Source organism: Panthera uncia, chromosome B1 (genome assembly GCF_023721935.1).
Source record: "Panthera uncia isolate 11264 chromosome B1, Puncia_PCG_1.0, whole genome shotgun sequence".
NCBI classification, from domain to species: domain Eukaryota; kingdom Metazoa; phylum Chordata; class Mammalia; order Carnivora; family Felidae; genus Panthera; species Panthera uncia.
In genome coordinates this window covers 97,262,501-97,406,679 of record NC_064811.1, presented here as the reverse complement: position 1 = coordinate 97,406,679, position 144,179 = coordinate 97,262,501, and the positions used below count along the sequence as shown (strand labels likewise).

The window sequence follows — 144,179 nt, the reverse complement described above, 5'->3', positions numbered from 1 at the left end:
CTGCCTCTATGAAGAACTTTTAACATTTCTTTCAAGACAAGTTTTACTGGCAACAAATTCCCTCAATTCTTGTTTGTCTCAGAAAGTCTTTATTTCTCTTTCACTGTTGAGGGATAATTTTGTAGGGTGCAGAATTCTAGATTAATGTTTATTGGTTTTCCTCTCTACGCTTTAAATGTTTCATTCTATTCTACATGGTTTCTGAAAAGAAGTCAGATGTAATTATCTTTGTTCTTCTATAGGTAGATATATTTTCCCTTGCCTTCTTTCAAGATTTTTTTTCTTATACATTATCTATTCTTGAATGCTTTATAATTTATCCATTAGGTCTTGGCACATTAATCATAGTTGCTTTAAATTCCCAGTTTGATGATTCCCAAATCCTTACTAGATATGACTCTGGGTCTGATGTTTGCTCTGCCTCTTAATACTGCATTTTTGCCTTTTAGTATGTGTTGTAATTTTGTATGGACAGCCAGAAATGTTAACCTCTTATGGAGGCTTCTGCTCTAGTAAGTTGTGATTATTGGTACAGGCATATCTTAGAGATATTGTGTGTTTGGTTCCAGAACACCACAATAAAGCAAATATTGCAATAAATACAGTAAAATGAATTTTTTAGTTTGGTATAAAAATTATGTTTTTGGGGCACCTGGGTGGCTCTGTCAGATAAGTGTCCAACTCTTAGTTTCATTTCAGGTCACAACCTCACAGTTCATGAGTTCAAGCCCTGCATTGGGCTCTGTGCTGACAGTGCAGAGTCTGCTTGGGATTCTCTCTCTCTCCTTCTCTCTCTGCTCCTCCCCAGCTCACTCTCTCTGTCTCTCAAAATAAATAAATAAACTTCAGAAAAAATTTAAAAACTAAATAAAATTTGTTTTCACTTTACAGTAACCAATATGTATGCTAAAAATCATCTGACCTTTCAGTAAGTTGCAATCTTTTTGCTATGGAGGGTCTTATGTTGATATTGATGGTTGCTGACTGATCAGGAAAGTGACTGCTGAACGTTGGGAAAGCTGTGTCAATTTCTTAAAATAAGACAACAGGAAATTTGCTGCAGCAACTGACCCTTTCACAAATCATTTCTCTGTAGCAAGTGATGCTGTTTGATAGCATTCTTTCAAAATTGGAGTCAGTCCTCTCAAATCATGTTACTGCTTTATCTAATAAATCTATGTAATAGTCTAAATCCTTTGTTTGTCATTTCAACAATTTTCATAGTGTCTTTATCAGGAGTAGATTCCATCTCAAGAAACCACTTTCTTTGCTCATCCTGAGAAGGAGCTCCTCACTACTCAAATTCTATCATGAGATTGTAGCAATTCAGTACTTATCTTCAGGCTCTACTTCTAATTCTACTTCTCTTGCAATATCCACCACATTTGCAGTTATTTTATTCACTGAAGGCTTAAACTCCTTAAAGTCATCCATGAAGAGTGGAAGCAACTTCTTCCAAAATTTCAGTCATGTTGATATTTTGACCTCTTCCCATGAATTGCAGATTCTCTCAATGGCATCTAGAATGGTGAGTAATTTCTAGAGGCTTTCAATATACTTGGCCCAGATCCATCGGGGGATCCCCATCTATGGCAGCTATAGCACTATGAAATGTATTTTTTTAATAATAAGACCTGAAAGTCAAAATAACTCCTTGATCCATGGGCTGCAGAGTGGATGTTGTATTAGCAGGTATGAAAACAATATTAATCTGATTGCCATCTCCATCAGAACCCTTGGGTGACAGGTGCAATTCGCAATGAGCACTAATCTCTTGAAAATAATCTTTTTTTTTTTTGTCTTGGGCAGTAAATCTCAACAGTAGGATTAAAATATTCAGTAAACTATGTTAACAAATGTGCTGTCATCCAGGCTTTGTTGTTCCATTAATAGAGAACAGACAGAGTAGATTTAACATAATACTTAAGGGCCCTAGGATTTTTGGAATGGTACATGAGCATTGGCTTCAGCTTAAAGTCACCAGCTGCATTAGTCCCTAACAAGAGATTCAGCCTGTTCTTTGAAGCTTTGAAGCTAGGTATTTACTTCTTTATTGCTATGAAAGTTCTATATGTCTTATTCTTCCAATAGAAAGCTGTTTCATCTATATCGAAAATCTGATGTGTAGCCACCTTCATCAATTATCTTTTTTCAAATATACTTTATTGTCAAATTGGCTAACATACAGCGTGTTCAGTGTGCCTTTAGTTTTGGAGGTAGATTCCCATGGTTCATCACTTACATACAACACCCAGTGCTCATCCCAAAAAGTGTCCTCATCAGTGACCATCACCCACTTTCTCCTCTCCCACAACTTCCCCATCAATCCTCAGTTTGCCCTCTGTATTTAAGAGTTTCTTATGGTTTGCCTCCCTCCCTCTCTGCTTGCACCATATTTTTCCCCCCTTCCTGCATGGTCTTCTGTTAAGTTTCTCAAGAACCACATATGAGTGAAAACATATGATATCTATCTATCTCTGACTGACTTATTTCATTTAGCATAATACCTTCCAGTTCTGTCCACATTGCTGCAAATGGCATGATTTCATTCTTTCTCATTGCCAAGTAGTATTCCATTGTGTATAAACCACATCTTCTTTATCCATTCATCAGTCAAGGGACATTTGGGCTCCTTCCATAATTTGGCTGTTGCTGATAGCATTAGGGTGCATGTGCCCTTCCGAGTCATCATTTTTGTATCTTCTGGATAAATACCTAGTAGTGCAATTGATGGGTCATAGAGTAGTTCTATTTTTAATTTTTTCAGGACCCTCCACACTGTTTTCCAGAGCAGCTGCACCAGTTTGCATTCCCACCAACAGTGCAAGAGGGTTCCCATTTTACCACATCCTCGCCAGCATCGATTGTTTCCTGATTTATTCATTTCAGCCACTCTGACCTGTGTGAGGTGGTATCTCAGTGTGGTTTTGATTTGTATTTCCCTGATGATGAGTGACATTGAACATCTTTTCATGTGTCTGTTGTCCATCTTGATGTCTTCTTTGGAAAAGTGTCTATTCATGTCTTCTGCCTATTTCTTCACTGGATTATTTGTTTTTAAGGTGTGGAGTTTGGTGAGTTCTTTATAGATTTTGGATACTCACCCTTTATCCAATATGTCATTTGCAAATATCTTTTCCAATTCTAACAGTTGCCTTTTAGTTTTGTTGATTGTTTCCTTTGCAGTGCAGAAGCTTTTTATCTTGATGAGGTCCCAAAAGTTCATTTTTTGCTTTTAATTCCCTTGCCTTTGGATATGTGTCGAATAAGAAATTGCTGTGGCCAAGGTCAAAGAGGTTGTTGCCTGCTTTCTCCTCTAGTGTTTTGATGGTTTCCTGTCTCACATTTAGGTCTTTCATCCATTTTGAGTTTATTTTTGTGTATGTTGTGAGAAAGTGGTCTAGTTTCATTCTTCTGCATGTCGTTGTCCAGTTTTACCAGCATTATTCCTAAAAAGACGGTCTTTTTTTCCAGCGGGTACTCTTTTCTGCTTTGTCAAAGATTAGTTGGCCATTTTTGGGTATAATTCTGGGTTCTATATTCTCTTCCATTGGTCTATGTGTCTGTTTTTGTGCTAATACCATGCTGTCTTGATGATTACAGCTTTGTAGTAGAGGCTAAAGTCTGGGATTATGATGCCTCCTACTTTTTTTTTTCTTCAGTATTACTTTGGCTATTTGGGGTCTTTTGTGGTTCCATACAAAATTTAGCATTGTTTGTTCTAGCTTTGAGAAGAATGCTGGTGGAGTTTTGATTTGGATTGCATTGAATGTGTAGATTGTTTTGGGTAGTATTGACATTTTAACAATATTCTTCTAATCCATGAGCACAGAATGTTTTTCCATTTCTTTGTGTCTTCTTCAGTTTCCTTCATAAATTTTCTATAGTTTTCAGCATACAGATATTTTACATCTTTGGTTAGGTTTATTCCTAGGTATTTTATAATTCTTGGTGAAATTGTAAATGGGATCAATTTCTTTATTTCTCTCTCTGTTGCTTAATTACTGGTGTATAGAAATGCAACTGATTTCTGTACAATGATTTTGTATCCTGCGACCATGCTGAATGCATGTATCAGTTCTAGCAGACTTTTGGTGGAGTCTTTTGGGTTTTCCATGTAGAGTATCATGTTGTCTGTGAAAAGTGAAAGTTTGCCTTCTTCTTTGCCAATTTAGATGCCTTTTATTTTGTTTTGTTGTCTGATTGCTGATGCTAGGACTTCCAACACTATGTTAAACAGCAGTGGTAAGAGTGGACATCCCTGTTGTGTTCCTGATCTCAGGGGAAAAGTTCTCAGATTTTCCCCATTGAGGATGATATTAGCTGTGGGCTTTTCATATACGGCTTTTATAATGTTTAGGTATGTTTCTTCTATCCCAACTTTCTTGAGGGCTTTTATTAAGGAAGGATGCTGTATTTTGTCAAATGCTTTTTCTGCATCTATTGACAGGATCATATCATTCTTATCCTTTCTTTTATTCATGTGATTTATCACATTGATTGATTTGCAAATATTGAACCAGCCCTGCAGTCCAGGAATGAATCCCACTTGATCACGGTGAATAATTCTTTTCATATGCTGTTGAATTCGATTTGCAGATATCTTGTTGAGAATTTTTGCATCCATGTTCATTAGGGATTTTGGCCTGTAATTCCCCTTTTTTTTGTGGGGTCTCTGTCTGGTTTGGGAATCAAAGTAACACTGGCTTCATAGAATGAGTCTGGGAGTTTTCCTTCCCTTTCTATTTTTTGGAACAGCTTGAGAAGGATAGGTATTAACTCTGCTTTAAATGTCTGGTAGAATTCCCCTGGGAAGCCATCTGGTCCTGGACTCTTATTTATTGGGTGAATTTTGATAATTGATTCAATTTTCTTCATGAGTTATGGGTTTGTTCAAATTTTCTGTTTCTTCCTGTTTGAGTTTTGGTAGTATGTAAGTGTCTAGGAATTTGTCCATTTCTTCCAGGTTGTCCAGTTTGTTGGCATATAATTTTCATAGTATTCACTGGTAATTGTTTGTATTTTTGAGGGATTGGTTGTGGTAAGTCCAATTTCATTTGTGATTTTTATCTATTTGGGTCCTCTCTCTTGAAAAGTCTGGCTAGGGGTTTATCTATTTTGTTTATTTTTGCAAAAAACCAGCTGTTAATTTCATTGATCTGTTCTACTTTTTTTTTTTTTTTTTTTTTGATGCTACATTGTTATTTCTGCTCCAGTCTTTATTATTTCTCTTCTTCTTCTGGCCTTGGGGTTTCTCTGCTGTTCTTCTTCTAGTTCCTTTAGGTGTGCTGTTAGATTTTGTATTTGGGATTTTCCTTGTTTCTTGAGATAGGCCTCGATTGCAATGTATTTTCCTCTTAGGACTGCCTTTGCTGCATCCCAAAGGGTTTGGATTGTTGTGTTTTCATTTTCATTTGTTTCCATATATTTTTTAATTTCTTCTTTAATTGCCTGGTTGACCCATTTATTCTTTAGTAGGATATTCTTTAACGTTCATGCATTTGGAGATTTTCCAAACTTTTTCCTGTGGTTGATTTCAAGTTTCATAGCATTGTGGGCTGAAAGTGTGCATGGTATGATCTCAAATTTTTTATATTTACTGAGGGCTGTTTTGTGATGCAGTATGTGATCTATCTTGGAGAATGTTCCATGTGCACTCAAGAAGAATGTGTATCCTGATGCTTTTGGATAAGAAGTTCTGAATATATCTGTCAAGCCCATCTGGTCCAGTGTATCATTTAGGGCCATTGTTTCTTTACTGATTTTCTGCCTAGATGATCTGCTCATTGTTGTAAGTGGAGTATTAAAGTCTCCTGCAATTACCAAATTCTTATCAATAAGATTGTTTATGTTTGTGGTTAATTGTTTTATATATTAGGGTTCTTTCAAATTGGGTGCAAAAACATTTATAATTGTTAGCTCTTCTTGAGGAATAGACCCTGTAATTATGATATAATGTCCTTCTTCATCTCTGTTACAGCCTTTAGTTTAAAATCTAATTTGTCTGATATAAGTATAGGCACTCCAGCTCTCTTTTGACTTCCAGTAGCATGATAGATGGTTCTCCATCCCTTCACTTTCAATGTGAAGGTGTCCTCAGGTTTAAAATGGGTCTCTTGTAGGCAGCAAATACATGAGTCCTTTTTTTTTTAAATTTTTAATCCTTTCTGATGCCCTATGTCTTTTGATTGGAGCATTGGTCCATTTACATTAAATTTTAGTATTGAAAGATACAGATTTAGTGTCATTGTTTTATCTGTAGGTTTCATGCTTGTAGTGATGTTTCTGGTCCTTTGTGGTTTTTGCAACATTCTACTCACAGAGTCCCCCTTAGGATCTCTTGTAGAGTTGGTTTAATGGTGATGATTTGTTCAAGCACACCTTTGGCCCCTTTCTCTCTCTCTTCTGGAACTCCTATGATACGGGTATTCCGTTTCATTGAATCACTTAGTTCTCTAATTCTCCCCTCATGATCCAGAATTTTTTTTTATCTCTCTTTTTCTCAGCTTCATCTTTTTCCATAATTTTATCTTCTATTTCACCTATTCTCCCCTCTGCCTCTGCAATTCTCACTGTCACCGCTTCTAGTTTATTTTGCACCTCATTTATAGTGTTTTTTAATTCATCATGATTATTTTTCAGTTCCCTGATCTCTGAAGCAATAGATTCTCTGCTGTCTTCTATGCTTTTTTCAAGCCCAGCAATTACTCTTATGACTATAAGTCTAAATTCTTGTTCAGTTATATTGTTTATATCTGTTTTGAGAAATTCTTTAGCTGTCATTTCTTCCTGGAATTTCTTTTGAGGAGAATTCTTTTGTTGTGTCATTTTGAATAGTTTTCTCTCCCTTATGTGTTTTAAAAGCTTGTTTTGTGCCCTGAACCTTCAAACACTACTATATCAAAGAGGGGTCATATACTGTCCAGGGCCTGGCCCTTCAGGAGCTGTTATTTGAAGAGTGTTACTTGCTCTTCGTTGTTGTGACTTTGGTTACTTTATCTTCCTACTCATAGTGATGTTTTGGACCCTCGACCAGGTGTGCTTTGATTTGTCCCTTGAAGTAGCCCTGGAAAGGAAAACATACAAACAAATACAAACAGAAAACAAAAACACGCAAATATGCAAACAAACACACACACAAAAAAAAACAAAAAAAAACAAAAACAAAACAAAAACAGAAACACCAGCTACAAGTTAACAATAGGGTGGAAGTTTTGCTGATGGAAGAAGCCTTATCCTATACAAAAAGAAATGACAGGGGCAGGGGAAAAGAAGAAAATTGATCAGGCAGAGAAACTATATGGCTTAATTCAGAGAGAGAAAGAGAGAGGGAAAAAAAGTGGGAGATATAGAACAGGTATAAAGAGAATAGATTAAATATGTCTCCTTATACAAACCAACAACCAGAATAACCAGACTAGAAGAGGGAAGAAATAACAAGGAGAAAAGGAAGAAAAAAATATATATAATAAGAATTGTCTAAGATTTAAGTCAGAAAATGCAAAACCACTGGGTGCCTTGGAACTGGTGGCAGTTCTGGTCTAGAGGGGGGGTGCATCTTGTTCTTCAGCATCAATCCCACTCCAGTACATACACAGTTACCAGGCACAGAGGGGCTTGGTTTGGTGTATGCGGTCCTGCCTCTACTGTGGGCGTGCTGTCCTATCCCTAAAGCTCCACCTTGATGGTGATGGTGAGAAAAATGGTGACACCCATCTCTCCCTGGATTGGGTGTCTCAAACCACTCTATTCGGGCCATCTTCACAATTCCCTGGGTGCAAACAAGGCGGTTTGTCCTGCTCTGCTGACTTCCACGCCTCCCTGGTGCTTGGCTGGGATTTAAACCCCGATGTCTTAAAGGGTCCTGCTCTGTGTGCCCCAGTTCCAGGGCAGTGCCACTCTGCCTGCTGACAAATGGCCTCTGGCTAGTGGGTGCAGGTGGGGTCCTTTGTCCTTTGAATGGTTATATACCTTCTTCCCACAGCACTCCAGGGAGGGGATTGCTTTCTCCCATTGTGGACTGTACCTCAGAACTAGTTACTGAGCTGGAGGCTGGATCCCCTCCTTTCCAGGTGCACCAACAAGGCAGCTGGGTCCCAGTCTGGAGAAACCCCATTAGAGATTGGATCCTTCTCTGTCCCTGTCTGTGGTTTTTCTCTTGTCCAAATACAGTCTTACACTTTTACAGCTTCTCTTTCTCTTCCCTTTGTCTCTCTGCAGAAGGGGATCCCTCCCATCTGTGCCTACGCCACCCATTTTATCTCTCCCGGTTCGCAATCATGCACCTGTGTCCTGCCAGGTTGTCCTCATGGGCCCCTGGAGACGTCTCTATCACTGTGCAGCCTGGACTCTTGGATTCAAAGTCCTTTGGCCTCAACACTGCTATGTTTAAGGGACGAGGGAATTTCAGGTCCTCTTACTTCTCCACCATGTTGAAGGATCCGGTCCATCCATTGTCTTAACCAGTTCTCGATAACTTGTTGCAGCTTTTACATTAGCCCTTGCTGCCTCACCTTGCACTTTTGTGTTATGAACTAACCTCTGCTAGCTTCCAACGTTTCTTCTGCAGCTTCCTCACTCCTCTCAGCCATCATAGAATTGAAGAGAGTTAGGGTTTGCTCTGGGTTATGCTTTGTCTTAAGAGAATGTTATGCTGGTTTGGTCTTCTATCCAGACTACTAAAAGTTTCTCCATATCAGCAGTATGTCTGTTTCATTTTCTTATCATTTGTGTGTTCACTGGAGTAGTACCTTTAATTTCTTCAATAACTTTTCCTTTGTATTCATTTACAACTTGGCTAACTCTTTGGTGCCAGAGGCTTGGCTTTCAGCTTATCTCTGGTTTCAACATGTCTTCCTCACTATGCTTAATCATTGCTAGCTTTTGACTTAAAGTGAGAGACCTGTGACTCTTCCAGTAGAACACGTAGAGGCCATTGTAGGGTTATTGATTGGCCCAATTTTAATATTGTTGTGCCTCAGGGACTAGAGAGGCCTGAGGAGAGGGAGAGAGAGAAATGATGGGTCAGTGGAGCAACCAGAACATACACAAGATTTATCAGTTAGGTTTGCTGTTCTTATATGGGTGTGGTTCATGGTACCTCAAGAATAATTACAGTAGTAACATCTAAGATTACTCATGCCCATAAGAAATATAATAATAATGAAAAGTTTTGAAATATTGTGAGAATTGCCAGAATGTTGCACAGAGACAAGTGAGCAAATACTGTTGGAAAAAGGGCACTTTAGTTTAAAATGAGTGGCTCTCAACGTTGGTGGTCTTGAATTTAAAAACACAACACTGGAAGCCAATGCCTCTCTCTCCTGGGCCTCTAGTTATGGAAGAAAAAATTAGAAAAATAAAATACTAAAAACATATCAACAATAAAACCCTGGATGCTTTAGAACAAAAAGCACTTTGGCTTGCTTGCTTTAGGAAAAAAATAAAAAACAAACTCTCAACAGAGTTAGGTGACAAGATTTATCTTTATCTTTCTAGATATATACCCAGACAAAATAGAATTTATAATTACAAAAATATAATTTTATGGATCCAAGTACCTAAGAAATTCTATTTTGCTAATGCCTCTTGGTTACTTATATTTCCTAAAGGCTTTTTATGGACAATTGTCTTTAAGAAGATCATTCTTTTCCACAGCAATCTAACTTTTTATATGGGTTGTTGTATACTTCATTTTTCTTTGTAGCCCAGCAGTAACAAAAAGTAGTATACACTAAAGAAATAAACCTTATGATTTTAAGAAAATTTTATTTTCTTAAATAGTATCTGTAGATCACTCATTGGACAAAAATAGAACATTTCATGAACTCTTTGTATTACCATAATATTTTGGATGTGTGATTTGCAGCTGTTTTTATTTTATGAATTCTGTTCTCTGATGAAACAGGATGTGAGCTGATGTTTTTAAATCATATTGGGCAGGCCACTTTTTCAGAATATAAGAAAAGCAAGATCAAGAATTATTGCATTTACTTACATTTTCTGTGGCTGAAGGACTTTTATTAATGATATTTTTCACTGATTGTTTCAAGATGCCTGTCACTAGAGCTCTAAGCAATTCAACAAGTATTTCCTGAATGAGGCAAGTTCTCAGCATGAAATTTTTTTAAAATGAGAAAAAGAAATCTCTAAATAGTGTTTAATGATATGCTTTTGCAAGCATCATTTCCCCTCCCAAAAAGAGCCGTGTGAAATAGAATTTTCCATTTATAAAAAAAAAAAAAACAGTGCTATGATGCCATAATTCAATACAACTTTCACTCTCCTATATTAAAGACCTTTCTAATAAATACTTTTCAACAAATATGCTTAGAGAAAAGCATAGCCTCTCTTGGAGAACTAGGCATATTTTATCATTTTTGAATATAGGATTTATCTTGCTGTGCCCTTTGTTTGTCTATTTGTTTCTCAGGGACTTGATTGCTAGAAGTTAAGAGTGAAATTTGAAGATTAAGTACTGTCATAGGCAGAATAATAGTACATACCTAATCACTAAAACCTCTGAATATGTTGGGTTGCATAGTTAAAGGAAAATAAGGCTACAGACAGATTTAAGTTTGCAAATCAGCTGACTTTAGGATAGTGAAATTATCCTGGATTATCCAGATAGGCCCATGTAATTACAAGGGTATTTAAAAGCAAAAAAGGGAATAGGAAGAGAGAACCAGAAAGATGGCAGCTTGAGGAGGATGTGGCCTGAATTGCTGCTTTGAATGTGGAGGAAAAGGACCATGAGTCAAGGAAACCAAATGGCCTCTAGGAGGTAGAAAATGCAAGCAAACAGTTTCTCCAGGAAACCCAGTAATAGCAAATTATCAAACCTGAGGAAGTGGTTGTAGAACCCCCAATTTGTAGCCAGGTCAGACCTAAGTGTGGGTAGCCTGGAGACTCACTATGTATGGTTGACATCTGAAGTGGAGGTGGCAGTCTTGTCATGTGCTATAATGGCTCACAGATATCAGGGGAATACTTATGTTTACTGGTTTATTACACAGGTTACAATAAAGATATAGCTGAGCAGCCATGATGAAAATGTACATAGGGCAAGGTCCAGGAGGGTCCTGAGCACAGGAGCTCATGTCCCTGTGGAGTCAGGGAGCATCACCCTTCTAACGGGGTGAACCTGGAAGTTCTCCAAACCCCACAGTTTTTTGTGGAGGCTTCATTACAGAGACATGACTGGTTACTGACTGAATCCCCAGCCTCTCTCCTCTTCTTAGAGGATGGGTAGGGGACTGACAGTTTTAAGCTTCTTTTTTTAATCTTTAATTTTTTATTTATTTTTTTTTATTGAGAGAGAGAGAGAGAGAGAGAGAGAGAGAGAGAGAAAGAAGCACAGAGAGAGGGGGACACAGAATCTGAAGCAGGCTCCGGGCCTGAGCTGTCAGCACAGAACCTGACACGGGGCACGAACTCACAAACCATGAGATCGTGACCTGAGCTGAAGTCGGACTCTTAACTGACTGAGCCACCCAGGTGCCCCTGAAAGTTTTAAACTTTCAATTATGGCTTGGTCTTCCCGGTGACTGGCTTCCATCCCGAAGCTACTTGGGGTCCCCAGTCACCGGTCATCTCTTTACCATACAGACAAGACACTCTGGAGATTCCAGCTGTCTTAGAAGCTCTTTTGTCAGGAACCAGGGTCAGCCACCAAATATCAGAACAAAAGCTTCTCCTAGTACCCCTAGTGCTCAGAAAATTACAAGGATTTTAGGAGCTCTGTGTTAAGAAGTAGCAAAAGACATAAATATATATTTTAAGAAATATATATTTTCTTATTTCATACACACCTTTTAATTTATATGATCAGTAGTCTATTGCTAGCATCCCACATAAAGACATTGAGAAATGGCTAGCATTTTACACAAGTTGGTTTAAGAGGAAATACTTAAATACCATTACTAAGATGCTTTTATTTTAATGGAGAAATTATTCCAGTAAACAATTTATATATTCTGCCCACAAATATTGGTAAACACATAATATTGATTTTTGTGATATTATTTATAATCTGTATAAAATAGCATATGATTAAGGACTGGAGAAAATTGCAAAAAACATATTTCAATGTTAATTTAATGTTAAGACTTCAGTCTCAGACCTGATTTAAGGTCACATCACCTTGGAGATTGGAGATATAGTAACCAATGAAGAGCTAATTCATATTGTAATGTTTTGAGCTTTGCCATCAAGGACAATATAGACCAGTAACATCTTTCTTTCATATTTTTAAATAGTAAAAATGATATGATCAAAATTAGTCATTATTTTTTACTAAAACAATGTTTTTTGGTTCTCATCTGATATTACTTCAGGATAATGTATTTTCTGAGGTTTTGGTTTATATAATGAAATTTTAAATAATCATAGAGAACATAAAGGGGAGTAACAGGACATGAAGTTAGACAAGGACTCAATCATCAGAGATTTACAGGGGATTGTAAGAACTTGGGATTTTATTCTGAAAGCAATGTGCAGTCATGGGAGAGTTTGAGCAGAAGCGTGACAGAATCTGAAGTTTTATAAAGATCATTCTGCCTGCTGTGTTGAGAACAGGCTGTAAGAGCACGAGGTGTGAACAGGGTGACTGGTTATGGCCTGGAATGGGAGGATAAGAAGTGCTTTTATTTTAGATGTATTTTTAAGGTAAAACTTGCTTTTTTTTTTTTTGAAAAGATTAGCTCTAATGAGAGAGGAGTCAGGGATGATTCCAAAGTGTTTGCGCTAAACAGCTAGATAGCTAAAGTGGTCATTTACTAACAGAAGCAGTTATTTTTTTTCTCCAGGAAAGCTGTCTATAAGATATCCAATGGGGATGGAGATAGATGTATGAATTTGGAGTTTAGGAGCTAGCTCAGCATTAAAAGTGTAAGTTTGTGAGCCATCACACTATAGATATATTTTAAGCCAGGATACTGAATGAAGTCACCAAGGAAGTTGTAAATGCGAGCATAGAAGGGAGGTAGTTACCGGAGAGGGATTTAGGATTGAGAGCAGAATTTTATTTTTGGTTTGCATTCTGATTAGTATAATCTGGTAGGAAATTAAAAAAACATCATGATGCAATGGTGGCAACTTCTGGAGAAATGGGAGAGAATGGAATCTAGATCTCAAAGTCTTAACATAGGAGCAAGATATTTTACTTGTCATGTGTCAAAACTAACAGTTGGTACTTTCTGTCCTTTTAAATTATAACCATTCTCATGGTGTACAGGATATAAAGAGGCATCTAATTTTGCTTTCAGTTTATATGTCTCTGATTTTAATGAGTTGAGCAGTTTTACATGTGTTAATTATTTGTTTGGGTTTTCTTTTTTCTAATGAACCCATTCATAAAACTTGAAGGCAAATGCATAAAGAGGATAAGCAGAACACCAGGGGCTAAAGGACAATACCAGAGGGGTTAACATATGTGTAACTGAAGTTCCAGAAAAAGTGAGAGAGAACCAGGCCATTTTGATCACATAGTAGCTAAAAGTTTTCCAAAAAATTTAAAAGATATCAACTCATTTATCCAAGAAACTTAACAAACCTAAAGAAAGATAAATACAAAGTTAACCACTGTTAGAGATATGATTGTCAAATGTGTGAAGATGAAATATGGAGAAAGCAGAGAAGGGAAAATTTGAGATGCAGCTGAGAAAAGACATCGCCTCCATCACTAAAGTAGTATGTACTTACTGTTCATCAGAAACAATGCAATAGCAGTATACAACACACACCAGAGGGGCTATTTCTTGAGGTTCCAGCAGAATCCTCTATTGACAATGAAACATGATAATAAGATGTAACCAGTAATTTCTGTAGGAGGCAGTCCAGGAAGCCAAACCACAATCTCTGAAACAATTGGCTCAGAAAATCAGGACTTGGTCAATGACTGCCAGCCTCATCATGAATCCACAAACCTTTTGACCCGGTTTCCAACTCAGGACCAACCAGGGCACCAAACACTTCCCAAACCAATCACAGATGATGCTTTAATTTGAGTCATCCTACCTCTACCTTTCCCATGCCAACAGCCTTCAGTCAAAGTATAAAGTCCTCCTGGGGCACCTGGGTGGCTCAGCTGGTTAAGTGTCTGGCTTTGGCTCAGGTCATGATCTCATGGTTTGTGAATTTGAGCTCCACATGAGCTCACTGTTGTAAGCACAGAATCTGCATCAGATTCTCTGCCCCCGTCTCTTTCAGCCCCTTCCCTACTCATGCTCTCTCTCTAAAAAATAAATAAACATTTAAAAAAAAGTTTAAAGGCCTACTTTTTGTTCACTTTAAAACTTCCCAACTTCCTTGCCTGCCTTTGGGTTTGTGCCAGATGCAAGTCATATTAGTTTCCTATTTCTACTGTAACAAATTTCCACAAATTTAGTGGCTTATTAACACAAATTTGTAATTTTACAGTTCCAGAAGTTAAAAGTCTGAAATGAGTCTTACGGGGCTAAAATCAAGGCGACGACGGGGCAGTGGTTCTTCTAGAGGTTCTAGGGGAAAATCTGATCCTTGTCTTTTTCAGCTTTTCCGGGCTGTCCACATTTCATGACTTGTGGCTACATCATTCTGACCTCTACTTCTGTTGTCACATCTCTTGATTCTCTTGCGTTTCTCTTATAAGGATCCTTGTGTTTACATGTGGCCCACCAATATTATCCAGAATAATTTCCTCACCTCAAGATTCATAAGTTAATCATAGCTGCATAGTCCCTTTTGTAAAGGACTTTTTTCATAAGGTAACATATTTTGTAAGGTAACATATTCACAAGTTCCAGGGATTAAAACATAGACGTTTGTGATGATTGATTTATATGTCTCTTGACTGGGCCATGAGGTATCCCGACATGTGGTCAAAACGTTATTCTGGGTGTGTCTATGAGAGATTTTTGATGAAATTAACATTTAATCAGCAGATTGAGTAAAGCATTTTGTCTTCCTTAATGTGTGTGACCTTCATCCAATCAACTGAAGATCTAAAAGCCTGTGTAAAAGGGAATATCTCAGGCCTGTCTGCTGAGATAGAATATCAGTCTTCTGTCCACAAACTGGAACTTATGCCATCAGCTCTCCTGAGTCTCTGGGTTACCAACTACAGATCTTGAGACTTCTCAGCCAATTCCTTATAACAATCTCTTGATTACTGAGAAAGCCAATTGTTTACTATAATCTCTTTATGTATACTATGATAAATATTTATATCTCTCTAGGTATATACATATATCTCCTATTCATTTTGTTTCTCTGGAGAATCTTAACTAGTATAACACCTCTGAGGGGCATTATTTAGCCTGCCACTCAAGTGATGGGGGCTACTCCCTTGCTATGGCAAGCTCTGAAAATAACCTCTGCTTGTTACCATTTGGTAACTGCAAGTAGAATTTCTACACCATGTTGAGAGGTTTGGCAGTATCAAAAGTATAACTTTATATAGATTAAGGCAGGGCACATAGAAAGTACACCGTCAACTTTATAATGTCTCTCTGAGCAGCTGTATCAACATACTGGAAGGGGCAAGCCCACCCATTAGCCATGAACATTCACCACAGAAGTCAAGGGGCACTGATTCTGTTATCTGGAAAGTTCCAAATGACTTCCAGCACCAAAGAATTATTGGTCAAAACAAGAATCACACACAGAGATAAGTTTCCTTTTTTTATTCTTTGATATATTAAATTGCTTGTTTATATATTTTAAATATCCAATTCTATTAGTAAAGGTCTAGGGAGTGTGTATATAATATATATACATGTTATATATACACACTGTATAATGTATATAGTCTCAGTTGTATGTACATGTATATATATAGATATATATCTATATATACACATAATTATTGTTATTCTTGGTTGTGTCCTATAAAATTGTAATGATCACTGTATTAGTTCATATGAAACCATTGCTCCTATGGGAAATAGAGGGTTACGTTCCTGTGATCACCTGGTCACGATTCATTAACCAAACAAGACACAACCTTGTTTTATGTGTTACACACACACACACGAATATGTACACAGATATATATATATATATATATATATATATATATATATATAAACATAAGCCTTACCTATCTATATAAACATATATAAAACATAAGCCTTATTTAATATATATTTCTTACAAGTAAGTAATTGCATGGGCTTTAAATGATTTGAAGCTAAAGTCCTTGCAAAACAAGCCAGTCTCATCAGTACTGAAAATCTACTCTTTCACATAACTTTTTCTTTATAACACTTAGCAAATATTAAAAAAAAAAAATTCTTCTTCAGACTTCTGATCCACAGAACCTGCCTAGCATGCAAGTTTAACATTTTTCACACCATATCGCCTCTTGAAATGTGTGAGGTAGCCCCTACTAGCTGAGAAGGATTTAACATGTGCTTGGATTACATGACTATAATTTTCTTTAGTTTTGAGCCTTACAACAATACTGTCTACTATGCTTTATTATGGTGATAATCAATGATTATTATCATTATTATTATTCTTCAGGTGTCATCTCATGAATCCACAAATTTACTTGCTTTTCCATAGCTTTATCACATACTATAGATGTTACTTTAGCACTTTGTGGAACATTTTACATATTGGTAGGCACATTTTTCCACCTTTCCCTGAATGTATTGTATTGTTGATTCATTAACATAGAACTCATGGTTAGCAGCACTATAATTCATCTCAGAATAAAGCTTATTCAACACATTTTTTTTTTCTGTAAGGCATCACAGTCTTACACTTGGGAACACTAGACAGCACTTCATCACTATGCTGGGGGGGCATTTTAAAGAAAAAAAAATCACCAAGGAAAAATACAAAACTACAAAAAAAAGTAGCAATAAAGAGACCACAATAAAGACACTTATTTACATATGAGACCTGAAACAACATGACAGTGTTGTTTGATCTCAGCTGGGAACATGTAGGTTGGGCGAATCAGATTTTTTGCAGCTCTGCACATATCTATGAAAATGCTCTGAGTTATGGTTTGCAGTTACAGATACATTTTATTGAATAGACAAATGCACAAACAGAATCCACAAATAATGAGGATCAGCGTGTGTGTGTGTGTATTTCTAAACTACTCTTGAAATTTGTATGTAAATGTCCTCATAATGTCATTGAGGTCAAACTCTGATTATTTCTGAATTCCTAAAAAAAGATCTCTACCTTTCCATTCTAGCAAGTAAAACAGATGAAAATCCCTGATCTCATGCAGCTTGCCTCTGGTGGCAAGGTAAGGTTAAGGACTGGCATATCATATAGAACTTATGCCTGAATATGGTTGTATTGATTTTAATCATAAAAATTTTTGCAGTATTTTGCATTTCATTTTTCATACCTTCCTAAATTTCAACATATATTTTCCTACCACGCCTCAGTAAAGACTTCATCTCACTCTGACTACATATGGCTGAAGATCTAATCAATATGGGACCTCCCTCTAGCAGAGAACAGGTCCCAACACTTGATATGCTGCTGAGAAGTAGTATGCTATTTCTTTCCCAGGGGACACTTCAGCTTTTCTTGAATCCTATGCAAAGCCAACTACTCATAATGATGAGTTTTAATAATTGCTATTAGGTACTTCTTGCTATCTTAGAAAAATTAAAAGATGACTTCAGAAATGTCCTGTTGTCAATTAGGCTGGCAGTTAGCTTACATGTGTCAGTCACTGTTCTCAGGGGTGGTTTCTTATTTATATTATTATTCATCCCATAACTGTTAATTTTTCCTCTGGGTAAATACAAAGATTAGAGTTGTACATGGCTGTTTGTAGTTTTAAATTTTTCTTTTATGGTCATAATCTGTACATGGTATGTAAGGATGGAAAAAGCAAAACAAAACAACTCCAGTGGTCATCCAAGTATTTCTAGTCACCTAATTCAGGACTGGTGAAAATGATAAGTTTTGTATTGTGTACAGCAAATTTAGAGGATAAGCAAATTATAAGAAGATACGTGTACACTATCAGATCTTCAATGAAATGTTTGTATGGTTAGTAAAGCCAACCCAACTAAAATATTTTCTACTCTCATCTCTTCCTAGAATGAAACCTAAATCTGCTATTTAACAAAAATCAAGGTTTTGTTGTACACTGGCAAGGTTTCTAGATTTCAGTTCTGTACCTTCACTTAGATACTGGAGAGAGCTCTTGGAAACTTCTGGCTATTTAAAGATATTTAGTAATTAGATAACACAAGTATTTTCTGTGAAAATGACTCGGAAAAATACTACACATTACCATTTCATTCTGCTTAATTTATCAATAATCATGCTATATTTAGAAATAAGAGTATTTTCTGGTAAACAAACTTGATTCTTTAAAAAATTCCATATAGGGGCACCCAGGTGGTTTAGTCGGTTGAGTGACTTCAGCTCAGGTCATGATCTTGTGGTTCATGAGTTCAAGCCCCACATTGGGCTCTTTGCTGACAGCTTGGAGCCTGGAGCTTGCTTCAGATTTTGTGTCTTCCTCTCTCTCTGCCCTCCCCTATTCATGCTCTGTATCTCTCTCTTTCTCTCTCAAAAATAAACATTAAAAATTTTTTTTAATTAAAAAATTCCTATAAAGGTTATTGTTTTCATTGATTCATCTTGACAAAATGCTTATGTCTATGTCAGTTATAACCTGTTATTTTATAAACAGATGTTAGATTGCTCTGATTTGGAGTCATAGTGACTCAGAATAATGATGTACTATTTTCCCAGAAGTATTTTGTAGTCTCATAAATTATTAATATTTTTATTGCCCCCAAATAAAAATTAAACTATCTTAACTCACTAGGCAGGAAATCGGCTTAGTGTTGTAATGTTCTGCTTTTAAATTTATTTAAGTATCAATAATAATATAGGAATTTTCATATCTACCATACGTTAGGGTTTCAAAATTGTTTCACATATGTTGTTCACCATATTGAGCTTTCAAAAGAAATAGACTACGATAAGTGTCTTCAAAGTAAAAGTATGATTAATCAATTGTGTAGATAGCACAGCATAATCTAATGATCACATTTGGTTGCACTTACAAAGGAACTGGGATTCTTGGGCAACATCTCCATTTCAGTTTATGTTGGTGCTATTTCCTGCAGAAAACAGGTTTTTTTCCCCCTTAACATTTAATTCATATGGACATTATGAATTCCAGTCAAAACATTCATGTGGGGTGTTTAGATTTCCTTTTATAAAATCTGTAACTGATGCATTTTTATTAGGGTTAAATATTTTGGTATGTCTCCATCTTTGCTACAAATATGGTAGCTAAAAATATGTCTAATTGCAGCAGTATCTCAAATCTTGTTAATCTCAGTTCTCCTTACCTATTTGATTGTCAGCAGAGGATGCTGAGCACAACTTAGGGTCACACTGCACATTGAATGTGTCATCCCTTTGAAATCAAGGTCCGCATACTCTGTCAGATCTTGTCCTCTCTCCCTCTTTATCCCCTGGAGGCTTTGTAGGGAGACTCGTGATCTTTTACTCCAGCCCTCCGGAAGCACCCTTTCCTCACAGTTATTCACCCAGAATTATGCGTATGTTAATTCGTGTTCCACTTAGTTTCTTAACTCTGTAAAAACTAAGAGGTATTTTGTTTTAGATGTCCCTGAATATTTCATAACTTGTAGGCATTTCTTAAAACACTGTCAGCTGGTTGGGTGGTTGATCTGCCTAGGACACAGGGAAGCCTTTTAGCAGGTTGTATTGCCTCCACTTGCCATCCTAAGTATTTTTGTTCTCCGAGCCTGCAAAAATGGTCTCATGTTTCATGTGAGTTTCCCGCCAACAGTGTAAAAATAATGTACTCTAAAATAAAATCATATATTAATGTACTCTAAAATAAAATCATATAGTGTAGTCAGTTCCTTGTCTTTTTTTTAATGTTTATTTTTGAGAGAGAGAAACAGAGCACGGGTGGGAGAGGGACAGAGAGAGATGGAGACACTGAATCCAAAGCAGGCTTCATCAGGTTCTCAGCTGTCAGCATAGAGCCGTATGCAGGGCTCGAACTCACAAACCATGAGATCATGACCTGAGCCAAAGTTGGATGTTTAACCAACTGAACCATCTAGGTGCCCCTGTAGTCAGTTCCTAAATCCAGTGTTACTCTTTTCTTCATCTAGTAAATTCTACTTAAGTAAATATTCAGTGCAATACTAACACTAATAAGACCAAACATTTGGAGAAAAGCTTTAGGTACAATTTAGCTTAGGTCAGTGGCCTTAATATTAGTGTATGGTGTTTGGTCTCAGACTCACTGCAAGTCAATGGGCAACATTTCTGGATGAAATTGACTAAATTTTGGTACCTTTATTTTTCTTCAGCCACCTATTGATATACGTTTCTGAAAACAGAAATGCATATAATATGAGGGAAAGGCAAAAATGATATGGACTAAGTTAAAAGGAAGTGATTTTAAAAATTTATCATGAAAATTTTTTTAAGTGACAATGCGTTAGAAAGCATGATGTGGGAATTAACCTATAGAAACACACCTTTATGAAGCCACTCAGAAAAAGTGATTACCATAAGCTTAACTGATAATTGCTACCATAAAAGTCAGAATAATCTGTTGGGCCTTAGAAACAGTAAGTCGCTATCATTATTTGTATCAGTAATTCAATTTCTTGACCCCTACCCACATTATAGAGGATGTTTCTAAGAATGGAGTGATGATTCAGAACAGTAAAATGAAAAGAATTAAATCTAGAGCCATTTCACACTTGGAGGACACAGGTTATGACAGCTGGCCCCTCTCTGTGTCTGTATTTTGTTTATAATAATTGGCAGGATGCTATGACTTTCCACTCAGTACTACTCAGAGCAAATAAGAAATGTCTGATGAAGACACAACACATACCAAGCAATTGCCTGTTTTTAAAATAAAGGATGCAACTTTGTGTGTCAGGTGAGGATGGGAATATTTGGCTGCTGATCGGACATTTTTTGTATTTCTCTTGGTAGGCAATTCTTCCAAATATGGCTCAAGTGATGGGAATGAACATTTTTTACCAGCTGGTCATTGTCTTTTCCCTTGGGATGTAAATAAGCTTGGACAATATGATTATATTATAGACACCTTTCTTGAAAATTTGAATGGTTCCTTGTAGAACTGCTTTAGGCTGAATCTTGGTTGAGAAGGTTTTACTTACGAAGCTTATTGTTCATTCTTAGGACACAATCTTTCCAGTTATTCATGATATAGAGGGTATACTCTAATTAAAAACAAAAACTTTTCATTTCAAACATATAGAAATATTATGCTACTTAAAATTATACTTTCCATAGTATGGAAATCTAGAATATAATTTTTATACTTAGTACTTCATGATAGCTTTATTGAGTAGTGGTTACCACACAATAAGCTGTACGTAAAGTATACAATTTTAAATATTTGGAAATATGTATGCACCTGTGTGTATATGCCACAATAAAGAAAATGAACATACTATCATCCCCGAAGGTTTTCTTCTTTTCCTGTATATCCTTCTGTCTCATCCTAGCCCTTCCCAGGCATTCACACTGATGTGCTTTGTGTCACTATGGAGTTAATTAACATTTTCTATAAGTTTATATAAATATAATTATAAACATATACTTTTAATTGGAGTTAATTAACATTTTCTATAAGTTTATATAAATATAATTAGAAACATATACTTTTAATTTTGCCTAACTGCTTTCATTCAGCCTGATTATTATGAGATTCATCCATGCTGTTGGAAGTATGTCTTCCTATTACTACTGTATGAATAGACAATGAATTTTTATCCATTCATTCTGTTTATAAATATTCAGGTTGTTTCCAGTTTTTGACTTTGCTAATAAAATTTTAAACATGAAACTTTAAACAGAAATGTATCAGCAATAACATTAAAACAAAATGGAATAGGTATTTCAATTAAAAGATGAAAATTATCAGACAACATTAAAGAAATATCTTTGGACTACTTACAAGAGACACATCTTAAATATAAAGGAACATAAAGTTTGACGTATTTTCATTTCTCTTGAGGAAATATCTAGGAGCGGAATGGCTAGGTCATGTGGCGTTGTACACTTGAATTCTTAAGACGCTGACAAATTATTTTATAATATGGCTACACCGTTTTATATTTTCATCACTGGTGTATGAGAGTCCCAGTTGACCCACATCCTTGCCAACACTTGGTATGATCAGTCTTTTTAATTTCAGCTATTTTAATAGATGTATAGTGGCATACCATTGTAGTTTTAATTTGCATTTTCCTAATGAAAGATGATGTTGGGTATCTTTTTAGGTGCGTATTTTGTATCTGTATTGCCCATTTAAGAAAACTGAGTTGTTTATTATTATCGAGTCACTGAGCATTCCTTAAATATTGTCAATACTGGTTTTTTGTCAGGTATGTGATTTGTAAATATTTTCTCCAGTCTGTAGCCTGTTCTTTCATTCTCTTAACAGTATCTTTTAAAGAACAGAAGTTCTGAATTTTGATGAAGTATGTCACTTTTTAAATGAATTATATTTTTGCTTTCCTTCAAGAAGTTTATAGTTGTAGGTTGTATGTCTAGGTCCCTGATCGACTTTGAGTTAATTTTTTTACATGGTGTAAGATATGGATTAAAGTTTATTTTATGTTTTCATGTAGGGATGTGGTTTTTTTTCAGCACTAATTGCTGAAGACACTATTTTTCCTTTTTTGGATGGCCTCTACCAAAAAATCAGTGGTTAATATATGTTTGAGTCTATTTCTAAAATCACTTTTCTGTTCAAATCTCTTTCTTATTTATTTAACACTGTTGTATTGATTACTGTAGCTTTATAATGAGTCTTGATGTAAAGTAGTGTGAATCCTCGAAATTTTTCATTCTTTTGGAAAGTTGTGTTCTCTGCTCTTCGTCCTTGGTGTTTACATATGAATTTTAGACTCAGTGTCATTTCTACCAAAAAAGCCTGCAGAGATTATGACTTGGACTGTTTTAAATTTATAGTTCAGTTCAGAGGAGAGTGACATCTTAACTAAATTTACTCTTTTTCCCTGTGAATTTATGTCTTTCAATTTATTTTGGTCTTATTTAATTTCTCTCAGCAAAGTTTTGTAGTTTTCAGTGCACATATACAACATTTGTCAGAATTATCTCTAAGTATTTTATCACTTTTGATGCTTTTAAATAATTTTAAAATTTCAATTTCTGATCATTTATTGCTATTATACAGATATATAATAGATTTTCATATTGATCTTGTATTTCATAGCTTTTTAAAATTAATTTATTAGTTCTAGTAACATTGCTGTAGATTCCATAGCATTTTCTATATAGACAATCGTGTTATCTGAGAGAAAAAAGTTTTCTTTGTCTTTCCAAACTGTTTTCCTTTTATTTCATTTTCTTGATTCATTGCACCGATTAGGACCTCTAGTACAATGCTGAATGGAAGTGGTCATAGTGTAGGTGCTGCCTTGTTCCAGATCTTAGGGAGAAAGCATTTAGTCTTTCACCATTAAGTCCTGTATTAACTGTAGGCTTTTATAAATACCATTTATCAAGTTGGGAAGTTCTCTTCTATTCCTGCAGTTTTTATAAGAAATAGATGTCAGATTTTGTCAAATGCTTTTTCTACATCAATTGACATGATCACATAAGTTTCTTTCTGTAGTGTGGTGATGAATTACATGGCTTGTTTTTAAAGTGTTAAACCAAACTTGTATTTCTGAAATAAAAGCTTTTATCCTGTCAGGTCTTGCTTTAAGCCTTGTAGGGTAGTCCAGAACAACATTTGGTCTAATTTTCCTCCTACTGAGACAAAACCACCCTAAATACTCCTGCCTAAGTTCACCAATTAAATTTTCTACGCTGGCTGGTAAGAACAGGAAATATTTCTAGTTTAGTGCAATCTTCAAGTAATGTTCTTTGTTCCCTCTTCTCCTTTCCAGTGGTTCTTTTCCATGCTAAGGTAATTTCTTTAAATGCATGTGCTGAGTAGTACTTAGCTAAAGATTTGGGGAGGGGCTTCTACAGATCTCTGGGGTTCCTACTCTCTGTCACTCTGTCCTATGAGCTCTAGCTGCTTTGATTTCCCCAGATGTCCATCTTTATCTTTTCCATTCTTGGATTCCTCCTCTTGTACTGTACAGTATAAATTCAGGCAATCTTAGTGTTCACTTCTATTGTTTCCCTTCTCTCAGGGATCATTGTCATTATGGCCTGATGCCTATGTCCTTGGAGGTTGTTTTTTTATGCAGTGTTTTGTTTTGTTTGTTTCAGGTCAGAGAGTAAATCCAGTTCCATCCTGAACAGAAGAAAAAATCTTATAATATTTTAGAGTATACCTTTTCTCCATCCTCAAAATCTATTACTCTGAATTAAATTATATTTACTTTTTGGTAAGGTTGGTTAATTTTTATTTTTAAATATTAAATTTCATCAAATTAAGCGGCACTTTTCTCATTTTTTAACTAAAAGTTCTGGACTTTTTCTTTTTTTTGAAGTTCACAGAGACTGAATTCTGCTGTCATAATAATGAGTATTTATATGATTTGAAACTGGCAGATATCGACTTTGAAAACTATGACTTCATGCATTTTCATATGCTTGTTGTCTTCATAGCATTAATTGCTCCATTTCACATGAAGAGTTTTATTATACCCATTTACTCATTTGCTAATTGTATGATGAGCTTGAGGAATAAAGTGATAAATCAGCCACAGGTCTTTGTCCTGTAGTACACAAAGGCCATGCTATTAACAAGTGAAGGTAGTAAACTGCTGATTTTCAAGTAAACACATCTTCTTTGCTAGTCATTGCAGTGTTTTGGTGATCAAATGTAAAATGCAGTGGCATCCAATGAAACCTAAGCCCTGGTAAGGTCATAGTCTGTGGGGATGCTGTTCACTCATTTTATCTTCACTGAGCTCCATTATGGTAACTGAAATAATTACCTGTGTGTAACATTATTTTGTATGTTTTGTCCCTTCAGTCTATATATAATTTTGTAATCAACATTAATTTTGGAGGGAACGAGTCAGGAGATGAATAGGCATATATTCTTTTTTACATCAAATAATAAATGTAGAGTTTTAAAATAGGGAACTTTAAGAAGATGGGATTTTTTAAACAAGCTGAGAAAATTGAATGCATACTCTGAGATATTAAATATACCTATTTTATAGCAATTTTGGTATAAATACATTTAATAAGTAAAAGTATATTTAGTAGTATTCTGATATCAACTTCCAGTTCACAATAAAAAGGAACTTGTTTTAACTTTTAATTAGAATGGCTAATGGATTAGTCTAATCTGGTATGATCTCTATCCAAGTTTTTGTGATTCTCTCTGTCATCGATGTCTTATGAATTAGGTTGCTTCAGAGTCCTTATTAAAAATCACAGAGAATCCTCAGTTTTTTTCTTAACCACTTATTTTCTTTTTTGCTTTATTTATTTATTTATTTATTTATCTATTTATTTATTTATTTATTTATATTTTAATGTTTATTTTTTTCAGAGAGAGAGAGAGACAGAGCGTGAGTGGGGGAAGGGCAGAAAGAGAGAGAGATACAGAATCTGAAGCAGGCTCCAGGCTCTGAGCTGTCAGCACAGAACCCCACGTGGGGCTTGAACTCACGATCCATGAGATCGTGACATGAGCAGAAGTCGAATGCTTAACTGACTGAACCACCCAGGTGCCCCTATTTATTTATTTTTGAGGGAGGGGGAGAGACAAAGAGGGGGAGAGAGAGAGAGAGGCAGGTGAGTGAGTGGGGGAGGGGAAGAGAGCAAGGGAGACAGAGAATCTGAAGTAGCAGAGCCTGACATGGGGCTTGAACTTAAGAACCGTGAGATCTTGACCTGAGCAGAAATAGGACACTGAACCAACTGAGGCACCCAGGCGCCCCTTAACCACTTATTTTCAAGTTAAATATTTAAGTACCCAATAGTTATCAGTTGTTCTTCGTGGAAGTCTTTCTTGTACCCTCTTAGGCTCTGCAAACTGATGAGCATCTGATCTTTTTACTTAGCACCTTTATGAATGTTTTCACTGCTTTTTGCTTGACCTTTCAATTCTTACTTTTACTTGAGCATCTACACAGTGGCTTATGTCTCCTTGCCACAAGTAGCTCTCTTTCCTGGCTGAAGTACCTGTTCTTTCCAGCACATGGAGGCAAAGATAACTTTGTCCCTTTTTACTTGTCCCTTTTGTGGGGGTAAAAATTATTTATTTGGTATAATAAATGCTAAAAACAGATCCCCCTTTTTGTTTGCCATGACTCACCCTGATTAATGCAAATTAGTAGTGCAGGGATGATTTATTAACAATTTGAGGGCCTCCACATTGTAATCTACTTGTTCATTCAAGGCAGACAAGAGAACAGGTAGGACTGAGTATTGTACAGTTAGAGGGAAGTTAGGGTCCTTGACATCAGTCTTGTTAAGTCATTTATGGGATTATTTTAGAAAGTCAAATTCACTGATGTTTCCTCATCTGTAAAATAGAGGATATAATTAATTCTCTTCAAGATACATTAGGATTTGGGGCGCCTGGTCAGTTGAGCGTCTGACTTTTGGTTTCCACTGGGGTCATAATCTCCCGGTTCATGGGATCAAGCCCAGCATGGTGCCTGCTTGGGTTTCTCTCTCTCTATCCCTCCTCTCTGCCCCTCCTCCCCATCCCCCCCCCCCGAATAAATGAATAAACTTAAAAATAATAAAAAAAAAGATACATTAGTCCTGAGAGCTGGAAAGAAAGATGGACTGCAATGAAATAACATGTGCATTTAATACAAGCAATTTCATGAAATTCGGTTATAATTGGGGTGATCATAGATTAAAATTTCAGACACAAATGTAAATCATATGGAAGCAAAACTTTATGGCTATTTCTCTCTATAATGCTCTGTATTTGTGACATATGCTTTATTGGTGGAACTGAATGTTACAAAGAATGTTTTTAAATTATAATTAACCAAAAGTAAATACTAATGAAAGGCCAGAATAGATTCTTATGGAGTTCCACTCAAGATTGAGCACAGTGATGGTTTTCCAGTATGTGCAAATGACTTAAATAAAAATATGCATAGACCTTTCTTTATTCCTGACTGATTAGAAGCAATCGTTTAAATTTCTTCTATAGGTTATATCTCTTTGAAGGATATTCTGTTTCAATTTATTAATATCTTCATTTAACACTGAGCCTTGTACCTAGAAGGTGCTCATAAATATCTGTTGGACAAATTAATTAAATTCAGAAATTAGCACATTTCTAATGGAGACTTAGTGGGTACAAATTTCTCTTCAAAGTGTTTCTATCTAGTTATTGTGTAACAAAACGAAAAGTGCTTCTTGAAGAAGATGCTTTCTCTCACAGATTTCCTCAAAGGTTGAGGCACATGAGGGCCATCTTTCATCAAGCATCCAATACTCAGTGAAGTGTTAACTTATTTATACTCTCTCTCACTTCATAAGCACCAAAGGTTTCTTATATCACTTTCTGAGGAATGTATTTAGTATTGTTTGGATATCTTATATTACATTTGGACTCACCCTGGAAAAGGAAAGATGTTTCTCTAATTATAGGCCCTAAGTGAATTCTATTATTTAATAGCCTCTTTGAATCAAATAAAAATTAAAGAATCAGGGAGGTTTATTTAGCACTCCATGTTTTTGAAAAAAAGCCTAAATTGTTTTGTTCTGCATATTGGGGGAGAAAATGTCAGAGGCAAGAGAACTGCAGAAAATGCTATTTGATTTTTGTCTGCATTGGTAAGGGGGGGCATAATAGCCCGGACAGTTGTCATTAAACATAAGCATAGTGGAGAGGAGATTTAGCATGGGAACTCTGGGGTCAGTCAGCTGCTGTTCACATTCTGATGGACTAATTCACTGACTGTGAGCAAGTTATTCATTTGTTTGTTCCTCAGTTTTCTCATATGTAAAATGGGGGTAATGGAAATAATATCTACCTCATAGGACTTTTCTTTACTTGGAAAATGCTTAACTCGGACAGGTAGATAGTAAGTACCTGTCAGATATTAGCTGCCATTATTTTCTGAGTGAAAATCCATTAGTTTTTAGTTGAATTTTTCTCCAAATGGGATTTGAATATAAAGTCTTCACTTTTTGGGCTATGGGCTTTATACCACTGGTTCTCAAACACTGGGCTTCTCATTGGGTGGAAACTCCTGGGCAGTTTAAAAGAATGTATTTATATCTGGGTCCCACCCCCCAGGGATTCTGATATAATTGGAATGGGGAGTGGCCTAATCACTGCAAGTATTCAAAAACTCCTCAGTGATTGTAATGTGCATCAAAGTGTGAGAACGGTTCTATAGAATGTTTTTCTTCAGCCACAGGGAACAAAAGCCAAGCCAGTGATTTAAAAAAAAAAAAAAAAAAAGTTTGTTCTTGGTATCTGGAATAACACCATAGAAAAAGTCAACTGCAGGAACTCAAGTTACATCTGCTTCTATATTCTGCCTTATTTATGTCGTCTGCTCCCAAATTGCCAAATTGAAATATCATGTTTGCAGAAGGTTTAAGTCTTAATAAGATACTCCTTTTACTCCTGAAGTACGATGCCAGCCTGAGTGGCCTTTTGTATTCTTTATAGTTGCTTCTTAATGTTTCACCATCACTTTCCTAACTATATTAGTGTCTGTTGCTTTGTAATAAATTATCAAAAATGTAGCAGCTTAGAACAACACCTATTTAATTTATTAGCTCCACAATTCTGTAAGTTAAAAGTCTGGACACAGAGTTGCTGGGTTATCTGCCTAGGTTCTCATGCTGCTGAAATCAAGTTCTCACACGGCTAAGTTTTTATCTCTAGGCTCTGGAGAGAAATTCATTGCCAAGTTCATTCTTGCTGTTGGCAGAGTTTAATTCCTTGCGGTTGTAGAATTGAGGTTCCCCTTCTCTTTCTGGCTGTCAGCTGGGGTCCTCTCTTAGCTCCTAGAGACTACCTGCATTGACACTGTGAATATTTTCTTTCTTCCAGGCCAGCAAGAATGTTTTTCTGACTTCCAATAATAATTCTCTGTGACTCAAGCAAAAGACCTTTGGATTTAAAGGACTCCATCCAGCCCCTATTCCAGATGTCTGTTCTCTAAGTCTTGCCTTGTGATACTCTCAGTTGCCCGAGGGTTGTGCTGTTGTCCTGGATCCCATCTCCCAACTTTTAACTCATACTCTATGGTTCCAATTACCTATTTCCCCAAGGCAACAATTAGCTAATTTGATAAAACAAACTGCTTGGCCCACTGATGGATTGAGAATAGAAGAAAGTCTTAATAGACTTTCTTTATACCTTCTCCATGGGATAAATTTCCTTATTTCGAATGTCCACTTACAGTCTACTTTGATTGTTGGATTGTAGTGGGCCCTCTGAGAAAATGTTTTATTACCAGAGGGAAGACTATGTCTTGTTATAGGAAATATGTTGAAAAAGCCTCATTTTTTTTAAACAGCATTTTGAAAGCATTCCAAGTGAAACAGATTATGAACATTCTGCTCCCCAAGGTAGAAGCTATAAATAAAGATGAAAATTTCTTATGCTGGAAAATGACACTGATTAAATATGGAATAAGGGAGTTTATGTGAGTATTTTGGCCCAGTTATAAGCATTTTTCCTTGCCCTAGCATAGGTCCAGCTATTAATTTTCTCTGCAGGCTGATAGTCTTACTGTTGCACAGTGTTAACAATACAGGTGAAAAGTAGAGTTTGTGAGAGTTTACTACTCTGGGCCCAGTGGTCATTTATTTCACACTTGATTTCTGATATTTGGTCCTTATATATTTGCAGCTAAAGAAGATCATGTTAAATGCTTTTGACTTCTCTAAATCCTATAGCTATTTTGTAGAAATTTGCTGTAATTAATACCACATCTTACTGCACAAATATATACTCCTATGGCATACATAGATAAAATAGAATAAGTGACTTTCTTCTTCATATAGTCAGTACCTGTCAAGTGCCAACTGCTGGTGTCTGGTAACCTGTATATCTCTAGATATATCTTTCATCTTTGTGATCATTCAATTCTTAGAATCAATTTTAGGTCAGTGAGCCACAAAATGTCTTACCTTTTCTTCTTAGACATTGAAGCAGAATCTTAAGCAATATATACATCACTAATATCCCCATAAAAAATTAACTAATCATTCTTCCTTGTTTGTTTTGCCTCAGGGTATGCAATCTTCAAGACATCTGAGCTCAGGGTTTAGGTACGAAAGGAAGAGCTTTCTAGGCATGTTGGCATTTCTACCTCTTAGATTCCTTTTGTAGATCCCAATATTTCTTCCTCTACACATCTCCAAAAGAAATTGCTTTCTGTCTTTAAAGCTTAATAAATATTTTAACTTACAACCCATTCAGTTTTGCTATTTGAATTACATGGATTAATGATTTCTGCTGAAAACTTATTCATAGCAAATAAAGGTAAAGAAATATATTGTATGTCTTCTACATCCATTTAATTTTATCTATTTGTATGTCTAATGATTTATAGCTCTTCCTACAAGAGAAACTCTCTTATAACCAGAATTACTTGAGATTAAGAAAAATTTCAGTTTACCTTATAGATTTATTATAACAAATAATTAAAAAAGAAAGGAAGAAAGAAGGAAAGGAAGGAGGGAAAAAGAAAGAAAGAAAGAAAGAAAGAAAGAAAGAAAGAAAGAAAATGCTTCAAGGCCAGTAGCATAGTATTAAGATTGTCAGCTTCTTCATTGGAATATTTTCAGGAAGATAATATAAAAGGCTGGGAGAGAGCTGGGTACAAAGATTTAAGTATAGAAACAATGGATATGGTATGTGGAGGATCATAGTCAAAAGATGAGGAAGAATGGAACTCTGTGAGACTTGTTAAAAGAATATCATGTTTGCCAGCAATTATAAAACTCTCTTACCCAAATACCAATTATTTTCATTTAAGACACACACTTGGAATTTGAAGACCTAAATTAAATTAAATTTCTCTTAGATTTAGTTTTCCTTATTTAAGAGAAATGAGAATCATTTGGTTCTCAATACAATAGTTCTGAAGTACTATCATAATACCTTATCATTTGAAGGGCATTGACCTATGGAAATACTGGCCACATGACCACAATTGGGTTGTAAGAAATATAGGGCATTGGTCTGGTGAGGAACTAGTGGTATTGGTGGTGGGGAGATGTTTGGGAGTTTGCTGGAAATGCAAAAGCTAAACACTGGACCTTTTGGGCAAAGCTGATGTTCAAATACCAGAAGGACTAAGTCTAAACAAGAAAGTCAGAGGTTAAAGGTAGGAAAAGCCATCTGGGAGAATCTGGGCAGGGATGGGGCCAGAACTGGAGCTGATAGCAGTGAAGAAAGGGAGAGAGTTTAAACAAACAGCACAAATATCAAAGGATGTTTCAAGTTTGCCTTTACTAGCTGGATGGAGACCTGGAACCAGACTGCCTAGGTTGAAATCGGGCTCTCCTATACACTATAGCTGTGACACTGGTCAGATTAATTAACCTTTTTAAGGATTTGATCCCTTATATATAAAATGGGAAAATTATTGTAATAATCAACTAGTGGTATTGTGAGAATTCAATGAGTCAATACATGTAAAGCACATAAAAGTATGTACCTAATAGATGTTACTCTTTTATTATTGTTGTTATTTTTGTTTTTATTAAAGTGAATGAAATTAAATCAAACAATTAATGTTCTAGGCACTATACCTTTTTTAATCTTTCCAACGTCCCTGTGATATATTTTTGACAGATGAAGAAACTAAATTTTAGATGATAAATGACCTCGCCAATATTTCATAGTTAAAAAGAAAAAAAAAAGATATGGGGCTGAATTAAGATACCTCTGATTTTCCAGATGACATACTGTTTTATTTTCATTATTTCACAACTATATATAACATAAAAAGTCTCACTAAAGGCTGTGTAATTTTAGATGAAAAGTAAAGTGATTGTGCTGAGTAAAGAAAGAAGAGATGAGCAGGTTTTGCTCTGAAAGAGTTTGGTGCATTTTCATTGTGTCTTAACTCTGCATGCATGTTAGCTAGGACTAGAAGAAAGGTATAAAAAAGTAACAATTTAAAAGCAAAGAATAATTTTTAAAATCACATTGTTTCTTGCAAATAGTCCTGGATGTATGGTGATGACTGATAAAGTAACTTAATTACTTTGTGTGACAGAACATAGAATGAATGAAGGAAGCAATTGGAAGAGCATCTGCGCAGGTATTTGGGGCTATGTTACAAATGGTCTTGAATTGGGGTGCCTGGCTGGTTTAGTTGTAGAGCATGTGACTCTTGATATTGGGGTCATGAGGTAGAGCCCCACATTGTGTGTGGAAGCCTATTTAAAATAAAATAAAGTAGGGGCGCCTGGGTGGCGCAGTCGGCTAAGCGTCCAACTTCAGCCCGGTCACGATCTCGCGGTCCGTGAGTTCGAGCCCCGCGTCAGGCTCTGGGCTGATGGCTCGGAGTCTGGAGCCTGTTTCCGATTCTGTGTCTCCCTCTCTCTCTGCCCCTCCCCCGTTCATGCTCTGTCTCTCTCTGTCCCAAAAATAAATAAAAAACGTTGAAAAAAAAATTAAAAAAAAAAAATAAAGTAAAAATCAAATGGCCTTGAATTCTATAGTGATGATTTTCACCTATATACTGTAGATAGTGGAGAAATGTGTAAGATTTTTTTCAATAGAAGATGAAAATAATAAAAAATTTACTGAAAGAACCCGATAGCAAGGTGAAGGGTATTTTTACTTTGAGAGAAAATGGGCAAAGGATATCATCAGACTCGAAAAATCGTTGTGATAATGAGTTTTTTTTTTAATTTGGATAATGAAAATAGGATGGAATACTTAAGGAAGTAATTAAGGAAAATAAGACTCAAAAGATTTATTTAATATTAGAAGCTTAGAAAGAATTGTGAATTGTAGATTTTTGGCTATGGTAACTGAGTAAATGAGGATTCATTGTTGTATGGGAAGACAGGTGGAAAAGTAGGCTTTGGAGGGAAAATGAGGAACTCAGTTTTGAATGGACTAAGTTGGAGGGGTAGTGAGATAAGTTTGAAAAAGCAGTCATTTGGAAACATGTCTCTGATATTCAGAAGACTGGTCAGGACCAAAGATGTAGACTTCAGACTGTATAATTAATAGTTGAATTCATGTGAATCATTAGATTACTCTGCATGAGAAGACAGATGGAAGAGAATATGGATAGCAATAGAACCTTGAGAAATATAAGTATTTAAGTAGCAATAAAGGGCAACTTGCTGTTAAAGAAGATGAAGCATAATCAGAGGTTTAGTGAAGCTATACAAAGGTGAAATAGAAGATAAAAGATCAGGAAATTTTACAGATAGGATCGTCAGTTTTAGAACATTGGGACTGTGGGATCAAGAAAGATGAGGACTTTTAAGAAGTCATTGGACTTGACAACTGTGAGACAATAGGAGATTTTTTTCAAGAACATTTTTAGTGGAGTAATCAGAGAAAAAGTAGGTTAGAATAAATAGAAGAATGAGTGCAAGTGAGAAAGAGGAGGCTGCAAATACAGATGACTCTTCCAAGAAGAGTTGAGTAGGCAGACAATAATTGGTAGATAATTAATTATTGGGGAAAGGCATGATTTTCTTGGAGAAAAGAGCAAATAGAATTGATAATAAGTGATTTTTTAAAGTAAATTTTGAGGTGGAGAGGATGTTTGAAAATATTTGCTCCTGATGGTTTCTATTTCCTTACAGAATGAAACAAGGACATCTGCTGGGCTTACAAACTGGGATTTGAAATCTACTAGTGGTTGATTAAAGAATTGGGACAACAAGTGGATTGGGGCAACAAGTGTAAAATGTATTTCTAAAAACAGAGCGAGAAAGTTGCATAACGATATTGATTTCAATGTAATATATTCTTAGCAGCCTGGGAAACGGAACAAAGGAAATGAGCAGATGGGCTGACCCAGGGTTGGAAATTGGCAAGACAAATGTACAATGTCAAAGAGTAAAAGGAAATTGATCTAGGAAGATTCAGATAGATAAGGAAAACTGGGATCAGAGAACTTGCTATATTCAGTATCATTGCCAATGATCTGATGTTTTAAGAGAGAAAGTAGGACTAAGAAGAGGGATAAAGGTTTGTTAGTTACCTCTTACCTTTCATGTTTTGCATGTATATTGTAATGAGGGATGAGTTTTTAAAATATAATTCCCAAGCTGCTGATATATGACTAATTTTTTTTGTAAAGATGTGACAAAATTGGCACAATCTAAATGAATAAAATAGCAGCTTAGACTTCTATATGGACTTCATAAAACATTGAAAGTGAAATGTGTGTATTTTGTTCCACTTGTCTACCCAGTGACTTTAGACAAGTCTTACTTTTTTGAGCTTTAGTTTCCTCATTTGTATAATACATGGCATACCAACCTCAAAGGTTCTTTGAATTGTCAAGTTTACTTAAAGTTTACTTAAAGTAAAATTACTCGAAGAGTACTGCTTCATGCCAGAAAAAGGGAGATGGTGATTTCAAGATCAAACAAATTTGGGAAACTCTAGTGTGTTTTCCTCTTAAAATGTACCCGAATTCTGAGGAACATATTTGAGAAATCTTTTATTACATATATTTGATTTATTAAGGTCACAAGAAAACCTTGTGAGGAAACCTACATCAGGAAATATATTGCATATTATGGCCAGAATATTAACCATATTTGCTCACATTTTATTTTGAGAGTTTCTATTACTTAATTTATAAATGTAAATCATCATATTATACTTGAAATATATTTTGGATTGTGATCAACCATAATTAAAAAAATATCATTCTTCCTATATCTTTAGTGGCTATCAATTGCTCAGTCATAGAAAACTCTCTGTAAGTATAAAATTTTAATTCATTTTATATGGCTGGCTTTGATTTGCTAATGTTTTTGTTCAGGGTTTCTTCCTCATCCTTATTCATGAAGATATTTGTCTGTATATTATCTTTCTTACAATATCTTTATCAGGTTTTTGTAGCAAGGTTATGCTGACTCCATAAAATGATTTGGGAATTACTCCTTTTTCTATTTTCTGGAAGACTTTGTGTAGGATTTTACTTAAACATTTGGAAAAAAAATTCTGGGTAAGTTAATTTGGGGCAGGAGATTTCCTTATAAAAAGATGACAAATAAAGATATAACAGTAATAGGAATACTTAAATTTTAAAACTTCTTTTGTAAAATTTTGATAAAATATTTTCCTAGAAATTTTTCCAGATCGTGTAAATTTTAAAATTTATTGGTATATACTTGTATGTATATTTTTTTCTTATATTTTTAAAGTTTGTAGCCTCTGTAATTATGTCCTTATTTTCATTTCCAATGTTGATAAGTTCTGCCTTCTCTTCCTTTTTTTTTCCTTTCTCAGTCTTGGCATATATTTGTCAACATTTTTTGTCTTTTTAAAGAATAAATTTGTGGTTTTACTGACTTTTACCTACTGTAAATTTACCTACCTACCTTTGTTTTCTTCTGCTTTTACTTTATTTACTTTGTTATTTTCTTTTAGTTTAATTTGCTATTTATTTTCTAATTTCTAAAGACAAATACATAGATAATTGATTTTCATTTTTTGTGTGTACAATATATATGTTTAAGATTATAAATTTTCCTCTAAGCACAAATTTAACTGTATTCCTAGGCTTTTGCATATCGTTTTGTCATTATCAATTAGTGAAAAACATTTCATACTTTTCATTCTGATTTCTTCTTTGACTGTTTTTTTTAGAAGTTGGGAATTTTCTTATATTGTATTTCTGCTATGGTCAGAGATCGCACTGTAAATAATTTAAATCTTTTGCAATTTGTTAAGCCTTCCTTTATGACTCAACATATGGTTCCTTTTGATAAGTGTTTATTTGAAAAGAAAATGCATTCGTTCATTATGGTGTGTGGTAATCTATACCAATCACTTGGGTCAGATTTGTTCATTGTCATTCTTTTATGCGGTTACTGATTTTTTATCTGTTTATTTGATCACTTAGAGAAATGTTATTTCTCACTATAATTAGGGATTAATCAATTTTTCCTTTTAGTTTGTTAACCTTTGATGAGTATGTTTTGAAACAAAACCATTAGATCAATAAAGATTTTGAATTTTCTCTTTCAAGTGGACTTACCAGCTTATCAACATTTTGAAGTACCAGTTATTCTCTAATAATATGTATTGCCTTAAAGTCTATAACTATAAAAAATTTCTTTTTGTTTGGATTTTTACTTTTACTTTCAAACTTTATGTAGCTTTATATTTAATATATACCTTTCATAAGTAGCTTATTTTTTTAATAATGTCTCACATTCTTTTGGAATACTTAGTCCATTTTTTATTAATAAAATTGCTGATTTATATATTTCTAGTTAAATTTCTAAATAACTGTTTTCCTACTTGTCCCATATGTCATCTATTATTCTTTTTTTTTTCTTGTTTTCTTTGAATTAACCAAATGCAAGCCTTATTTAGCCCTCCTCCTCCCCCTTACCTCTACACCCAAATTAGCTTGTTAGTCATACATTTCTTACTATTCTTTTAGTGATTATTTTAGAGGTTACAAGTATTCTTGGCTTAATACTATCTACTTTAAATTATTATTATCTCTTTCCTGATACTAGGATCTTAAAACCCTCTATTTTTACTTATCGCTTTACTGCCTGCAATGACAGTATAGAATTGTCTACTTTCTTACTGATTTTCCACCTTTCCTTCAGAGTAGATCTATAATTTGAGTCATATATGGATTGGATGAACAGAAACATAGCAAAGACAAGTATAAATTCATATTATATACAAGTGTAAACTCTTTTAAGTACACGTTAATGCTGTACTGCACATCTATTACTGTATTTTTCTATACTTCAGTGAGATTTGAGTTATCAGAGATGTTTGAGAAAAGAGGAATCTCTGAGGAAAAACACAATGGGAAAATTGAAAACAATAGTTTTGAATATTTTGCAATAGTATTTAGTTATGTAAACCAGGGCCAAAGAGAGAATAACTATATTCCTTTTAGAGAAAGTTTAAAAAGTTCTGATTTTTCATTCACATAAGGATAAGGTTTAAAACAAGCCACCCTGTGAGTTAATCCCAGAATGAAAGCTTTGAGAACACGTAACAATTTATAGTAAGTCAAGCGAACTTTAGGAAACCCTAAATTTCACATACCATTATTTACTAAAAGTTGTGAATGCTTTTGAAAATAAATGTTAGGTTTATCATTGGAAGAATATTTTATAATGAAAATTCCCAGTTTTTTAAATTGTGAATGGGAAGGGAAGTACTGTAAACTTTTCCAAAAAGACTGTGTGCGTGTGTCTCAGTGACAGCAAAAAATGGGTAGTTTGGACTGAATCAAGAAAGCAAAAACCGGGCAGTAGGAGTTTGACTTTTAGAATCTGTATTGCTGTTGTTAGTGTAGCCACTGTGTACCATCTGCTTTCCCTTCTATCTAGGCAGGCTTCTCACTGATTTGGCTAATTCCATGAAGCAGTCTTTTCTCTTCACTTCCTCTACCACGCCTGACATTTTCTCCCTTCTGCATAAGCCACTTGCCCAGCTCAGTCATATACACGTACACACTTGCTTGGGACACTGCTTGCTTTAATTTTGAGCCATTAAGCTTTACCATTTTCATTTATTTTCTAAATCTTTTGTATTCATTATATTTGTTTGCTTATAATACACAGTTCAATTTATTTAAAGCACATTCTTTATTATATCACAGTTAACATAACTAATGTGTTGTAGCTTGGACACAGTCCAGGCCTGGATCTCAAAGGGTGACTGTCAGATGGAAAGGATAAAGTCAGTGAGACAAAACGCTGCACTGAGTCCCAGGAGGCTCTTGTGTTTCAAACGTGTTAATGGAACTGTCCAGGTGGAAACCAGAGGCGTCATATCTGGGTCTCCTCCCTAGGGTTCCATAAATTCTCTTTTCTAGGATTCTGAATTGCTTTTTGAAGTTGTATTAAAAAATTGAGTGTATTTAAAGTGTCTTGCTGTAAGGTTCTCTTTATAGTAGTAAACTGTTTTTATTCTTCTGGACCACATCTAAAATTATTTTAAATAATCAATTACTTATGGTAATATTTTCTGTTACTCAGTTTCTGTTACTCGGACGTTACATAAAAGTAAGTTAATACAGAAGCAGTTATGTAGATCCTAAAACGTCCATTTTGTGTCAAATCTCTGATACAATATTTTTCTAATAATCAAGGTAGTTACATCAGGCAGAAAGACTATTCTTGTGGATTATAAAATGAACTATTTCTGAACCAAAGAGAACCCTTTGACTCCCCTTACATTTTAGTAAAAATTGAAGGCAGCATGTTTTGGGTAGGTTTTTGGTTATCTCTTCCCGGAGGGACTAAAAATGACACATTTAAGTCTGCAAATGAGTATAGGTTGTACAAAATCTCAAATGTTTTATTTGCATCTAGACAGCTGCAAGGCTGAAGAGAATTATTTTTATATCCACTAGTTAAGATCACAGTAATATATAGTCATCTCACATAGTGGCAGAAGTGTCCTTAAGTTGTAGATAATTGTCTTTAACTTACATTTATGCAAGTCAAATGGGTCAATAGTTTGTTTAAAAAAATAAGTATAAACAAAGTGAACAGAGTCAGCAAGAGGAACTCTTTGTATTGTTAGGTGACATACATATATATATATATATATATATATATATATATTGACTATTTTTCCATTGTTGAACCTATAATATAATTGAAGCCATGGCTATCTATCACAATATTTAAAATTTGGTGACAGGAGTATGATCAGATATTTCAAACCAGAAATGCCTTTAGTGAAAGTTTTGTTGTTGTTTTTTTAAAATATATTTTTAAGATGCCACAGGCTCTCTCAAATTTTCAATAAGATACCCATTTATACCTTATTATTAATACCACTTTACAGCTCATACTCTTAAGGCATTAATAAGTTGTCCAGTTAGTAAATAATTAAGCATAGACAAATCTATGCTGTATAATGAATGAACTAGCATTCCTAATGGCCACACAACATTTCTTTAAACTTCTCAACAATATAGACTATTTTAATTTATTTTCAGTGAGGAAACATGCTCAGAAAGATTGAGATTTGTAGATCAAAAAGCTATGAAACCAGAAATGGGGTTTGGATTAGTTCTACCTGAATCTAGAGTTTGCCCCCATAACTCCTATTAGTCCCTCTGTATCTTCATTCCATACCTCTCTATTTCTTATATAAGCAAGAAAATCGAGTATGGCAAAATAATAATTATAGTTGTCTCCAATCTGGCTAGATCAATTAAAAGAATATTTTCACCTTAAACATTTAAAGCCTTTGTTACAAATATTTTTATTGAAACAAAAATACTAACTCTGAATGAATAGTTCTATATTGACAGATTATTTGGATTGCTCTAGGAAAATAAATTATTGACCACTGTGCATATAATATCTATAACTCTTTTAGTGATAATTAATAATGATGACCAAATAGCACATTGTTATTTTATTTAATAGTGACAGGACATGGTTCCGGCCCAAATATATTTGATTCCAGCTGTGTAGCAATATAGCCAAATTATCAGAGTAAAACTGGTCATTCTTGCATTAGGATAAATGGGTTTTTACAAGCATGAAATAAGTAAATGGGAAAATAATTAGTTATTAACAAAACAAGTAGTGGAGTAGAAAGTTTGAAAAACTAACAGGTATGCTAGATATTACAAGAAATATATTGAAAGAAGAAATTGTATGTCTTGTTTGAATCCTGATTTGAACAAGCCAATTATTAAAACAATTATGAGACAATTGGGGAAATTTGAAACTTATTAGATATGTATTAGATGATAAGAAATTATTTTTATTTTTATTTTTATGTGTGATAATATTTTGGGGGTACTTAGAGTGGAATGTTATAGTGTCTGGGATTTACTTTAAAATAAATCAGTGGAGAGAGGGAAAGAGGTTGGTGATGGTTGCATATACATATCTCTCTGTTTTTATGTGCTTGGTTTGGTGATTCTAATAAAAAAGTTAAGAAAAAAAGGACAAAGACAAAGATAGTGACTTAACTGATAGTGAACTTGTATGATGGTGAAGACTTTACATTCATAGTAAGAACATAGATATACTAAAGATTTGTCCTGGATTGTTTGGGTGAATCTTTACTGCTAAGTAACTACTCCTTAGTACACAGTACATTTGAAAATATTAAATGAGATAATTGCATTGAAGAACATAGAGCAATCCCTGCATATAAAACAAATTCCAGACTTAATAGCTATTCATTTTATTTCCATAAAGTTTGGGCTAAAATCAATACTGCCTATAACCGTGTCTGTATATTAAAGAAATTTTAGTAGTTTGGTGAAAATTCTTATTTTACCTATAAGTTTAGTTAGGTTGAAAGAATTTGAATTGAACTCTTACTACATTTTACTAAGCTACAGGAAAACTAAGGACAATAAGACACACTACCAGTGTCCCTATAATGATGAACTTATGCAAAGGCAGGGAGCTATGAAGAAAAACACATGACAAGCAAATAAGGAAACAAAGACACAAAGTTTAAGTGACTCTCCTAAATTATAACTGCTGAATAGTTTCAGGGATGAGTCCTAATTTCCTAAATCCAAGTTTCCCAGATTTTAAGCCTATGCCCTTCTCATAGATTACATCTTTGTTTCAGAAGAACAGGTTAGAATAGACAAAGAAAATATAGACTAACTACTTGCAGACACTTATGTATATTCAACAAGCTGACTCAGATCTGTGGCTGTAGTTGTATTTTCTCATTTACTTTTGGGGTCTCCAGGCTAGCACTGGACCTGACTTTAGCTAGATGTGCAACAAATATTTGTTAAATAGACATGCATCTGTATTTGATTACCTTTTATGTAGGTGATTTATTATTCTTAAAACAAGTCCTCAGTGCTTTTATAATTTTAGTTTGCAAGGCAAAAATAACAAGCACTTAAAGGTAAATGGCAATAGAAAACGACAAAAAAAGAGTAGTAATTTCTTTTCTTCCTTCCTTCCTTCCTTCCATCTTTCCTTCCTTCCTTCCTTCCTTCCTTCCTTCCTTCCTTCCATCTTTCCTTCCTTCCTTCCTTCCTTCCTTCCTTCCTTCCTTTCTTTCAAGTAAGCTCTACACCCAGTGTGGGGCTTGAACTCACAACTCAGATCAAGAGTTGCCTGCTCTACTGACTGAGCCAGTCGGGCATCCCAGTAACTGATAAGTTTCTAATATTTTTTCTCTGAACAACTGAACTAGTCAAGTCCAAGGAGAGGATCCCAAAACCACCTAGTTTGAAATCAAAATTACATGTAAGTTTTAAATCATGTGCACAAATGAGACTATTTTGCTGTTTATATTATCAAATATTTGTATTCCTGTCTCAGAGAATGAGGGAAATAATTATAATAGTTGTTATTTAAGAATTCAATGCAATGATTTTTTTGTTTCTGTTAATTCCAAAGCTGGGGTGCCAATTCTTTATAATTATGGAAACCCTTACACAAATATTTTTTTTAATTTTTGATTTTGATTTAAAATTAAATGTGATTAGTGTGTTTTCTTGCATTAGATGGGAGATTATGGGTGTATAGAGTTCTGAAATGGTGGTGTATTGACTTAGATCAGAAATTACAGTGTTAACAAAATCTATGCATGACTTTTGAAAGATTTTTAGATTTTACTACTGTATTATTCCTTTTAACTCACACAAATATTGAACCTTTCTTATACTCATGTATTTTTTATGTTTTTCTCTGAGTCTGGCTTCTAATTGAGCTCCCTGTGAAGGACTATGTCAAACCAATATGATTCTTGCTCACATATATGCACAGAGATTTCTTAGAAAACAAGACTGTAGAACGATAAAGCTTGACATGTGCTTACTGTGAGAAGTGAGAAAGTGACAGATGTGGGCAACATTTCTGAGGAGTCCAACTAGTCCACAAGTGAGCACAACCGTATCTGATTAGGACGATGGCTCTGACTGTCCATTTGTACAAGAGCCTGCAGGTCTCATTGTTTTTCAGCTCACTTAGCAATTAATGGTGCCATTGTTTTGGGGGCAGCCCATTTGCAGATAGAATCTGGCAGAATCAAAGCTTAAGAGGATATAATGAGAGTAATCAAAGTGACTCATAATATATAAAACCCACAGCAATGATTGTGAGCATCAAAATTCAGGAGACCACGATTCTTCCACAAATAAGTACCACTTACATTTTTTCAAAGGGCTGTCAAGAAAACGTGAACTGTACTTAGAATGACCTTTTTGGAAAGTTATTTTTCTTCCATTATAATTATTAAATGTTTATCTTTTTGTATTCTACTTATTAAAAGTATATTCTGAGAATTATTAGTTTTGAAACCTTTTGCTTATTCCTTTACCCATCAAAATAATATTTTAAAACTTTTCATTTAAGCTTATTAAGCCACATTTTTGCCACTTCATTTAATGTTATAATACTGAGCCACTGAGAATGCGGATAACTCCCCACCCCTAACCCCCTCCATAACTTTGCTCGTTCATTGAAAATGTGCTTCAGGCTAGATTTTGATTTGAAACAACCAAGTCAGGTTCTAAATTAAGTAGAAAAATTCAATGTCCCTGGCCACTCTTAGGTTTTATCAATGCAAGACATGATTTTTTAAAAAAATCTATGGATGAGGGTAGAAGGCTTATAACCAGAAAAAATAATATTAAAACCAATGGTTTGTTAAAATATACAGGCCTTAGAAAACTTGAAATCCCAAAGAAAGGGAAAAAAGTACCTTAAATACTAATATTATTATGCCATAATAGTATTTAAGGTTATAATAATGATTAAGAAGAGGAATATTAAAAAATTATCTTGTTATGGAATAATAGTTAACTTGTTTCTGCCAGTTTTGGCAAATCCATCATGTGATTTTTAGATAGATCTGGACTGAGTACATGGAAGTGATTCAGCTATGATTCTACCATAAAACAACACCCATAGCATCTTCGTCATCTGTTGTAGACATCAGATTAATCCAGAGTTAAGCCAGTTAACTCTATTGTCTGTACATTTCATAATTGATTGCAAAGCTAGATTATTAGTAGAGCTGTTGACAATCATCAATGCAGTTATCTTCTATCTTTCTGTTCTTTTTATACAGCTTATCTTCACTTCTGATATTCATGTTCTCCAAATAACTTGGCCATTGATAGTTTGATACAGAAAAAGCAATAAGCTGTGGAGCCAGATGGACCAAGTCTTGAAAATTTTCCAATGTTATCATGCTATTTCTCTAAATACATAGTATATGTTGATGTGCATATTTTGCTGTAAATTTGGTTCAGAGATGTTTACTAAGCAGTAATGTGCTAGAATTTATTTTTAGCAGTTGAAATAAATAGCATTATTATGAAATAGATGTTTTTTAAACTGGTATTTAACCACTTTTAAACTTTGATGGTTAACTGAATTAGGGTAGTAGTATCTCAAAGTTACAATATATTCAGTAGAAGCACATTAGGTATCAGGGACTCTTATCTGAAAACACTATGTTGAAGTATGGCTCCTTTTCCTTTTTTAGTATTTACATGAGAATTATCCTCAGTTTGCCCTTTTATTTCTATTCTTTCCTTATAAATCACCAGTGGCTTCATCGTTTATTTATTCATGGATGATTTTTAAATATACATCCCTATTTTCAACCTCTGTTTTGAGCCTTACCATGAACCCCCCCCCCAATTTCCTATTGACATTTTCACTTAATATGTCCTCGTACTTCATAATTGACATGAAACAACTTCCAGTATATTAATTGCCAGATTTGATTTGGATGTTTTGCCTGACCAACCCAGTGTGCCATTTTCTGACCGATACATATCCATTCCTTCCTAGGTTACATGCAAAACCATATATAAGAATAAAATGTATTATAGCTGATTTAATTGGCAAAGGATAACAAGTTTGTTATGCTTCTCTGTTATTTCCTTCTAAAACACTAAACGTTTTTTCTTTTGTAATATCACTAAAATTTTTCAAACTTATTTCCCTGGTATACTTTTGTGTCCATGGTCACGGTCAGTGTCCATGTTCACGCTCAGTGTCTATATGACTTGCTGTTGGGCACAGAACTCAGCTGCTTGCAACTCACAGGTGCTTAATACAATGCTTGGTGATTAATAAAATAATCTGAAAATGCTGTTTAGTAACACTTAGAATGTTTCTTGGAAATCTTTACCTCCCTCTACCAGCATGAGTGACTAATGACCATTCTAAAAATGCAACATTAGCTATATAGCTAAAACTTAAGCTCCTTGTCTACTGTGCTAATTGATAATTCCAATGTTTTTGCTTTTGAACGAACTAACGATATTTATATAGCATCTTAAATTTTCTATTTTTTACCAAGGCAGTTGTACACTTAAAAAAATATTACCAATTAATTCCATACAGAATCATGTGATATCTTCCCTGTATTTGCTAGTATTTTGAGTTTGGGCCTTGTCATTGGCTGCTAGGTAATGACTGAGCTTTGGATCCCAGAAGTATGGTGCATGTGTCCAGAACTAGATCATCAAGGAGCAAATGTCCTTCTGCCATATTTTTATTTTGGCCCAAGTTCTTAAACTCCCGGTTCTCTTTGGAACTTACTTTCAACAAATACCAGTGGACGTTCAGAAAAAGCTGACCTTCTGAGAGAAATGTGACATGAAATATACAGCAGTGTGCCACATGTTCAATTTAAGGCAATGCAGGTTAGTAGCTAATGGGAAATCGTGTGACAGTAACAAGATGGTCCAATTTTTCACTTGGATGATTTCTCTACGAAAGTCTAAATAGCAAACACCACAGAATGTTTGCTTCACACGATAGATTTTTAAATTTTTCAACTTCAACATATCTAAATAGCATATAAAGTCTGGCATTTGTAAGAAAAGGTGACTGTAATTTATCAATTTTTATCCTTACTTGTCTGTTTGTTAACTTGGTGAATCTATTGAGACCGTCTGCATAAATTTCCTTGTTGATGTTGGCAAAGAGTAATCTGACAAAATGCAGTGAAACATGTGGTTCCAACTCGCTAGAAGCCTTACCCTGTATGCCTGAGTGAGTTATAGAATAATAGGGGGATGAATATTAGTAACAGGCCACCAGGAAAACTCAGAAACTTTCAGTTTTCTAAAGACCATTTATAGCAAAATACAAAAGTACTTTATACTGGTTTCTGTCCTTTAAAGTGTTATATGAAATACTTAAAATTATTAGAATTATGTGTGAATATTTTATTGAAATACTAAATACATAGGAACTTTGAAAAAAATATATATTTAGATTATATTACCATTTCTGCCTTTTAGCAAAACTCAATCACTTTTATCATCAACTTAAGCCCTTGATTTGATGTTTAATAGTTTTAGGTTGAATTATGTAGCTATGGCATAATGGTTATAGAAGTATATGTAAGATTCCATTGTGTATATAAACCACAATTTCTTTATCCATTCATCAGTTGATGGACATTTAGGCTCTTTCCATAATTTGGCTATTGTTGAAAGTGCTGCTATAAACATTGGGGTACAAGTGCCCCTATGCATCAGCACTCCTGTATCCCTTGGGTAAATTCCTAGCTGTGCTATTGCTGGGTCATAGGGTAGATCTATTTTTAATTTTTTGAGGACCCTCCACACTGTTTTCCAGAGCAGCTGCACCAGTTTGCATTCCCACCAACAGTGCAAGAGGGTTCCCATTTCTCCACATCCTCAAATACTATGTGGCAATGAGAAAGAATGAAATATGGCCCTTTGTAGCAATGTGGATGGAACTGGAGAGTGTTATGCTAAGTGAAATAAGCCATACAGAGAAAGACAGATACCATATGTTTTCTCTCTTATGTGGATCCTGAGAAACTTACCAGAAGACCATGGGGAAGGGGAAGGAAAAAAAAAAAGAAGTTAGAGAGGGAGAGAGCCAAAACATAAGAGATTCTTAAAAACTGAGAACAAACGGAGAGTCGATGGGGGGGGTGGGAGGGAGGGGGGGGTGGGTGATGGGTATTGAGGAGGGCATCTGTTGGGATGAGCACTGGGTGTTGTATGGAAACCAATTTGACGATAAATTTCATATTAAAAAAAAAGAAGTATATGTAAGAACCTAAGTACACGGATACTGATAATGTCAACATTTTATTTGCCTATAGCTGAAAAAAAACCCTGAAAAAACCTCAGGTTTTATAACTAATAAATTTATTAGAACCTCAAAAATTAGTCTTCACTGTGTGGAATTTGAATATTTTCTCAAGCATATTAGAAACACCCAGAAAAAGCAAGATTTTGGTAGACTCAGATTAATGCATTATTATTTCTATTACCCTAAAGCTTTAAACACCTACATGCCTGAGGGGCATAACTTTGAACATTTTCAAATCAAATACTATAGAAAAAATATTTATAAAATGGAGTTAGTTGCAAAAATTTCAAATAATGATCAAGAATGTATCAAGTATAAAGTGTGTGCCGTGGAGGCTACAAAGATCCATATGATCTTTGTTAAATGTCTCACTTTGGTTAAGTGACAAACCTGAAGTATTCAGAGACAAAAACTACGTGCCAGTGTGTATGAACTTTATTTTAAATGCAATAGAAATGAAAATTCTATGTATTTTGTGCAAAATGAATTTTATGTATTATTTTATTAATTTTAATCTTGATAATAATCTTGTAGGATAAGAAGATAGTGAATCTCAGAAGCCTTAAAAAGATTGCCTGTAGCCACAGAAGTAGTGATTGACAGTGTTAAAATTTTACATGTGTTTACTCTTCTCTGAAGCTAACGCTATTTCCACTGTGTGTGTGTGTGTGTGTGTGTGTGTGTGTGTGGCAGGGGATTGTGTGTAATTATTCATTTATTAGTAAGAGCTGAGAGAAGAAAAATAATGTGGGATCTGATAAGTAGCTTAAATTTAATGGAATAAGTGAGCTTTAAGCCTCTTTCTAGAATTGGAATAATTTTGATAGGAGAAGGGCTCTCCAGATTGAGGTAATGGCATAAACTGCAAGATAGGCATGTAAGGCCTTTCTTCTAAATAATGGCTCTTTAGGTAACTTTTGTTCTAGTCCTACACTCAGCACTCTATTGCACAGCCTCATCATTTTGTTTGGAATGATTGCCAGAGGCCTCAAACTAAATCAGAATTTCTCATAGTGTCTTCTTCATCTAATGTAGACATCACATTAATCCTTATAAAATGTGCATTCATTCATTCCTTCATTTTCCATTTATTTCATGTCTACCTACTATGTGCCAGGCACTATGCTAAGTGTTAGAGATACTATGACAAGTCGAAATGTCGTCTCTGCCTTTTTGGATGTCTTAGTAGCCATTGAGGAAGTAATTTGATAAATGATTTTAAAGCTTAGATAGGAAGTCTAGGTTACCAATAAAAATTTAAGGATCATCTTCAAAGTGATGATAATAGAAATTGTAGGTGATTCTTAGGAGACAGAGGAAAAAATAAAAGAAATCTGGAGGAAGGGTAAAATTTTTTAAGGGTGATGAATTTAAGAGAGAGAGCAGGGGATAGAGAGGAAAGTATCCAGGAAGTTAAAGAGAACAGACTAGTCAATGGAGGGAATGTTATTCTGTTGTCAGCTGGATTTTGCCTTCCCAACCACACCAAGCAGCATGATGTAATATCCATGATACATTCTGGGGTGGAGAGTTATCAGTCAGCCAACAAAACTGATACACCATGTCATGCTATACTTCTTTCTTTCCCTTAGGAAATTGACAAAGTGTTTTATTTGTGCTAACTTACAATGCATTTAAGACTGAACAAAGGGAAAACTGGAATTGAACATTGACATTTCATTCCTGTACCTTAAATAATTTGATTAGAATAATCAGTGACTCATAATTATAATTGATGCATTAGTAAACACAATTTGGTATTTAAGAAATGAAGTGATATACATATTACTAAATACGATAACGCTGGTAATTTTCTCACTCAATTTGTGTTTAAGGATATGTCACCAACAGTGATATTCAACTTCATCTGAAATTCAAAACATTGAAGTTAATTTTTAAATATTTTTATTGAGTTGAAGCTAGAGAGTTAAAGAACAGTTAAATTACTAGAAGATCGACTATATACACATGCAATGGATACATTTTAACTAATGCGATCTTAGTGTTTAGCTCACTATCAACCTAACAAGCCTGAAATTTTAAGTGTTGGTCTAGTTATTTTGAACTTATAACTTTAAAAATGCATGAACTCATTTAACATAAAATGTATAATTTCAAAATTAGATTAATTTCCCACTGCACTGGACTCTTTTCCATCACCTCTTCCCTGATTACAGTTACTTGTGTATTTCTTGACCTTTGACAAATTGAATAGATCATATATATATATCAGTCTATGTATATATGTACACATGTACAATACTGAACATTTAAATTTCTAAAACATTGTCAGATGTATTGCATAGTGAGATTCAAATTTCCATATCTTTATTTTTTTATTTCTATTTTACAGATGTAGAAATGGAGGCCCAAAGAAATTAACTAGGTTGTTGGTTATATAATTATTTAATGGGACTCTAGATCTTGATGTCAGGTCTTCTGATTGTTAAAGTCACTTTATTCCCAGGTAAGCCATGCTCACATGTTTACCTTCTTTTCCTTTTTTTCTCATATGCCGTAGAATAAGGATGTTGATTTACAATCTTTTACATTGTAATAAATATTTAAGATGTACATGTATTCATACTCTAGCTATGCAATACATCAAATATATAAAGTACCCATTTAAAACAAGACAACTTACATGCCATTAAACAAACTAAATATTTTGACTCCCAGGTAGAAGCTAGTCTAGTTAAACTATTAAGATTCTGTAAGAATATATCCACATGAAACTTTTGCAAATGTGTCTGTGTACAGTTATATACAATATATTTTAACATTCAACTCAAATAATTATATTGAAACATCTTATTTCCTAAAAGGATGAAACGATGTACAGAATGACCCAAAATGTCATAGCGAGGGATCATTTCCTGTACATTTTTAAGGATAGGAAAAGTAAATTAAAAGTAGAAGTGTAAAAAGTAGATTATGTGGTGGCCTTCGGAAAGAAATGATTATAATGTAAACTAAAATGAAACTCCTATCTGGGAAAAAACATAATCGAGCTTCATGAACAGCTGCACCTCAGAGGGTCAGGCATATGAGCAATTAAAATTAAACAAGTTGATTTTAATATGCCTTAGTAACTGTGATTGATCTTACCGAGCTGTTGTTGACTATACATCAAGAAACAATTTAGGATCCAGTTTAAAACAAAGTTTATAATCCTTGCTTAATGGATTTTGGTACCTCAGGCAATACCTTGCTGTAAAAATGATTACAATGTGCCCTGTCTCTGTGTAATCAATAAAACCTCTCTCTAAAATTAGTTAGGTTCCAGAGACTCCTCAGCGGGCTTGGCAGTGTCACGTCTGTAGAATTCCAAATAAGCCATCTATCATTATTTCCATACATGAGGTTCATTAGACACCTCATTCTTTATCTTATTAGCACTAAAGTCAGCTAAACAATCAAACCAAAAGGTCACCTTTAACAATACCTATTTAAACCAAAACATACATCAGAACATTATTAATACAATACATCAAAATGCAGTGGTAAGAATTCCTAGAAGGTCAACGAAGAGTTATTATTAAAGTAACTGAAAATATACACATTTGGAAGTTTAAGAAAAAACTTCTAAAGTGACATCTTAAAAAGAGAGATTTATTCTATTATTGAAATCCACAAACACAAAAACTCCTTTAGGTTGTACTATTTTGAAACATTTTTCTTTTGTATATCATGAAATTGAATTTGTAGTTTTTATGAAATGAAGGGACAAAATCAATAACTTTAGAGTTATTTTAAATTCTTTTTAAGATTATGCATTGCCCATAAGCACATGTTTCCTGATTGCATTTGGTTTTTTAAATTACATTTTTGTCACTAATATTTTATGACAGAGTTCTTTGTTTTAAAGAAGTTGGTGCATTTCAGTTCTACAACTTATATAGCTAAAGAAATTTGAAGTTTTACTTCCATATACATTAAATGTCTATTCACCTAGTAGTGAATGTTCTGCCTTTAAGTGAACCTAATATCAGAAATACATATAAGTTCTGGAAATGCGCTCGATATGTCACCTGGTGTATCATGTGAATAAAATGATAAATTAACTTAATACCTCTTTATATATTCATCAATTATAATTTACTTAACTCTCATTTTGTTTTACTTTTATATACTCAGATAAACTTAGTGATCAATAGAATTAATTTCTACATTCATAGTTAGGATGTATGTGGGTAGGTTGCGTGCTTACCTTAATCTAACGTCCTTTAGTTCCTTTATCCAATTGCAAAATGAATAAATACATATTTGTGTTTCTGTTGGATCACATGGGCCCCTAAGAATATATTTTGATAATTATTAGTGAGGAATGAAGACAAATATCTCTTGTTGAATATTTGTAGTAACTCCACTGAATGCTTTGTCATTGCTATGTGTATGATGAGTGTGAAATACCTTTTAATGGCACTATGTGCCAGACTCTATTCTGTGAACGTTTCGACTCTTGTAATCCCTCCCAAGTCAGCACTGTAGTTTAATTGCCATCATTATGTTTATTTCAGCTTGGTACTTTCAGATCCAAATGTTTCTCCCTGCCCTCTCCAAATGCCCTGTTCTCACTGCCACTGGGATATATCACTTAATTAAGAAACGTAAATCATAACAATGTTAAGAAAGCCTTTGTTTTTCATTCTCTTTTATCACCCTAAGACAACACAGTGGAAGATGAGGGAGGGGGAATGTGACTTGCTATGCTGGTATAAAGGAGGTTTTAAAAGAGCTTAGAGAATGGTCAGAAAAGATGCTGAAGGAGAGGAGAGGCAAAAGGAATTTAAAGAGAAGATATTGACTTGAAAAGTAATGAAGAGCTTAGGTGGAGGATGACAGGCTTAGCGTTTTTAAAATTGATTCAGAACATTTTAGAGAATCTTAGAAGAAAAGCATTATAGATGTCAATAAGCCTGATAGCCATATTAATTTAAATCAGCTAAAAATATGAAAAGACAGATGATATAGTTCTTTTGGCTTTTGTTGTTTTGTTTCTTTTTTAGGATTTAAGATTTGCTTTAAAGAACAGACTATACCATGTTAAGATTATAATTGTATGGTACCAGGACTAATAAACTACTGGAAGATACCAGATATTTCTAGTTAAGTATTTTAGTTGTTCAAGTGTGTTAAGTGAAAGAATTTTTTAACTTAGTGCTAACCTTAATGATCAATAAATAATTATAACTGATAACACAAAAGGTATTAATTAATAAATGGATGGTATTATTGGCAATAAACCTGAGAGGTAACTGAATATTGTAGAGAACAGCATTGGACTTCCTTCAGTTGTTTGCATGGATTTTTTTTTTTTAAGGGACATAATCACAGTGCTGGGTTCCAAGGCCTATAGCGCCACCCAGCCCCAACTTTAGAACAACTCCAGTGGTGTAGAAATATTTAACTATAAATCCATGTCCCTCCATCAGTTTGAATGTCTTAGGATCAAAGGATGCCACAGTGCTGTTATTTGGTCAAAGCAGTGCCTCTTTTCCGTGATTACTTTTTGTGCCTCCAGCTGCATGTTTAAGTGAATGTATTTTGATGTCAGATAGACCTATTTTGAATGCTATGTGACTGCTTCCTCATCTGTAAAAGGTAATAATGCTTATCTCAAAAAACTGCTAGCGGGTTAAGTGTAAACTGCCTAGCAAAATATCTGGCACATATTAAGTGCTCAATAAATGTTAATTATTACTATTATGGCTAGCTCTCAAATTGCTCTCTCATGGAGTTTATAGCACTTCAGGATGTTTATTACCTTTTGAATGATGCCTCAAGTTCTGTTTGCTTCACAAACAGTTTTATTGATAGGCGGTAATATTCAACTTCATTTCAAAGTAAACAACTTTCCTTTTCAAGTTAGGTGGAAAAGAGTAGGAGGTAAGGAATGTCAAGAAAGGAAACTGACAATGACAGAAGAACAGCCGCACTCAGCATAGGCTAAAAGGGAGATTTCAGAAGCAAATGTGCCCCCCTTTCTGTTTCCACCTTTTTTATATGAGTCCTGCTGATACAGACCTGCCCTGAATGGCAAAATAAGAGAGGAACAGGGGTCAAGGATGGGTCCCAGGCATGCTGTGTTCTGTAGCTATCCAAGGGCCGTAGCAAACACCTCACCCTGTAGATGTTTCTATGAGTCATTTAATTAAGGTATCTACTTCAGCCATTCATTTACTTATGTATTTAAAATATTAAGTACCTTGTGGATGGTGTAGATAATGAAAAAAAAAGAGATTACTTGTCTTCATGCAATTCACAATCTAACACTACAGACAGCCAACTAAAAGAAGGCCAGAGAGTGATGAAATCATGTGAGGCCATGATGGAGACAGGGTGGGGAAGATAGACTTATGCTGGAAGGACTTAAGTTAGTGACACTTTCCACTTGAGAAATGCATGCAAAGTTATAAAATATATGATGGTGTAAGCTACAAAGGAATTTTCTCTTCAATCCAGTAGAATCACAATTTGTGTCAGATGAAGCAAGACAGGTGAAAGCTTAAATATTAAAGAACATATTTAAGGATTGAGAGAAAATGAAGGAAATCTGAGGGTATTCATATAGCATGATGTCAGTACAGACAAAACATTTGAACATCCCTTTCTTGGGTCATGGATCTGAAAGGAAAATAAACTCCAATTCTGAAAATTTTAGAGGATTTGCTCTTTCAGATAGTAAATTTCAAGATATGTTTCCATTTTCTCAGTGTTTAAATTCTTTATATTTACAAAATTAAACCAAAGCTCCAGGTTTTGCTTAAATTGGGGGTGAAGGTCTATTTTTTTTTTCTTTTTGACAGATGACTTTGCCCAATGTTTGGTGTTGAGTTTCCATCAAGAGAATAAAACTCAGTAAGTCCATCTACCTGTGCTTTTAAAATCAGATGCCTTTTACAAAGAAGTAAGGTTAGTGAATTTTTTAAAAAGAGAACTGCACAACAGAATGTTTTTAATGCTTGGGCAACAGCAGGCTAATAGAAAGCACATTATCAGGGTCAGCAAATGCTGTCATTCTTAAGGGTGGATATGCTCAGTCTCATGTTCTTGAGGGAGTAATACCTGGTGGTCTCTAGAGATTCTCCTGAGTGAAAAAATGGTAAAACCTGCTTTCCAGTTGAGTGATTCTCTGTCACCCTACAATGAAAACAGTTAAAATCTGGTTAGGTATCAAAGTATGCATCTTCCAGTACTTTCTTTTCCATTTGAAATGTTAAGGAAGAAACAATGGATAACCCATCATGATTCTTCTGCTTGAAACTACAGATCTGATCTTACATAAATTCAAGGAAAATTCCAGAGTGAACAAAACTGTTGTATATGATTTTTTTAACTTCCACATTTTAAAAAATTTTGGCATGACTAATGTTAAAAATATTTAATGAAACAAGAATAGTAGGGACATAGAGATTTTAAAATAATCCAGATTTTACCACTCTTTATCTAGTTGTTATTGTTTCCTTATTTTTTTAAGGTATTTTATCTGACTCATTAATTTTTTAAAGTAAAGTTTATTTATTTTGAGAGAGAGAGAGAGCGAGAGAGCACATGAGCAGGGGAGGGGCAGAAAGAGAGGGGGAAAGAGAGAATCCCAAGCAGGCTCTGCACTAACAGTGTGGGGATCAAACTCACAAACCATGAAATCACAACCTGAGCTGGAAGTCAGACTTAAGCTGGAAGTCAGAGCTTAACCAACTGAGCCACCCAGGCACCCCTGTTAAGGTATTTTAAAGGTCATTGATTTTGTTCAATTAAACTATCTAGGTGACAACTACATATCAGTTTATAGAAATATTTTTCATCCTTTTTCTGCTGCTGAGTACTCTTTCATATAGATATACTATAATTTATTCATCTTCTGTGGTTGGGCAGTTTGCTTGTTTATAAATTTTGCTATCAGTAATTAAATTTATACACTTGAAGTATTGTATTTTAGAAGACACATACACACTTTAGGGGAATTTTTAGGTTCCTAGAAGGTTCCTAGAAGGATCCTGGAATTTGGATATGTGGTTCAAATGCAAATGTCATTTAGAGTATTGTCAAATTCCTCTGAGTGTTTGAGAAGACTGCCTTGCCAACATGAGTTGCCATTCTGATAGGCAATCAATGACACTGCCAGCGATTTTCATTCACATTTCTCTTGTTATGAGTGAAGCATTGTATATTTCATATGTTTAAGGATTGTGTACATATTTTTTTCCCCTGAGGGTTGGCTACTCATGTGTTTTTGCTATTTTTATCCGAATTTTAAGAACAATTTGTCTTAGCTATAAATTGCAAATATTGTCTCCTAGTTTGTCATTTGTATTTTGACTTTACTTTTGATGTTTCTTGCTGTAACTTTTAAAAATACCATCACATTTATCTTGTTTCTTATTGCTTTTGGATTTGACACCACAAATTATTTATCTATGCTTTGTTGTTAATGTTTGTATAGATATTTCTTTTTCATCTCATCTCTGATTCATTTGGAATTTATTTTGGTCATAATATGAGTTATAAGTCCATTTTTTAAACAAATGTGACATATAGGTTTTGCTGATGCCTTTTATCAGATTGAGAAATTTCCCTTGTATTTTTAGTTCGCTGAGAGTTATCATGAAATGGGTGTGAATTTTATAAAATGTTTTTCATCATTTAATATGATCATGGGATTGATCTTATTTATGTTGAGAATATAGTAGACTATATGAGTTGATTTTTTACTATATCATCAGTCTTGACTTCCCAGGAGAAAATCCACTTTATTAGTAGATTTTACCTGGTTTTATATTTTTGAATTAATGTCTATGTTCATGAGGAATATTGTTGTGTAGTGGTTTTTTTTCTATTTTTTTTTTTTTTTTGCTTTGCTTTTTTCTTCTTTATGTACTGTCTTTTGTCTATTTGGGTACCAGGGAAATATTACTCTCATAAAATAAATTGGAAAGTGTTCCTCTGTCTTTTCTTTTTAGGAAGAGATAGTTTAGAGTTGGTCATAGTTCCTCTTTCATGTTTGGTGAAATTTTCCATTGAAATATCATAGCCTGAAGGTATCTTTTTGCCAAGGTCTGTCAGGGGGGAGGTTTTTAATGATTCCTTACTAGTTTTAGTGCTGTTCAGTTTATGTATTTCATCTTGCTGAGACTGGACAGATGATGATTTTCAAGGAATTTCTTCAATACATTTAAGTTGTCAAATTTACGTGTGTAGAAATTCTTCAACCATTTTTGAAAACCAGGAAGCATTATATTTAATAGTTTCCTAACTTTGGTAACTAAGCAATAACTACCCTCACAATTTCGATTGCACTAGTGTAGCTAGGCATTATAATAAGGCAAGAAAAAAAACCTAGTTGAAATGATGACATTGTTTAGCTCATCTCAGTGCTAGCATAAATATATAAAACAATCTAATTCTAAATTCTAGAGTAAGTGGAAATTGAAAGAAAAAAACTTACAATAGCATCAAAAGCGTGAAATACTTTGGCAACAGATATGCCGGTCTTAGATATCTAAAACTGTAAAAAGATAAACTTAAGAGCTAAATAAGGAAGGTAAACTAAATAAGGAAGATAAACTTAAGAGCTAAATAAAGGAAGAAATATACCATGTTTACGGACCAGAAGAAACAATAATATTAACTTGTTTTTGCAAATTTATCTGTAGAATTACAGCAACCCTAGTCAAAATCCCAGCAGACTTTTTGTTGGGAATGATCATCTGATTTTATATTTTATTTTATTTTATTATTTACTTAGAAGACTCTCCCCCGCCTTTTAACCTGCTGTGTTTCATGCCACCAGATTCTCAACCCATATAACATCATTTAGGTAGCACTTCTTTAGGAAAGGGAAGGACACTGAGAGAATCCAGGATGCTTTCAAACAAATTTTCTGTCATCTGTCATCTGGCCTGATGAATAGCACTTCTAATGTGAGATGTCAGAGTGATGTTCTTCAACTTCAGCAGAAGATGATCTCTGGGCCATAGGTATGGAAATGATCATAGACCTAAAACTAAAATGTAGAACTCTAAATTTCCAGAAGAAAACAGAAGGAATTCCTTGAGTTAGACAAAGTTATCTTAGGACACAAAAAGAATGAATCATAAAACAATGAATTTTGCTGCATCAGGATTAAAAAGCTCTCTTCAAAAGACATTTAACAAATGAAACGACTACCTAGAGGCTGGAATAAAATAATTGTAAACATATTCCTGTTAAGGATTTTACTTTGGTATATAAAAAGAACTCCCCAAATTCAAAAATTAGAAAGCAATCCATTACAGAGTGCTAAAGGACTTGTACAGAAATTAAACCCATAGAAGAAAAATGACTGGCAAATAAGCACGGGAAAAGATGCTCAGTAAGGAAGTACACATTAAACTCCAATAAGATACCGCTCCCTACCCATTAGAATAGCTAAAACAAGTGAGCAATAACAGAAAACCCAAACAACAACAACTGAGAATACCAATTGCTGAAAAGTCACAGGACCATTGGATCTTTCATGCTGCCTGTGAAAATGCAGCATTATACAACCATATATATAAACCATACAATCCAGAGATCTCACTCCTAGACTAGAGAAATGAATAAAATGTCCACACAAAGACTATGTTTTATAGTGTTATTCATAATCTACAAAATTTAGTTAATTGTCTAGTGAATTATAGCATTATTCATAATCAGCAAAATTTAGTGAATTATCTATTATCAATTACCTTAAACATCTGATTTAGAACAAAAAATGTTAACCATCTCACTTTTTTGTTGATCAGGAATTCAGGAGTAGCTTGCCTAAGCCATTCTAGTTTAGGATCTTAAGTGTGGTTTCAACTAGGATATTGGTCAGGATGTAGTCACTTAATTGAGGATGGTGGGCATACCTCCACTGTGGTTTTCTCACATAACTGTTTCACTGATATTGACTGTTGGCAAAAGGCCTCAGTTGTTTACCATGAGACATTCTTTTATTTTTTTCAATATATGAAGTTTATTGTCAATTTGGTTTCCATACAACACCCAGTGCTCATCTCAAAAGGTGCCCTCCTCAATACCCATCACCCACCCTCCCCTCCCTCCCACCCCCCATCAACTCTCAGTTTGTTCTCAGTTTTTAAGAGTCTCTTATGCTTTGGCTGTTTTCCAATCTAACCTCTTTTTTTTTTCTTTCCCCTCCCCCATGGGTTTCTGTTAAGTTTCTCAGGATCCACATAAGAGTGAAAACATATGGTATCTGTCTTTCTCTGTATGGCTTATTTCACTTAGCATCACACTCACCATGAGACATTCTTTAGAGGGCTACTTGAACATCCTCATGGTGTGTCACCTGGGGAAGATGGACTACAGTGTGATTAGAAGAAAAAAAAAAGAGAGAGAGAGAGAAACTATCTTCCCTGCATCTTAACTCCTCTATTACCATGTTAATCTTTGATTTAGAAACATGCATCTGGCACCTACCATGTATCACAATCTGTACCAGGTAGTGGAAAGGGCAAAATAAGTGAGGCAAAGCTCCTGCCTTTAAGCACTTTCTAGTGTGTTCATACAAATGGACAAAGTAGAGTTCTTGAAATATAGCTTTGTAAATTATTAAATATGTCTGTTTCTGTAAAATTATTTTTCACTGAAATAAGCATATAATGTAGTTCTTTAAAATATACATAAAAATATCATTAAAATGCCATAAAAAGTTTTAGTTTTTCTATAGATATTTCAAACTCATTTCAAGTACATTTACATTTTTAGAGTAAAACTTTAGAATCCAATATGGAATAAAGATCCATGTTTTGGGGCTCCTGGGTGGCTCAGTTGGTTAAACATTTGACTTCAGCCCAGGTCATGGTCTCACAGTTTGTGAGTTCAAGCCCCGCATCGAGCTCTTTGCTGACAGCTCAGAGCCTTGAGTCTGCTTTGAATTCTGTGTCTCCCCTCTTTCTCTGCTCCTTCCCAGCTGTGCACTCTCTCTCTCTCTCAAAAATAAATAAACATTAAAAAAAAATCCATGTTTTTAGTATTGGAAATTCCCAATACAATAAAGTTGTTTATCCATTTCTATGAAATATGGGACTATCTTCAGTCACCATCTCTAAACATAAGGAAAGATAATCTGTGAAATTTTGATAGATCCTTTTTATATCTCTGTAATTAAAAAAAACTTTTATTAAACTATAATATGCACATTGGAAAGAGCATTTATTGTAAGTGTGCTGTCCAAGGAATTTTCTCAAACTGAATAACCTGTGTCACTAGCAACAGAATAAGAAATAGAATATTATAAATATCCAATAACCCCTTGATCCATTTTTGATTACTTCATCTCCCTAACAGTAACTGTTCTCCTGAAATCTGTTGACATAGTTTTGCTTGTTTTTGATCTTTATGGAAGTTGAGTTATACTGTGTGTACTCTTATTTCTAGTCACTGTCATTTAATGTTATGTCTGCGAAATTCATTCTGTGCTGCATATGATTTTGGATCATTGATTCTCACTGTTGTGTATTGCTGTGAATAACCATAATTTATCAGTTCTACTCTTTCAGGCATTTTAAGTAGTTTCAAGTTTAGAGATCTAGCAAAGAGTATTGCTATAAACATTTGATTGTGTAGTTTCATATATATATATATATATATATATATATATATATATATATATATTTCAGCTAGGCATATACCCAAGAGTGGAATAGCTGGGTTGAGGATAGGCATATGCTTAGATTTATAAAATCCTGCTAAAGAGTTTTGAAAATGGGTATATATAGTTTGTTTTAAAATTTTCTCTTGCTTGCTTCTCATACCTTTCCAGTAAAATGCCAGTCATGGCATGGTAGAACAAATATAGGCATTGCCCAAAGTAATCCAGAAGAATAGAATTCCTTTGAAATCCTGAAAATTTACATCAGCTTTATTTTTTATTTTCTCTCTTGTCTGAGTTTAACCAAGGTATAGTTATTGATCACTTAAATTATGTAATATCCACCTAAATTGTGAGTAAAATTGAAGCACCCAGAGCATCATTGTCAACTCTCTATCATCTAGTGTACCACTTCCTACCCGTAGAGATAACCCAGTTTGAGAAGTAGACTAATACTAGGCTATAACAAGGGCAAAATGGACCTAATGTCTATTGAGTGTCTATTATATGACAGTCATTGTCTGGGACTAGCATGTGCATAATAATCTCATTATCCCTCATCATACAAATCCTCATGAGGGGGATATTGTTATCCTTATTTGTATAAATTAAAAAAAAAAAAGAAGTAGAGGATATGTAGGATGTATCTGGTCTATTTCACTGAGTTTGTGTGGTTTGTGAAGTTTTAGAAAGGGAACTTTTTACTATATTTTGTCAGTTTGTATGGGAAAGATGGTGAGTGGGGTAGAGGACAGAAGATATGTTTGAAAATGCTGTGAACTAGATTTAAAAGACCAGGGTTTAGATCATGGTCTGCTCCTGGCTATGTTACATAAGGCGAGATTTTTAATTCTTCTGAGTTTCAGTTATCACTACATGTAAATATGAGATAATATTCTATTCCTACTTGCATGGGTTTCTGTAAGAACTACACATAGTAAAAAAAAAAGAAATAACAAAATGGTAATGTCAGAATGTTACAGAAATTAAAGTACTTAGTGTACTCATCATTTCTGTGCACAATTTTTTTCTGTAATATTTCCCCCCAGTTGTATGATTGCCCATAATACAGTGCTTATTTTTTTTTGGAAGTCAAGTTTATTGAGGAATAATTTACACACCATAAAATTCTGCCTTTTTAAGAAGGCTTGCATTCTAGGGCAAAGCTATAAGACTTGGGGAAGTTGTCTTCTTTTGGTCTCAGTTTCCGGATCTTTATTTTTTTTTAAGTTTATTTATTTATTTTGAAAGAGAGGGAGAGAGTGAGTGAGCATGCCAGGGCAGGGGAGGGGCAGAGAGAAGAGAAGGAGAGAGAGAGAGGAATCCCAAGCAAGTGGTCAGCACAGAGCCTGAGGCGAGGCTCAATCTCAAGAACCATGAGATCATTACCATGAGATCAAGAGCTGGATTCCTAACCAACTGAGCCACCCAGGCATCCCACCAGATCTTTAAAGAAAGGGAAGGTAGCTAGAAAATTACAAAGTTCTGTATTTTCCTTTTTTTAATGTTTATTTATTTTTGAGAGAGAGAGAGAGAGAGAGAGAGAGAGAGAGAGAGAGAGAGAAAGAGAGAGAATGAATCCCAAGCAGGCTCCACGTTCTGAGCTGTCAGCACAGAGCCCCACATGGGGCTTAAACTCATGAACTGCGAGATCATGACCTGAACAGAAGTTGGATGCTCAACTGACTGAGTCAACTAGGCACCCCCCTCTATTTTCCTTTGATGCAATTTAGATTTCTGGTCATTGTGTTTAGGAAGGGGCAGGTGAAGTGGGAATGACTTTGGGAGTGCTAACTATTCTAATTTTAAAGATAAGTGCATACATTTACATGTCAGTTTACATTGCAGATGTAATAATTGAGAAACACAGGAAGAGGCAGAATTAGCAGTTTTTTTTAAAGAGGAATAATTGATTCGCTTATAAAAAGAAATACCTTAAATTGATAACTTACTTGTGTACATAGGTAAGAGTTTCCTCAAGCCTAGAAATCTCCAGAATATAAAATTCTTTCTAAAAACATTCAATGCAATTCCAGTTTCTATCTATAATGTTCAAACAATTTTGCAGAGCATGTAAGGCTCTTGGTCAGTTTTCCATCCATGGTTTCCAGAGTTCTCTTCTAAAGCTCACCCAAGTCCTTCTTCATGACATCTCTGAAACAGCTGTGAGATTTTGCCTCAGGAGTCATGTTTTGGTGCATCCTTTGCCTTGAAGCACTTCTCAAAAGCTCACTTTAGACCATCTCTCCTCTGGGAAGGCATTCTTATTATTTCCAGCTATAGATTGTGAGCACTGAGGTTTGCTCCATTAACTTTGACTCACCGGTGCATCATATAGTGCTTGGGTACATAGTTGACATATGTAGTATATCCTTCATGAATAAATGAATATCTTCATTAAATAACATTTGCATATTTTAGGCAATTCTTTAAATAATTTCACATTACTTTGTGAATTTCCTAGAAGTGACATTGCTTCATCGCCAGTTATGTGCTATATCCATTTATATTTAAGTTTCACCTTGTTAAAGAATAATATGTAGTATAAATACTAAATTTCAGCAATTTTTACATTAGGTGAACATACTTTTACAAATATCAGTGTTAAAAGAAATACAATCCTTTATTATGTACCAAATGGTTGTGAATGAAGTCTTCTTTTTGGTATGACTGAATGAAAACACTAGATTTGCTAAGATTTGCCAGTTATTATCAATTTCTTCCTCAGCTATTTGATTGTTTTACTTTAACAATTAACAGAAGCTAATGTGGACTTCTAAATTGAAGACATTCAGTTTGATCATGACCATCTGGAAGCATAATATACAATTTTTGTTATGTGCTTTAGTAAAGAGAAAAAAGGGAGTGATTATGAAAAAAATATTTTAAAGGGTAAAGGAATATTTAGAAAAACAGAAGCTGTTTTCAATCCTTTGATCCTTGATTTAATGTAAAGTTATCTTACTTAATTTACTCTTGTGCTTACTTAAATAGTTCAACTTATTCATATATACTATTGAAAAAAATCAAATATTTAAGTATACTACTATTAATATCTGAGAGTATCTGAGAAAGATGTGTTCTCACTTATTAAGAAAGGTAATATTTAAATTATGCTACAGTTTGATGATGCCATCCCTTGACAGACAACAAAAACAATAAACGCATGCTCTATAGATTTTAGTATTTATGTCAACCTCACCCACTATCTTCAATTCCTATGACAAATTTCTCCAAAGTACTATTTGCAAAAGATTTGCATAGGAAATAATACATGTGCAACTCATGTATTATATAGGAAATAATACAAAGGAACTTATCATGCTAAATGCTTTTGGAACTTATTATTGTATTTCCTATTCTTATTTTCCATGGGTGATTACAAACTGATATCCCCTAGAACTCTTTAAGAGACCTCTGTAAAATGCTGACACAGAGGAAAGAAAACATGCATTTGGATACATTCACAATATGTTCAGAAACTTGTCTTAAACTCTTAACCAGGCAGTATGCTTGAGAATTGAAGTTACCTTAAGTGTTTGTTCTGATGAGGACTGAGAATTTTAGACAGAAATTTACAAATTATTTCAGATTTTAGAAAATGAGGTTAAGTGAATTTGAAGAACAGAAAGCAGATGTAGGTGCTGAGCATATTCATGATTGAGAAGTTGCTCGTAGAGAAGACAGAACAGAAAGGAAAACATTTATATCCAACTTTGCAAATTTAATAGCAGGGCTTTTCAATTCTTACTTCGTATTTTACACAAGTATAGCCCTATCCCTACTGGGTATAAAACTGATAATTATAATGCAGAAGTATGGGAGTACTGACCGAAGTCTTAGAGTTAGATATAATTATTTTAACCTTTAGCAAAGTAATAAAGTATACGCACATGGTAAAGCATCAAATATTTCGGGAAGTCTTATTGTGAAACAAGAAACCTCTTATTCCTCCCTTCCTTAGTAAAAACCTGACTCCCTGGAGGTATCTGCAAGCATTTTCCATAATTAATTATTTTAGTGCTAACTTTTATAGCTCTAATTATTATGTTTAATTAGTGATTTGTTTATTTAACTATAGATTATTACAGGTATTGTTGTTTTTATGATTTTTTCCAGCATGCTCCTATCTTGTTTTTTTTTAACTTGTTCATTTCTCTTGGAATTTTTCTCTAAAACATTCTGTGTTTGCTTCACTTCACTCAGATCTCTTCAAATGTCACCTCCATTGAGCAGCTGTTTGTCTAAACTAGCTATTCTCCCCTCCCCCAATTTACTTTTCCTGATTCTATTTACCATTGCATGATATTATATATTTGTTGTGTAATTGATTTCCTGCTTCTCTCCCTTGTTAGTAAGTGAGTTATGTAACAGAGGGCATTTTTCTTTCGCTTTATTAGTGTATGTATTGTTTAGAACAATATTAGGCAAATTGTAGGAATTTGTCAAATATTTGTTAAATACATCAGTGGATAAAGTGCTTAGAATAATGCGAGATATGCAGGGTTACTGGTTAATTATTATTATTATAAAATTTAAAAATCTCATAAACTCAAGAAATGTTTATCTTGTTTATAATATTAACATGGGCATACCAGTTTCAGTTAAATTTAAGATGGGTTTTAGATAATCAAAACTATTCCTGTGCACAAATGTTATTTATTTTTACTATCCAGTAGATGTGATATGTGTGTAAGATAAAGGGTACTTAGAAATGTGTCACAAAGGTAGCCACTTAATGTGTAATTGGGTTATATGTATTTAACAAATTTTTATTTTGGAATAATTTCAGATCTACAGAAAGTTGCAAGGAGAGTAGAGTGTTCTCATATACCCCTTACCTAGCTTTCCTGAATGGTAGTATTTTATATAATCATTTGTCAAAACTAGAAAATTAACATTGGTACAGTGCTGTTAATTAAAGTATAGGCTTTATTTGTGCTTTTTCAGTTATGATATTTTTCTGTTCCAAGACCTAATCCAGGATATTACATTGCATTTAATCACAATGTCTCCTCCTTATCTCTTCCAATCTTTACAGTTTCTCAGCCTTTTTGTTTCTCATGACCTTGACAGTTTTGAAGAGTACTGGTCAGGTATATTTTGAGAATTTGTATTTGATATTTTCTCATGGTTAATCTGGGGTTATGGATTTTTTTTAGAGATAAGAGAGAGAGAATAAGTGGGGTAGGGGCAGAGAGGGGGAGGAAGAGAGGGAATCCCAAGCAGGCTCAATGCTCAGTGTGGAACCCAATGCGGGGCTTGATCCCACAACCCAGAGATCATGACCTGAGCCTAAAATCTAGAGTCATATGTTCAACTGACTGAGCTATCCAGATGCTGCTAGGGTTATGAGTTTCTGGTACGTAAAATATTTGGTACAGAACATGTTAAAGAAGTTATTTAGATAAAAGTCCAAGTATAATTATAAGCTTACTAGAAGGCCAATTACATTTTTAAAAATTTTCATTTCTTAAGAGTCTATGGACTCTTTTCATGTCAATCAGTGGCACACCAGAATTGGGATTATATTTTTATTTAAAATATGGATCTGAATTTGAGAAACTTAACAGAAAACCATGGGGGAAAGGAAGGGGAAAAATAGTTTCAAGGAGAGAGGGAGGCAAACCCATTAGAGACTCTTGAATACAGAGAACAAATAGAGGGTTGTGGAGGTGGTGGGGGGAGAGGGGAAAACAGGTGATGGACATTGAGGAGGGCACTTGTTGGGATGAGCACTGGGTGTTGTATGTAAGTGATGAATTATGGGAATCTACTCCCGAAGCTAAGAGCACACTATATACACTGTATGTTAGCTAACTTGACAATGAATATATCTAAAAAATAAAATAAAATATGGACCTGTTTTATGTCAAAGTGTAAACAGTGGGTCAAGGTGTGTGTCAGGGCTTGTGTCAAGGTGTAAACAATGGGTAATATTTTTAAATTGGCATTGATACTTTCCAATGGTCCTTTGAAGGACAAAGTTGCTGCTCTTGCTGCTGCTGCTGCCGTTCTTCTGCTTCTTTTCTTCTTCCTCTTACTGTTCTTTTCATCTTCCTCGCTTCCTCCTCCACCTTCTTTATATTAGGCAATTGCTGTAATTTTTATAAACTTTACACAGTCTTAAGATTTAGTGAAACATTTTCCTTTATAACCTCCCACATACTTTCTATATTTGAACAAAGCCTTCACTGTAATAATAAGCATTGATAAAGATAATTCTCATGGCAATTTATTTGTTCATTTCCACTCTGGGTGGGTTTTGAGATTCTATTTTTTAGCATGTCATGTTCTTGAAAATGCATCTTCTTATTCAGGTTATATATTAGAGCTTCTCCTATTTCCAGGTTAAAGCAGATGACAGTAGCTATTTGACCTATGAAATGTCTTCCAATGTGTGTATTGTCCTTAACTCCTGATGATACTGTTATGGCTACTGAGAGTACTTGTGTCTTCATTACAACAATTGCTTGCCAAATGATCATTACTAATCTTGTGATAAATTATAATTCACAAGCAGAATGTGTTTTAGATAGTAAGAGTATCAATCTGTCAACTGGATTTGTAAGAAAAATCAAAATAATTAAAGTCAAAGAAAATTTCAGGTGATTTTTGAGAGATTAGGGATAGAAATTCATATTATACAGACACAAACACTCAGTCAAAACGATGCAGAGGGTAAAAAATGGACAATTGTGAACAGTTGGTCAGTAAATCTAAAATATAACTCATATATTATTATGTTTTGATTATTACATGTGATTATATATGTTTTATATAGGTACATTTTATTATATTATGGGGTTTTGATATGGACCTTTTATTCAAGAGTATCTTCTTGGCTATGAGGAAAGACAATTCCTCTGAATTTGTCTTCATACAATATCAAATAATAATTTACTATTAACATAACATAAAAATAACAGTGAATACTTATATAGCACATACCACGTATGTCCTAAAGTTGAGGGGACAAGAAGAACAAATTTTCCAAAGAGGATAATGCGAGTTTATAGTAAGAATGGAATGTCAATATCTATCCTATGGTTCCCTGTTTCATGTATTATACCTGCTGGGGACACAGCGGCATATAAGTTGCTGATATAGTGTGATATAGGGATCATTGAGGATGGGCCCCAACCTCTCAGGGTATTGTTTCCAAACTGGTGCCTCAGTTGTACCTTCAAAAGGCCTTTTGACTGCTCTATGAGGCTGGCAGTTTCTGAGTGGTGCAGCATGTGATAAGGGCAGTGAGTCTAATGGGAATGTGCCCACCGTTAGGACTCCTTTGCTCTAAAGTGAGTGCCTTGTTCCCATGCAATATTATGTAGAATTTTCCATCTAGCGTCAATAGTTACCAAATACTGTATGCATTTGGAGAGTGGTGCTGGCTGACTGTGCTGGCAGCTATGCACATAATGTGATCACATGTTGCATCCAAAATTTCTGAAACAGTAGTTTTTCCAGCATCTGGTATACCCTATGGCTAGAAAGGGGCAATGTCTGCATCTTTGAAAAAAGTAATGAAATTGATCATCAGTTAGCCTATCTTAAAAATGATATGATATATAATCTATGTATATTTACATGTAAGTTAAGAAAAGACTATGGAGAAATATCAAAGAAAATTAAAACTTCCTGTCATGATTACTCTCAGATCCATTCCCTGGATTTCCTTGTTCTGCTCCACATCAGTGGGAACTATATTTTCCCACCTCCCTGGCTCTCTGTCTTCTGCAAATAGGTTAGGGAAAGCACCAGGGAAAATCCAGGGTATTTTTTGACTCCCACATTAGATAATGCCTTAGAAGCCATCTACATTTTGTCTGGGATTCTAGCTTTCACTGGACAGTCCCTCCCTGTCATGGTCCCAGCTTCCCTCAGGCCTCTCCTGCTGGGTTCTTATTCTCACTTGACAGCCTGGTTTCTGAGCTGTGGTTACATTACCTGTTTCCTCTGTCCATCTAGGGTAGCACCTTCTTGCTATTGCTTCCTTTAGGGTTCCTTACTGTTTTCTGTTTAGCCATTCAGCTTTTCCATCACTTATACAACCAATTCCCTGCATTAAATGTCCTCTATTTGAATACCTAGAGTGGCTTCTGTTTTCCTGACCAGGAACTACCATGAATAATTTACTCCTCTCTATTGAAACTTGAAAACTGGGTGAAAGAAATCATTTTCAAAGAAAATATAATTTAATCAAATTAATTTTCCCAACCAAGCAAAAGCAAGAGTGAGGCTGCAAGTTCTATTTATGCCATAATGTGTAGATAATTCCAATGCTATTTAAGCTTTTCATCATGTTTCAAAAATAAAATTTGCAAGTTACTTTTATGGAAAATTTTATACATGGATTCCAAACCTAACAATTAAAACATCAAAAAGAAAAATACAGGCTAGTCTCATTTGTGTTGTCAGTAAGTATCAATGAAAACATTCTAAATAAAATAACTAAAAATTATAGGATGATATAACAAACTAAAACCTATGAATGAAAATGGGAAACACTCTTACATACATTTCATTAATATGAGAAATCCAACAGAGCCATTTATATTCCCCTTTATTCACAAAAGGGAACTAGGCAAATGAAATTTTTAAGATTCATTGAGAAAAAAAAAGCACTCAATATTTATGTCTTAATCAACCAGAGATTCCAATTTGAATATTATTACACAAAATAACCAGTTGACAACAAGGCCATTTGATATTAAAGATTATGTTCTATAAGCTCTAACAATCAGCATTAAAATGTCAGGGTCATGGGAAAATTTATTTATTTTGCAAATAAATTACAAATACATTTGTTATGATAACAGAAAATAGACAAGAATGGCTAAAGTTTAAAAATGTAAACATTTTTATTCTATGTTTAGTATCAGAAAGGAATACATTGATACTCTTGTCACTATTCTTAATTTGGTATCTTATCAATGCAGATTCTCTTGTCTCATGTTATCATCCCAACTGGCATTCTTTCTGCAACAGCAAGAAAGCATTTTTTCCCTTCTGAATTATCTGAAGTTCTTTTTCTAAAAGTTGTTAGTAAAGGGTACTTGTATTTGTAAATTCAAATACAAAACAATCCATTTGTTAAATACTAGATGGCAAAATTGAGAGCCTAAGTAAAACTAAATACTAAAATATATAGTACAGTAAATAGAGATCATTAATGATGATATCCATAACTGTAATATGCGACTTCAACAGACATTGGAGAGAAAGTGGTGAATGAGCACCATCAATTCAAAGAATAGTTAGTATTGGTCAATACACAAGACAAATTGAATACACACTACAATATTACAGTCCATATAGAAAAGAAATTTGGGAGCATCTGGGTGGCTCAGTTGGTTTAACATCTGACTTGGGCTCAGGTTATGATCTCATGGTTTGTGACTTTGAGCCCTGCATTGGGCTCTTTGCAACAGCCTAGAGCCTGGAGCCTGCTTCAGATTCTGTGTCTCCCTCTCTCTCCACCCCTCCCCTGCTCATGCTCTGTCTCAAAAATAAATAAACATTAAAAATATTAAATAAGAAAAAGAAATTTGGTAGAAAATTCCCCAAATTGGGCAACTGTAGTAAATTCTTACATGGCATCATCAAGAACAATTTGTTAAATTGAAAGTAATTTTTGGGGCACTTGGGTGGCTCAGTGGGTTAAGCCTTTGACTCTTGATTTTAGCTCGGGTCATGATTTAACCGAGCCCTGTATCAGATGCCTGCGCTGGGCTCCGTGCTGACAGCCTGTTTTCACAGGCATTCTCTTTCTCTCAAGTAAATAAACTTAAAAAGCAAGAAAGTAACTTTTCTAAATTTTCAAAAATAAAAACCAAATTTTAATCTCTTGTGATAGGAGAGGGATTTGTTTCCCTACAGAAAAGTTATTACAAAACTGTTGTCATAGAGAAAGTAAAAAATTGTATAGCTAAAATTATGATAAAACTATAATAAAATTGTTTCAATTAATAAAAATATTTTTTCTGGACATTGTGGTGTTTGTGGAATTTTTCAGCTTTAAAAGTATGCACCGTTGATTGTGATTTCTTCTTTGCTCTCAAGTGAATATTAATATTAATTTTTATGCCTTATGTATTTGTACTTTTATACTATTTTTTCTTAGAAATTGCTTACAAAATTAAATAAACTTCAGGACTAAAACTTTTCCTTTCTTCAACCTGTCTCAAATCCTTCAGGGAGTTTGCAAAAATTCAGTAGTAGGCAAAATACTTTCAAAATCCAAAGAATGAGAGTTCAAATTTTATGGCAATGTCACCTAGGAATTGAAGGACAAGAAGATTCTAGCAGATGTATGAGTTAGCTTCTATATTGGAACAGCCACAGGCAGTAATGTCCCCCTGGAGATCCGTGTTGCTCATTAGCATATTAGTATGTCTGAGGATACCTATGCCAAACACATGGGTTTAGTGTGTTTATTTCAGCATTTGTCACAGGTATTTAATCACAGAACCCTTAGTCTTGCTGTATATGTAGGCATTTTGAAACATTTGGTAAATATTAGAATAAAATGGTTATCAATAACAAAAATTTAACACCAGGAAGAGATTTTCTGCAGCCAGATTGCATAAGACTTCCAAAATTCCATTTGAGAGCATTTCCATTAATCTATGTTTTACTGCAAGCATAGTCAATGTGATATTTCATGCTATTTTCCTTTAGGAGAAAAAGGATCCAGCACATGCCAGCGCTTTTCCACAGGTGGCCTTTAGCTAAATAACTGCCCGAAAGACATTTCTTGTGGGAGTTTGGGGGGGGATTAAAAAAAATCAGCTTTCACTATTGTTTTTTCAAACCAAAAACATTGCTACTGAACATTGCTAGTACCGTTCTTGGGCTATTGTGAAATCTTATCATTTATTGATAATAAATAATGTTAGGTATAAAGAGGAGACAATTGAAAAATTAACCTTTCTTCAGTCAAATTATGCTTTTCTTGATTCCTTCCTACTTTGTTTCCTGAGTGTTTGGTCAATTCATTTTTATTTTCAAGAAAAAATAGCCTGTTACAATTGGGAATGTTTTGATTGTCTTGTTCATATGACAATTTAGGAAAGTTTTGTTTTCACAGGCAAGCTAAATTTCTACCTTTGGCCACAGTATTTCTAGTAATCATCTAATATTCTCTTACATCCAAAAGTATGTGGAAGGGCTTTTAAAGTTGAAGGCAAACATTTTGAAACCAAACATTATAAAGAAACTAAGATTTTGTGTGTGTGTGTGTATAGTTATTTTGATTTTCAAATTGCAAATGTTATTGAAAACTACTTAAAAATTTTTCCTTTCCTTTTCTTTACTGACTGTGTTGTTTGAAACTATTGGCTCATGTACTTGGCATGAATATAAACAACATAAGGACAACCAAAAGGAAATTAATCCATCACAGTTCTAATTTCAATTTGCCTATTTTTATCATTCACATTTTTACCATCTGGAAATTTTTCTATCACTAGCTAAAAATATAATATTTTTTCAAATACTTTGGGATTTTAAAGACATACATAATGAAATTTTATTCTCATCTTTTGTGACATTATTTACCATACTTAAAAAGATCTGTTATTTTAATGATGCTTTACATGAATACACAAAACATACTATAGACTTATATGTATATGTAAATATTGATATTTGTATTTATGTAAAGTCAAATAATCAGGAAAATGAATTATATCTAAATACCAAGATACTTGCTTGAGTTATGTTCATTTTTTCATCAATGTCTTTGCAAAATAAAAAAATCAATTTCATATAACAATGTTTTTAGTATTATGGCAAAAAATTATAGCTATGAACATGCATGTAGCTTTAAAATCTAAGGCAATCAAATAAGTAGATATTTACAAAATAGAAACATTTTAATACCATAATAAATTTTAACTAGGTTAGAATGTTGAAGTTGAATATTTTTTGAAACAAATTTTAAGCTAATAACCATAGGAGAATTTGAGTTTTCTCTATCCTCTTATGAAAAATGTATACTGCTGTAAGTGAAAATTTGTGTTTTTGGCTTGTATGTATATACAAAGTATGTATTTTATAAATAATTACATAGATAGCAGATTTTATTGAGATATTAACTTGCATTGACTTTAGGACTGTTAAAGTCTTGGATTTGGGGGAAAGTCTCTCTTTTTTATCACAACAATTCTGATGTCGCTCTGCCATATCAAAGATTTTTTAGACAATGAGTTGCTTTTACACACTAGAAAATTAGTGTGGGATTTTACTAGCATATCTATGGAGAGGCACCCATGTCATTCATTAGCGAGGCTAAGAGTAATTTCTGAAGTTAGAGGGCGTTTCCCTCTTTCTTTCTCTGTCAGTCTGTCTCTCTCTCTCATATCATATACATGCCTTTAAGATACCTGTTTCTCAGCTTCAGTGTCCATGCTAAATGCTTTATGAAAATAAAAAGTTATCATTTCACAGGGTAGTTTTCCTCACTGCCTTCCTTTCTTTTTCTCATTCTTCTTGAATATATTTTCTTTGTTGATACTTCCCTAAATATCTTTGATATCATAGGATCAAAACATTTTGTGTGTGTGCATAACATGTTCAATTCTAATCCCACAGATTTTATTTTTCCGTTCATTTCCATTACTGCTTCTATCTTTTTAATATCCATTGTTTATTACTATTTTTCTCCTGTGTATGTTCTAACCTTTTGGAAAAACTTATGTTTGTTATATATTTATATTTCTATAATATTAAGCTTTCTATAGATTGAATAAGGATAGTTATATAATTTCAATTAAAGTGAAAAAATGACAGATTTTATTAAGGAACAATGTATGCAAGTTATATTATATTTAATTAAAATGTAAGTAATGTTTATTTAATAAAAATGACACATCATTATTATATGCAAACTTGTGGATAATGAATATCAAGTTCATGATGATAATAAATTAACTTTGAAAACCAAGACATTTTTTATCTGAAAAGTGTAACCCATATAGCCTTTGTACATATATGTGTACTGATGTATGTAGGTGGATACATACATGTATGGCATATGTTTGTGGATATAAATGTTTTAATTGTCCTAAATTATATTTCCTTAAAGAGTCAAATCAGCTTTTTTTTAGCAGACTACTTTTATAAATATTTCACATATTATTCTTGGTTTAATAATCAGTATATCTCAAAATTTTAACATATCTCATTAAAAAATCTATTGGTCCATAAATCTTTCATGTTAATTTTCTAATGCATTTTCTAATGCTTTTCTACATCAGAATTCTATAAACAGGAGCAGGCTTACCATGTGCTTCTTTACCAGAATTTTTTAAAAGTACTACAATAGAGTGTCTGTTTCCATAAAGCTCATAATGGGAATGAAATGCCTGAGGCAAACATGTCTTCTTTGCCTTCAAAAATGAAACATCAAAGAAATACTATTTGTATATAAATATATGAAAATGTTCATAAATAAAATCTTTGTGCATTGAGATAAAATGAAAAAGCATTCTTAAAAGTTTCTTTCAGAAGTAGTTTCCTAAAATCACAATATAGGGACTATGGGTATTTAAATAGTTGACAGTGAAGTCTTGTGATCCTTTTTCAAAGTCCATGAAGTTTATTTGGTGATTAGTAGATAAAGAAAAAACTTCTGGGAAATGAGATTTCATATTCTATGTTTTAGGTATTATCAAAGGTAGCACATTTTTGGTCAAAGGTTAAAATTAGAGGCATAATTTAGTGAATTATGAACATAGTATTTTTTCTATAAAGTATATATTAAAGAATAGATAAAAAAATTACAGATGAAATAGATCCAAAGAATTTTACTAGACAATAGCAAATCAAAAGACTCTGAATGATGACATATCTAATGACTGCCCTAGTGGATGCAGGCATGTAGTATGAAATAGACTCATGGCACTGACTGCATAATTGCAAGTGGATAACATTATTATTTGAAATCATTGAGTTTTGAGTTAGTTTTTGTGGCAACTGTTAGCTGAATCAGAGATTTGGGGATACAGGAATGAAAAAATGGGTAACACTCTACCCACATGTTTTAATAAACAAAACACCTATCTATAATAAATAGCTTGGTTAGATGGTATTAAGGACAAAAACAAGTAGAGGAGAGGAATGGAAAGTATTGGAGGTATAGCTTTAAATATAATAGTCAGGAAAGCCTCATTGAGAAGGGGATTGTAGCAGGCCAGTTTCCCAGCAAAGCAAACTCTGAGAAAAAAGACTTGAGTGAAGAATCAATTACCCCTCTTATCATGGGCAACTGGGTGGCAGTTCTAGTTTAAAATTGAATAATATATTAACATATCATCTAGTAGAAGTATTCTCTCCTTTCTGTGATCCAAGACTTCTAAATCTTCAGAATCAAGAGTCACAACCAGAGGAAGTACAAATTCACAGAAATGGGTAATTTAGAGTGATATTAAATAAGACCACTCCTACTGTCTCCTCTTGGTTCCCAGACTCTTGCATTATACCGATTAGTGATATAGTGTTGGGTCAAACACGAACTCTGCTGGATGAGATGCTATGAATAAGAAAGGCAAAAATATATGTCAATTCCAGTGAATATGAATTGTTGCTCCTTCCAAGTTTGAAGGGGTCCAATGTAGTCAATTTTCCACAGAGCACCTCTCAGGAATTTGCAAGGTTTGGTGTGTCATATTGGAGCTTTTTGTTTTGTTTTGTTTTGTTTTAAGTTTATTTATTTATTTTGAGAGAGAGAGAGAGAGAAAGAGAGAGAGAGAATGAGAGAGTGAGCAGAGGAGGGGCAGAGAGAGAAGGAGAAAGAATCCCAAGCAGACTCTGCATCATCAGTGTGGAGATTGACGTAGCGCTTAGACTCATGAACTGTGGGATCATGACCTGAGCCAAAATTAAGAGTGGAACACTTAACCGACTGAGCTACCCTGGCACCCCTGGAGGCTCAGCTTTAATATTTCTTGCTGGTACCTTGAACATTCGGTGTTAATAGTAGCTAGATCAGCCTTGGTGAATGAGACACCATAGTGACAGACCTATGTCTACTCATTTGATGTGTCCATTTGCCAGTACTCTGAAGTCTTATGATAGTGGCTGACTAAAGTCAATTAGCAAGTTATTCTCTCTACTTGATTGTTGAATCAGGCCTTTTCTGGGTGCAAACTTTCCTGGAGGATGTCAACATGTAATTCAAAGATCTCATTGATGTCCAGTCCCATATATTCATCCATAAGCCTTTTGCCCAGACTTTCTTAACCTCATTCTTCAAATGCTTCTAGGCCTTTGTCCAACCAACCAAGCCATTTCCCATTACCCATATGCCTTTATATATCCTAACGTTGGCATTCTTCCCTTTCCACACAAAGTAGATGAGCAGATACAGCGCACACTGAAAAGATTTCTCTTAATATTTTTCGGGACATTGGTAGGCTTGAACTCATGTACACACATCCTAAGCTGACTTATTCACAAATCAAATTCAGATTTTTCTACATTTGTCAGCTGATCATAAAGAACCACAATTTGTGAGGCTATAAATGTGCCCTGAGGGAGCAGTGCTGGTAAAACAGTGATAGAATAAATGGACCATGAAACAATGTAGTCTATTTCTATTCTGTTGTCTTTCTTGTGCTCAGTAATAGATATACCATTTCCAATTTATAATGACTTATTCCTGGACATGCCCAAGTTTCTGAGTTGGTGGGTCTGTCAGATCTCAGCCCATACTGCACACTTCATATGCCGCGTTAGAGCTGCCCATGGTTAAGTGTTCTGTCAGGTCCCAGTAGGATATCAGGAGCTGTTAATTATCAATAACAAATATATTGCAAAGAATATATGCAAATATACCAAGTTATTCTTTCCGAATCTGAAAAAGATCTCTTTGATTCAGATGTAGCATTTAACAAATATTTACCCCTCAGGAAGAAGAGTAGCAACATATACATGGACAGAGACTGCAGCCAATAGTGCAATTTGATTGTGCCCTTCTTCTGAGATGTAACGGTATCCTGAAGGACAATTTTCAGTGTTACCATCTTTTTATTATTTGTTTTCAGAGATGAACATCTTCTCCAGTGATTGTGCATCTCTGAAAGCAAAATCAGTTTATAATCAAAAGAGTTCAAATAAATTCAGTAATAGATAATATATAACCTTAAATAAAGAGGTGACCTTGATGGCTTTCTTTGTTGTTTACTTAAAAAGAATAATAATTGATTATTTCCCATTATTTTATCTCCTAATTTCATGTAATTTACCTCCATGTTTTTAAAACAGATTCAGTTTTTCTATGTGGTTTACAAAGAAACACTCAGCTGAGTGGCCCGTATTAAAAGCTCAGTAAGTGGTTACTCTATGCTTGCATTTCCCTTTTCTTTTACTCAGAAGCAACTTTAGTGTGATTCCTTCTCTGTGGTTGAAATGGTTTCAGAAATAGCTTTGCAGGAAATATTTGAAGGGAAAAAAATTCTTAGTATAATGATCAGGCAGAGGACTGTAATAGATTTAAGTAGAGCCTGGGTTAACTATAAAAGAAGGAAACTAAAACATCATTTTTTAAAAGCACATTTTTATCATAAGAAATCAAAATCCTTTACTTGGCTTTTTTTTTCTAAGACCATAGTTGAATTCTCCTTATCCATAGTTGAATTATGCTCAGCAGAGAATGTTGAACTCAATTGTCCAAAGTCAGTCTAGTTGATCTTGATAGTAGAAATAGAGTAAGTTCTGAAGCAATAAACTGATACAGATTTTTACTCAAATTCTGGTAGAGTTTATTTTTACAAAGGAAAAGATGGGAAGATAGTGCCCATAAGTTTCTGAAAGTATACTTAACCAACATTCTCTTGATGGAAATTAGAAATTTTGTTATCTGAAACATAAATCTCAAAATGGGAAGTAATGTTTACTATGGGATTTTAATTTCATTTTATTTTTCAATGAAAAAATGATTAAAAAAAAAGTTAGTAGAAAGTCACCATGATGAGAAGTCAATAAAAAGTTATATTCGAATCTACCTGGAAGCGGGGCAAATAGGTTGACCTTGATATATATCTGCCATCCTAAGATATTCATGAAAAAATTTGACATAGTTTAAATTTATTAAGAGTCACTTAAATGACAAATTGTTACCAAAGAAAAGTCAGTAGGCTAGTATATATCTTGGTTGGATTTTTATTAACTGCTATTAAAATCGTACAAAGTTCTTAAAGTTCCTAATTTGAAAATGTTGCTGATACTGTCAGTAATGATCAGTTTCCTGCTGTGTCTCTGTGTGCATTGCAATATTTTGGCTCTAGGAGAATGTTTCAAAACATGCAGATAAATTACTTCAGGATTCCTGTATCTTTCAAACTATTATTTTGGAATTTTCATAGCCATGCACCTGGTTCACTTTTTTTTTTTAATAGGAAAAGAAGGAAAGAAACACAACTGTAATTTTCTATATTCCCGAGAATGAGAGATATTTCATGGGTCCTTTTAATGACTTGACTACTGAAGCTTTTTTTTTTTTTTTTCTGAAACTGCGTGTCAGGTATGACTGTGCTGCTAGCACCATGTTGGTCTGATGGTAGTAGGGAGGGTGCGCTGAGGTAGTGTGGATATGTGTGGAAAGCACAGAAGAGTCCTCCTTGTGAAGCATTTTCTTGCCCATCTGCTCTTCTCGACAGATCCTCTGTCAGGTTCCTGCCAGACACTGCCTTCCAGAGACATGCAATGGCTTAGCCCGTGGTCTTGCTGTCACTGAAGAAAAATCACTGTCCTGACATCTGACCAATCTGTGAGGATTTGGTTCTGGTGGATAGCTTGTTTCCAAGTTTTGCTTTTGCTCCTCAGTTTAAATGTTGCAAGTTTTCTTTAAAAAAACCTGAAAAATAGATGAAAATGTGCTTAAATAATTGATACATAAGAGATACTATAGAAGTATAGTAGGGTTACCTATTAGTAGATTTTTTTTAATAAATTAAGTTTATTTATTTTCAAAGAGGGAAAAAGACAGAGAGAGAGGCAGAGAGAAAGGGGGAGAGAAAATCTCAAGCAGGCTCTGTGCTGTCAGTGCTGAGCCCCGACATGGGGCTCAAACCCACAAACCATGAGATTATGACCTGAACCGAAGTCAAGAGTCATACACTCAACCAACTGAGCCACCCAGGGGCCCCTATTAGTAGATTCTTTCACATAGATGGGAAATTAAGGCTATAGAATGTCAAATGACAACTGAGGGTCAAATGAGAAATTGGTTATAGGTGAACTAACTATGTTGAAGCTGGCTAGAATCTTATGCCACTGTGCCATATATTTTAATGTTATTATCTTAACATGTACTTCTCACAAGTTCACTGTGACTAACTCATTTCTATTTGTTTTTTTAATGCTTCCTTTCAGTGTCTGAACCTAAATATTTAACTTTTTACCTAATTATTGATATCCCATTTTACAGGTGAGGAAATTGAGGCATAGGGAGATAAAATTACTTGCCCAAGGTCATACACTTGGTAAATGGAGGGGCCAGGATTTTATTCCTAACTGCAGCTCCAGATACCATGCTCTTAACTACTGTGATACCCTGCCCTCCTTTAGCCTGATATTTTATAGAACACCATACTTGGATTCATTACCTCATTTATTTATTCAGTAGCCAATAGTTAACTGCGCATTACTGTGTATAATAGTCTGTATCAGGTGATAAGGATAAGTTGCCAATAAAAAGAAACAGGTCCTTGAATGACCGTTTCCACATATGACTGCACAGTAAATGTCATTTCTTGGTGAGTAGATTCTCAATATTATCTAGAAGTCACAGTCAAAAGAAAGAAATAATTGAGATGAGGGATCCAGTTGTAACTCATAAAAAGAACCCTCTGCAAAGGCCAGCCCAATCCCTTCAATAGTTGAATTTCCAACTTAAAATGTTCGTGCCACATTTTGAGCCCACTTCATTTGGTCTTGTCCTCAGGTAGAGATGGGTGTGGTTGTCTAGTATTCCCTGTGTTTAGACAGTTTGTATATTTGAAAGTTATTAAATTATATGTTTCAAATGTCTAGTTTGCAGGTTGGCTAAACTCAGTTCCTTTGCCATTTCCCATACGTTTTATTTCCCAGTTCGAAAAACACATTTTAACAAAGGAATACTGGTTAATATTTATGCTGAAATAAAATATCAGCCTGCCATACCATTCTTCTTGTAAAATAAACTGCTTATATTAGGAGAAATATGTAAAATACTTTTATTGTCCATTTTAATCTTGGTTTCTTTCTATATTAAAAAAATTAGTATGTAGGGGGAGAAAAATATTGACACTATTTTATGAACAGAAAAATGAATGAATAATTAGCTATTAGACTGCAATTTTAAAGAAGCAGAACAATGCTACATGGTACATTGAAGCATCTGTTTTATTCTTGTTCAATGTCAGGGAAAGACATTGGCAGTTGTAACTGTCAATGTCTCTGTTGTAGCTCCAATATCTTGCCAAGATTTTTTTTTTTTTTAAATCACACTTATTTACACGCCCAACCCAAGGGCTTACTATTACCTTAAGGTAAAGATCATAGCAAAACAAAACAAAACAAAACAAAACCCAAATATCTTACAAAGAAAATTAACATTCTTTTTCAAATGTATCAGAATCATTTACATTAGGAACAGGACACATTTCCTTTTTTGACATGAATGTGCCAATTATATTACATCCTGTATATTAACAAATAGCCTATTTTAAAATAATGCAGAGCTAAGGTACAAAAAACCAAAGCTTTATCTTAAAATAAATACTATTGATTTTCTGAGGGCTCACTGGAAATAATGAAATAAAAAGAGATGCTTGGCTTCTAGCTTCCCAGCATCACAGCCCATATAGTGTTTAAAGTGCTCTAAAAGAAAAGAAGTGATTAGAGATTTGATGGATGAGCCCCTCAATTTATTTCTTAAAAGAGAAGTTCCCTATCTTACAGCTAAAGCCACATGAATTGCTCAAAGTCAGATGACTGGATGAATTCTTTATTGAAATGACAATGAAAATAATTACGTTGTTAGATTGTCAGCTTTTTAAAAAACTCTTTTGGCAATCCAGACACACTGACATTAGTAACAAAGACAGTGAACATTTTTTAAACCAATGTCCCTTAAACTTTCCAAATGCAACACCATTGAATTGGCATTTTGGTGTGATTACTCAAAATAAAGAATGGAGTTTTGGAGACATATCAGGTAGTGAAAGAAGAAACAGACCTTTGGTACTTACAAACTTAAAGTAAGGGAAAACATCTCAATTGTTTAGAGGGCTTTCCCCTTCAATTTCAGCATTCCCTATTTATTTGCAAAAAGACATAGTTAAATCTGGTTAGCTAATTTAATATGTATATACTAGAAAAGAATGAGGTTTATTATTATGGCCTGTTCTGACATACATGACAATAATGGAATTTTAATCAGAATATAAGTAGATTTTTGTGAAAAGAATAATTAACATATGCTAAGAAAGGTATTGAACAAAAGAATAAAGTCTTCCCTCTTTTCATTTTTATTTCAAATATTAAAAAGGAAATGAAAAAATGGTGTGAAATTTTAAATTATTCCTTTTGTTTAAATACATCTGTCACTCTTTCATGCTTGATATACATTTTTGTTTAATGTAAGCCTATAGGATATGTTAACCCCATAGTTTAAGAAAAACATTTTCTGGTGAAGAAACTAAGGCAAAGGTACTCTTGTCTCATCTTTCTGGTAGAAATTCAGATTTCCCATTTGAAGTTTTGCCCTTTATTTCTACATCTTGACTTGGTACATATACCTAATACATAAGGGAATTGCTTACGACCAAATTCTGGACTCCATTTATTCCGATAAGTAATTTCTAAACTTGGAACATAGATAATTTTAATTTTATTTAAATAGAAAAATCTTATTTTCAGAGGAAAAAAATGTAAAGGAAATCCTGCTTTTATGGAAAGAAAGTATAAACTAGTAATCTCACATTGAAAACCTAAGTTTTGGGGCAAATTTTAGTGTTTTTTATTATTGGTTAAAAAAGACCTAAATATAAAATTGCCCGCTATGTAATCTTCACATTAAAGATCAAAAACTAGATATAATACTGTCTTTATTTCCATGTTATAGAAAGTTAGGGGACACACTTAGATATCCTTTTATTAAGTATCACTTTTTGGAAGGCATCATCATGGGAGGGGCAGATCGAGAGGGAGACACAGAATCCAAAGCAGGCTCCAGGATCTGAGCTGTCAGCACAGAGTCCAGCGCGGGGCTTGAATTCACCAACAGTGAGATCATGACCTGAGCTGAAGTTGGAGGCTTAACCAACTGAGCCACCCAGGCATCCCAATACTTCTTGCTTCTTAATTTGATGTGAAATTATTTTTTTCTGAACTTTATTTATTTTTTAAAATGTTTGTTTGTTTGTTTGTTTATTTTGAGAGACAGAGAATGTGAGCAGGTGAGGGGCAGAGAGAGAGGGAGAAAGAGAATCTCAAGCAGGCTTCATGCTGTTAGCACAGATCCTGACGCGGGCTCACTCTCATGAATTGTGAGATCATGACCTGAGCCCACATCAAGAGTCTGATGTTTAATTGACTGAGCCACCCTGGTGCCCCAATTTTTTTCTGAACTTTTAGTAGGATGGTTGGTTCTGGAAGAGTTCCTAAACTTCTTTCAGTTCCTTCTTTTTTTATTTTCATCCAACACTAAAAGTATAGAAGCTTGTTTTCTAAGACTTCCTAGTTTTGTTTCCTGCTTCATCTTTCTCTGAAAGTTTTTATTTCTTTCATCTCTATTATAATTGTTCTGCTCAATTTTTATTTCACTCCAGGCAGTTTCTCCTTAGCTTAGGAGACCTAAGTGGTCACTTCTGAGATTTCCCAGGGGCCAAACTGCTCTGGCCTTTTTAGATTATTTTACTGTGGACCCCTCAACTCATCTCATTCAGGTTTTGGCAAGAACACAATCAGTTTCAGCTACTGCTTTCAAATGGCAGTGTGGTTTGGTTATGTTGCATATTTTGAGGTTCTTCTTTTCTTAGTTCCATCAGTCAAAGTATTGCTTTCTTCTGCTTCCTCATGTACAGATGCTGATATAATATGGGTCTTATGGTCATTGAGTGTTGGTTCTCAGTCAGTTATATTTTGAAATTTATAGGGATACCTTGCTGCCTTGCTTTGCTGTAGATATTGCTTATGAGGTTTTCCATTTGCATGCTCTCTTGCTCTTCCAAATAAGTAAATTAAACATGAAAAAATAAAAATTCAATTAATGTATCATTAAAAACAGAAAAATGGTCACTGCCATTCCTTTATTATCTTATTATCATACTCTGATTCCCCATTTGTTAGCCTATTAAAGAATAGGATAATTATTCCAGGATATGTTGGGAGAAAATAATAACAATGTTAATATAAAAAACCCCAGCAATATCAGGAGGCTATTACCATTAATACGATGATTATTTTTAATAATAATGATTATAGTGACATTCAAAGATTAAATGATTATGAAGAACTAGGAAGAAACATAAGGATTTTTTTCTATTTTCATAGAAGACTATCAAAGTGACATTTGGAAAAAATACAAAGTACTTTTGAAAAGAGACTAGCTTTATAACCATGTGAATTTTAAAAGAAAGAGAGCAAGCCAGTTACTTTAACTCGAACCATAAATGCCTTGTTAGAGAAAAGCATGGCAAATCAATCAGAGTTAGTGTACTGGCTAATATGTTGTCTTTTGATTGGTTTCTCCATTATTGGCCTATCAAGGTTAATTTCGTGTGTGTTTCAACTTACCACAGGTTATTGGTCTGTCTTCTCACCCACAGCAGAGTTCAAAATGAGCACAGCTTCCCCACAGAGCAGGTGCTATGAGCAGTGTAGCAGATCATCTGCCTCAAGATCTTCTTCCTACTACCAGGTGCGTTGCTCGACATGAAGCCAAGAGTGTGAACTATTTGCACTGAGAGAAAATAGCAGTGAAATCTAAAATATTAGCATGTGGTATGAATACAAGTCAGTTCTCACTGTGGTCACCTCCCGTTCTCTTCTGCATGATATGCCTTCTTCAAGCTCAGAAGAAAGGGGTCATTCTCTTTCTCTCCCCTTTAAATCCCTGTTGCTCATTATACTTTCCAAATTCCAAATTTTACAGTTATGGCCAAGATAAACCTGCTAACTTATGTGGCTTAGAATTGTAGAACATGTCCCCTGGCATGAATGTTTAAAGAATAATTAGCATATGTAGTGAAAATCGGCAAGTAATCTCAATTCACAAAAATTGTTAAAATGTTTTCAATTTTCCATGAAGTTCTGGGGAATGTGACACTCCAGCACCAGGCTACATCTGCAAATTCTAATTTTACATTTCAAAATCAACCTGCTATCAATATATTATGTGATTGTGTGTGTAGTTTTGACAGGTAATGTTGATGCAATTGTGGCATGGGCATTGCCGATGTGAATAATTCAGTGAATAATAAAAAATTAAATCAATTATTTGCCAAATTTCAAACATCAATATTTTGAAATATCCCTTATTTTTTTAGATATGTTGAACACTTTATATTTCAACGTTTATGGTCATATGACATATGACTTATTTGAATAAGATGCAATGGACTCATAGGCATTTCTTATTGTCACTGCAAATCCAGTCTAATTAAATTTTATGTCCCTCATTGTTAATGTTTGTGACCACTTCCGTTTCTGGTTAGAAATTTAACTAAGAACATTTTGATACTAATATTATGATAAGTGATTTTTGTCTAGTTCTAGAAAATATAGCATACATATTATTTTTCTTGTTATTTAATGTCCATTATTTGAATTAAAAAGAACATTTGCATTTCCTTTTGAGCACCAGAAAGGGAATAATGCTTTTATTGTTTTGAATTGAAGGTAATTATTAAATTGCTTTGCTAGCTTTTTCTCTTTATAATAAATTATCAAAAGACTGACTGTTGTATCACTTTTTAAACATGCTTTAGCAAGGAACATATAACATAAAAGAAAATTATTTGCTTAGAGACTATCTATGTGAGTGTATGTATCAGCTTACATACTCTCATATACAATATACATATTCAGACACAATTTCAAAGGGCAAATAACTACATATTTGATAGAAAGTTATAATTTATATCATCATAAATAATAAAACAAATGCTACTTTAAATGTAAGCTATTAGATATTCAATTAAATTTCTTTTGTGCAGCAAAATAACTTTAGGAATATTTTGGTATAAAGCCGACATATGATTGATGGGGAGTTGGTAGATAGGGAGTTGGTTCACATAATTCATTAGAGTTTTGAAATGGTAAGACACAAGTGCCATACTACTTCTAGGGAAAATTTTAAAGAAGGTAAAAATTTTTGTAATTTCCCTATACCAGCATCCACTTATTACTGTCTGTACCCCTTTTTATATATGTTTTAAAAGTTATTATTTTTAATTTCTTTTTTTTTGGCAATTGACCCAAGCCTCACTTCATCTGGAACTGCCCTTGCTGTTTCAGGGCAGAGATAGTCTTCTCAGTCTACGATCCAATAAATCAGAATTTAATAATTAGTTCACTCCCTTTTAGCTCACTTACAGTGAGGTCAGGACATTGCTTGAGGACAGTCAACCAATGACCACTTACTCAACATTCAAAACTTATTACAATTTCAGTGTTTTTCCCCATTTAAATTACATGAACTACAGGGACAGTGTAGGTCAGCATTCCTGGCAACTTAATATGTGGTAAACACAGTGCTATTAGCTTTACATAATCTATTTCTCAAGACTCTTTCAAATGCAAATTTAACTTAGGCAAAAATGAAGGGAACTTATTGGCCTTCTAAGCAGCAGAGTGCATCTATGGATTCAGGCACGGCTGGATTCAGGGGCTCAAACAATGATATTGGCACTACCTTTTAATTTTTATTCTATCTTTGTTTTGGTTTCATTCTACAGATCTCCTTTTACATGACTAGGAAAATGGATGTCTGCAGCCACAGATTCAGATTCTCCCGGTGACTACATGTAAATAAATATAATTATACATATAAAGGTAAATATAAATGTATAACATAACTTATGATATGTCTTAACTCATTTGATATTCATAATAACCCATGAAGGGTAGATACTATTTTTTTAATCTCAATTTTAGATGTGAGGAAAATGTAACACAGAGAAGTTTAAGTAACTTTCAGAAGGTTACATAACTCTGTGGTGGCAGGGCCAGGTTGCCAACCCAAAGGGATCTCAATCAGAATCCATTTTCTTTACTACTTCACTCTAGTAGACCCGTGTCTAACAAGATGCACAGAAGTCTGTGATTACCCAGCAGTATTTTTGTCCCTGCTCTCAAACTGATCTTTGTATGTCTTGAGATGGAGGAATACTTCACCAGGAAAAACAGATACTGAATGCACAAAAACAAGGGTGTTGTTTTGATATTGTTCACAGGCCTCTGGATCACATGCTTGTGCTCTGCGTTAGGGAGGGACTGGAGGGCTGGTTGGGGGGCAGACACTCCCACCGTATTTAGCTGATGAGTGAAAGATAATTTCTTAAAAGCAAAGTAGTTTTCTTTTGACAAAAATGGATACCTTGAATTCTGTGTGATAAAAATAATATTTATTATTTTCACTTGTTTAACATACCACATACCTATGATCTTTAAACTTGTCCCCAAATTCTTTGACACTCCTCCTTTAAAACCTTCTCTTTATCTGGAGTGTGGACTTTGTGACTCACATCCAATGACTAGAATGTGCTAAAAGTGAAGGTATACATGACTTTTGGAGGTCATAAGAGGCATTACAGCTCCCTCTTCTCATTACCTCTTGGATCACTCACTCTGAGGGAAACTGGCTGTCATGTTGTGAGGACAGTCAAGCAATCTCCCAGACAGATCCATGTGGAAAGATACTAGGACCTCCTGCCAACTACTAAAATGACTTGATGGTTAGTTCTCTTTAAAGAGATTAAAAAAAAGAAAAACTTTGATTTATATTTACCAACATGTTTATCATTTTTTAAATTAAGTTTTTAATTTCAATTCCAGTATAGTTAACGAATAGTGTTATATTACTTTCCGGTGTACAATATAGTGATTCAGCAATTTGATACATCATTACTCAGTGCTCCTGGTGATAAGTATATTCTTAATCCCCTTCACTTATTTCACCCATCCTCCCTACCTTCCCTCTGATATGTTTTATTTTAAATGGGTACCCTCAGGGCACCTGGATGGCTCAGACTGTTGAGTGTTCGATTTCGGCTCAGGTCATGTTCTTACTATTCTTGAGTTTAAGCCCCACATCAGGCTTGCTGCTGTCAGCTCAGAGCTGACTTTGAATCCGCTGCCCCACTCTCTCTCTGCCCCTCCCCCCACTCATGCTCTCTCACAAAAATAAATCAAAACAAAAAAATAAATGAGTACCCTCAGTTAAAGTTTTTTTTTTAATTTTTTAAAATGTTTTTATTCATTTTTGAGAGAGGGAGAGAAAGACAGAGTGTGAGCAGGGGAGGGGCAGAGAGAGGGAGACACAGAACCAGAAGAAGGCTCCAGCTCTGAGGTGTGAGCACAGAGCCTGATGCAGGACTTGAACTCACAAACTGTGAGATCATGACTTGAGCTGAGGTCAGAAGTTTAACCTACTGAGCCACCCAGGTGCCCTTCAGTTAAATTTATTTTATTTTCAACAAGAACATTTTTTTTTTACTTGAAGCACACTTCACAGTACATAGTTCTAAAAGATATATATAAAACATTCCATTTAAGAAAAATGGAATACACTTTTTCTTCAAGAACACGCAGAAGAATCCCCTTGGTTAACTGACATAATAAGGGGCATAACAAAGATTACAAATTTAAGAAGACTGGTGCCAGGTCTCATTTCATAAGCAGACCAGAGCACACCAATTAAAACTCTTGCCACGTTCAGGCCAGGGACCAAACACTGCCCACAGCAGTCAAGGAGGGCCTCGGTAGATGACTGCCTGAAGGACAGAGCAGCCAGAACACAATAGCATAGCGCACATAGCACACACTGGAGATGCTCCCTGAAGTACCAGGCCCTGGGCACTTCGTGACCTCTTCTTCATAAGGCCATTACTTTTAGCAGCTGGAGACTTAACTGGCTTTTCTTAAACACAGAAGAAGGCAGACAGTTAGACAAAATGCCAAGATGGAGGAATTTATCCCAAATGAAAGAGCAAGATAAGGTCATAACCAGAGATCTAAGTGAAACAGATATAAGTAATATGCCTGATGGAGAATTTAAAGCAACAGTCATAAGGATACTCACTGGGTTTGACAAAAGAATAGAGGACATCAGTGAGACCCTTACCACAGAGATAAAAGAGTTAAAAAAGGATCAGAGATGAAGAGTACAATAAATGAGATTAGAAATAGACTTGATATAAGGAGCAGGCTGGAAGAAGCAGAGGAACAAATTAGTGACTTAGAAGACAAAATAATGGAAAATAGTGAAGCTGAACAACGGAGAGAAAGAAGAAAATTTATTTCAAGAAATAATAGCTGAAAACTACCCTAATCCGGGGAAGGAAACAGACATCCAGATCGAAGAGACACAGAGAACTCCCATCAAAATCAACAAAAGCAGGCCAACACCTAGATATGTTGTAATTAAATTTGAAAACTATTGTGATAAAGAAAAAATATCTTAAAAGCAGAAAGACAAAAGAAATCATTAACTGGGGCACCTAGGTGGCTCAGTCAGTTAAGCGTCCAACTCTTGGTTTCGGTTCAGGTCTTGATCTTGCAGTTTGAATTTGAGCCCTGCATTGGGGTTTGTGCTAATAGTATGGAGCCTGCTTGGGATTCTCTCTCCCTCTCTCTCTGCCCTTCCCCTTCCCCTGCTCATGCTCTCTCTCTCTCTCAAAATAAATAAATTAATTTTAAAAAAGTCATTAACTTACAAGGGAAAGCCCATAAGGCTAGTTGAAGATTTCTCAACAGAAGCTTGGCAAAACAGAAGAGACTGGCATCATATAATCAAAGTGCTAAATGGCAAAAATCTGCAGCCAAGAATACTCTGTCCAGCAAGACTATCATTCAGAATAGAAGGAGAGATAAAACATTTCTTAGACAAATATAAACTAAAGGAGTTCATGACCACTAATCAAGCCCTGCAAGAAATATTAAAGGGAACTGTAAAGGAGAGACCAAAAGTGACAAAGACAAGAAAGGATCAGAGAAAATTTCCAGAAACAAATGACAAAATAAGGAATAAAATGGCAATAAATATGTATCTATTAATAGTTACTTTGAATATAAATGGACTAAATACTCCAATCAAAAGACATAAGGTGTCAAGATGGACAAAACAATATGACCCATCTATATGCTGCCTACAAGAGACTCATTTTACACCTAAATATACCTGCAGATTGAAAGTGAGGGGGTGGAGAAACATTTATCAAGCCAATGGATGTCAAAAGAATGTTGGAGTAACAATACTTATATTGGACTTTTTTGTTTTGTATTGTTTTTATCCTGCTTTGGTATCAGGGTAGTACTATCCTCATTGAATAATTTTGAATGTGTTCCCACTATTCCATTATTTGTAAGATTTTGATAAAGATTGTTATTAATTATTATTATTTTTTTAATGTTTGGTAGAATTCACCAATTAAGCTGTGTGGTCTTGGGCTTTTCTCTGCTGGGATATTTTTAATTCCCAATTCAGCTATTTATTCTTGTTATTGATTTAAGAAGATTTCTTACTTCTTGGATATAAGATTTTAACATTAAATCTTGGTAACTTGCGTGTGTGTGTTTAGGAGTTATCTTTTTTTTTTTTTTTTTCCTAGATTGTCTGACTTGTTAGTATATAATTGTTTATAGTAATCTGCTATCACACTGTGTATTTCTGTGGTTATCTGCTTTATTGTTTTCTCCTCCATTTCTCATTCCATTTTGAATCCTCTCTCTTTTTTTCCTAGTTCATATAGTTAGAGCATTGCCATTTTTTAAAAAAAACTGTTCATTACTTTCAATGTTATGTTATTGTTTATTCTGGTCTCTATTTTATTTCTGATTTTTCTTTGTTAGTTCTTTCTTCTACTAAATTTAAGCTAAGTTTCTTCTTTTTCTAGTCCCTTCTGTTATAATGTTGTTTATTTGAACTTTTGTTTCTTAATACAAGCATTTATAGCATGAATTTCATTCTGACGTCTGCTTTGCTGCATCTCATAGGTTTTGGAATTTTGTATTTTCTTTTTCTTTTGTTTTGAGACATATTTTGATTTGCCATTTGATTTCTTATATGGTCCATTACTTATGCAGAAGTGTGTTGTTTAATATTTACATATTAACTATTTAATATTTACATTGTAGATTTTCCAGCTTTGTTTTGTTATTGATCATTAGCTTTGCACCATTGTTGTTGGAAAATATACATGTTTATCATTCCTGGTGCTCTTCATTCCTATGTGTAGCTCCCAATTTCCATCTGGTATCAATTTCCTTCTGGTCACTTTTAGTATTTCTTGTATTTTAGTTCTGATAGAGATAAAATGTGTAAATTTTTTTACTTGAGAAATTCTTTTTCCTTCATTATTGAAATATATTTTCACTAAAGAAAGTTCTAGGTTGACAAATCTTTTTCTTCAATTGCTTTGAAGATGTCTCTCCATTGTTGTCAGGCTTGCATTGTTTCTGACAATAAGGCTGTTGTGTTTGTGTTCGTTCTTTTGCACTTAATGCATCCATTTTTATTTGTCTTTAACAATTTGATTATAATATGCCTTGGCATTTTTATTATTATCCTGATTGGTGTTTGTTGAGCTTATTAATTATATTTTTGATCAAATTAGAAAAATTTTCAGCTATAAAGTCTTAGCATTTTTTTTCATCCTTCCCACTCCTCTCTTCTGAGACTCTAATAAAATTATTCCAGTAGCTATTAGGTCAGTAGTTATTTTCCAAATGCTCTGTTCATTAAAAAAAAATTGTTTTTATTTTAGTGCTCCAATTTGGATATTTTTGATTATTATATCTTCAAGTTCAAACATATTTTCTTCTGCACTGTTTGATCTGCTGCTAATCCCATTTAACTTACTACGTTGTATTTTTATCTCTAGAAGTACTATTTTTTGTATCATTTATCACTTCATCATGATCTTGTTTTCCTTACTTCCTTTATCAGAATGAGAGTATTTATATTACGTATTTAACATCCTTATCTTCAAATTTAATTATCTATGTATTTCTGGGTTTGTTTGTATTGATTAATTTTTCATATTTCCTTTATTTGCATGTCCAGTAATTTTTTATTGTTGATGGAGATAGTGAACCTTATGTTATTGCTTGCTAGATTTTGTTGGTATTGGCAGAAGAATATATATATATATATATATATATATATATATACACACACACATATTAAATATACATGTTTCAAAATATATAAATATTTCTAAATATTTAGAATGCAATATTTATAAATAATATTTACAAGTATGAAAAAGTCCAGAATTAGATTAGACTCCTATTATATATATTGTCATTGATTTATAACAAATAAGACTGTTCAGTGAGAACACTACTCTTTGGGAAATAGTACTGGAACAATAGGATATCACTATGGAAATAATAAAGATCAATCTTCACACTGCCATAAAATAATTAACTTAAAATGGATCACATGTTTAAATGTAAAAGGCAAAGATACAAAACTTCTAGAAGAAAACATGAGAGAATACCTGTGTGACCTTGGGATAGGCAAAGATTCCTTAGCTAGAATACGAAAAGATAATCTATGAAAGAAAAAAAAATATATAAACTGGACTTCATCCAAATTAAAACAATTTTTCTTTGAAAGAAATGATTAAAAAATAAAAAGTGAGCCACAGGCTGGATGAAGATATTCACAACACTTCTCTTAGAGAAAGAACTTTTATCCACAATATATAAAGAATGTTTACAACTCAACAGTAAGAAAATAATAAACCCAATTAAAAATGAGAAAGGATTTGAGAAAACACTTCAAGAAGATTTATGAATGGCCATTGTACTCAAATCATTAATCATTGTGGAAATTCAAAATAAACCACAATTAGATACATACCCATTAGATGGCCAAAGTTAAGAAGATTGATAATACTCAGAGATGGTAAGAATGTAGAAACCTGAAATTCTCATACATTGTTGACTGGGTTGTAAATGGTACAACTATTTTGAAGAACAGTTTAGTAGTGTCTAGTCAAATTCAACATATACTTACAATATAACTCACTTCATTCTACTTCAAAGCATTTATCAAAACAAAACAAAATATGTATCTGCATAAACATTTATACACCAATATTTATAGCAGCTTTATTTATAATATTCCAAACTGGGAGCAACCCAAATATTTACAACTGGTACATATATAAAGATATGGTAAATCCTTATAACAAAGTACTACTCAGTCATAAAATGCAACCAACTGCTGATATACATAATAACATGAATGGATCTTAAAATCACGTAAATCAGAAGACATCAGGTAAAAAGAGGTTATATAGTATAAACTTCACATAAAGTTCCACAAAATGGAAATCAATCTAGATGCACATGTGTGTAAGAAATCAACAAATAAGCAGTAGAAAATTGAGAAGAATAATGTGAGGGAAAAAAAAAACAGAAAAAGGAAAAAGGGATTAGCCATAGAGAACAGAACAAAGAAGGGAATCTGGGTGGCTCAGTCAGTTAAGCAGCCGACTCTGGCTCAGGTCACCATCTCCTGGCTTCTGAGTTTGAGCCCCACTTTGGGCTTTCTGCTGTCAGCGTGGAGCCCACTTCAGATCCTCTGTCTTCCTCTCTCTGCTCCTCTCTTCCTCGTGCACACGCTCCATATCTCAAAAATAAATAAACATTTAAAAAAAGAACAAAGCAAACAAAACAACAATTTGGAAATGGAAAACATTTTCTTCATACATCATATAGATTTGTAAAACTTATACAGAGATCTTGCATTGTCAATAATTTATGGGCATCTTTTTCTTTTACATTAGCTTAAATATTAATTTCCTTTTTCTGACAAAATTATAAACCAATTTGAAAAATTTCTTACTTACCATTCAAGACACCAACATGGTAATGAACTATTAGAATTATTTCATAATACATGGTTATACTCCCTTGGCCTAGTGTATTCATTTTCTAGTTAATATTGAAAAGAATAAATTTGTACCATAGATAAGACCATGAATCTAGCAGAGAACACAGTGTTTCTCGTTTATAAATTTGTACACACATAAGACAGTGTTATAGTTGTAAAATATGTATAGTGGATCCACCTTTTCTCAGATCATGACATATTTACAAATCGTAATTTCCTCTGGAGATGTACTGTGACTAAATTACTGTCTGCTTTTGCTCCAGTGCCTAGAGGAAAAAAAATGCATCTAATTCACCTTGGTTTAGATTTTAGTAGTGAAATACGTAAACTTAGTTCTTCTGTGAATTTTATTCTCTGTGAACATCAAAGCAAATATGGAGAATTGACTTTCACCAGTATAGAATGCATAATCTGCAAACTTAAAAATGATATTAAATAAAAAACTGAATAAGGAAAATCTTTTCAGTGAGGTTACATTATCCATTCACCAGCAATTAAGACTTTTGATAAAAATTCCTATAAATTGGTGGGTATTGAAATTGATACAGGAAATTATGCATATATAATTATAGCTATGACTATCTTTTTATTTACCAAAGCCTAGGACAGTTTGCAAATTTAGTCACTCAGTTACACCTTGGGCATAGATTAGATATATATGGAATATAACTTTATGGAAAAGAATGTATTTGATTTGGGAGAGAACTTCCATATGATTCCCTACATCACAGTGATTTACAGAAATTTACAAATGAACTCAGGAGATTGCTTATTAAAAATCCTACTCTCCCCCAATCCCTGCATTTCTAGAATGTCTTCTACAACATGACAAACATATTAATTCATCATCTGGATTAACACTCTGATATTGGAGAGCTAATGTAGTTAACATTTATTGAGTGCCTTTCATGTGTCAGAAAATAATAAATTTTTATGGTCATTAACACTGATAAAGCTCTTACAGCAAATCACTTTATAACGTACTAACTTATCTATTCCTCCAAATACCCTGTAGGATGGGTGGTATTATTAACACATTTCACAAATGGTGAAACAGCTAGAAGTTGGTATGACAGTGATGTAAATTGAGGCAATTTGTGTCTAGTGTCTCTGTTTCTATTTTAAAGTTTTTAAATTTATGTTTGAGAGAGAGGGAAGGAGAGAGAGAGAGAGAGAGAGAGAGAGAGAGAGACTGAGCAGGGGAGGCACAGAGAGAGGGGGAGAGAGGGAGAGAATCCCAAGCAGGCTTCATGCTGTTAGCACAGAGCCCAGTGTGGTTCTTGAACCCACGAACCATGAGATCATGACCTGAGTTGAAATCAAGAGTCGGATGCTTAACCGATTGAACCACCCAGGTGCCCCAGTGTCTCTGTTTCAATCCACTATACTGTCTCATATCATGCTATATATATATATATATATATATATATATATATATATATATAGTGTATCATTTAATTCACACAATAATATCACACAAGAGACTACTGTGTCTCATGTATAGAATACAAAATTATAAAGAGAATGTCAATATTTGAGACATGGACTACCACTTACTGTGTGATTTTATACAAACTACTCAATCCCTCTTAGCTTGATTTCCTTATCTAGAATAGGGGAACGACTGCTGCTTTGTCTCTCTCTTAGGGAAGTTGTAGAATTGAAAGAAAACAGTTGATGTTAAAACACATTGCAGCTTAAGAACTATACTAATTTAAGATAGATTTTAAATTAATTAATTTGCTTATTTACAACATAACCCACTCAAATAACTAACTGTTCAAATGTTTTTCTGAACAGAAACTTTCCCTCAGGGGCCAAGATGAAACTTTATTACTTCTTTTGAAGGGTTAAGAACTCTGGAGCCATCAAAGGTTTACTATAAAGGTTTCATCCTCTTCTTTATACCTACTGATTTGAAAAGCTGTCCAGTACTAAGTACAATATTCCAGATATGGCATGACCAATACAGAGTATTATTGATTTGTTAAATTATTTATTTACATTTTACATTATTTATAATCCACATCTATCATGTTTCTGTTAATAAATCAAGTCTACATTCTTAAAATTTTTGGCAGTATCATCTCAGGGATAATGGATTTTGAACATGTTGCCGGCTGAAAAATAAAGTTTTCTTTCATATGAACTACTTGTTTAAAAGCTAGGAATAGTTTTTTCCTCACAGACAATGGTTTGAATGGTAGGAAAGTATAGTTGTGGGAAGGATCTGTGCAGATTCTCAATTTTGTTCTGAATAAATTTTTCTCTTCCTTTTTTTTTTTCTCCATGGGCCCAAGTTTGGTCTCAGCAATGTGAATTATAGAAATCTAAATTACCCCAAAATTCTTTGCATAAACAATAAATAGAATCACTACTTCTTATCTAGTCTTCCTTCTCTTTAATAGAGGCAATGGTACATAGGCACAGGATCTTCTACTGCCTTCCAATCAGTGAACCATGGGAAGCAATAAAACATCCTAATTTTATAGGCTGTCCTTTGTGTATTCTTCCATGTATAATGCTTGAACTAGAGTCAAGGGAGGAAGAGAGTAGGTACATTCCATTCCTTACAAGGACAGCAATAAAATTCCCACTGTTTTTTAAATAGCTTGTCTACAAAGACTGTGCTTCGTGATAAACCACTTCATTTTCTTTCCCCTCCTTCAATAATAAACTGTTTTCTTTAAATTTTTTTTCTTTGCAGTTCATTATGCTGTCATATATCTGTGTTGAAAAAACATCTCTAGATCCTACACTTAATTTTTTGGTGAAGTTTATAATAATCACTACCCAAGGTACAGAATTGCTAAATTTTTCATGAGGTCTTTATAATTAACAATAACACCTGACTTCTTTTATGCCATTAAAAACGTGCCTCACATGACAAGAAAGAGGTAACTGAAGTGGGGGCTAAGTGTGTGAATTGGCTTCAAAAGAGAAGGAAAAGTCTCAGTTGAACTATTAAGGCGTATTCTCTTGAGAAAGGTTATGATTCACAAAAAAATGTTACACACTTATAAAAACACAATGAAAATGGTGCAAACAGTGAAGAACATTTTAAAAGTCATGTATCCGTTCAAAATAACTATTTCAATTGGATGATGATATTCACTTATATTAACTGAAATAACCAGAAGGAAATAGAACTGTTTGTGAAAAAAAAAAAAAACAAAAACCAGTATCAAAATAGGACAGATATTAGCCTAAAATACAACAGTATGTTCAATGCTATAATTAAAAGGGCTAAGCCTTTTTAAAAAAAAAAAAACTTTGATGTGCTGGTAAAAATTAAAAGAAAACTCACTATTGTTTATGTGGCAAGCAGAATAATGGCTCCATGACCCGGTCGGTAAAATTTGGGAATATGGTACTTTACAGGTAAAAGCACTTTGCAGATGTGATTAAGTGTTTTGAGATAAGGAAATTATTTTGGATGATTTAAGTGGGCCCAATGTAATCACAAGAGTCCTTCCAAGGGAAAGAGGGAGGCAGGAAAGTGAGAGTTTTGAAAACAGGGGCCAGATGATGAAATGGCTGGCTTTGAAGGTGAAAGAGGCCAGGAACCAAAGAAGCTGAAAGAATAAGGAATGGATTCTCCCCTAATGCCTCCAGAAGGAATCAGCCTGCTAACACCTTGATGGAAGCCCTAAAAGACTCATTTTGGACTTCTGACATCCAGAACTGTAAGAGCGAGAATAACTTTGTGTTGTGTTAAGCCACTAAATTTCTAATAATTTCTTATAGCAACAATGGGGCACTGATACAATGCAACACATGAGTTTTATTTTAACTGTATAATATAAATTCATTGAAGACTATAACAAATCCAGTATTAATTATTTCATAAGCTGTAAATATAATTTTAAGTATTGAAAGCAAATGCCTTTATATTTGGGTATGAGCTATGAGTTTTAGATCTCTTGGAATGTTAAGAACTGTTCTGTTAAAATACTTAATCACTCAGTTAGATGTTAGCTTTATATATGACAGCCTCTAACTCAACTTCTTTAGTCATAGTGATGTCAATTAGCCCTTCCAATGATAAACAACTGTATTAACAATTCTATAGTAAGGAATTTGTATTCATAATACAATGTCAGGGATTCTAAATGTGTAAATTGCTTCTGCCTTAAAAGTTTTTTTGTTTGTTTGTTTTTCCTCATTAAATTACAGTCAGAAGCCAGAAGAAATCAGACATCATAGCAATGGGTTTAAATTATTAGGAATTTTGAATGAAGTGTCTAACTCTGTGAGATTTCACCATAATTACAAATATTTTACTTTATGTTATGTAGACCCACAGCTTTGAAATGTTTTAAAACTATATTACAGTCTAGTACTGCCGAGAGGCTTATGAGATATTTAATAAACATCTTGAAACCCATTTACACTAGCACATTTCAATGAAACTGTTTCCAGTAAAATAGAATGTGAAAGAATTGATTGTACTGCTGAATGTAAATAGCATTTCAGATTGGAGTTAAACCTCCCAAGAAAGATTAAAAACAAGCACGTTGTCAAACTTTGTTATTAGGGATCATATTTAAAAATGTGTTGTGCATGATTTATTTTACAAGAAGGTAAATGTTAGCGTATTATAGGGCAATAAATGGTATTTGTTTGTGTATACAGTAAAAAAAAAATCCTTGACTATAAAGCCTCTTGAAATATTAGATATGCATCTAAAACATTTTCTTGTTGATAAATTTTGACATGCAAGATATTGGTATTAACTAGACATCTTGTTCATTAATTTAAGTTTTTACAAGATAAGAAACATGCTATATAAAACTTCACAATTCTTAGTTGACCATGGCTATATTTTTAAATAAAATTAATTGCCTTGAATATAACTATGTATAGGTTTTTTAGAACTAAATTACATATATACTATATGTAAATTATATACTATAATTACATACATAGAATTTTTAGAAAAAAGTTACTGAACATCCCAATGGTCTTCAAAACAATTTTGTTATATATTTCATTTATCTGCCATGCTTAGATCTAAAGAAATAAGTAAATGGATGGTACCTGACTTGTATTCCATATTTTTAAACTTATAAAACTAGACGATCAAAATTTTGAGATTTCGATATCAGATCAAAGTCTATTTAATTCAAAAGGTATTTAAAAATATGTTTTGATGAATTGAAGCAACATAAAATTTAATAGATATGCACAATGACAAAGTGGTCTTTTCTTGACGTACCTATGAATATTAATACCTCCACAATTAAAGCTTCATCATGGGTATGGAGGCTGGCTTCCAAACCTTAGGAAAGATGCATATTGCTACATTCAACAATTTGTCAGATACTGACATTTGGCTTCCCAGCATGTATGAAAGATCTGTAATGAGGAGGAATATTGGTTGTTATGCAACAGATATACATACTGTTTCCATGATTTTTGTTTGTTATGTGCTGTTTAAAATTTCTAGAGAGCACAACACAAATGCTAGTCTATGACAAAATAAGGATAAATGCCAGAAGGAGCAATTTGGAATTCTTAATTTCACTGTGTAAAAAACATGGAGTCAGAAGGTAACTAGAAAGATTTTTCGGATCACATAAGAACTTCTCCTAGTTATGATCTAGATATATTTATAAAAAGTCTTCATATCACCTCAGACATTCTTTTAAATATTCCTTCAACAAATATTTATGAAGCAGGCACTCTTTTTTTTAAATATGAAATTTATTGTCAAATTGGTTTACATACATTACCCAGTGCTCATCCCAATAGGTGCCCTCCTCAATGCCCACTTTCCCTTCCTTGCCACCCCCCATCAACCCTCAGTTTATTCTCAGTTTTTAGAGTCTCTTATGGTTTGGATCCCTCCCTCTCTAACTTTTTGTTTTCCTTTTCCCTCCCTCATGGTCTTCTGTTAAGTTTCTCAGGATCCACGTAAGAGTGAAAACATATGGTATCTGTCTTTCTCTGTATGACTTATTTCACTTAGCATAACACTCTCCAGTTCCATCCACGTTGCTACAAAAGGCCATATTTCATTCTTTCTCATTGCCAAATAGTATTCCATTGTATATATAAACCACAATTTCTTTATCCATTCATCAGTTGATGGACATTTAGGCTCTTTGAATAATTTGGCTATTGTTGAAAGTGCTGCTATAAACTTTGGGGTAAAAGTGCCCATGCATCAGACTCCTACAGGATACTCCTGTATCCTGTGGATAAATTCCTAGCAGTGCTATTGCTGGATCATAGGGTAGATCTATTTTTAATTTTTTGAGGAACCTCCACACTGTTTCCAGAGAGGCTGCACCAGTTTGCATTCCCACCAACAGTGCAAGAGGGTTCCCATTTCTCCGCATCCTCTGCAGCATCTATAGTCTCCTGATTTGTTCTTTTTAGCCACTCTGACCAGCGTGAGGTAGTATCTCAGTGTGGTTTCGATTTGTATTTCCCTGATGAGGAGTGATGTTCAACATCTTTTCATGTGCCTGTTGGCCATCTGGATGTCTTCTTTAAAACAACATCTATTCATGTTTTCTGCCCATTTCTTCACTGGATTATTTGTTTTTCAGGTGTGGAGTTTGGTGAGTTCTTTATAGATTTTGGATACTAGCCCTTTATCCGATATGTCATTTGCAAATATCTTTTCCCATTCCATGGGTTGCCTCTTAGTTTTGTTGATTGTTTCCTTTGCTGTGCAGAAGCTTTTTGTCTTCATGAGATCCCAATAGTTCATTTTTGCTTTTAATTCCCTTGCCTTTGGGGATGTGTCAAGTAAGAAATTGCTGTGGCTGAGGTCAGAGAAGTTTTTCCCTGCTTTCTCCTCTAGGGTTTTGATGGTTTCCTGTCTCACATTCAGGTCCTTTAACCCTTTTGAGTTTGTTTTTGTGAATGGGGTAAGAAAGTGGTCTAGTTTCATCCTTCTGCATGTTGCTGTCCTGTTCTCCCAGCACCATTTGTTAAAGAGACTGTCTTTTTTCCATTGGATATTCTTTCCTGCTTGGTCAAAGATTAGTTGGCCATACTTTTGTGGGTCGGATTCTGGGGTTTCTATTCTATTCCATTGGTCTATGTGTCTGTTTTTGTGCCAATACCATGCTGTCTTGATGATTACAGCTTTGTAGTAGAGTCTAAAGCCTGGGATTGTGATGCCTCCTGCTTTGGTCTTCTTCTTCAATATTACTTTCTCTATTCATGGTCTTCTGTGGTTCCATACAAATTTTAGGATTTCTTGTTCTTGCTTTGAGAAGAATGATGGTGCAATTTTGATTGGGATTGCATTGAATGTGTAGATAGCTTTGGGTAGTATTGACATTTTAACAATATTTATTCTTCCAATCCATGAGCACGGAATGTTTTTCCATTTCTTTGTATCTTCTTCAATTTCCTTCATAAGCTTTCTATAGTTTTCAGCATACAGATCTTTTACATCTTTGGTTAGGTTTATTCCTAGGTATTTTATGATTCTTGGTACAATTGTGAATGGCATCAGTTTCTTTCTTTGTCTTTATGTTGCTTCATTATTAGTGTATAAGAATGCAACTGATTTCTGTACATTAATTTTGTATCCTGCAACTGCTGAATGCATGTATCAGTTCGAGCAGACTTTTGGTGGAGTCTATCGGGTTTTCCATGTATAATATCATGTCATCTACTGAAAGTGAAAGCTTGACTTCATCTTTGCCAATTTTGATGCCTTTGATTTCCTTTTGTTGTCTGATTGCTGATGCTAGAACTTCCAACACTATGTTAAACAACAGCGGTGAGGGTGGGCATCCCTGTCGTGTTCCTGATCTCAGGGGGAAAGCTCTGTTTTTCCCCATTCAGGATGATATTAGCTGTGGGCTTTTCATAAATGGCTTTTATGATGTTTAAGTATGTTCCTTCTATCCCGACTTTCTCAAGGGTTTTTTTATTAAGAAAGGATGCTGAATTTTGTCAAAGGCCTTTTCTGCATCGATTGACAGGATCGTATGGTTCTTATCTTTCTTTTATTAATGTGATGTATCACGTTGATTGATTTGCGAATGTTGAACCAGCCCTGCATCCCAGGAATGAATCCCACTTGATCATGGTGTATAATTCTTTCTATATGCTGTTGAATTCGATTTTTTAGTATCTTGTTGAGAATTTTTGCATCCATATTCATCAGGGATATTGGCCTGTAGTTCTCTTTTTTTACTGGGTCTCTGTCTGGTTTAGGAATCAAAGTAATGCTGGCTTCATAGAATGAGTCTGGAAGTTTTCCTTCTCTTTCTATTTTTTGGAACAGCTTGAGAAGGATAGGTATTATCTCTGCTTTAAATGTCTGGTAGAATTCCCCTGGGAAGCCATCTGGTCCTGGACTCTTATTTTTGGGAGATTTTTGATAACTGATTGAATTTCTTCACTGGTTATGGGTCTGTTCAAGTTTTCTATTTCTTCCTGTTTGAGTTTTAGAAGTGTGTGGGTGCTTAGGAATTTGTCCATTTCTTCCAGGTTGTCCAGTTTGTTGGCATATAATTTTTCATAGTATTCCCTGATAATAGCTTGTATTTCTGAGGCATTGGTTATCATAATTCCATTTTCATTCATGATTTTATCTATTTGGGTCATCTCCCTTTTCTTTTTGAGAAGCCTGGGTAGAGGTTTTATCAATTTTATTTATTTTTTCAAAAAAACAACTCTCGTTTCATTGATCTGGTCTACAGGTTTTTTTTTTTTTTTTTTTAGATTCTATATTGTTTATTTCTGCTCTGATCTTTATTATTTCTCTTCTTCTGCTGGGTTTGGGGTTTCTTTGCAGTTCTGCTTCTATTTCCTTTAGGTGTGCTGTTAGATTTTGTATTTGGGATTTTTCTTGTTCCTTGAGATAGGCCTGGATTGCAATGTATTTTCCACTCAGGACTGCCTTCGCTGCATCCCAAAGCATTTGGATGGTTATATTTTCATTTTCATTTGTTTCCATATATTTTTAAATTTCTTCTATAATTGCCTGTTTGACCCATTCATTCTTTAGTAGGGTATTCTTTAACCTCCATGCTTTTGGAGGTTTTCCAGACTTTTTCCTGTGGTTGATTTCAAGTTTCATAGCATTGTGGTCTGAAAATGTGCATGGTATGATTTCAATTCTTTTATACTTATTAAGGGCTTTTTTGTGACCCAATATGTGATCTGTCTTGGAGAATGTTCCATGTGCACTTGAGAAGAAAGTATATTCTGTTGCTTTGGGATGCAGAGTTCTAAATATATCTGTCAAGTCCATCTGATCTAATGTATCATTCAGGGCCCTTGTTTCTTTATTGATCCTGTGTCTAGATGATCTTTCCATTGCTGTAAGTGGGGCCATTAAAGTCCCCTGCAGTTACCACATTCTGATCAATAAGGTTGCTTATGTTTGTGATTAATTGTTTTTTATTTGGGGTTTCTATATTCGGCGCATAGACATTTATAATTGTTAGTTCTTCTTGATGGATAGACCTGTAATTATTATATAATGCCCTTCTTCATCTCTTGTTACAGCCTTTAATTTAAAGTCTAGTTTGTCTGATATAAGTATGGCTACTCCAGCTTTCTTTTGACTTCCAGTAGCATAATGTATAGTTCTCCATCTCCTCACTTTCAATCTGAAGGTGTCCTCAGGTCTAAAATGAGTTTCTTGTAGACAGCAAATAGATGGATCTTGTTTTTTTTTATCCATTCTGATACCCTCTGTCTTTTGGTTGGAGCATTGAGTCCATTTACATTCAGTGTTATTATAGAAAGATATGGGTTTAGAGTCATTATGATATCTGTAGGTTTCATGCTTGTAGTGATGTCTCTGGTACTTTGTGGTCCTTGCAACATTTCACTCACAGAATCCCCCTTAGGATCTCTTGTAGGCCTGGTTTAGTGGTGATGAATTCCTTCAGTTTTTGTTTGTTTGGGAAGACGTTTATCTCTCCTTCTATTCTGAATGACAGACTTGCTGGATAAAGGATTCTCGGCTGCATATTTTTTCTGTTCATCACATTGAAGATTTCCTGCCATTCCTTTCTGGCCTGCCAAGTTTCAGTAGATGGGTCTGCTACTATTCTTATGTGTCTCCCTTTGTAAGTCAGAGCATATTTATCACTAGCTGCTTTCAGAATTTTCTCTTTATCATTGTATTTTTCCAGTTTCACTATGATATGTTGTACAGAAGATCAATTCAAATTACGTCAGAAGGGAGTTCTCTGTGCCTCTTGGATTTCAATGCCTTTTTCCTTCCCAAGAGCAGGGAAGTTCTTAGCTATGATTTGTTCAAGTACACCTTTGGCCCTTTCTCTCTTCTTCTTCTGGAATTCCTATGATATGGGTATTGTTCCGTTTGATTGCATCACTTAGTTCCCTAATTCTCCCCTCATACTCCTGGACTTTTTTATCTCTTTTTCTCAGCTTCCTCTTTTTCTATAATTTTATCTTCTAATTCACCTATTCTCTCCTCTGCCTCTTCATTCCATGCTATGGCAGACTCCATTTTATTTTGCACATCATTTATAGCACTTTTTAGCTCCTCGTGACTATTTCTTAGTCCCTTGATCTCTGTAGCAATAGATTCTTTGCCATCCTCTATGCTTTTTTCAAGCCCAGTGATTAATTTTATGAGTATTATTCTAAATTCTTCCATTATATTGCCTAAATCATTTTTGATCAATTCATTAGCTGTCACTACTTCCTGGAGTTTCTTTTGAGGAGAATTCTTCCGTTTCATTCTTTTGGGTAGTCCCTGCAATAGCTCTAAACTGAAGGGCACTTCCCCTGTGCTGTCCAGAGTAACTTGTGTTGGTGGGCGGGGCCGCAGTCAGACTTGCTCTCTGACCCCAGCCCACAGCTGGGGCCACAGTCAGACTGGTGTGTACCTTATCTTCCCCTCTCCCATGAGCAGGACTCACTCTGGAGTGGTGTGGCCCCTGTCTGGGCTGCTTGCACACTGCCAGGCTTGTAGTGCTGCTTCGATGGGATCTGGTGTATTAGCTGGGGTGTATCTGCAAGGTGCACAGGGGCAGGAGGTGCAGGCTTAGCTTGCTTTGCCATGGGTGGTCCCCTGCTGGAGGGACCCTGCAGCACTGGGAGGGAGGCAGGCCCATGGGAGTGATGGATCCACAGAAGCACAGCATTGCGCATTTGCGTGGTGCAAGGAAGTTTGGTGACTGGAACTGGTTCCCTTTGGAATTTTGGCTGGGGGATGGAAGAGGGAAATGGCACTTGCCCACATTTGTTCCCTTGCTGAGCTGAGCTCTGTCTTGAGGGACTCAACAACTGTCCCTCCCAGTGTCCTCTCACCCTCCCTGCTCTGAGAGCAGAGCTGTTGACTTTTAACATTCCAGATGTTAAGTCCTGCTGGCTGTCAGAACTCATGGAGTCCGGCCCCTCCGCTTTTGCAAGCCAGACTTTGAGGGCTCTGCCTTGTCAGGTGGACTGTCCCTCCACTGCCCTGGCTCCCTCCGGCCAGTCTGTGTAGCATGAACCGCCTCTCCGCCCTTCCTACCCTCCTCCGTCAGCCTCTTGTCTACTGCTTGGCTCCAGAGAGTCCACTCTGCTAGTCTTCTGGCGTTTTTCTGGGTTATTTAGGCAGATGTCGGTGGAATCTAAGCAATCAGCAGGACAAGATGAGCCCAGCATCCTCCTACACTGCCATCTTCAATCTTTTCCTTCTCCTCCCCCAAGCAGGCACTGCTTAAGGAGCTATGAATGCCACAATGAAGAATACAGATGTGAAAACTTGACCTTTAGGATTACCTTTTGAGAAGAAGCAATTAACAACATAAGTAGGTAGAGTATTATGAAATGTGATAGGTGCTGCAGAAAAAAAAAATGCAGGCTAATACCAGGGTTCTAATTGTACCTGGCCTTGATTGCCCAAGCCAATATTTTAGATTTTTTATGAGCTGACAAATGAGAAGCACCTGCATAATAATCAACATCATCTATTTATTTGTGAAAATAATCTTACAATTATGTAAGGAGCATTTATTTTTACTTATCAGAGCAAAAATTTTCTAAAGGAAAAGAAACATCTTTATTAAACTGTATTTACACTTAAGATTAACTGTGTTTTGGTTTTCTAAAAATCTAGGTAAAAAAACCTAGTCCTCTACCTGTAAGTACAATGGTCATGTCATATCCAAAGATAATGTACTTAGAAATTGGTAAATATGTATTTATTTATATATCATTTTATACCAAGCAATAAACATGCTGTGTTGTACAGAGGCCAAAGACAGGCCACCCCAAGATGGGTTACTTCAGCATGGAGATTATGATGACCTTCCCTATCTTTGACCTTCCCCCCCCCCAACCAACCTATTGCCTAAAAAGAATTTAGATAGAGGACCAGATAACTACATTATAGACAAGGAGGAAGTTTCAAAGTCTGTTAAAATTCCTCTCTAAGTCCCATTGATTCTGAGTGTCCCAGCAAACATTTTCTAAACACTGACTTTTTTTTATCTTCCTGTGAATTTCATCCCTTCCCTTTGAAGTCCCAGACCTGTACTCACTTCTCCTTATTTAGAATGACATATATACTTCATTTTACATGACTGTCTTTGGGATTTCATGTCTGTGTAGACTTCCCATATGTCAGAAATTAAATCTGATTTTCTCTTATTAATCTGTCTAATGTCAATTTGATTCTTAGTCCAACTATAAAAATCTTAGACAGAGGAAAATTTCTTCTTCCTCAATGGTAGTTGTAATAACAACTTTCAGTTACCTCTCATTGCCCAGGTGCTCCCAGGTGCTATTGTATCCGGATGAAGTTTGCTGCAAGCTGTAGTTCTACAGGAGCCATTCTCACAAGGTGAGCTCACTTAACTTTGCTGTTGAGGTTTCCCCATGGCAGGGGTTCAGATCAGTGTCTTCTAGCTGGCATCCAGGCAAACAACAGATACCAATAGCCTCAAAATTGAGTTGGAAGACAGAAAGTGTTTTTTTTCCTCTTATTAGTATTATAATGCTTTTAATACAACCTACAGCAAAAATGAAACAAAATTCCCAAAACTCAAAACCCAAACTAAAACAACAAAAACACAATAAAATCTGAGATCAGGGAAATTCCCTCAGAAATAGGACTGTTAGGGGCGCCTGCGTGGCTCAGTCATTTACTTATCTATGATTCTTGATTTTGGCTCAGGTCATGATCTCATGGTTTGTGGGATTGAGCCCCAAGTTGGGCGCCATGTTGACCATGCGGAGCTTGCTTGGGATTTTCTCGCTCTCCTCTCTATCTGCCCCTCCCCTGGCTCTCTCTCTCTCTCAAAATAAATAAATAAACATTAAAAAAAAAAAAAAGAAATAGGACTGTTATAGACCATCAAAGATTGGAACATCATTTATTTTGGAAGTTAACTGATTAAAAAAGTAAAATCTATAGTGGGTGAATACAAACACATACTATTGTATTCTAACTAAGAGAAAAACAGTTCTAAGGTGACAGAATTTTAAAAATGCCCGGTGAAAAAGAAGCTAGAACAATTTCTACCTCCTGATAGAAAATTTCTATCTTCTGATCATCACTGACAGATCAGTTATCTCTCTAAAGTTATTAGAAATGTCATAGCTATTTGCAATGTGTCATTCTGGGTTCCTTTTTATCATTTGTTCTGGGATATATTATGGGTATATGGAGATCTCAATTTAAAGACCTTTCTTTTATATACCATCCTTTTACTTGAAAGGCTCAATATTGATATAAATGTGTTACATTAAAGTATGTAAAATATTGTCCTCTAGATTATTTTTTAATATTTTTTTTCATAATTTTCTAAATTTCTTTAGTAATATTTTACTGCCATAAACTTGATGTCCATGGGTTTTAACGTGCTAGAAGCAAATTATCTTGAGTATATGATTTTTGTATTGTGCATTTAAGCCTTTGAAATAATTATTTTATTATTCTTCTAATCTCTGTCCTAGTCCTTTCTTCCATTAGTTTTAAAACTAACTGTGTCCCTTTTCAAGGTCTGACAGTTGTATATTTTAAATGAGTACCATATATTCAATTCTTAAAAGAGGAAGGCAAAAATGGGAAAATTCATGTAAGAGTGAAAAATTATACATTTTAAGCTTTAGATGAAATGCTTTTCATAATTTTAAAAAGTTTTAGGTACCAATTTGTATTGTCAGGGAACAAGAATGTCCTGTCACCTTCAAGGTGCTTCTCGCTGGAGTAAGAATCAAATTGACATGAGCTAAATTAGCAGGAAAAAAATCAAATTTAATTTCCTACATAGGGAGAATCCACACCAATAGGAAATTTCAAAGAATTTCAAAGACAGGCAAGATGAGGTATACATGTTATTCTAAACTAAGGAGAAGGGATAGGGATCTGGACTTCAAAAGAAGGAATCTAATTTACAGAAAGTTGAAAAAAGACTAAATGTTTGGTAAACAAATGTTTACTGGGGCACTCAGAAACCACAGGACAAGGAAGACTTTGATCAAACTTAGGCCTTGCTAGGTTCTTCCCTATCTACCATATTCCCATACCTAGTTAGTATACATTTCCTAGTATAATGCTAGTGATAGTTCTCTTCCTGGAATAGATCCTCTAAATTCTTTTCAGGCACTGTTTGTGTGTGTGTGTAGGGGGGGGGGTAAAAGAACTTTTCCTAAATCTGCTGGGTTTTGATGGCCTTTAACTCAAAATAATCTTTATGCCAAAGTGTCCCACCTAGGGCAGCGTGCCCTTGGCTCCAACAGTATTAATACTTTAAAATTAATGTAAGACTTACTAGTGTTAAGAAAAACTAACATCTTAAAGAAAATGATTAGAATGGAATTAAGAAAAAAAAATGGCATAAATAAGGAATAATGATTTCCAAATACAGGATGGCAATTTTGTCCTGTATGTATTGCAACGTGCAGAGCTTTGGAATCTAAGAAGTGAGACAGTAAGATGTGTCTGCTTTTCCTTCTCACACTGGCACACACTCAGCTAAAGCCCATGGCAAATAATTGGTGATCAGGGGGAATAAGCTCTGAGTTTGGATGTCCTCCAGGTCCCCGTCTACCACATCAGACTAGGCGGCCAGTAAAGTCCCCGATTGGTTCTTCTTAACCTCTCAAGAATTCCTTTACTGGTGGCAGGCACAATTTCCCACTTCTACTTAGAAATAACTCTCAGAGCTAAGGAGCTGCCAATTTTTGCTAATTTTCAAAGCACCAATTAGTTTAGATTGTTTTCCATACAAAGCTCTTAAATGCTGTAAATTTTTTTCTTTGATTTAATATATCTTTTTCTACTTCTTACAATGGGACTAATGGCATGCCATGATTTATATAGCCAAACTAGAATCTGAAGTCCAAGTATATATTTTAAATTATTGTCTGAATTATTTAAATTTTTTCAACTTCTTTCTCACATTTGGTGTGCAAATTATATCTCCTCCTGATCTGGAAAAATATGCCTATTATCACAATTATTATAAGAAAACTAAGGACCAAAATATAATTAACGTGTTTTTGATTTTGAGGAAATCATTGAAGAGAAGAAAAAATCACTAACTATAAAATTACAATGAGAATAAGTTGAATTTTAACTCCATTTGGGTTCATTTTAACAACATTCCTTCCACATTTGCTATTGTATCTCGTAGCACTACTAATAGTTAAAAATAATGTGGAAAAATAAATGTAATATCTGCTTTTTTTGGCCAAAGGGATCGTTTTTGTTCAGAAAGAATGCAGAAGCAACCTTAGCCTACAGCTCCGTGACTGTGTCCAAATCAGTCACAAGTGAAGCAATGGATTCGGTGTTTTCCCATACCACACGGCACCCATAAGGCACGTACACGCACTGCTAAGGGGAATTCTGGGATTAGGTCCAAACTAATTTTTGTTGTGATTATATAGATCTTAATAATAAGAAAGGGCTCTTCAGCTTTGGGGCAGATTTTCAGATTGTTAATCACCATGTTGTTTTTCTCTGCAGAAATGTTATATTTATCATTTGGCTAAGTCTCATGCATTGATGAGTTTCTCATTTCTTGGGAGATGTGAATTGATTCAGAAAACTCCTAACCAGCATGCTACTGGCAGAAAAATATATTTCGGTTATTTAAAAGGCATTTATTGAGCTCCAACTTCCAGAAGCACAGCATGTTATGATGGGGCAGACACAACAGAATTTTAAATTACGTTTTTTGTTTTTTGTGACTATATTAACATGCATTCCTGAAATAAGGTGCAAAATGCCATAAAGCAACAAATCTAGAACTTGTGGCTATTTATTACAAAGATCTGAGAATAAAGTGGTTGTCTTTGTGTTGGGTGATGAGTCCTTTAGGAAACTAGAGGTGGAGTGAAGCTCGGTTTTGAAGGGGGCATTTGAGGGTAATGATGAGGTAGAGTAGGAACTGACCATACACCAAAATATACAAGACAGAGTGATATTTTCATAAAGATCAGTTCCTTCTTAAGTATTGACATTGTATTATAAATGTAGACACTAAATAGAGAGACCAGTCATGTAAGTTCTTATACACTATTAAAATTATAAACACTACAGCCCAATCCATAACCCATTTATTTTTTCCTCTTAATCATCCAGGATTTTTGTAGAAAGAAATTATATGATGGTTAATAACTGTATCCTCTACAATTAATTTCACAACTAATAGACCAGTTTTTAAGTTAGAAGATTATTTACAATCACATAATTAAAAAAATATTTGGACTTTGGGGGAAGAAATGCTGAATGGAAAAGGTGTTAGGAGAGGATGAACAGATTGGGAAAAAAAATCAACCAGAGTGATAAGAAATTCTGGAGACACACACACTCTAATGTCCTATTTTTAAACTAATAGAAATATCGCAGCTTACCCATTTCATGTCAGGAGTTCAATCTATTTCTTTTAATAACACTCTGAAGACTTGTGTTAGTGTGCATCAGCATGCTGAGGCCAGCATCTCAAATGGGATTGAACATAATAATCTTTCCCTGACATATCTGATTACATATTTTCCTAAATTAAATGAAAAATACTGACAAAAATTCAATGAAAATCTGTTTTAGGGAAAGTTTTGGTTCATAGACCAAGTTTTAAAACATCTACCCACACTAATACTGCTGTTACTATTGCTACCTAAGTAATAATTTGTCTCTGTTGGGCAATATATTCAAGACTTTCTGAGTCACTGTATTTCTATCATTGTCACTGTTCACAAAAAGGGCCTATTTTATAGCTATATAATAATAAAGAGTAACAGAAAGAGTATACAAATATACATCAGTACAAACACCGGGGTAGAAAATGTAACTGTCTAACAATGGCACTGTGCTTATAAAGGGAGATTGGCTAATGCAAGTATGAAGTTTTCTCCAAATGGTCTATCAAGGGAAGTTCCCATAGGCACTATCTTCCTTTTGATAGGATTATGTTTTGCTGTTTCAGCTTTCTCCTTCCTTTTAGATAAACGGTACAGCCTTCCCCCAGCCCCTTTGTACTCTTAACACCCCTGTTCAACCTCTGTGTTGCTGTCCCATTACTGCTGAGGACACTGGTGGGGAAGAGCACAGTGAGGCAAGCCCAGAGTACAGTTCTGAGACCAGGAGAGTGAAGGGGATATTTTAACGAGCTCATACACTGTAAGCCGAGCTTCTAGATTCAACTTCAACAACTTCTGACAGTTTTGACAATGAAGGAGTAGCTTGACATTTTCTTTTTGGGAACATAAGTGCCATCTATCATCCCAGTTGTCTAGTGATTTCAAGAGCTGCAGAGGAGAGGCTGGAAATGCTTTGTGTATGGAACACATCTGAGGTGAGAAAACTGAAGATCAACTGAATCTCAGGTGAGAAATGGGATTCTTCTGTAACAGCCTGGAAAACCGAGACAAGATATGCTGAATAGGAGTTTATAAAGATGAACCTCACCAAAATAAATAGCATTGGAATATATAAAAATTCAAAGGATTCAAAGAAAGTATTCAAGGGATTTCAGCATCTGATGGGAATTATGAAAGATGATCTCTAGTTTTATGAATTAATTCATAAAACTTTGAATCACTTTTGAGGTTGAAATTTTAAACCTAGAGGGTGGGATTTAAACCTGTTTAATGATTCACTTTTCAAAAAGCACCCACGTCCAAAAATGGGTTCCATTTCTAACCGCATACCAGTTGCAGGAAAACTGAACAAATGACTTGACCCCTCTATATCCCAAATGTAACGTGTAGATGAGGGGTAGTTTTGGTATTCGCCTGAATAATTACCTTGAGGTTATTTATGTAAAGTGCTTAGAAAATGCTTGTTCCATAAGTGCCCTATACGTGTTAGCTACCAGTTTTATTATAAGCCAAAGTGTATTTTGCACAGTAAGCACAGTTTAAATAATTTGTGTACATTCCAGTTTGCAAATCAGTGATTGGCAGAAGCTCATAAAATGTATTTATTTGTTTTGATTTTGAGTTTTATGGTTATTTGAACAGACTTTAAGACCTAAGCTTCCTAGGTACAGAGATGTCAAAATTCATAATTATGTGAAGTAAAATATATGAAATGTCAAAACTCATAATTATGTGAAGTAAAATATGTGAAATATAAGTACCAATAATTCCTCCAGTCTCTTTCTATTTATATGTCATTCAAAGTATTTTCTTTCCTAGTTTGGTTTTCAGCAGGTGATGCATTTTCAGGAATTTAAGAGGTCTGAAAAGGAGAGGAAATAGATCCTAAGACCCAGGCAATCCCATTCTTCCTTTATTTCAAAGGCAAGGGAGCAAGAGAAAGAAAATAGAAAGTCCCAACCAGCTCTCAATCATGAATTTCATCATCTCAAAAGAGGCACACAAAACAAAATTGAAGTTTTCAAAAAATAAGAATGCCTGGAGGAACTCTCTTTGTTAAAAGAATACTTCTTTCTTAAGCATGTTTGTTAACAAGGAAGGCAATTATTAAGTTCTGCAAGAATAGAAGGGAAAACCTACCAATCTTATATGGGTAAGTGTGTTTAAATACCATAAATAAAAGATTTATGACTTGTGTTAACAGAAATCATGCCTGAATAAAAGATTCCTCTGGCATAGATGGAACAGTGGAGGATGTAGAAGATCCTTTGGGTGCCACTTGAGAAAGCAGCTGGATTATATTCCGGTTCTGTCTGAAGTTTGCTTTCGGGCAAGCACCAGATTGATTGCACATTAGATAAGATTTTGTCTGGAACATTTCTGGGTGTCACTGTCCAGACATTTTCTTATGAGCTTTCATGATAGCAATTTTGAGTTGGAATTTCTGGTAGGGATAAAGAATTTTTATAATATCTGTATTTATACTGGCAGCCTGACCCACCCCCCTTTTTAAAAATTGTAATTACTTCTTTCAATTACTTTACTTTGGGAGTAGAATATAAAGATTTAATAGGTTGGCATTGTGCTTAGAATTTATAAAAGACGCTAAAATAAAAAGACGCATCAGTTACAACAGAGTATTCATTGTTTGGAAAGTGATAGAGTCAAATGGCATTGATTTCTAGCATAATGGACTATGACCCTCATCCATCTGTTCAGGACCTGATGCAGAAATCAATATAATCTTTTCCTGGGGAAGCCCAAGGCATTCTCTGCATTGAGTCATAGGGCTTCCAGATTGCTAATGTGATTAAAAAATAATCAAGGCCTTCCAGAAGCTTTATTTTCCAACATACTCTAAAAAGTTTTCCCTTAGAAAGAGCTCTTTCTGATCAAATTTTGTTATGCAGTTTATTTCTTTCATTCTTTGCAATTCAATTATAGTACAGTTCCATTGATTATATCTCTTAAGACTCCCAGCTGAGTTCAAGTAAAAGTGCATTTGCAGACTTGTTTAAAATCTACCACTAGTACAAAAGGAGTACTCTTAAAGTATCAATAAATATTTATGGTAGAATATTTCAAGGTTGTTAGGAAACTCTGCCTTCAGCTTTGGACAGCAGGGGGGATTTGTATTGCTTTAAGAAATTTCTAAAAACGTATAGCTTTTGCTATTGTTTCAGATGTATCTAAAACAGTTATTTTTTTTCTTGGACTGCAAAAAAATTCTGTTAATTTACTAACATGCTAAAAACGTTTCAAAAATTTTATTGTGCTAAAATAATCTCATATCTGCAAAAGCCTGAGAATCTGAAATGTAGCTTTTGCTTCAGCAGTTAAAAAAAAAGACAAAAATGTTCACATGCTTTTGAAAGGACAGCGTGGCCTGAATCAAAGAAAAATTGAAGTTTCATTGAAAGTGGAAGGAAGTGGGGCTCACTCCTTCATATGATAAGGTCATAACAGATTTTATTTTCTTCTCTGACCTAAGTGGTTGTTAAGAACAGGACTTGTGTAAATGCTGGAGATCGTAATTCCCTTAGCATCTTTCCTATCTGTGCTTCAAGGCATTTTCTATCCTGGTGCAGCTTTCAGAGTTTATATCAGGGTTTCTAGAAATGTCAATCTGTGAAAGTATATAGATGAGGAAATAATGTTGATTAAAGAGTCAAATTCGTTGCAAATTGACTCACAATGACTTTATAAAATATTTATTATAGAACATTTCAAAGAAAAAAATTGTGGCTCTGTAATAGTTTCTGTAAATGCACAGTCCCTGTCAAATAAATGATAATCCAAGAAAAATGCAGAGTTGCCCATGATACATGTACCTTTCTCATGAGTAGTTTGCCTATTTGAACTTTTTTAATGTTTATTTTTGAGAGAGAGGTGTGCACGTGAGTGGGGGAGTTGCAGAGAGAGAGGGAGGCAGCATCTGAAGCAGGCTCCAGGTTCTGAGCTGTCAGCACAGAGCCTGACATGGGGCTTGAACCCACAAACCATGAGATCATGACGTGAGCTGAAGTCAGACACTTAGCCCGCTGAACCATCCAGGCGCCCCAGGTCTGCTTATTTGAATTAGCATTTGTTCCACTCAGTGTGCATTGATATCACTATAGTCCTTGAAATTAAAAAGGTTATAGTATACTTGGGGATAATGCTAGTTACCTGAAAATGGATATGATATATTCTCATTACTTGCAGTAGTTAAGGTTTATAAAATCACTGTGAATACTGAATTAATGCATATTGAATCATTACTCCTACCAGAAATACAGAATTAGTTTCCTGAGAGCCTCTGATCACAAAATTTTTATCACCTGATCAATACATAACCTTGGTTTGTGTGTATTTCTATTTAAAGACACTTAATATATATCATTAATTCTTTAACAGTAAACTTGCAGGCAATAACACTACAATGCATGCCTTGAATGAAACTTATCCAACGCTTTTTGTCCATAAGGCACATCACAGCCTTCTTGAGTTTGGAAATAGTTCAGCACTACACCTGGGGACCACTTTAGATAGTGAAATAACATGGCTCAAAAGACCACCAGAAAACATTTGTTTACAATATGAGAACTAAAACAACTAGGTAGAGCATGGCTTTGTTTGACCTCAGCTAGTAATGCCTAAAACAGGTGACTCAAATTTTTCATTGCTTTGTGTATGCCCATGAATGACCCCAAAGCACTTTGAGTACTGATTTTGGGGTTGCAAATAAGTTTTAGCAAGTAGATGAATTCATAATTCACAAATACAGAATGCACAAATAATGCGGATTAACTATAATTGGATGAATTCTCATAGTTGTTTTTCCTTACTATATATTTAGGTTCTGCATAAAATGCTATGTTAATAGATGTAATCTGAGTGTTACAAACAAAAGTTTCCAATGCGCCATTTTTATCATGGAAATGAAAAGTAGAGATAACAAAGATCTTTACTATATTGTATTTAGTGATTTTAAATGATTAAACGAGGCAAATTGTCTACTAAGCAGTTAGAAAAAAACTACTCTCTTGCAGAAAATTTCTTTTAATCCAATCATACTTCAGATTAGTACTCAAAGATTTTAGTTTTATGGGAATGAGTATACATTTGGGTCAATGAAAAACTTAATGGAACATGAAAAGCTTGTTAAAACAAAATGGAAATTGCTAAGACTATGTATCTTTCACAAAAAAGGAATAAATTAATCCACATGAAGAATACATAATATAAGACAGAGGTTTTAACACAGAGGTTTTAACACAGTTAAGTTAATATTACAAATCTGATAAAATTGAGAGTAACTAAAAATTGTTCCCATCTGTTCAGTAGCTGATGATTAATCTGTTGATGATATAAATTCACTTTATTCACAAATAAGATTATTTGTGAAAGGACCTCATTTGATGCTAACTGCCAGCTTTGAACAAGCCAAGAGTTGAACAAGAATGGGATCCATGTTAATTTTTTTTCTGATTAAGGTTAAAACACACTGGTGAGTAGAATCTGAATTCTTTTCTTTTAAAAAAAAATTTTTTTTTGAACGTTTATTTATTTTTGAGACAGAGAGAGACAGAGCATGAATGGGGGAGGGGCAGAGAGAGAGGGAGACACAGAATCCGGAGCAGGCTCCAGGCTCTGAGCCATCAACCCAGAGCCCGACAGGGGCTCGAACTCACAGACCGCGAGATCGTGACCTGAGTTGAAGTCGGATGCTTAACCGACTGAGGCACCCAGGCTCCCCTCTGAATTCTTTTCAATGTTATTATAAATGTAAACAGTTTTACTTAAGCAGGTTATACATTACACTAAAATTTTATAAATGATTTAAAAGATAGAGTGTTTAGTGTGGATTCAGGCACTGGATGTGCAGACATCACTAATTGTTACTAAGCCAAGGATTGTTTATAAGCAATCCTCCGTTTTGTTGTCTGGGTAAAGAGTGGGGTTTTCTACTTATTTATAAATACTTGTACTTGCTTCATAGATTTAGCTTGTACAGTATAAACTGATGATCCAATTTCAAAATTTTGAATGCAAAATTTATATAATAAAAATTACAATGGAAACAACACATTTTTTAAGCAAAAATATTTAAAATTTGCTTTTAGATCTTGTAGCCATTTTGAACAACAATCCGTCTCATAGGTCTTACAAATTCTGGTTAAGTAGTTAAAAGATTTTGATTTTCCAGAATAATGAATAATTTAAATGCAATTTAGACATGTGCTATTATATATAGTAAATATGTATAAAAGGCTTACTAAGCTGTACTGTTAGAAGCAAATAATCTCATTTTAAAATGCTGGTACAGCAAAACGTATATAACATAGTATGTGACAAAAATAAACCATCAAAAATCTATGACTCTAATCCTTTGAGGAAAAGAAAAAATCATATTATCTAGAGTCTTTCTTTTTCAGTGGGATAGGATTGGCAATAGTAGTCTGTCTCTGAACACCATGCCTCGAGTCTAATTCTGGTGAGATCAGCTATCACAAATAACCTGTCTCAGAATCCCATCCCTCTCACCTGCTACAGGTCAGAGCATTTGCCTGTACAGAACTTTAAGAAGATATTGAGAACATCATCACATGCTTTGTGGATCTTTCTACTTTTATAGAACATATCAGAAAGAGAACATGTATCAGGTGCCTCTAAGGATATGTCTGGTGTATATGAATTTCTCATCTTTATATTGTTATGTGGCAAAAAGCCATGTATTATAAAGAAGAGTTCATAATTAGTTTTTACTAAAGTATGGATTCTCAAAAAGGGAAAAAAATATATAGATAGCTAGACAGACAGATAGATATATCTATATCTATGTCTATCTGTCTATCTGTCTATCTATTCATCTATCCATCTATATACCTATATACCCAAGATCCTGGGTATTTGGGAATATCACTTTTACCGAATAAAATTTTTAGGAGTTTTATTTTCAAATGAATGATGATGTCCTCGAAATAGTTATTTTAGTAGGTTACATAATTTCAAATTATTCAGGCAATACAAGCAAACCTCTGTTACTTTGGAAAATGGCTACTTTAAAAAAATTAAGATTTTTATTTGTAAAATCAATTTCTGAGGTTTTCTCTCACAGCTACATGTAGTAATTTTCACGGAACTTTTCCATTTTTGCCTGTAGCTCCACAGTCCACCAGAAAACATAATGTAGTAGGTATTTCTTAATTGGTCTATAGAATCATCAAGTTTCAGTCTTGATGGGCACTTTGGACACTACGGAAACAACTTTATCCAACATCCTCACTCTCTCACTTAATTGCCAAAGAATTGAGGTTCAGACTCAGGAAGCAGCTTGCCCAAATTAAACAAAATTCTGATATTCTTAGCTAATGAAAATAGAATTAATTTAAAATAGAATTTATTTTTGAATTGTTAGAAATAGTAAGTCAAGGGAAAAATCTCAGAGCATTTGATGGCCATGAAAAATATAATTTGAGATACAATATAGGAGAATAAGCTATGGTATTATAATTTCCTTTTTTAAAAATAAGATAATGTGAGATATCTAATGATATTTATTAAAAATACAGATTAAGACTTATGGTATAGATTCTATTCTATTGATGGGAACTTTACAGAAGCACTAATACTTCACCCCATGGGGCTTCAAATTCTCTCAAGGATCCTGCTTAGATTTGATCATTCTTTACTCCTTGTTAATATGCTTTCAATATTGATATGTTCTTAAGATAATATAATCTTATAGCTCTAAGGAACTATTCAGAGGTCCATTTAGAAAAGCTCATTTATTTTATAAAATAAAATTATTTGTAAAATAAATGAAAAACTCACTCTAAGAGTGATGTCTCATCGGGGAGTATGAAGGGTCTTGTTTTTCTCAAGTGTATGTGCTATGCTTTTTTCAGCTAAACATGGGCCATATCTTTTCTTTTTTATATAGTTTTTATCTGATTAGACGTTAATCATTTTAATACTATTTTCAATACCTAAAAAACTTTAAGAAAATATTGACTAACTCTAAAGATCTCCTAGAGTAAATCCTGAATGGAAATTTAAGTAGCAAAGGGAGCTCTTATAAGTTCAGGTCACAATTTTAGAATTTAGAATTAAGAGTAGCTTTGCCTATGCAGATATATTCTAAAGGCAAATATTACAAGTAAGAACATTTTGTTCTAAAAGTCTATCATCAACTGACTTATCTAAAATATAAATCCCCCTTGGCTTTAACAGTGCTTCTGCATCTAGAGTTTGGAGAACGCAGTAGTGGGTTCCTTTAGAATCTCTGTCTTTTTCAACTTCCTACCTGATATGTCATTTCACACATGTTGCAACAATTAGTTACAAGATGTAGTGAACAAAACATTAGCAGCAGTATCGTACTTTTGTCTCAGGTATGTATTTAAACACGCTATTCTAATGATAAAAAGAGAGGCTGCTTTAAGATAAAAGAGAATTTCAGCAAACATGTATATAATTCCTCTATTGGTACAGTAAAGCTAATAAAAACAAACAAAACCCTTTTAGGTTCTTCCTTTTTCTCTTCAAAATAGTTAAGTCTATTGGATTTATATAACTTTTTTTCCCTCTAAAATTCTTTGTGCAATACCTTGCAGAGTAATTTCTACCCAATTTTATATATTAGAAATGAACTCCACACAGGTGTGTTTGCAGAGGTAGCACTTCTGTGGTGGTTTTTAGCAAGTAGTGGAAATGAAAATTATAAGAGTAATGTCATTACATGATAGTCATCTTCTTGTAAAAATTTTTTTTCTACTAGCATGGAGGGTTTGGAGATTGTCAATAGGGGATACTCTTCTTTCCTGGAAAATACTCCATCTCTCAATTTAAGAAATACATTTGTCTTTTTTAAAAATGAATTCAATAAGGAGAACAATTCACTGATCTTTATAATAGGACTACAGAATATGGCATCTCTGACTGAAGAGACAAGCTGACTGCTACTGTGGTTATTTCTGTTGCTATTTTAGGAATAGCCCATTAACTCCTGTTAAAGCTTTAGTACTGACTGGCAATACAAGTATTTGAGAACTCAAAAGGAACTGCCGGTGGCATGACTTTTCATATTGACTTTTCTTTTTTTTTTTTTTTTTTTTTTTTTTATTTTTTTTTTTAACGTTTTTTTTTTTTTTTTTTGTTGGGACAGAGAGAGACAGAGCATGAACGGGGGAGGGGCAGAGAGAGAGGGAGACACAGAATCGGAAACAGGCTCCAGGCTCCGAGCCATCAGCCCAGAGCCTGACGCGGGGCTCGAACTCACAGACCGCGAGATCGTGACCTGGCTGAAGTCGGACGCTTAACCGACTGCGCCACCCAGGCGCCCCTCATATTGACTTTTCATATTGATGTGTAACAATCCGGATGCTTCTGGTTCCAAATAAGAAAATTCCAGCCACAAACTGGCTCAAACAACAAAGAAATTACAAAAGTGTAGAAGTTGTGTGAGTCTCAAGTTTGTTAGATTTTTTTTTTTTTGATTTTTTTTAATGTTTATTTCTGAGAGAGAGAGAGATAGAGTGCAAGCAGGGGAGGGGCAGAGAGAGAGGGAGACACAGAATCTGAAACAGGCTCCAGGCTCTGAGCTGTCAGCACAGAGCCCGATGTGGGGCTTGAACCCACTAACTGTGAGATCATGACCTGAGCTGAAGTCTGGCGCTTAACCAACTGGGCCTCCCAGGCACCCCAAGTTTGTTAGATTCTGCAGCTCAAGAATATCATTAAGGGCTCAGGTCCCTCCATGTCTCCTGTCTACATTGTGCCATATTAATTTCTTTCCCCGTGCTTATAATATGGCTACGTAAATCAAGGAACTGATTATTTTCTTACGTACAAATCTCCTCTTTTGTATCCATAGAATAAATCTTTCCCTGTGTTCGAATTTAGCATAAGTCACCTTCCTATTGCTGGGGGAAAACCCTACAATGATCCATCTAGGTTCCTCAACCAGTTACTGGCAAGGGAAGTAGGTGACATGACTGGCTTTTCTAATTAGGGATCATTCCTGGATCTGGAGTCAATTACCCAAGCTATATGTTTTTATCCATGAAAGAAGGCTGGACTGTATACTGGGGATTTAAGTATAATAGGTTCACTTTTCCTATATAGTAGCCTCCTCTTACAGATGAACATAAACAAAAGAACTTAAGAAAAAGCTATTTAGGGAAATAAGAATTTGAATAGACATGAAAACAACAGAGATCTAAACTTTCCTTATTTTCAACAAGGATATCATCTTTCACACAAAACCCTATTTGCCTAATGGGAGATTAGCAATAATAAGGACTACATATATCATTAAATTCTAGTTTAGACCTTTTTTCCCTCAGTCTAAATGAATGCCTTTTGGGTAATTTATTCTACGAATTTAAAGATTAACTCCCTATCACATCTGTCTTTCCAGCCTCCTGGAGTCCTGGCTCCTCTTCCTCCTTTTCTGACTAGTATCTGAGTACAGGAAGAACTGGCATTTTCTCAAGTTGTTGGCAGGGGACCTCTGTTCACACAAAGCCGTTTCTGCAGCTTGGTCATGGCTCATTACTACCAGGCTCTGGGTTAAACTATTCTCACAGCCTCAGAGATGGAGACTTTGCAGCTGGTGCACCACTTAGTCTGCTCTAAACAGAGACAATTGTCTCAAGACAATTGCTCCCAGAAAGGTGGGCCATTGCTCTTTGTTTATCAGGTACCAGTCAGGCTCTTTATGACCTGCAGATCACCTGATATCTGCCTATAACTTCTACTTGGTCCCCTGGCTTTGGTGATTCCCCATACTTTCAAATATAGCATCCCATAGCTTCTTGCTATTGGGAATTCCCTGGTATCTGGAATATTTGGGTAGCTACCAAAGAGCACTTAGTGACTTCTGAAGTTCTTTGGAGCTTTCAGTGGAGGACCTATGGCATTGGATAGGATTAGATGAGCAAGAATTAATTTACTTGCATAAGCTCTTTTGGGACATTAACTCTCTGGTAGGACTCAGTAGGAATAGGCAAAGTCAGGGATATGGTAGCTCTGAGAAGTGTAGAGAAAGCAGTGGTCCACACCAAATGAAGTTGAAATGCCTGAATTATGATGGAAGGGATTAAAGAGTCCAGTAAGATAGGCATGTTGGAATGAGTACATTGTGAGAAGCCATAAAACCCCTCAGAGGAGTAGTGTAAATATGAGAGGGTCCAGAGGACATATCAGTCATATTCATCAGGAATATACTGCCTGAGAGGGGCACTGGCATCACTAAGAAGTTCAGTGGTAGCTCTCGTCGGCCAGCTAGGACTTGTATGGGGAGAGGTGGTCACACAGTTTGGCAAGGAGACTGATGAGGACCTAAAACAATAGAGGCCAGGGATGGCACTCTGCCACCAGAAGACGGGGCCTGCAACTATAACAGTAAGCTCAGCAACATTTATTTTTTTGTCCCCAAAATCTTGATGCATGTTTGTTATAACAACTGTGACTTCCTTAACACAGAAATGTGAAACTTAAAGGGGCTGCCATAACATAGAACTAATACATGTGGTATTAACTTAGACATCGTGTACCAGATGGTGAGGAAATGTGAGGATCCCCATTTAGTTAGTAATCCATCTCTGTAAATCAGATGTTTTGTGCAAAACAGCTAACCAAGAGCCTATATCTTATTTTGAAGAAAAGGAAAAACTATAAAAAATTTATTTATTACCTCTGAAGCCCCAACCAATTTCCTTAAATGTAACTAAACTTAGTAAAATGTCCATGAATAAAAAAAACTATCTTATTTAAATGAAAAATTGTTTTTTAACTTTATTCTATTTATTTTGAGAGAGAGACAGAATATGAGCATGGGGACCCGCAGAGAGAGAGGGAGAGGGAAAGAATCCCTAACAGGCTCCGCGCAGCCAGCGTGGAGCTGACTTGGGACTGGAACGCACATGAATTGTGAGATCATGACTGAAGCTGAAATCAAGAGTCGGATGCTTAACTGACTGAGCCACCCAGGCGCTCCTAGATGACAAATCATAAAATTATTACTTGCCAATAACTAATAATTGCTCTGCCTGTAAAAATGTATTTAGTTTGCATGCTATTTATATGCAAACATCTTCAATACACTTATGTATAATTCTGACATTCTGTCAATTATATTTAAAATGTATCTTAAGATTCACCTCCACTTTTTTGTTGTTTAGAATGTTATATTGAGTTTGGGGAACATAAAATGTGTGTGTGTGTGTGTGTGTGTGTGTGTATACATTGATGTAAATGCATATTAAAATATGAGCTTAAAATGGATTACTATTAAATTTGTATATTGAAAATAAAATGTTTCCTGCTGAGAAAATTTTTAAATGGTAGGTATTTTACAGGATGAAAGCTGGAGATACTAGTTATGCACTGAAAAGAGAGTGAGATCAATGGATATGGGTCCCAGTCTTGGAGAAGTTTCAGAGTCAAGGTATTAGATTCAGTGAACTAGGAAGATAAGAGGTAATTGTCAGAAATGTTTAAACTGGAAAAGATTTTGGCATCAAATATCTTCAAATCTAGTAGAAACCAATGTCAGATGGTAATCAAAAAAGACTTTGTCCTGCTCTCTCACCACTTCTCACTCACCCCTGCCAACCCTGGAGGCTTCAGAGGTCTTGAGTCTCATACTAGTGTTATGAATCCAAGATGGAAGAGTGACATGGCTGGCTGCCAACCTTCTTTGTTGCAAGCTAGAAAATGGAGAAGTTTTAACTTTGAACAAGAAATCTTTCCCATATATTCAGAGGTAATTACTTGTCATCCTTTTCTAATTCTTCAGAGCTCCTTTTACCTCCATATCTGTGCATCTCTCAATTGTAATTCTGCAGGTAAGGATACTGCCATGTCAGCCAGCCTGGAATGGCTCACGTGTTAGCCCCTATTTCCTTGCAGTCCATCCCAGGTAAGGCTGCCTTTTGGTTCTCAGTGCCTTCCAGGAGGCCTTCATGCACAAAATAAGGATGTTTCCTTCTCCTCCTCCTCCTCCTCCTTTTTTCTTCTTTAATCAAGATGCTATCAATTCCTTACCCCAACCCCACCCTACCCCAGCATGTAGAGGCTTTTCTGTGCCTCACCATTATATTCATAGTTACTTCTGCTTTTCTAGTTTTTTCGGTCATGTATGACTATTATTTAGCAACAAGATGCCAACTTTTTCCCCCTGCTGAGAAGCACTGTTTCATCTCCACAGTGCCATAATCCATCCCACAGTTGGCATCTTCAAAATACAGTTATTCCTTTTCTCCCTTTCTTCCTTCTCCACTATCTGAGGGAAGATTTAGTATTGTACCTCCACTCCCTCCTGTACCAACGCTTAGGTTTTAGGAGATACAGAATACCTTTGAGGATTTCCTCGTAGTATGTCCTCTTTTGTTCCAGGTTTCATATTTTTTTTGTTCCCAGAAAGATTATCAGCCCATTAAAATATGACAGTATATAGAGACACATATTCTGTCTGTGGTTATATGTATTAATAATGTTCATATGTCATCATTTTTCTTTCTCTCCTTCACTGTCTCCAAGTCGTAGTTTTCTTTCTTTTATTTGGAGAATGTTTCCTTCCTCTAGCCCTCCTTCCCTACTTCTTTCTTTCTTTCTTTCTTTCTCTTTCTTTTTCTTTCTTCCTTTTTCTTTCTTTCTCTTTCTTTTTTTCTTTCTCTTTCTTTCTCTTTCTTTCTTCTTTCTCCTTTTCTTTTTCTTTCCTTTCCTTTCTTTTCCTTTCCTTTCCTTTCCTTTCCTTTCCTTTCCTTTCCTTCTTTTTTCTTTTTCCTTTTCTTTTCTTTCCTCTTTCCACAGACAAAGGACAGTTTATTACAACAACAGCAGTGGCCAGAATATCATCTTTCTTCTACCAGCTCTCTGAAACCCAGTTCCTGCAGGGTGACAAGGAGAGGATCAAGTAACACAGGTGCACATGGGGATGCGTTACAGGAGAGGAACCCTGTGCTTAGGAAACACAGATTTTTCAAAATGTGTAATAAGACTGCCTGAACTTCGCCAAATAGGGAGACACTATTTTTATTGCAATGGCCAGTAAACGTATCTGCCCTTTGTTTTCTCTATCTCCCGAAGTTGTTTGCTGTACAAACATCCTTGAAAACATTGGCCAGAGCAAAGACAGTCTGTTTTTGAAACTGGCAGAATCGAAAGAGACTTAGAAATTGTCTCCCAATCTTCCTTCTCTGCAATTTCACTCTCTTCTCTCTAAATACCCTTCTCTGAATCTTATACTGTCTGATAACCTTTTCTTGTTGCAATCATCTACAAACCTGAGGTTACTTCTTGTTTTCTGAAAATTTCTGAAGAAATCAGTATATTGATTACTCTGAATACAATTGCCTTTTGGTTGTATAACTTCTTTTCCTCCATGATCTTAAAATATACCCTATTTTTTGATTATTTGTGAAATGAAACATCATTTTATATATTAGGTATTTGATGGATAGTATTTTCTTTCAGATGCTTTTGATAGCATTCTTACTCCCTGGCAAGTATGTATAATATTCTAAATTCCAGACAAATAGTATTGATATATGGCATCTGCTCTCTTTTCTTTTGTTCCTTTGTAGTTATCTTGTTCTTTCTGTCAGAGAGTTTAAAACGATTTTTTTTTTGTCTTTTAGATTCAGAATTTGACCATGCTAAGAGCTAAGTATGTATAATTTTTCATCATCCACCTGAAAAACAGGTGAGTCCTTCTGGTTTACAAACTTGCATGTTTTTTTCCTTTAGGAATTTTTAGTGTTATTATTTGTTACATTATTACCCATGTTCCATACTTACATTCCCCTCTCCCCATTTGGACCTATTATATTATATCTCCTGTTCCCTAGCTTCTCCCATACAATATCTATCTCTATATGTATTTGTACTGTAAGATATTTTTAATTAATATTCATTTATTTTTGAGAAAGAGAGACAGAAAGCTCACGGGAGGGGTAGAGAGAGAGGGAGACAGAGGATCTGAAGCAGGCTCTAAGCTGACAGCAGAGGGCCCGATGCAGGGCTTGAACTCACAAACTTTGAGATCATGACTTGAGCCAAAATCAGACTCTTAACCGACCGAGCCACCCTGGTGCCCCTGTAAGATATTTTTTGAACTTAAACTTTCAAACCAATAAAACGAGTTTCAAATCAATAAACCAAAAAGTCTTAACGAGTAACATGCTTTGCTTAAATCATTTCTTGATTCCTTTAGTTTGCTAAGGCAAACTTGGTTCCTGAGTGTGTCTTATTTTTGTGTGGTGCATTGAACCTTAAGTGCTTTATTGTTTGGTTATTCAGGTATTTGTGCAACTAACTCTTCAAATAATTCTGTATCTTTAATTTTTGTGTCCTGAAATCTGACTCACCTTGACTCTCTGACTACTAGACTCCCTTATATAATATGTTATATATTATTTAAATTTACAAACTCATTTTAGCTCATATCTGGTTATTGTCATATTCTTATCATAATCCCTTAGGTGGTGAAAGGCAAAGAAATGTTGACCTTATGGGATACAAATATACATAAATGACCAAGATTATCTCAATGTTCCACTTAGCTTGACTGAAATTTATATAGGTTTCTTCTTAACCACAAACTCCTAATCTCCTTTTTCTTAAAGCATTTACCTTAGAAAACTTACAATTGTGAATTTTTTCTGTGCCCCATTTAAAAAGCTTCTTGCATGTTTACAACCCAGGAAAGTCTTTCTTGGAAACCCAGGGGCTATAACTTTGAAATGCAATCATCAAGGAAGATAGTACCCCTATTTCCTAGTCTGTTGGAGTGTAGGAAGCTAAATTCAATGGGCACCAATTAGCAAACAGATGGCTTAATCCCATACAAAAAAAAAAAAGGGAAATAATTCAATATGCTTGATGCATCCCATTGATGAACTTACCCCCTAACATTCTCCAGTACTTTTCCACTAGCACCCTGACTTAAAAACTCTCCTGACTTTTTTTTTTTTTTTTGGCAGGGTTGAGTTTAGTCTCTCACTCCTGTTGTAATAATCTTAAAAAAAAACAACCTTTTTTTTACGTTTATTTATTTTGAGAGAGAGAGAGAGAAAGAGAGAGAGAAAGAGAAGCATGAGAAGGGGTGGGGCATAGAGGGAGAGAGAGAATCCCAAGCAGGCTCCATGCTGTCAGCACAGGGCCCAATGCAGGGCTCGAACCCACCAACTGTGAGATCATGACCTGAGCTGAAACCAAGACCTGGATGTTTAGCAGCTGAGCCACCCAGGCACCTCTCTATTGGAATAGTCTTGAATAGATCCTTACTTGTTTAGCTTTGGTGCAATTTTTGCTTTGACAGAACCTAGGAAGCCTACTGCTCTGTAATTTCCATCTCAGTGTCAGAAGAGACTCAGCTCACCAATCAATCCTCTCTTGGGCTCTAGGGAGTCAAGGACACTCATTACCTTCATATGAGTATCTTCAGCATGACTATCATGCACAGTCTGCTGAATGTCAAGCTTGTGCCTAGATCTGCCAGTTTCCAATTCTTACCCTAGACGTTGATGCTTTTCTCTAGACACACGCTCAGGCCTATCTGTATGATTAGCCAAATGGCTGCCTAGTCACCCAAACCATGTAATCTTTCAATTATGAAAGTACTAAATGTTTCTAAATATTCTAAATGACACAAAAAACTATGAAATAAAAATGAAAGTTCATACCTTATAATTCCTTTTGGTATAATCCCATTTGCTCAGGGGATTGTCATAAAAAAAGAAACTTTTGTATTATTTGTTTTATTTTGTGCAAGTGTAAAATCATGCTAATCATATTTTTCCATAACTTGTTGTTTTTAGCCTCTGATATATCTTAAATGTATTTAATTCTTGAAGTTTTGTAAAGTTGGTACCTTCAAGATACTTGTATGCCACACTCTTACATTAAATGTTGGTCAAAATCAAATGCACTTACCAAATTGGAATATATTATACACATAGTAATTGAATGGTCTGGCAGGAATAAAACCAAGGGTCAAAGAAAAAGTGTACTTCTCTTGGAAGATTTTATGAACATTTACTTCGAACAGAATTTTCTCTCCTAGGGGCCTTTAAATGTCTCTAGTAACACCAGAAACTACAGAACAATTTTATTAAACTACAGGTAAATTGGTTGAAAATAAACTGGCTGATTTGACAAAATGATCATAATGACAAATTGCTCAACATGACAAACTGGTCAAAAAATTAATATTTCTAGTCATTGGCTTCAAATTATTTATAATTTTGTGTGTTGTGGAGATGTTTTGGCAATTTTTACATACCTTTAAGAATTTTTTCCTTTTATCAAAAGTCGGGGAGGGGGGGAAAGTAATATATTTTGTGAACTCTCAGAGGGTTTGGAAAATTTGTACAGGTTTCTTAGCATTTTGTCTCAATTTTCTTCTCTAAACATGTCACTGAATGTGCAGTGAGGTTGCCCATACTTCCTTATACAGCTTCAATCTTGAAAGCAGAAATCATTTGAAATTGTAGCAATAAGAGCATAGCACAGTAAAAATTATGCTTAAAATGTTTCTGGAAAAAACTTGCTTTAAAGTAAAACACATATGCAAAGGGAAAAGACAAAAACATGATTAAAGTAAATGAAGTGGACAACATTGACAGAATACAAATTAATTAAAAAAATAATAACTTTAAAAAATAGAAAGTGTTATCCAAATGATGGTTAAAGTTCTGAAATTTGCCTTCAGACAAGTCACCTGCAGCTAGAAATAAAATAAAAAATTCATGAACGTAAACCCAATAAGCATTATGGTTAAAAGAGAATTTTTAAAAATAGAAAGAACAGAAATATAAAGATACAGAAGTTGCAAACACCTCTATGTGTACAAAGTTAATAATATATGAAAATAATCAATGTCTAGAAATACATTTGCCATTTCAACTAATTCATTTGTGACCAGCTATTTCAAATTTATATTTTGAATCAATCACTTAGCACTTAGCAGCATGAAGCCAAATTGTTCACAAATAACTTTAATATATTTGCTGCTTCTGTGCAATTAACAAGATTTTCTCTACCATTCATGAAAAGGGTGTGGGGCAGGTATAAACTCAAATCTCCATAGGAGAAATTTTGCTAACATTTAATATACTATTTGAAATTAAAAAGTATATTTTATGTGTAGCTTATGAGTTGAATTTATCTTTATAGACAAACATATATCTCATAGAATGAATTAAAATTAATTTCCTTTAAAATATATTTTCAGGGGCTCCTGGGTGGCCCAGTTGGTTCAGTGTCTGACGTTGGCTCAGGTCATGATCTCATAGTTCGTGGGTTCAGGGCCCACGCTGGGCTCTGTGCTGACAGCTCAGAGCCTGGAGCCTGTTTCAGATTCTGTATCTCCCTCTCTCTCTGCCCTTCCCCTGCTCACAGCCTGTCTCTGTCTCTCAAAAATGAATAGTTATTTAAATATTATTTTAAATATTCTATTTTCAGATACTAACTAAAGTGGACAAATTTAGCCCACATTTATTTATTTATTTATTATTTATTTATTTAATTTTGTGAGTAATGCAGAAGCCATTATCTGTCTTTGTGTTCTTGTTTCCTTCTAGCACCTGAAACTGGGAGCATATCACAGAGCAGGCATAAGACTGACAATGGAACTATTCTGGGCAACATTGTCGTTAAGGGACATGTGACAATTTCCAAAAAATGCTCCTTTTAGAAACATGAGAAAAAACCCACTTTTTTTAATCTTCAGGAAAATGAAGTGATTCCTTAAAAGTAAACACAGCATTAAGGCAAAACAGTCTTTCCTTAAAAATCAAAAATATTTAAGGGGCTCCTGAGTGGTTCAGTCAGTTAAGCGTCCGACTTCTACTTGGGTCATTATCTCATGGTTTGTGAGTTCAAGCCCCTCGTTGGGCTCTGTGCTGACAGCTCAGAGCCTGGAGTCTGCTTCGGATTTTGTCTCCTTCTCTCTCTGCCCCTCCCCGCTTGTGCTCTGTCTCTCTGTCTCTCAAAAATAAATAAATGTGAAAAAACAAAAACAAGTTTAAAAGAAGATAAAAAATATTTTGAGGAATCTGTCGCTACTTAAAGGAAATTCATTTCAGTGGCCTAAGAGGTCACCAGTGAGAAATGTCTCATTTCTAAAGGAAAGCTTTACTTCAAACAAACAAGATATAACATAAAAACAAAACTTGTTCTTATCAGAATTATATACTTTTAAGTATCCAATATATTCAAACTTCTAGAAACAATGTAGGAAGACAGAGCTCTCTTGAAATGGACCTGTTGCAGTGTAATGAGATGCCAAAGAAAACATTTCATTTGATAATAAGCAAATATTAACCTAAGAGCACTTTAAGGGAAAATGGAATGCAAGAGTCACCAGTGGATCTTAGAATAGTGTCTCTATCATACTAATAAAGCATGTTTATATATTGCCCAAGAATATAACTTATTCACATTTTCATCTTACTTTTATTATACTCAATGCTCAAGTGCTTATAAGTCCTCCTCTATTGTAGAAATACTTAAGGAAGATAACTCATCAGTTTGACTTTCTTGAGGAATCAAATAGAATGTGTAATGCAAGATACTGTCTCTGAATAAGAAGAAAATGAATAAACTAGAAGAAAGTGAAAAATGACAATATCCCTGGGTAAATCTCAGGATTCTTTGGAATGCTACTAGTTGGAGACTTTTTGCCAGGAAATATTAGTTTGAGAAAAAATGAATTCAATTTAAAAAGGAGGAAAATCAATTAGATTCAATTTTAATAATTCTTCATTTAGAATGTGTGTGTGTGTGTGTGTGTGTGTGTGTGTGTGCATATAGATATAATACTCTATGTTCTAGTTCTGTAGTGATAGAAATCCCTTTCATTTATTGAAAATAACAAAACAAAAAGGATTGGGATAATAACAGCTTTGCTTTGTTAGCAACTTCTCAGGATTCTGTAATAGATACATTAATTTGGGTTATTTTGCTGGAAAGCTGAATAAGATCAGAACTTTATTTTCTTCACAGCTTTGTTCACTACACTGAATCCATTTGAAAGTCCTCAGAAATTTCACCAGCCTGGACTAGTCGTAAACACTATCTCAACTCTGGTTTGAATAGGACTTTTCAATTCTGTCTGATAATCCTGGTGGGAAGCTGTCCATCACCCATATGAAAGAATAAATGTGCTTGTTTAAATAATCAGTTTTCTAGAATTTTGGTCAAATGTTTATATACTGCCCAAAGTCCTTTTTTTTTTTTTAACTTATCAGATTTTGGATCATCCACAAATGCCTTAAAATATTAGGTTATATGGTCAAAATGCAGAATATTAAATTAATATTTTAAAATAAACATATGAAGGGTGCCTGTGTGGCTCATTTGGTTGAGTGTCTGACCCTTGGTTTCCATTCATGTCATGATCCCAGAGTCATGGAATAGAGCCCTGCATCGGATTCTGTTCTAAGTGTGGAGCCTACTTGGGCTTCTCTCTCTCTTCCTCTGCTTCTCTCCCTTTGCCCCTCTCCCCCACTCACACTCCCTCTCTGTCCGTAAAAAAATAAACATAAAAATAAATAAAGTAAAATAAGTGTACCATAAGCAAGAATCTCTAACTTTATGCTTTTAAAATTCTTGAAAATATCCCTGTCTCTATTTCATAAACAGACTCAACAGTGTGGTTTGGGGGATTACTGCTCTTTATAATGCAAACTTGCTCTTTTCAAAATTGTGATTTTAAAAGTTTTCTAAATTATGTAGTACAGTGTTGCCTTTTAGAATAGTAAATAATAAGGTCTCTCAATGGTACAACTTCTGTGTAACAAATAAATCTAGCCTCTATAGCAGTCCTTGACAAGGCCCTAGGTAACAAATTGCAGACATTTAAGGAGCAGCTTCAAACATAAATGCATTTTGTAGATCATTCAGAAAACTTTTGCTACCAGGATTTTCAGAACACAAGAAATACATATTCCTGGGCGTATGAGGATTGGAGCAGCCTCAGTCTGAGGAAGCTATCGCCAAAACTCTGTTCACAGTTGTAAGTTTAAAGATCATTGATCCTGACATATGACATGTCACATTGAGTATGAAATTTCAAATTAAAAATAATGCAGCCCAATAAATAGCACATCACATGACATGGCATCAGATGCTGGCAAAACTTTTGCTCTTTACAGTTTTGGGTGAGCAGTGACAAACAGAACACCATGAGGGAAATTACCGTGTCATATTTCAATATACGAGGGAGAAGAACATGGTTTAAGATAGGCAAGAGCACATGTATATTTGCACAGTGTATAAAAGGTGCTTGAATTTCTGTGGTAGTCTGTGTTTTAAAGACAGGTTGGATGAGCACAGGGTGGGAGTGTCTGCACACATCAGAAAGGAAGGCTGGAGGCAGCAGTGGATGAACTTTTATCACAGAAATCAGCAGATCATTAGCCAAGTTTGTCTGCTGGCTACAGAGCAGATGGCTTCTGTTGCATAGGAACTGGTTTGGGAAATAAAAGATTTTCAAAGAAACCTGTTCATTGCACTTAAATGTGTGTAATTATAAAATTTTTAAATACATATTTATGCCAATTACAAACAATTGCTAATTGATGCATATTCCTGAGGATAATGAATTTAAAAAGTCTATTCTACAGTTAATATGAAGTGAATAAAGATGAGTAGCCCAACAATCTTGGGACTCTTCCCAAATATTGCTGGAATTTGAAACTAGTAAAATGCTTGTGTAGGAAGATTACATTTGGATAAAGAAGACTCTGGAAATCCAGGTAAGTTGTTTCTAAAAAGTAAACACCTCTGTCGCTCAGTTGGTTAAGCACCTGACTCTTGGTTTTGGCTAGGGTCATCATCTACCAGTTTGTGAGATCGAGCCCTGCATTGTAGAGTCTGCTTGAGATTCTCCCTCCCCCCTCTGCCCCCACCCCTTACATCCTTTCTCTAAAAAATAAAAAATTAAACATTAAGAAAATACATGTATTTTCAAATTCTAACAAAATTCTGGTCAATATGGTAAACCAAGCTAATATAGAAAGACAACCCCACTCACTGAAAATACATGCACATGACACCACATACATATGTTAGGTATAATATAATACTTTCAAACTATACAGTTTTTCAAATAAGGAAAGGAGTGAACAATTTCTAGAACTAATAGGTAACTAGAACATAACTTGGTCCACATTAGCTGCAGTAGGAAACAGAAGGCTATAAGAATCAAGTAAAAGCCTTGAGGTGGTGGCTTTAATGCTCAAATAGAAATGAAGAATAGTGTCTCAAGCTTGTTCAATACAGGGACTAGGTATAATCCTGAGTAAATCAGGGATCCACTGACTAATCGCATCCAGGGATAGGATCCTGAGCGGCTGTGCCTACTGACATTGGGAAGCTGCATGTTGGTACCAATCTAAGTTGGGATATGAAAGGATAAAGACTCATTGAGGAGGTATCGGAACCTAAAACTTGACTCATTGCTGTGGGGCCTGATACAATGCTCCCTACAAGATTCTAGAAAACTGAGCTGAGAAGTCAGCAGAAAACTGCTTCAGAACAGTTGAAACTCACAGGGTCCTGATTAAAAACAACTTAAAAGCTGGTCTGGACAAATCCGTGTTTGGGGAGTGACTATAGAAAACAATGAAAATGAGTTCCTAATCAGAATGTATGATAAAGGCTAGAAAATTTATATACTGTGAACTAGAGAGAAGAAAAAAATACAAAATAATGTGTTAAAATATTTAACAAGATTTAAAATAATTCTGGTGATCTGGCATACTTGATGTCTGGATAAACTATTCCTGAAGAGAACACCTAAGAATCCTGGATGATATATTTAAAATATCTTTTTAAATGCATAGTTGAACTGGTAGGAGGTAAGACAGAAACATCAGAGGTCAAGAATTATGATAAATGTGAATCTGCAAAGTTAAAAGACAAAATGTGGCATTTTCTCTAAGGCATCTGCCCGTCTGTGTGGTGACATGAGTTTTTTACTTTTTTCATAGCAAAATCACGTTATTCAAGTGTAAGAAGACTGGCTTTTTGGAGCCACAGTGCATGTTTATTACATGAAAAAAGAAAAGAAGAGCAACTTAATCATTGTTAGCCTGGTGAAGTAGCAGCGGTGGAAAGGTTTTAGTGACCCTCAGTTAGATTTTAGGAGTTTGAGATTCAGCCCCGACACTTCTTAAAAATAAAAATATAATATATAAAATATCCAGAGCTTAAGTGTATGTCTGAATAATGTTTACAAATGGATAATTGGTACCTCAATTATGAAAAAGAGTATTAGGACAGACCAAGAAACCTCTCGCATATACACCCATTCAATAACCAACCAGAAAAAAAAATGTTATGACTTCTATCATCCTGTATTTGTTTTGCCTTTTATTGCACCTTGCAAAAATTAAATCTCTTGTCTGTCTTTATTCAGACAACATAATGAGTATTAGATGTTCCCATGCTGTCTTTATGTATGTCTACTCTTCAAGGATATTTGGGCTGCTTGCATTTTTTGTCTATTACAAACAATGCTACCGTGAACATTCTTGTACATGTAGTTTGGTGAATATATGTATACTCACTTCTATTGGTCATATACATCAGCATGGAATGGCCAAGTCACAGGGCATACATATATTGAGCTTTAGCAGATACTGGCAAACGGTATTCCAGAATGTTTTTTTCTCACCAGTAGTGTTTAAAGTTTCAGTTGCTGCACATTCTGGCCAAGATTTCATAATGTTAGGCTCTTTAGTTTTGCCACCGTATTAGGTACAAGGTGATATGGCATTGCTGTATTCACTTGCTTTTTCCTCATGAATGCTATGATGTGATAGAAGACATTTTCAAATTCTTATTGACTATTTGGATAACCGTTTTTATAAAATGCCTTTTTCAAACCTTTTTAATATTTCTTTTGAAATTTTGCTTTCTTTTGTGTTGTTGTTGTTTTTTATTGGTGGATGCCTGCATTTTGCTTATTAATTTGCAGGAAGTCTTTACATAGTTTAGATATAAATTGCTTTTCAGTTACATGTATGAAAATATCTTTTCCTACCCATATACTGCATTTTTACTTTCTTCATAAAGTCTTTTGATAAATAGATTTTTCATGAAGTTGCAGTGATCAATATTTTCTTTATAGTTAGGGGTTTTTTTGGTCCTAATTAAGAAAAAGTTTCTGGCCTACCAAGAAGAAACTGAATAGGTTAAAAATCATAGTTTTAAGCTCATCAAAGAATTTGAGATCACCAGAAAAACCTACATATTCTAAGGAGGAGGAAACGATCCTAAGGGAAGTGGGACCCAGCTGCTTTCATCTTTGCACACCTGGCGGGAAGAGAGTGAACCTGTCGTATAATAGCAAAGAAAAAAGCGTGGCCCATTTCAACGTATGTGGCCATTGTAATGTCTCCATGTGGCCTGACATGACTAATTAGTATCCCAAGCAATATCAGTTTCTGCTCATTCTTTGATTGTTTCACACAAGGCATTGACTGAGGGCATAATAGCAGCATATTAAATGTTGTCAGAAGAACAGAACAGCAAGAAAATACTCCCTATAGACATGAGGACCTTACTAGGCACTCAGCAGCCTGAGAGCAGGACAGGAGAACTGAAAGGATTCCTTCAGGTATTCATCACTGAGTGCAAGGAGGTGGTGAGTTGAAGACTGGACACAGGGTAAAAGGGCTGAGAAAGTCTCTCTAGATGAATAGGGCCTTGCCTGGATTGCTGAAGGATGGGAGAGGGGGACAGGATGTGGAAGGTTTTCTGGAGGTACACAAGGCTTTCATCAACTGCAGCCAGGTGCTCTGTAGCAAGTGTAGAGTAGCAGACTTTTATTTAGCTCAAATTAGAGCCACTGTGGCCTGGGAACAATGCAGCAAAGTGGAGCAAGATCTCTCAAAGGTGAAAAGCTAGGAAAAGAAAGAGAAGGCCCCAGTTACCTAAAAGGCTGGATACTAAACTATAAAACAGCTCTCTTACAATTCAGAAAATTAGCTAATAAATTGAAAAGCAAAGAGAGAGAGAGAGAGAGAGAGAGCGAGCTCTGGAGTCTTGCCAGGACTCAGATCCCAAGCCATGCAGAAGAAAATATTCTGATCTCAAAAGCAAAATATTTGAAGCCAGTGGTAAAATGAATCTAACCAAATCTGCAACAAAGCTCAGAACCAGCTGAAGTATATATTACAGTGATTCCTTCTACCACTCTTGAAACAACTTAATAGGGGAAGAAACATGTCTTTTTCTGAAGTTACATATCATTAATTTTAATCTTTATTTTTCTGACACACAATTTTCAATATATAATATAATTTAGGAAATATGAAATGAAACTAGAAATGTGAATTATAAACACTAAGAGGCAAAACAGTCAACAGAAGCTAAATTATAGATGTTCTAGATATTAGTATTAGAAAATGAGAACTTAAAAATGACTCTTGTTAATATTTTTATTATTTTATTTTATTTTTAACTAATATTTTAAATCATCTAGTAGAAAAGTATTCAAAATATATAAGTAAATGGAACATTTCAACAGAAAAAATGTGAAGTATAAGGAAATAAAATGAAACACCACAACAGTAAAATATAGCATCAGAAATAGGAAATTTATTCAATGAACTTAACAGTGGACACTATAGAGTTTAAGAAAGTGAAGACAAGTAAAAAAAAAAAATTACCTAAACCAAAGTGCAAAGAGAAAAAAGGAATGTAAAACAAAACTGAGTCGCAATTTTCAACGCCTATGACATAATATTAGATGCACACACATATTCATAATTAGTGTCTTAGAAATGAGGAAAAATAGAGGAAGAGAAATTGTTGAAGACATAGTGGCTGAGAATTTTTCAGAGTTAATGAAAGCTATCAATCAACAGATCCAAGGAGCTCAGTAAACCTCAAGCAACATTACACACACACACACACACACACACACACACAAACAGACCCCTAAGTTCATCGTAATCAAATACTGGAAAATAAAACATTAAAAAAAAAATTCTTAAAAGTGGCCAGAAAGAAAAAGATATGTTACATTCAGGGGAATAGCAACAAAAGATGGCTGATTGTGAAGGCTGGGAGAAAAAGAGGTAACATCTTTAAGATGCAGAAAGAAAAAAAAAATGACCCAGAAGTCCATACTGAATAAAATATTTTATAAAAATGAAGATGAAATAAAGATATTTCCAAAATCAAAAGCTGAAAATTTTAGCACTAGCACAGACACTTAAATTTTAAAGGAGTTCTTTGGGCTTAATGAAAAAAAAAATTTCCTTAAAGACCATTGACTGATTAAAGCAAAAATAATGAAAATTTATTGTATATTTATAACCTGTGTAGAAGTAAGACATGTCAAGAAGAGTACCAAGGTTGGTGGTGGAGAAATGGAATTACTTCTTTGTGAAATGATATGATATTATTTAATGTTATTCTGTGATAAATTAAGGATATATATAACTACATTTGTCTTATAAAATTTCTTATAAAAATATATTTTAATTTTCAGTGTACTGGTCCTATATATCTTCCCTTGTAATTCAGTCCCAGCTATTTGTCTTAAGATTGTTTCAAAGTATTTTGAATAGTATTATTAATGTTTTACTTTTTATTTTTATTTTATATGTATTTAATATATGTGTATATTCATACACAGACCATGAAAAATTGATGTATTAATTTGTGTTCACAGACCATGAAAAACTTATGTATTAGTTTTAAGAGCATAGTTTTTCTGTTTTTTCCTTTGTGTAAAATTATGTAAAATTAGTAATTATATTATTTCCTTTTTTTTAATCCTTATATACTCAATAGATTTTGGTAACCTGAGTATGCTGTCTACAAACTCAAGTATAATAGTAAATAGAGAGGTAACAGTGATACTTTTCACTTTTTCCCCAAACTAGAGGAAAAGCTTTCAATATTTCATCATTAGGAATGATATTTGCTATAGTTTTTTCTCCTTTTTTAAATATTATAGATAGTCACTCAGTCATTACAACGTTAAGGAATGTATCTTGTGTCTTAGGTTGCTGAGAAGTTTTTGTTTTATTTTCTGTTTTTTAATTTTTTTAATGTTTTAATTTTGGGGAAATTTGCTTTTTTTTTAACCTATCGAGTCATAGGAATTTTCTACCTTTTTAATGTGTTAATGATGAATTATATTAGGTTTTGAATGTGAAATCAATATTTCAGTCGGGAAAATGTCACCTGGTCATGATATATTATCTTTTTTCTAGATCACTGATTTTACTTTCAAACATTTAACTTAGGACACTTGTATCAATAGTCAGGAGAGAGATGGTTCTTGGCTACTGCATTCTAACAATAATCTTATATGCCATTTTTGTGAAGTTTATGCTTTTCATGTGAAACATTTTAAGAAGTGCTCTTTTTCTATTCTCTGGAAGAGTTTGTATAAAATTTTTCCACCATAAATAACACTTCAAAGAATGTATTGGTTAATCCATCTCTGCCAAAGGAATTTTTGTGTCAACAGATTTTAGCAACAGATTCAATTGTTAAAATAGACATCAAACCAATCTGATTTTTAAATTTCTTCTGTCAGCTCCAATAAGGTGTGCCCTTTTTTTTTCCTGAGGAATTTATCCATTTTATATAAAATTTTAAATGTAATGTTTCAAATGTATTCAACATATTTTTATATTATCTTTTTAATGTTGTCAAATCTGTAGTTGATGTCCCCCTTCCTGTTGCTGATACTAAAGTTATATTTTCTCTTTTGCCTTGATCAGTCTTGCTAAGTATTTATAGATTTTAATTTTTTCAAAGAACCAATTTTATCATTTGACTTTTATTTGCATTAAAAAATTTTTATATTTCTTTGTTTCTCTTTGTTTCTGTCCTTTTCTATATTTCTTAGGTTTCATTTACTGTGCCTTTTTTTTAAAAGTTTACTTATTTATTTTGAGGGAGAGGGAGAGTAGAAAAGGGACAGAGAGAGAGGGAAAGAGAAAATCCCAAGCAGGTTCCACACTGCCAGCACCGAGCCCCCACACAGGGCTTGAACTCATGAACTGTGAGATCATGACCTGAGCCAAAATTAAGAGTCAGATGGTTAACCAACTGAGTCAGCCAGGCACCCCTTATTTGCTGTGCTTCTTCAGATAGAAGCTTAAATATATAATAAAAGCTATATAACTTATCCTATCTCCCCAGTGTAAGGCTCAAGTATAGTCCTATATATTTTATGTGTTTCTGATCTGAATCATTTATTCTTTTTATATTAATGCAATTAGGATATGTGGTTATGTGATTAACTGTAACTTAAAGATGGTGATAAAATTATAGAAGAATATTTTGAGCATTAATTTAGCTTTTTTTTAAAGTTTATTTTTTGAGAGAGAGAGAGAGAGTGCGAGAGAGAGCAGGAGAGGAGCAGAGAGAGAGGGAGAGAGAGAGAGAATCCCAAGCAGGCTTCACACTGATGTGGGGGCCTGAATCTGAACTCATGAAATGTGACACCATAATCAGAGCTGAAATCAAGTGTTGGACGCTTAACCACCCACACGCCCCTAAGCATTAATTTATCTTAAAACATAAATACAAATGGAATTTATTAGCTATAGTGGGTTGAATAGTGTCCCTCAAAGATTCATGTATACTCATAACTTGTACACTTATAACTCATGACGTTAATTGGAAATACGGTTTTTTGAAGATGTAATCTCATTAAGATGAGGTCATGACTGGTGCCTTTTTAGAGGAGGCAAATTCAGACACACAAAGACAAAGAGGGGAAGGAAGAAATCATGTGAAGCTGGAGGCAGAGACTGGAGTGATGTGTCTACAAGCCAAAGAACAAATGTTTCAGGCAACCACCAGAAGCTAACAGAGAAGTATTGAACAGATTCTCCCTAAGGGCCCCCAGAAAGGACCCTCCGGGCTGACAACTTAATTACAACCTCTGGAACAAACAAACAAACAAACAATACATTTTTGTGCTTCAAGCCACCTAGTGTATGGTATGTTGTTAAGGCAGCTGTCAGAAACTAATGTATTGGTAATCACTTAGGGGATGAAGGCTTTTTCTTTGCATTGGGTTCACAGACTAGAATTCCAAAGAGGATGTTTTTGCTTAAACTGCAGTTTCCAGTTTCAGTTTTCTAAAGTGGAATAAATACATTTGTGAAGCAACTGGAGTGTAGAATTTTTTGATATTTTTAAACTCCCTCCTTCTTCCCCCCATCCTGGACTGCAGCCTGTAACTATTTTGAAACAATTTTAAATGACTACATTTATCTAACGTTGCTAAACAGTTCAACTTCATTTTTATAAAAACAACCAACTTTGTTTCAAATTAATAATTTTCCAGCTACATAATATTTAATTAAACAATAGGATTTGAAGCAAGTACAGTGGAGTGTTTGTAAACATTCAACCCCTGAAAGCTGAATTGTTGCAAGTTCTCTGCTGCTGTGAGCATCAGTCTGGGGGCCTTGCAGCAGAATAGAGAGTAAATGTGAAACCAGAAAGTCTGTTTATTGGAAAAGACAAATCTATTTTGGTTTTCTTGAACTTTGTTATTTTACTGTATTGTTCTTTTTTCAACATATGCTCTTTTGTCTATGGAACAAGGTGGAGTATAAAGAAAGGAGGCAAGTAGGTTGAAAGTAGGAGAGACGAAGGAAAAATATGCCTGTGGATGATCTCCTATTCCAGTTATTGATGTCAAACTTTAAATTCCAGGCTACCTTTCTCAAGCCATTTGTATTCGTTCTGATCTACCTCTCTCACTTGCCAGGTGATATAAAGCAAGGAAACACAACTTTTATCAGTATAACAGAAGCAAAAATTGCTAGGAAGGTAAATCATTTTCATGATGAGACCACAAATTCTAAATATGTATCGGATAGGTTGGGATTGTAGTTTTTTCTTCCTCTAGTGTAGATTTGGTGACGTAAAAATTCCTTAAAATCAGAGAATGTGTCTTTTTTATTGAACAAATAATAGTTAAAAAATATTCAACACTTAGTATGTGACAGAAAACATTCTACTTGCTTCATTGTTCTTATTTAAATCCCAAAATAATGTTTGCTATCGATATTATTTATTTCCATTTTAAAGATAATCAAAACATAATAAATATTAGTAATTTACCCATTCTCACTCCGTTTAAGAAACTGAGGTGGTATATAATATCAAGCACTTGGGGAGACAACTATTACTCTATATGTCCTTTGATATAGCTTCAAACACAGTCTTGAGCACAGGGTAATGTTCATTTTATATTAATTGATATATGCAGTGGATTGAAAGACTCTCCACAGGATGTGTCTATGTCTTTTTTTTTTAACGTTTATTTTTGAGACAGAGAGAGAGCATGAATGGAGGAGGGTCAGAGAGGAAGACACAGAATCTGAAGCAGGCTCCAGGCTCTGAGCTGTCAGCACAGAGCCCGATGTGGGACTCAGACTCATGGACTGTGAGATCATGACCTGAGCGGAAGTCGGACTCTTAACCAACTGAGCCACCCTGGCGCCCCTAGATGTGTCTGTGTCTTAATCTTCCAAACCTGTAAATGGTACCTCATTTATTTATTTTTTATTTTTTTAAATGTTTTAATTTATTTTTGAGAGAATGAACAAGAGAGTCTGAGAGCACAAGCATGGGAGGGGCATAGAGAAAGGGAAACAGAGGATCCAAAGAGGACTGTGTGCTGACCACAGAGAGACCAATGTGGGGCTTGTACTCACAAACCATGACGCTTAACTGCCTGAGCCACCCAGGTGTCCTGAATGGTACCTCATTTAAAAGAAAGGGTCTTCACGGTTGTAATTAATTTCAGGATCTTGCGATGAGGAGATTATGCTGGATTATTTGTGTAGGTCCAAAATCCATTGATAAGTATCCATATAAAAGACACAGAGGAGAAGATAGATAGATGCAAGGTGAACATGAAGGCAGGGATTGGGGTGATGCCACCACAAATCAAGAAAGGCCAGCAGTCATCAGAAGCTAGAAGAGGCAAGAAACTGATTCTCCCTAGAGCCTCCAGAAAGAGTGCTATATAGCTGAAACTTCGATGTGAGACTTCTGGCCTCCAGAACTGTGACAATATAAGCAGGGTTTTTTTCTTAAGTTTGTTTATTTAAAGAGAATAGAGACAGAATAAATGATGGAGGGGTAAAGAGAGAGAGATAGAGAGAGAGGGACAGAGAGACAGAATCCCAAGCAGGCTCCCACTGCCAGCTGCAAAGCCCCATGTGGGGCCTGAACCCACAAATCTCAAGATCATGACCTGAGCCAAAACCAAGAGTTGGACACCTAACCGACTGAGCCACCCAGGTGCCCCCAGAACAGGGACAGAAAAAATTTCTGTTGTTTTAAGCCGTTGTGTTAATTTGTTACAGTGGCCACCGGAAACATAAAATATAAAATAAAATTAAAAAAAAAAGAAAAAAGAAAAAGCAGACTGAGAGGCAATGAGAGACACTCATATCCATTATAATTATATTTTTGCATAAAAATGTTCCAGATTTCTTTTCCCTAATTAAAATATATATCTACCCACCTTTGAGATAATCTGATAGGAATTTGCAAGTTGTTTTTAAGAACTTGTCAGTTTTTGCTTTTAAAGCAATAGTTTCCTAAAAGAAACACATGCAATCTTCCACATGAAAGCAAATGTAATAATAATTAGCTGGGTGCAATCTTGTATAAGGATGCTATACTGCCTCAAGCATCTTGCATTTTAACACCAAGGTAAAAGAGTTAGGCTATCATTCTTCTCTGCTACTTTTATTGAATTTTTTCTCTACGTTTTGTAATAAAGGAGTGTTATCTAGCGGGAGAAATCAGTAAATCCCTTTCACCTGACACTCAAACCTAAAAGAAATCAAATTCTGTTTTTTGCCTTTTTGTATGTCCTTGTAATTTTTTCCTGATAGGCTGACATGATACACTAGGCAAAATTACTGCTGCAAATAGGCCTCTGGCAATGCAGTGGTGAGGTGTGGGGGAAGGGGAAGAATTCTATAGCCCTGTGATTAGGTCTTTCTTTTAGTGAGCCTGTGCTCCTGGACTGTGAGCTTCACAAGTGTTCCTCCTTTTTTCTCTCCCCTTAGGTAGAACAGGATGGCTAGACTGGACTGGGATTGGATAGTTCCCTTCTCCCAGGTGAGGTAGGCTTTGCTAAAACCCCGGCAGGTGAGGCTCTCAACAATTAGTTTCGCCAGAGGATAGGCCTTTATAAAAACACAGTGCTCTGGCATATGTCAAAATGGTTCCTTTTCCCCTTCCCAGACAGAAGCAGGAAAGGTATTTACTGTGAGAAGCTGGTCAGGTGCTGGGGAAAAAGCTCCCCAAAGTGCGGGAGCCTCTCTTAACTGGGTCCCCTGGAGTTTTTAACACTCAGTTGTCTGCTTTGAGCCTCCCGCAATTTGTCAACCACAGTTCAGGCTTCCTACCCCGGCACTGGCTCCCACTGGGGTTTCAACTCAGGTAAGCTGTGATTCCCTGTGTCTTCAGTTTTGAGCGCAGTGAGTTTCCCTGCAGCCTCACTTCTCTTCCAGATTTAAGAAGAGTTGGTTTTCAGTTTGCTTCACTTTTTGTTATTAGAACAGAAAAGTGATTTCCAGGTTCATGCAGAGCTGGAAGTCCCTCAAATTTGATTATGTGTACCCGTGTAACCAACAGCTTAGTAAAACTATGAAAGATTACTATCATTTCAGAAAATTCCTTTGTACCTCTAGTCGATTCCAATGCCCACAAGAAATTGCTCGTCCTGTTTTTATCACCACCAATAAGTAAAAAGTTAATTTTACTTATTCTCGATGTTAATGTAATAGATCCCCACGGTAGGGTTTTGGGTTTGGCTTCATTGCTCAATAAGATGCTTTTGAGATCCACCCAATGTTGTTCCATGTGCTAGTAGTTCATTCTTTTAAAAATAGTACCTATACTGCAATGTATTTATTCCTTCTCATGTTGAGGATGATTGGCTGTTTCCACTCCTACACAGCATAGTTATTTCTAATTAATATCCAGGGTTTAGTTCATGCTGCTATGGATAGTGTGATAGTGTCTTTTTCTGGACATGGGTCTTAATTTCTCTAAATACCTATGGAATTCCTAGGTCATAGGGTAGCTACATGTTTAACTACATGTAGAGACTACAAACTGTCTTCTTAAACGATTGGACTATCTCCTATTCCTTGCAAGATATGAAGATTCCAGTAGCTCTATACTTTAATCAATTATTGGTGTTTTTAGTCCTTTTAATTATAATCATTCCAATGTTTCTAAGCTGGTAGTTTTAGTGTGGATATCCCTGAATGCTAACTCTATCAAGGAGGTTCTAAAAATGCTTATTGGCCATTCATATATTTTCTTTTATAAACTGTTAATTTTTGCTCCCTCATCCCATTTGTATGGGGCAGTTGTGTTTTTATTATTGATTTATGAAAGTATATTATATATTCTGAATACTATTCCTTAGATATATGGCCAAACATTTTCTCCTCGTCTAGGCTTTCCCTTGCATTTCTTAAATATTGTCTTTTGGTGAGCTTTAGAAAAGACAATATTTAAACAATAAATAAAGAATAATTACTTTAGTGTATAGTTTTGATGAAGTCTAGTTTATCCACTACTTATAATGGTACATTTTGCATCCTCACCATTGGATCTTTACCTTCCCCGAGGCCTCAAATATTTTCTTCTATGTATATTCTAGAAGATTTGTAACTTTACTTTTTATGCCTATAATCCATTGTGAGATAATTATTGCATCCGGTGGAAGGTATTGGTGGAAGTTTTACTTCTTGATACAAATTTATTCTGTGGTTTCACATCATCTGTTGAAAATACACTTTATTTTCCTTCATTGAATTTGTCACTTTGGTTGAAAAATAATGAACCATATAAGCATGCAGTTTATTTCTCGATTTTTAAATTCTGTCTCATTGATATTTTTGTCTAATTTTATGCCCATATCATGGCATCATGATGAGTATAACTTTTTAATACGTATTGAAATATGGTAATGACATTCTAAAATCTTGTTATTCTTATTTTGAGGATGATTTTGCCTCTTCTAGGACCTTTGCCTTTCCACAGAAATGATAGAATCGAATAGCCAATTTTAATCAACAAAAGCTTATTGAGATTTTGACTGAAACAGCATTGACTCTATAGGTCAATTTGGTTAGAATTAGGACATGTTTCATAATTTTAACTGTAAAAGTCTTGAATGTATTTTGTTGAATTTAGTTACTTTCTTCAGCTGAAAAAGGCATTTAGTGTTGGAAGAATAGTACTGGTAGGCAGTTAGGGACCAGACTGAAAAAAGTCATTAATAAATTATCTAACATTTATCACTTTTAATTATGTGAAAATCATGTGAATCTCAGTGAAGAAACAAGATTATAAGCATGCTGGTTTCCAGAAGTTCTAGCTAGTTTAATGTATCTCATTCTGTGAAACAAAAACAAAAACACAAAAAGAATAACCATTTAATAAAACTTTGTATGGTGAAACAATGCCTTTAAATTGACTCTCTGAGATAACTGAGAGAATATTTTCCCTTTAAAATCATTTTCATAAACCACAAAAGCCATATCATTGAACAACCATAGTCTAAATTGTCACTATTTAGATAAACCAAGGGTTTTTTCTTTGAACCCCATCCTGCCTGTTGTCAACTGAATTGAAATATTCTCATTTGTCATCATTACATGTTGAAAAGAGGACATTTTTAATTGCATATTGAGAGATTGGGTTTAGTATCTCAGGAGGTTGAGAATAAATCCTGCTTCCCTATAGATGCCTCTGTGAACTGCCTCCATAACCAGAACAATAAGCAGTTTACCCATATGAGTTTTTACTGCTAAATTTAATCACAATTCTAACTGATAATGTTCCTCAGTATTCAAAAATTCCAAATGCACCCTAAACATGAATTTCCAATTGCTACATCATGGCAGAATTATCACCTACTTTGATCCGAGCCTGAACATTTATAGATGATAATGTAATTGGAGAAAATGATACTAGATTTATCCAAGCGATGATCTTTTTAAAGTCTTACTCTGAAAAGCTTTGGAAAGCTTTCCGAATCTTTGGAAATCCAGCCAATGATAGAAATTGCCTTGATATCCTTTATACTTCTGAATTAATAGTAGGAGTTCCTTGTCAGGCTCATCTCATGCGAATGTTGTCCTATCTCATCTCAACCATTCAGTTCTGGCTTATCCACTTCATTCCAGGCAGTAAATGTCCCTTTTCCCTCACATTGCTTAGAGTCTAGTGAGAAGAGACCTAAAATAACTTAGTAAACCACAAGCTAAACAAAATGTTGGCGGTGGTATGAAGAAAATAGAATTGTGGGACTGAGATCCTGAGAGAAGGGGGATTCGTTAGCAACGTGTGCCAAGTATGTCTGCAGTGAGACCTGCATGACAGGGAGGAAGAGATATATTCAGCTCAGGGACTGGCAGTTAGGCAGAGGAGATCATCATTGCAGAGATTCTGAGCTCCAAAAAACTTGATCTTTTTTCAGGTACAGAAAGAAGGCTAACAAGTCCAAAGTGCAGTAGCTGTGGGGGATAGTTTTACTGAATGGCATGGCAGAAGACATAGGCCAGGGACAAAATCATTTGAGTTTGTTGGTTATATTAAGATATTTAGTTTTATTCTGTGTTATAGGAAGCGCTGGAAGACTTTCAATAAAAAGCAAGGCTTTGATTGACAAGACTAGTGAGTTTGAGAAATCCTGAAATTTAGACATAATTATTTTTTAAGTTAGGATAGGCAAGATTATGGTACAGTAAACAAAACTATTCCTTAATCTCCCAGGTCAAATGAAATACTGCCCCTCGTTATCTTTTCTCAGGACCCAGGCAGATGGGGTCACCTCTATCTGGACAATACTGGTAGTCATGCAGAATAAAAGAGAACATGGTGAATTATGTACTGATTCCTAAGGTTTCTGTTCAGAAGTGACGCATGTCACTTCCAGTCACATTTTTTTTTTTTTCATGAAAGCAAGTCACATAATCAAGCTTGAAGTTTGTGAAACAGAAGTAATAATCCTTCACCAAGATAGGAAAGGAAGTGTTTTTGAGCAAAATGCAGTCTATCAAATAATGCCTCAAGTCACTGAAGTGCTTTGATAATTAATTGTATTGTAATAGTTAAGATGACCTATTGAAAAGCAACTTATTGTTAGTCACTTTATCAGAACTGGATTTGGTCTCATTCCTACACTAATCAAATATACATGTGTGAAAATATAAGTATTTACTTAGAAACATTATAGGCAATATCATACTTTTAAAAATCTGCCTCATAATAATACTAATATTGAAGAATTTCATGAAATGTCAAGGACTTTCTGATTTTCTCCAGTTAACAGAGAATCTGGATTTAGATAAGTAAAGATCAAATGTAGGAAAAAGGGAAATAAAAACTATGTTAATCCAGAATGATACAGAAAATATGGCAAAAAAAAATGATAGCTGTCTTCAATAT

General features: G+C 34.7%; 1 long non-coding RNA gene across 5 annotated transcripts; it reads left to right on the top strand.

Annotated features, from left to right (window-relative positions):
* Positions 1 to 44,492: 44,492 nt before the first annotated feature.
* Positions 44,493 to 138,224, top strand: LOC125923052 (uncharacterized). Of its 5 annotated transcripts, XR_007457871.1 has the most exons (11): positions 44,493 to 44,750; positions 48,536 to 48,649; positions 51,192 to 51,290; positions 52,992 to 53,043; positions 81,598 to 81,716; positions 83,755 to 83,851; positions 102,576 to 102,676; positions 103,638 to 103,710; positions 120,533 to 120,606; positions 122,327 to 122,391; positions 126,272 to 128,223. It is a non-coding gene; the product is annotated as an uncharacterized LOC125923052 (long non-coding RNA). The 5 variants fall into 5 exon arrangements; XR_007457869.1 differs by lacking the exons at positions 51,192 to 51,290; positions 126,272 to 128,223 and adding an exon at positions 138,022 to 138,224; XR_007457867.1 differs by lacking the exon at positions 51,192 to 51,290.
* Positions 138,225 to 144,179: the final 5,955 nt, after the last annotated feature.